Here is a 143620-nt window from a genome sequence, read left to right on the forward strand (position 1 = left end):
GAGCATGGAATGTGTGATACAGGAAAACAGTGTGGGTGGGGACGAAAAGTCATTGATAAAAAGAGCCATTTCTCCCCCTTCCCTTTCCTGCTTAGATTCTGGTAGAGTCAGAGCTTTCTGGTCTCTGCTGCTGCTGCATCGTTGCCTGTTAGTGTGATTGTCGCTGTTGCCAGGTAACTGCTGGTGCAAGAGCTTCTGGGTGGGCTGCATGCTCGCTGGGTGAGTGGGAGGAGGTGTGAAGAGGCAGAGGTCAAGGCCAAGAGGAATGGAAACAGCAGTGTCTACACACACAAATCAGGGCCATGGAGATTCCCCCTAGGTTATGGGATGGGGAGGCCTGAAAACATGAAGATAACAAGGCAATCCTCAAACACAAAGCCAATATTCAATACTTTCAAAAAGGAATGAACAGTTTGGTTTATTCTTTATTTCCTCTTTAAAAAAAAACCCCAGTTCTTCGTAAATGCCAGAAACTCTGTGTATGTCTGTGACTGCGGGTGTGCCTTTAAAAACCCCATTGAAAGAACATCAGTTCCTCCACGTCAGTACTCAAGGTTGGGGCCCCAGTGACACTGTCAGCGTTGCAGAGAAAATACATTGTCTTATAAGGCTGTGCAAAGCCCCTCAGAAAGCCATCCTTTGGGTTCTTTCTCTCTCACACGTTAAGCACCAATTCTCTTCCTAAATGAGGAGTAGGTACGGACACTAGAGAAAGAGCAAACGGTGAAGCCGAGTAGCAGCTGACTGTACCCAGCATATTTCATTGTTCATCTGAAAGCCGAGACTCTCCCAGCACACTTGTGGGGGAATATTCCACTTTTAAGTGGAAAGAAGCCATAAATGACAGCTAGAAGATACCTGGAAGAGGATACAATAAGATTCTTTATTTCAGGGGTGAGGAGAGACCAGAGGTTAAGTGCTTATCAAGTTCAGAGATACAACTACAGATCTAACCTTCTATGAAAGAGAGATTGTCTCCTTAGTTCTCTAGCTTCCACATCTTTCAATGTCCTTACCATCAGCCTTCATCCTCTTGCCCTGCAAGATGTTTCTCAAACTGCCTGCCCAGCTCTCCACACGATTCAGCCGCTTCACCTGGCCCTAACCCCTAAATGGACCTGCAGTCAATCTCTGGACTGCTTCCCAGATGCACACTTGGTTTCAAGTTCCTTTATTGATTTACTCTTGTTCAGTGATTGTATCCCCTCTCTCTGTCAATAGATGTTTCACTGATTATAGCCAAAATAATTTTGTTTTGCCTTTTTTATTCCCTCGTGTTCTGACTCCATACTTCATATTAATTACAGGATTGGCCATAAAGGGTACCCAGAGTATACCTGGCATGGCCCGTAAAGATGAGAGAGTCCATTGTTAGATCATTTTCATTTGTTTAGAATAACACCAAATAATTGACTTCTCTAAGGTCAACTATAATTTCATTTAAAAATTTAAAATGATAAGCCTAAAATATATTTAATGCTATTTTAAAATATATATTTTCTTGAGGCACATGAAAATTATATAGGCTATTATTTATTGGTCATTTGATGCCAGATACTGAATTAGATGCTTCACATATGTCATAAAGTAGTATCAGTAATACACCTGGAAAAGTGTCATTATTTTCGTCTAACACAAATGGAAACAAAGGCTCAGAGAAGTTAACTGTTCAGGGTTGCTTTTTCTAAATCAATAGCTTGTGCGCTTATTATAATATCAAGTGGCCTCCATCCATTAATGCAATAGTTTTGGCTCTAATTGTTATCTTAGATATGAATACAACATAATGAATATATAACGAATTAGCATTTTATGAGTCTTGAGCAAAGCAACTGTTAGTTATCTGTTACTGTGTAACAAATTATCACAACATTTAGTTGCTTTAAAAAACATTTTTTAAAATAGTTTCTGTGAACCAATAATCTGGGCATGGCTTAACGGGATTCTCTGGCTCAAGGTTTCTCACAAGGCTGCAATCAGGGCTTCAGTTGGGCTGCAGTCATCTCAACCCTGCTTCCAAGTTCAACTGCTTCCAAGTTCACTCACGTGGTTGTTTGTAGGCCTCAGTTTCTCACATGCTGGTGAACTGAGGTCCTCAGATCCTCCCTAGTTGTTGGCTAGGAGCTGCCTGCAGGGGGTTGGATGGTCACCCCCAAAGATAAGAGGGCCTATTCTCTGGATCTGTGAATGTTATCTTATATGGTTTATTAGTCTGTTCTCATGCTGCTAATAAAGACATACCTGAGACCAGGTAATTTATAAAGAAAAGAGAGGTTTGATGGACTCACAGTTCCACATGTCCGGGGAGGCCTCACAATCATGGTGGAAGGTAAAGGAGGAACAAACACATGTCTTATGTGGCAGCAGGCAAGAGAGTGTGTGGAGGGGAGCTGCCCTTTATAAAACCATCAGATCTCGTGAGACTTATTTGCTGTCATGAGAACAGCATGGGAAAAATCTGCCCCTACGATTCAACTGCCTCCCACTTGGTCCCTCCCATGACCTGTGGGGTTGTGGGAGCTACAATTCAAGATGAGATTTGGGTGGGGACACAGCCAAACCACATCATATGGCAAAGTTAAAAAAATTTATTTCATTATGGTCAAATACATGTAAAATTTACCATATAGTATTTTTTTTCCTATGAGATTAAATTAAGACTTTGGAGATGAGATTATTCTGGATTATCTGGGTGGTCCCTTTAATGCCATCAGAAGTGTTCTTATAAGAGAGAGGCAGAGAGAGATTAGACATCGAAGAGGAATGCAATGCCACCACAGAGGCAGAGCCTGGAGTGATGCAGCCACAAGCCCAAGGATGCTGGTAGCCACCCGAAGCTGGAAGAGGCAAGAATAGATTCTTCCTAGAGCTCCCAAGGGAAGCAAAGCCCTGCCAATGCCTTGATTTTGGGCCCAGTGAAATTGATTTCTGACTTGTGGCCTCCAGGACTGAGAAAACAAATTTCTCTTGTTTTAAGCTACCAACTTTGTGGTAATTTGTGATAGCAGCTGCAGGAAATAATATACTGCCCTTAGTCCCTTGCCACATGGGCTTCTCTATGTGGGCATGTCACAGCATGGCAGCTGGCTCATCCAAGTGAGCAAGCAAGAAGTGCAGAGTGGGAGAGAGTGAGCAAGGTGGAGATCAGTTTTAGAGCCTATTCTCTGATGCAGCATCCCTTCTGAATTCTGTACGTTTGAAGCAAGTTGGTAGGTCCAGCGCACACTGCAGGGGAGGGGATTACTCAAGGGCATGCCCTTCCCTCTCCTGTATGTTGGACTCCTACTGCTATCCCAGGGCTAATATCCATGACATAGGTTTCCATATCTCATACTGGCTTGTGGTTTTGTGTCCCAGGGTTTCTTGAAGTGGGCTTTGCTAACCCAATAAATCCTAATCACCCAAAAAGCTTGATAAAAATGCAGATATCCAGGCCTATCCTAATTCTACTAAATCTAGTGTGGGACCCAGAAACCTATATTTTAAATAAGCTTCCCATGTGATTCCTATGCACAATAAAGATAAAAAAAAAAAATCTGACCTAAGCACTATTCCCTACTCAAGAAAAGTTCATAACTAACTAGTATTTGTGAATGCTACGCATCTGCTCTCTGATAGTCATGTTTTAGTAGTTGCTTTTTGGGGACAGTTCCTTAATCCAGTGTATCCTAATTAGTGGTAATTGTACCACTGGTGGGAGGCAAAATGGTTTAAGGTGGTACAAGCATGACCATTTAATATTTTAATAGTGGTGTTATCTTCAGGGTAACTTTCTATTTATGGCAAGTCACATTGGTTTTCCTGCCTGGTGATAATATAGAGTTTCTTTAATAAATATGTTGTTGTAAAAAAGAAAAAGGAGTTGATTTGAAAAAATATATTAAGTAAGCAATGGTATAGGTGGTACACAGACATGGCAAAAACAATGACAGACATAATCAAACAGTTGAAGTTTGAGAAGCACTGTCCTAACCCAAAGGAAGGCACTCCATGGCCTTAAGGTGTCATGGTAGAAAGTGGAGGAGATATTTGGGGGCAGAAATGCCCTGCCCAGATTAGTGAGGTTATTGCCTGCGTCTCTGTGTGGGGAAGACCCTGCTGATCAGGATCAATCATGAAGCTGGTCAGACTGAGCAAATGAGCCATGCCTTCAGATACATCTCTTGTGAATATAGAAAAGAAAAGGCCAGAGCAAAATATAATCACAAACTGGTGCAATCAGGTTGTGTAGAGGCACAGACTTATTCAATAACAGGACTGGTTCTTGGCAAAAATGAAATAAAGGTGAAGCCTTGTGTTGCCCCTGCTTCCACCGGGGCCCTCTCTTTGTTACTGCCAGAGCACGCTGCTTATCTTCCCTTCTCCCTCCAACTCTTTCCTGCTTCCTTCTGTCCCACCCTGACCCCATCAGATTTAGCTCTCAGGGCTTTCATTTTTTTCAGAGCTGTAAATGACCTATGTTGTTCAAAGCATTGGTCTTCAAATTCTGTTGGACAGAGCATTCTACCACAAAAGTTAACTAATGGATATCTTTAACCCCTTTTTTCTTTATTTTTAGTTTTCAGTTTTCCTAATGTTAAATTTTCTTTAAAAAATATGGCAGTGACTTTTCTTTAGTTATAGTTGATTATAATATTCTATAACCACGTTAATAAGATATATTAAAATGTTTTGATGTTCTTGAAAATTTGATTCAACATACAATACATTAAATAAGTGCTTTTTAAAAAAATTCACTATTCATTTGAGCTCTTAGGACTGCACTGCCCCGTATAGTAGCCATTCGCCTCAAGGCACTACTGAGCACTTAAAATGGGGTTAGCCTGAAGAGAGACGTGTTGTCGGTGTAAAATACACATTGAATTTCAAAAATGTACTATGAAAAAGAGAGAACATAAAATATATTATTAATACTTTCAAGTACTGGTTGTATGTTGGAATAATAATATCTTGGTTATATTGTGTTAAAATATACGATAAAAATTAATTTCACTGTTTCTTTTTACCCGTTTTAATGTGGATACTAGAAAATTAAAATTATGTATGTGTCCCACAGCATATTTCTATGATCAGCATTGCCTTAGAAAATACTGAGTTCAACTTGCAGTAATTGCTGACACTAAGTGATTACAGGCTCTGAACCTCCCGACATCCTCCCAGTGCTAAAGCACAAAATTATAACTCCTTGGTTCCTAACTTGGGTATTTAGGTCAATTCCCTCACCTCCTTTGTTAATATTAGTAGATTCTATTACAGGAAGATTGTCTTGGTCAAGCCTTATTTTTACAAAACCATGCCTTATAATGAGACAACATAAAAAATGCATGAAAAAGTATTGGGATCAACTACAAAGTCAAAGAAGGACACAGAAGTATCAAGATATTGAAAAAATGTTTACAACAGTCTTGATTCTTTCAGTTATTTTTTTCTGTAGCTTATTGATGCGAATCTTCTAATCTTTTTAACTTGGCAAGTATGACCATCTTTTCTGGTGATATGTTTTCTTGTGAAGCTACTTTCTGCTGCTATTATGCACTATGTGTTCAAAATCATAACTATCATCATTATGATTGAGTTCTTTAGTTTCCAGTCAATTAAAACCCACATGAACATAGAGAATCAGATCACATTGTGACTGGCCTGCTTTTTGTTTATCCAAATCTGAAATCAAAATAAATAACCTGGGGCCAGGCGCAGTGGCTCATGCCTGTAATCCCAGCACTTTGGGAGGCTGAGGCGGGTGGATTGCCTGAGGTCAGGAGTTTGAGACCAGCCTGGTCAACATGGTGAAACCCTGTCTCTACTAAAAATACAAAAATTAGCCGGACATGGTGGCAGGTGCCTGTAATCCCAGCTACTGGGGAGGCTGAGGCAAGAGAATTGCTTGACTCTGGGAGGTGGAGGTTGCAGTGAGCCGAGATCGTGCCACTGCATTGCAGCGTGAGCGACTAAACGAGACTCCGTCTCAAAAAATTATAATCATAATAAAAATAAATAAATAAATAAATAACTTGGCATCTAGGGCTGTGTGTTTTCTTTTGACTATGCCATTAAACAGAATAGTATTAGCTTCGGGAACCTCTGTTGTCTGTCAGTGTTGTGCCTGCTTCTATTCCTAATTTTATTGGACAGTGTAGATGAACAATGGATGGAGGTGGATCTGCCTGTGTCTCCTTTCATTACTCTCCTCCTTTCCTTGGACCTTGGCTGGTCCTTGACATCATTCTCAGCTCTATCTGCTTTGCTTCCTTAATCCTCAGCCTGTCCCCAAGCCCTGGTTGAGATATGAGTGAGAGTCACTCCAAGGCATTGTTCCAGCCCTATCCTGGCCCAAGCTTGTGACTGGTCCCAAACTCCAGCCCTAGCTTAGCTCCTACCTGCAGGCTTTATTCATCCTACACTGTCAAAATTTCTTAAGTCACTTGACACCTGATGCTCCTTGTCAGCTATGTTCCAGCTGTCAACAAAACCAGTAAACATATAGCAAATGGACACTTAAAATGTAGCATCATAATCTCTACAATCCTTCAAGAATTCTCCCAGATAATTAACTTCCTGGGATATTGAGCATGGCATATCATTTCTTATTTAACACATTTGAATATTAAAAACACAAGACAAATAATCTTGCTGCAAAATTGGGTTAAGATTTAATTAACAGAAAAAACTATAACACATGTACCAGACACTATGAGTTACTGCCTATGAACACAGCATTTGAATATCTGAGTATCCTCTGTTGTGAAATTCATTTGCTTCACTCACAGCCTTTGCCATTTAAATGCTTTTTCAGAGCAGATTGCAAAACCATGAGGTGCACTTGCTTCTGTATTCAGGTTTCCTATATGTTCCTTACATTAGGAACAATATACGGTCTTTTAAGTTCCTACAGTGGCCATTTAACTTGGTTGCATTAAGCTGTGATGGCTTTACTTTGTGATTTCTGGAAAGCCATAATACCATTTGGCTGTTTAGCCTGGACTCTACCTGAGGCATGTGCCACAAGAAATCATCTTCAAAGTTGCCAGGGTGAAGGACTCTTGATTCTTTTTCACTGTGGCTGTCATCTTGCTTTTATCTTCAAAGAATCCTCCAGGAGCTTCTACTCAATTAGCTTCTCTTTGTCCTTCTATAGCATGCCCTTATTTGTCAATCAGTACCAACATAATATATAACATTCAGTTTCTGATAATAAAATTATTTCTAGCTCAGATGCTTCATAATGATCACTATTACTCTTAAGTTTTCTGCCCCTCAAATAAGTCTGAGAACCCCTTTGTTGAAGCCGTATCCTCTCCTGAGACATTGTGGCCAAAGGATTTAAATTCTGTTGATCGAATGTTAACATTGGCCAGCAGGAGAAAGAATTTGGAATGAATGGTATGAGTCTTTTTCAAGCTCTTAAAATTCTGCCATCTACTTGTTTCCTTATTTGCTCCTTGCTCATTTATTCATTCAACAAATATTTATTTAGTACTTACTGTTGGACAAGTTCTGTTTGAGGAACTGGAAGTGTAGCAGCCTGGAAAAGGATTCAGAGCATTAAGGGCAACCTAGTACTGCTACCGTGGGGTGTGTGTTTGTGTGAGAGAGAGAGAATGAGAGAGAGAGAGAAAGAGAGAGAGAGCTTACTCTGCTGACATTATAGCAAAATTCCCCAAATTTTTTTGAAGACGAAATTAATAGTTTTCACAGAACGCTAGTTAACATCCTGGAAGAGTAGTCTGGGAAAGCACCCAGTCAGTCACTAATGCTGGTTCTTCCTAAAGTCGTCATTATCTATCCCTTTTTACTCCCACTGCTAATAACCTAGTCCTAGTCCCAACACTTCCTGGCGCATACCCAGGTCATTGCAGTAATTTTCCCACTGGTCTTCCAGTCTCAGTCTCTCTCACTGTGATCTGTCTTTCATACTGTACTAATACTGGCAGTCTTTTGTTGAGCAATCTGCTTCAGTTGGAACCAAGGCTTGGAGAGATTAGCTGCCACTAACAAGGTCACCTAAGTAATAAGTGGCAGTGATGAGAATTCTATTATACTGGTGTTTTTCAAACTGTGATCTGTAGAACCCTGAAGTCCAAGCACATTCTCAAGTACTCTGAGGATTTCTAAATTTTGTGTTTTCATTTAAGTCATAGTCCATTAACGGAGAGAATATTCTAAACCACCTACATGACCTCTCATTGTTGAGAACTGGGATGCAATTTCCGTGTGTGTGTTTGTGCTTATTGTAATGTTGAGACCAAGTAATGTGATATTAATTGGGATAGGCTTTTGAGAAAAAAAGTAGATTGAGGATTTTTTCAGCAGTGATTTCAAGAATCTTGATCTAGAAGAAGACTTTTTCATCTTTTCTAGTTCAAAGGAAATTTTTTATTATAATTGGTGGTTTTACTCTATTTCTTTGGGGTAGGATGAGCATAGATGGGTGATAAAAGTCTTGGGAACAGGTAAAGGAGAATCATTTTACTGTATCAGGTAAGCAAGAAATAGAATATAATCCATCTGCCAATTGCAGTCAACCAACAAGCAGTGCACTGGGAAAATTAAAAGTAAGAGTGTGAAGCCAAGTCACTTTTCATAGCTAAGTTTGTGAGGTGTAGGATTATTGGGCTAAATTTCTATCTAGATTCTCCAGTGACTGCAGATGCTTTTCTGAGCATTGGAAAGAGTTGCCAGGTGGGGATCCAATTAGTGCCTATGCTTGGGAATAAAACGGCTATTAAAGATCCTGAGAGTTTTCAGGGACAGGTTATGGGTGAGAACAGGAGGATAGAATGCAGGTCAGATAAACTCTTTTCTTTAGAAATCTGCCATTGGTGGATCTCTCTGCAGCAGGGAGAAGTGAAGATTTCTCTAACCCTTTAGTCTTTCAGTGCCATGCAGTGATTTTCAAATGTGGGCCAGGAGATGGGTTATATCAGAATTGTTAACAGTGCTGGTTAAAAATACAGTTTTCTGGAGCTGAATCAGAATCTCAGAATTGCTGGGAATGAGACTGGTCAGCTGTAGTGTTCCATAAAATTCTTAAGCATGTAAAAAATTGAGATCTACTGGTCTAGGGACTTTTTCTGCAAGGTAGGGTGCAAATTGCTAGAAGGACTCTAAATTTTTTTTTTTTTTTTTGAGATGTAGTCTTGCTCTTGTCATCCAGGCTGGAGTGCAGTGGCGGGATCTTGGCTCACTGCAACCTCCACCAACCGGGCTCAAGCAATTCTCCCGCTTCGGCTTCCCAAGTAGTTGGGATTACAGGCACCTGCCACCATGCCCAGCTATTTGTTTTTATTTTTAGTAGAGATGTGGTTTTGCCATGTTAGCCAGGCTGATCTTGAACTCCTGAGCTCAAGTGATCTGCCTGCCTTGGCCTCCTAAAGTGCTGGGATTATAGGCGTGAGCCACTGCCCCCAGCCAAATTTTTTTTTCTTAAACCCAGCCAAACTCTGCCAGAAAAAGTGATGCCTATTAGTGTGATAGGGTGTGCATGTTTTAAAATTTACTATTGCATTGCATGGGCTAAAGTGTGGTTTTACTCAACTGATCCTTCTTGGAAGTATAAATCTCCCTAGGAGAGATAATGTACTAAGTCCCTGCAAGTTAAGAGTGAATGAGTTTCTTATGGATAGCAGAAGGGAGTCAGGGCTCCTTGGTCGAGTCAGGGTTGAAGGCATTGGAAGAATGCTCAAATTAAGAAAAAGATATTAAAAGGAAGGTTAGGGAAGTGAATTTCAAACTTCTTGGACTTGCCATTTGCTCCTACCCTTTGCTTATTATCCCCATCATCTTTTCTAAACCAGACCCTTACATGCCTGAAGATAAGGAAACTTTTTTCTTCACCAGCCGTTTTTAGATGTGTTTGGAATTTTGCCTAAACATGGTCTGCCAAGCGTGGCCTATGTTATTTTTAGTATCTCCTTTGCATATGTGCCCTGAGGAAGTGGGATCCTCCGTTCGTTCTTTCTTCTGATGAATATTTGATTGGCAACCTTAAAATTTTTCTTTGTGTTTAAATTATAAACTCACTGCAAGCACAAGGCACCTTTCAGAGTCTTTTAAACTACATGTCAATATGTGTTCTTGTAGAGCTATAATTACCTATTATTTCATAGCTTTCTGAATTAAATATTCATTAAACAAAAGCTGAAAATGGTATTAAATCTATACAAGATTTTTAATGTGCAAAAATTACTTATCAGTATATTAATATACCTTCATCAGGGTTCACTTAGGTAGCAAGGAAGGACCCTATATTTTTTAATAATGCTTTGTTTTTTAAAGTCATTCACATTTACAGAACAATGCACATTTTCACAGAATTCTGACTTATGTGACTAAGGGAGTTACTAAATGTAAATGAGAAATAATTTCACTGTACTGTCTTTGAAGAAAGGATGATTTTTAAATAAAAATGCAAGTTTCCCACTTTTACCAATAATCAGAGTTAACATCACTAGTGAAAAGGATATCTATATTGCATAGATATGGGCAGAAGAGCTGCCCTCTGATTCTAGAAGCATGGAAGACGCCCGTCAGAATTCACCAGTGCAGACCATTCTCATTCATCCTGAGGTGTTCTGGGGTGAAGAGAGTTGAAGTTACTCACAAGCCAGCACGTTTACCATCCATTCAGACCTGCATATCCTAAGAAAAGAATATCTCTAATACAATCAACCATTTCATTAAAATCTTTTTATCCAGCTAATACATGAAACTTGAATTTTAAAAAGGATTATGGAGAAAGCCTTGTAAAAGAAGCAGGTTGTCTTGTCTTACTCCATTTCCACTTGCCAGAGGCAACTACCTTTTTATTTTATTGTACTGTTTAAGTTCTGGGGTACATGTACAGGACGTGCAGGTTTGTGACACAGGTAAATGTGTGTCATGGTGGTTTGCTGCACCTGTCAACTCATTACCTAGGTGTTAAGCCCAGCATGCATTAGCAGACAGAACCATCTTTAAGTGACAATGTTTTTAGGGTTTTGATAGTTACCTTTCTATTTCTAAATAGTACACTTGTCCTGCTAATTTTTGACTGGTAACTTTAGGATATTATCTGTTGATTCTCGCCTGTCAAATTTGAGTATTGCACTATTCTTGCCCACTTCTCCTTCTAAGTTTTAATGCAATTATTGTTAGTTCTTCTGTTGATTTCCTTTGTTGAAACTTTAAAGAATATTATTAAATTTTCTTTTTTTTTTGGTTCCATCAAATTTGGACCTTGCCTCTTAATACCCATCATTTAGGTGAGGATTTTAGCACACTTACTCTTCCTCTATTTTTTCTTCCTCCTTTTCACTCCATGAAGTTTCTGCTCTTGGATTCCATTGACATTATCCATATTGCTCAATGTTTATCATTATGCTAAACTTCTGTTTACTTGTGCTAGCTAGAGTGGGTCTCTGTTCTTTAGAACCTAAAGGTTCATATTGAAATAATTTGAATCGTATTTATACAATTAAATATCTTGTCTTCTTAGGTACCCTGATGCTATCATGAGCATTTTTCGGTATCTTTATTTTTAGACCACATCCTTCATGGTTGCATATTGTTCTACTTTCTTAGGAATGCACTGAAGCTTGGCTTTGCTTTTATGTTTAGCCAGAATATGCTATTAAGCTTTGGTTCAGGTTTAGTCTTTGGAAGCTCAGATAGATTAATGCCTGCTTCAGTGTCATTTCTGACATTTTGAATGTTGGTGTGAGCAGTGATTTTATAATTATTTAGTTTACCACCACCAAATATCAGTGTAAAAATTTCTGTTAAATGAACGTATTGTGCTATTTGGATTTGTGGTAGATATTGGAGTATCAGAATTTTAGGCTATTCGAATATAGGTAAGTTTTATTCTAGATGTAACTTGGAATTAAAAAATCCTTTTGTGTGTTTTATTCAGTTAAATGTCTTAGTTAAATGAAGTGTAAATGTGCATTTGTTATTGTAAGAGTAAAATCCTGCAATAATTAACATGATTGTGAAACTATTCATTTTATATATAAAATTACCATGAACTTTTGAATAATAAATAGGGAAAGAATGCAGATTAATATGCACAATGAGAGAATACATTGAGTAGATTACTTTAGAAAAAACCCTATACTTTAGAGCCTAAAATATTTATAACATTAAATTAATTATAACAAAAAGAAAAAAACAGAATAGATGACATAATTATAATCTTTATAGAATTATTTGGTGTTCTAAAATGCACAACATTAAGCAAAGTAACCTTTAGGAACTGCTTTTAGTTATCTAATTCCATTTAGGTTATGAGTTGTTCAAGAAAAGGTTCTATTTTTCCAAATTCTTCACATTTTATGCAAATGATTAAAGAGCAGAATGTCAATTTTACTCCCTTGAAATGTCACGAAGAGAAAAACTCCAAATGATAAAAAACAAAAGTCATCACAAATTGTCTTCATTCCAGACATATTATTAGCCAATACTTAAAATACACTTATTATGAGCCAGGCACTGTTCTACGTGTTCTTTCTATGTTAACCCGTTTACTTCTCCCAACAGTCCCATGAGGCCTGGCCACTATCAGCTCATTCTACAGATAAAGAGCTAAGGTACAGAAAGGTTAGGTTATTTGTCCAAGGTCACATAGCTAGTAAGTGGTAGTGCAGGATTTGAAGCCAGGTGGTCTGACTTGAGTCCATGATCTTAACCATGGTGTGATTTCTTATTTGAGATATGTCTAGAAAATGCTTAGGTGGAGTTCCTGACTTGTGGGAAGGAACCATTAAAAGTTTTTATCATCGGTTGCTGGAATGGGATGGGGAATGTTGGAATGAGAGAGGGAGGAGCCGGTAAGTTATTCATCTCTCACTGTCCCAACCTCTGGAGGGTATACATGACCCCAGGAGGTGAAGAAGCCTGCTGCAGCCAGGAGGGTCCGTGATTAAAAAAAAGTCTATATCAAACACCTCATGCCTGTAATGGTTACAGGGCCCTTTGAGGCAAGGGACCTGCTGCAATGCACAGGCTGCTGTGGCTGGCTTCCATCATGGGTTTTCCTTCTCACTTCCTAAGACTATCCATGAAGATGGCTGCAACATTCTAGTTTTATTAAGTAACGCATTACCTTCTAGCTTTGCTTGGGAGAACTGTGGTGGCACAGAAATGACAGTGGAGTGGCATCTTGTTTTTTTTTTTTTTTTTTTGAGACAGAGTTTCACTTTTGTTACCCAGGCTGGAGTGCAGTGGCGTGTTCTCAGCTGACCACAACCTCCATCTCTCGGGTTCAAGTGATTCTCCAGCCTCAGACTTCTGAGTAGCTGCGATTATAAGCATACACCACCACGCCTGGCTAATTTTAGTAAAGACAGAGTTTTCTTTCAGTAAAGATAGAGTTTCTCCATGTTGGTCAGGCTGGTCTCGAGGCCTCCCAAAGTACTGGGATTACAGGCGTGAGCCACCGCCGCTGGCCGTGGCATGGCATCTTATCAGAGCATGGAGATTGAGACTAGGGGGTCACTGTGTAGACCTATCTTTACTCCTACAGGAAAGAGGGTTAACCAGGGCCACTTAGAGGATACTTGAAAACATTCTACAGAGAAAAGCTTAGTAAATACCAAAGGAGTTTTCTTTAAAACATGGAAGTTTTGGAAACCTGAGGATTTTTTTTTTTTGAGATTAGCATCACATAGGCACAAATGAAATTCTTTCCCAAAAGCAATCAGTGCTCTAGTTTACTGCAATTAACTAGGAACTGCAAACTTGCTGCTGAGAAGCCACTGAGTAGGAGTACTGGGCCCAGATGTTAAAGATCCAGAGGAAATTTAAGCAGTGCTAATAGTAGTTGTGGAAGCTGAGACAGCTGCTTTACTTGTGCCTAAGTGTTCATCATTTATTAACTATCTTCTCTATACTGCACCCTTTAAAATGTGTGCAAATGTTATTCATGAATTGTTTAACATTAACATTTTGTGATTTTAATGGGGTGATGCTTGGTTTATTTAGGCCCAATTAATATATCTTTCTTTTGCCTGTAACTAGGGGAAGCCTGGCTGGTTGAATCACATGCCGTGACTTCAGACACTGCTGTGTGGCTGAGCCCACCAGAATTCCAGACAGAATCTAGTAGGAAACACACCACTTCTTAAATACCAAAAATACCAGCCTTACAAATGCAGACTTATGAAATGGTGGCAGGTAGCACCAAGTTTCATTTGTAAGTCCTTCTCCCCACTCCTAGAGCTCAGGGACTACCCAGCACCTCTCACAGCTCCTCATAGGAAGTGACTCTTGGATTTCTGGCCCGTCACTCATCCTCATTCCTGTCCCCATGTCCTGCTCTCGTGTGTTCTTTCTCAGGATCCTGCAGGATGGCCGGCTGGCTTTGCTAATTTTGAAAGTGTGGGAAAGGTTCAGATGCTCTTGATGGTCTAAGAAGTGTACACAGAAATATGAAGACACACCCAGTTTGAGTCCACAGGAAGTTGACAGCAGTCCCGCAGGGAGCATTGTGAGCATCTGCTGTATTTAGGGGTCTGTTTTAACAAGTAACTTCATGGCACACTTCTATAATGTTAAAAAAAATTATCCGGGTTGGGGTGGGGGGCATTGTTTTGTACTAAACTTGTGTACTAGGCTCTAACAGATCAGAAAAACCAAAACGGAGTCCCTCATGCTACATGGCATGTGGTAATCAAACTGAAACTTTAAGGGAGCCAATAGATCCCAAAACAGACCATTTTTTTCCTCCTCAAAACAGGAGATTCCAGCATAATAAGGAAGTCCCCTCGGCTCTAACCTTTACAAAAAGGTAACCTGAAGTAACCTGATGTTAACCCATCAGACTTCTCTCTATTGTTCATTTTCCTTATTCCCACCTTATAAAACTCACTGTTAGGCTATTTTCCAGTGGGATTTGAGACCAGATACATCCACTTACAACAGTGGCAGAATGATATCAATGCCTAAATCTTTGGTCAACCTCTCCAAATTGTTAAATTAAGTTTAGCCTAGGCCGGACGCGGTGGCTCATGCCCATAATCCCAGCACTTTGGGAGGCCGAGGCGGGTTGATCACCTGAGGTCAGGAGTTTGAGACCAGCCTGACCAACATGGTGAAACCCTGTCTCTTCTAAAAATACAAAAATTAGCCGGGCGTGGTGTCAGGTGCCTGTAATTCCAGCTACTCGGGAGGTTGAGGCAGGAGAATCTCTTGAACCCAGGAGGCGGAGGTTGCAGTGAGCCGAGATGGCACCACCGCACTCCAGCCTGGGTGACAGAGCAAGACTCCGTCTCAAAAAATATAAAATGAAATAAAATAAAATAAACAAAAAATAAAAATTTAGCCTAAAGCCTCCTCCTTACATATTTTTAAGTTTGGCCTAAAGGCTTTTCTGTGCATAGTGAACTGTAACCTAACTGGCTGTGTAAACAGGCTGTAACCTGCTCTTATAGCAAGTAGCTGAGTCAGCCAATCACAGCAGCCAAGTTTTGGCCAATCACAGATGGCCAACTATCCAACCCACGTTCAAATAAGGCAAAGGCCCGGTTGTTTCTATACCTTACTGTGTCTTCTGTATGTTGTTTTCCTTTTTCTGTCCATGAATTTTATCTGTATTAGTCAGGGTTCTCTAGGGGGACAGAACTAATACAAGATATATATATATATTAGGATATAGATATATTAGAGAGAGATATATATATCTCCAGTCTAGTCTTTTCATGTTTTTCTGCCTGCTTTATATTTATATTCTGGCCATGATGGCAGCTGATTCTATGGTGCCCACCCAGATTGAGGGTGAGTCTGCTTTTCCCAGCCCACTGACTCAAATGTTAATCTCCTTTGCCAACACCCTCACAGACACACCCAGGATCAGTACTTTGCATCCTTCAATCCAATCAAGTTGACACTCAGTGTTAACCATCACATTATCCAACCATGTGGCAGTCCTGGAGCTGCTCTGAACTTATTCCGGTTTTGGGGGCTGCCCAATTTTTGAATTGTTCCTTGCTCAATTAAACTCTGTTAACTTATTTAAAGTGTTTCTTTTAACAATACTTTTAAAATTAGAGTCATCACTGATTCTAAGTAAAATACAGTTTAATCTGGAATTAAAGCATACAAAGGAACAATTTAGATGCACTTAAAAAATTGCTGCCATGATGTATTGAGCTGCATTATTTTTGTGTAGACAGCCTCCAAGATGACCCTCAAGGACCTGGGCTTCCTGGTTTTAGACGCTTGCATAGTCTCCTCCTATGTTGTTCTTAAGTTGGTCTGTGAGACCAACAGCAACATACAGCACAAGTAACACATCATTTTTCAGATTAGATTTAATACGACGGCAGTTTCTGTCTTGAGCACTCTCTTCCATTTTTGCTAGTTTGTTCTCTCTTTCTTTCTGTGTCTTTCTCTTAAATCATGGCTGTGGGAGAAGCCAGCTTCTGTGTCATAGAGAAACTCAGCAGCCTGTGGAGCCAGGCCCACGTAGTGAGGAGCTGAGGCCTCACGCCAACAGCCAGAGAAGATCCCAGGCAGCCAGCAAATTCATGAGTGAGTTTGGAAGCTGATTCTCCAGCCCTAGTTAAGCCTTGAGGTGACTGCAGTCCTCACTGACAGCTGGACTGTGATTTGGGGAGACTCTGAGCCAGAACCATCCTGCTAAGCCATTCCTGGACTCCTTAGAAATTGTGATGTGAAATAACACTTTTTAATTTTAAGATGCCAAGTTTGGGGGTATATAATTGGTTGATTAGTATTCCCCCAAACCCAGACCATCAAAATATGACCTTATTTGGAAATAGTGTCTTTGAAGATGTAATTAGTTAAGACGAGGCCATACTGGAGTAGGCTGAGCTCTTAATCCAATCATCTTTATAAACAGAGAGGACACATAGAGATGCAGGCAAGAAGGCCACATGATGACAGAGGTGGAGATGGGAGGGATATGCAGCTGCAAGCCAAGTAACCCTGAGGACTGCTGGGAGCCACCATATACATAGAAAGAGCCAAGAGGTGCATAGAAAGAGCCACCAGGCACAGGGAAAGAGCCAAGGAGAGATTTTTCTCCTGAGTCCTCAGGAGGGAGCTTGGCAGGCTGACACCTTGGTTGCAGGCTTCTGGTCTCCAGAATTGAGGGATAATACATTTCTGTTGTCCTGAGTCCCCCCCCTTTTTTTTTTTTTTTTTTTTTTGGTAATTTGCTATGGCAGCCCCGAGAAACTCATACAGAGCAATCTGTGAGGCAGCACTGGATAACAAATACAATTAGGTGACCAAATTACTCTTTTACAATATTCATTGACTTCTCAATGACTACATATGTGGAAAAAAAAAAAACTTATTTCTTCAGGACAATTTTTCTTTTTCCTCTTTTTTTTTTGGCAGTTTTGCAAAATTTCCTCTGGAACTACCTTCTTCATCAGGACAAGAGGAAACAGATATGCTAAGATATAATATGTCCCAAGTTGTGTAAAGCACACAGCTTCATACACAGAACCTGCAGTGCTACAGCTCTATGTCCTGAAACACAGTAATTCTGATGCGTTTGATTTTACCAGTCTCCATCATAGAAGGGGAAAGAAGTACTGTGGTACTTTGTATGCACTGTGATAGGGAGTGTACATTTTGACTAGACATCAACGATACCAAATTATCTGCTAGGAATTGTACATATACGTGATTGGAAGAATTTTCCAAAGACTAGCTTCTGACTCTGTAGGCTTCAAACCTCATTTCTCCTCCACTACACACATGCTTCCAGTGCTGCTCATTTTCATGTCATGATATGAACTCTGACCTTTCATCTTTGTGTTGTAAAGCTGAATGAGTCAGCACAGTGGGCAACAGTAGTGTTCCTGGAAGCCATCCCTACACCAGGATGGCTAGAAATGACTTAATATACGTAAAAGTGACCAATAGATACATAGAAAAGCTCAAAGTCAATATCCCTGGCTCCACGTACCCTTAGCGGATCCCTGAGATGCCCTTTCCCTGGGAAAGCAGCACTCTCTTTTCTTCGGCATTATTGGCTCTAGGATGACGGAAGCACACTGCTGCCAGTGGCCATTTCTGTCACACTGTGAAGAAATTTTGCCGAGAACAAAGCATACCCAAGAAAAGCAGAATTAAGATAAATATTTTGAGAGAGTGAGATTAATTTCTAATGACATCCTTAGATTGTTGTGACTGACCAAATTTAGTTTTCCAGTGACATGAGCCAATACATTTCCCCTCTCCTGTTTTTGCTTAATTCACCTTGAATGGTCTGTCTGTTCTGCGTTTTTCACTGTGGCATCCCAATTCCTAGAACCTGGGACATGATAGGCACTAAATAAATATTTATCAAGTGAATGAATATATTGGGGGTCCTGTCATGTTAAAGTGAAGAAGACCTTTATCAGACTAAAAAAGACTAAATCAGGGAGATTAAAGTCATATATATATATATATAATATATACACACACATATATGTATAATTATACACACACACACGCACACATACACACACACATAGATGTATAATTATAATCAAGAATTGAAGTGCTGCAGACCAAGTGCTGGAGGAAGGATATTGATGAGCACACATGGGTAAACAGAGAGGCGGGCATGCTGAGCACATTATAAGCAAAGCCCTAGAGGAAGGAATGCACTGGGCGTGCTCAGAACATGCACCTGCAGTGAACGGTGGGAGTGCATTTCTGAAGGAGGTTAATGGGATGATGCTGAGAAGGCAGAGTTGGCACATCTCTGAGAGCTTTGAATGACAAACTGAAGAACTTGGAATTTATTTGGTAGCCAGTGGGGAATGAGTGGATTATTTTGAGCAGAGAAGTGAGATATTATCCCTTCCATAGATGGTTTCATTTTAACAGAAAATCCAAAGCGTCTACTTAAAAGGTTATACTCGTGCATAGTAGGCATCTGGGGTCATAAAGCAGGGTTGGTGAAGATTTTTATGAGAGAACTTTTAAATGACACCATGTAGTCCACTGCTATCTTATGACTAGTCATTTTCTTATGAAAATCTGCAGTTAAATTCAATCATTTCTCAAAAACCTATTTGCAACTTTTGCTACTCAAAAATAGAACTGTAAGCTCTGAGGGAGGTAGAGGAAAGAAAAACAAAACAAAACAAACAAACAAACAAACAAACAAACAAGAAAAGACTTTAAAATCTTCAGGCCAATTTTATCTTTTGGAAAAATTCAAAATAATGAATAAAATATTTAAGATAAGTTTTCAGCAATTACAAAGTGATCAGATGATTTAGAAGAGAATCATCTGTACATATTTCTGAAGAAGCAGAAATTATGTGAATAACTCAGAAACAAAGGCCAATTAGGCAAACTGGTTGGAGGTTAGTGTAAGTAAAACTGATTAGATTAGAAGAAATAGGGTATGGACAAATCAGAGAGATTGGAGGAAATAAATGATAATTTCATAAGGAATCCGAGTTACAGTGTGTACCATATTTTGCCTTTAACTAACAAAAGTGACTATAAATGATATAAACATACCACATTTATTTTGGTTGCTCTGCAACAGTGTTTTTCTTTTCCTTTCTCCCCAGTCTATGTAAGTGAAAAATAGTCAGGTGTGGTGGCTCATGCCTATAATCATAGCACATTGGGAGGCCAAGGCAGGAGGATCATTGAGCCCAGGAGTTCGAGAACAGCCTGCGCAATATAGTGAGACCTCATCTCTATAGGAAGATAGGGGGAAGTGGGGTGCAGTGGTATGTGCCGGTAGTCTCAGCTACTCAGGAGGCTGAGGTGTGAGGATCGCGTGAACCTGGTAAGTCAAGATTGCACCACAGGGTGACACAGAGAAATCCTGTCTTGAAAAAAAAAAAAAAAGAAAGAAAGAAAAAGAAAAATAGAGTTTTCCTTTTGATTTTGAAAATTTTCAAACAAAATTCATGTTTCTACTCTTTACGCATCCTATTTTTCCTACATTTATATGAATTTTCTTCTTTTCTTGTGGTATCATTTGTAAAGGATACTTATACATTTTTGGAAAGAGTCTAACGTTTTTTCTCCTCTCACTTAAGACTGCTTTTCTGATTTTGTTTTCTGTGATAGAGGAATAATGAGTGTGAACATTAACACTCCCTTCCCAGAAGGAAGGCTACTCTGTGCTGCGCAGCTCCTGGCCTTTGTGCATAGAGAAGACACGAGACTAGGCCTAATAGTGAGATACCTGGGACAGAAGGGAAATGAGCTGTTGGGACAAGAAAGAAACCGGGGAAATATGGGAAGATTTCAGTCACTTGTGGAGGTAGTTGAGGGGTAAGCATGCCTTTCAAAAGCAATTTTTATAAACTGTTTATTTGGGAAAAACGTGTCACATCAACCTCTGAATCCCTTCGACATTTCCATTAAAATGTCCCATTTCCATCTGATGCTATTACAGTGAGATTTGTGAATGTACATATGTTTGCCTAACTTGTCAATGTGTTGAGATTGGATTCGAGGTGAGAGGAGAAGCTCTTAAGATGACCCAGTTTTTTGGGGTTTTTTTTTTCTGTAAAGCATGCCATATCACAACAATTAAAACTATAAAAAGAAAAGGGTTAAGACAACAGCCAGAAGGCAGTGTTCTGTTCTCTGGTCCCTCTTCCATTTTTCTCATACTGTTCTAGGGCTCTAGATTCCATGTTGCTTAACATGTGCTTATTAACCCGTCCTCTCAGCTGTCATGTGGAGTCTGCCAATTTTCTCTTTTCGAGTCAGCTTAGATGATGTCACTGAGGTCACTGCAGTGTCATGGCCCCCGTCATGCCGGAGATGTCCACTCGAGGCTCCACTGCTGGCATCTGCCTGGCTGCTTCAGGAGGTGCGATGCCAGGTGGGGGTCTTGCCGCCACTGCCTTGTGGAGGTGTTTCTAATGCCTCTGAAAAACCATGGTGCCATCCACATTTGACAACATCTTTGGGATTTCCCCTTCCAAATGTAGATGTAGGTTGTCTACTGCTCCAACTACTGATCGATTCTGTTTCTTTTTGGGTTCTGCTTTAGTTCTGTCTCTCCAGGACTCTGATGTAAGTCTGTGGTTGTAGGACCTGCTGGAAGGCAGAGCCTAGCTTGCCTCAAAATATTCCTTCACATTGGCTTGTCTGGGACCTTTCCTAGATATTCCAGCTCTCTCTTACCTTTGGACATGCTCTGTCCCAGGACAGAGGTGCTTTGGCCCCCCCATGTGAGGTCATCACACCCTTGGTCATGCTTCAACTTGTCTACATCTCAGCACAGACTTAGGTCCTCAAGGTAAGAGTCCAGCTACATGGACAACAGTTTTCATAGTCCTTTCATGTGTATTATCTCCTTTGATGCAATATTAATGAGTATACCATTAGGATAATTGGGTCACTGTCTTATACTCAGTAAAAATTTCAGCTTGGAAAAAGAGATGAGCTTGTCTCTGTTATTTAATTATCCATTTATTTATTTCTTCATTCATTCAACATATTTAATTAGTAACTACTGTATGCCAAAGATGGTTCTAGGGATTGAGGTCATACCAGTGACCAAGACAGACAAACTTCCTCTCTTCTTGGAGTTTACTTCTTATGGGAGAGGCAGACCATTAGCAAGTAAACTGACATTGTAATTTTAGAAGGTGTTAGGTTCCCTGAAGAAAACACAACAGGGGAGGGAACCAAGGTTGACAGAGGGCACAGGATGGGGGCACTCTTTCCAATAGGGACAACCGCTAGGGCAGGCCTTGCTGAGACTCTGAAACACCAGAATTTTAGTTATTTTAATTGCAGGTAAGTCCTTTCCAGAGTTTCACTGACGAAATGAGCTGAAATGATGACATAATGAAATCATCTGTGTGCTGAGGTTAGCTGTGTCACCGTAGCTCAACAATTTCAGGTGAAAATCATTGGCATGTAAAAGGAAGGAGATACTCTGTTAGTTTCAGGAAGAAAAATGAGTCTGACTCTTTTCCATTGGAAAGTGATTGATGGTTCCAGGAGCCTCTTCTTTCCCTCTTGTTCCTCCAGCCTCAGCCTCAGTTTTCTCCTTCTGTTGAGGTTGCAGATGAGGATGGTTTTCACTTTCCTATAACAGGAGATAGTGTGGTTTTCATTTAAGTGCATACACTTACAATGCAGCAGGTTATTTGCATAAAAATGTACCAGGCATTTCTCAGAGCTTGTTTAGACTTCCTAAGTATTCTGTAAAGCTCTAGTTTTATAGATGAGTGTCCAAGATCACAGAGCTGGTAATAGTAATGAGAGCCGCTCATATTGACTGGCTACCATGTGCCAGGGATAGGGTAAAGTATTTTACCACATACTTCCCCCACATTTTCCTGTGAGACAAGAATTAGTATGTTCATTATACCTTGGGGGAAGTTGAGATTGGACAGATGAAAGAACTTAGCCAAGTCATACAGCAGGAAGCCTGATTTTCTGCCTGATCCCAAAGTGCACTCACTTGCCATTAAATGGTGATCATTGTCAAGGTGAATCTAGGTGGTGGCATTTGTATTTGACCTTGGATGATGATCCGAGGCACAGAAAAGCGGCAGAGCCAGAATTCAAACTCAGGTCCCCAGATTGCATCAGAGGTAAGAGTCTGGACTGTGAGAGTTACACAGATCATGGTTTCAACCCAGGCTACAGAACTTACCAGCAGTATGACTACGGGCAATTTCTGTAGCTTTCTGATTCTCGATTTTCTGATCTGTAAATGGGCATAATAGATACCTACCTCAAAGAATCTAATTATCCATTAAATAAATGGATATTTAAATAACAGAGACAAGCTCATCTCTTTTTTCAAGCTGAAATTTTTACTGAGTATAAGACAGTGACCCAATCATCCTAATGGTATACTCATTAATATTGCATCAAAGGAGAGAATACACATGAAAGGACTATGAAAACTGTTGTCCATGTAGCTAGAATCTTACGTTGAGGACTCAAAGAATCACTTGAGTGATTTAAAAATGTATACACTTGGCCTTCCATGTCTGGGGGTTCCCATATTTGCAGATTCAACCAAGTGTGGATGAAAAATATTCAGAAACAAACAATAAAAAATAGCAATACAACAATGAAAATAATATAAATAAAAATACAGGCCAGGTGTGGTGGCTCACACCTGTAATTCTAGCACTTTGGGAGGCCGAGGTGGGCAGACTGGCTGAGCTTAGGAGTTCAAGACCAGCCTGGGCAACACAGTGAAACACCGTCTCTACTAAAATACAAAATATTAGCCGGGCGTGACGGCATGCACCTGTAGTCCCAGCTAATTGGGAGGCTGAGGCAGGAGAATCACTTAAACCCGGGAAGTGGAAGTTGCAGTGAGCTGTGACCGAGCCACTGCACTCCAGCCTGGGCAGCAAAGCGAGACTCTGTCTCTGAAAACAAAACAAAACAAAACAAAACAGTATAACTACTATTTTCAATTCATTTACATTATATTAGGTATTATAAGCAATCTAGAGATGATTTAAAGTACAGGGGAGGATGTGTGTAGGTTATATGCAAATACAATGCCATTTTATACAAGGGACTTGAGTATCCATGGATTTTGGTACACTAGGAACCTATCCCCCTTGGATATGAAAGAACCTATCCTCCTTGGATATCAAGGATGACTGTATTGTGTTTTTAGAGCAATTTTTGGTGCATACAAAGCTCTCAATACATTCCAGGTATTATTATTCTGTTTCACTGTGACAGACCCTAATATACTAGCCACACTGCTGTTCTTTGCTGAGTAAAACCACAATTCTGTATAGCTCTTGGGCAACCAAGACACCTGGCAGGCTTGGCCCCCTCCCCATTGCTGGCAGGTGGGTCATGATTGGTCTAAGTCAGATGTTCCAAAAATGTGTTCTCAAGACGAGCAGCATCAATACTATCTGGGAACTTATTCTAAATGCAAAATTTCAGGCCCCACTTGAATAAAAGACTCTAGGGATAGAGCCCCACAATCTGGGTGATGCTGGGTCACTTCTAGGTGACTCTGACATGGGCTAAAGTTAGGAAACTGCTAATCTAAACCGGTACTGATCATCTCATTCCCCTTTCCAATAACTGGGTGAAGCTTAGACACAGGGCCCAATCGTGGCCTAGAGGACCTGAGAAGAAGCCAGATGGGGAGTGTGGAGCATTCTCAGGTTTTTTGTGCCAATTTAAAGGGGTATGTGAGAGTAACTGCCTTCCTTGCAGGATGCTATTTGTTGTGTATGTGACACCTGGACTACTTCCGTCACTTTGAAACTGAGAGAAAGATGTTTTCTAAGAAAGACATGGTATAAAGTTAGAAAATACCCAGGTCTTTGTTGATGCTGCTGAGCTGCTGAATAAGCCAACCTCCAGACTTCCTCTTACATGTTATAATAAATATTGTTGATGGGTAAGCCACTTTTAGTAGGTTTTCTTCTTTGTAGCTGAAAGCAAACTCACTGATGTTCCCATACAACAGTTGTCTCTTATGTAAATCAGTGCTCTTTGGAATGTATTATAGAAAGATTATGGCGCATTGAAAATGTGGACTTTAATCACACTAATTATTTATTTTTGTTTTCTCTCTGTATTGATGGTGGAGGGGTAACGCATCCATTTCTTTCTTCCTTTGGACTCTGAATGAGCCAAGAAAATGCCAAACATTTGGATGAAGAGAGGCTCAGTTTTTCATATGGGTCCAAATGATCTGGATGTTTGGCTTCTGAAAATGAAACATCTGGAGCACAAAGCAATGTTTTTACTTTTCAGTTATATTTTGGTGTTATATGGAAACTGTTATTAAAACCAGGAAGAAAAGATTTATGTAAGAAATGGGATCACTTGAGAGCATCACTGGCAAACTGCCCTGCCCATATAGCAATTCATTCACTCAATTTTTCTCATTCCAAAGAATTGAATATCTACCATGTGCAGGACATTGTGTGATGGGGATGTAATTATGATTTCACATATAAATATGACTTTATAGACTTAAAGACAGTCTTTGTCTTCCAGGACCATATGGTTTAATGGTGAGCAATTGTTATAATAAAATAAGTTGACATGGTAGAGAGTGGTAAGGTGTTCGTGGGAGCTTGAAGAACAGTGTTTTCATTCATTTAGTTGTTCAACATATATTCATCATGTGTTTAAAGAACCAGATGCTATTTCAGGCTTTGGGTCTACAGTGATAAGCACGGTCAGCAATCGTATCTGCTCTCATGGATCTTACAGCCTAATGGGAAAGAAAGACATGAATGCATAAATACACAAATGAATATATTTATAATGATAAATTCAGATAGTTTTATGAAAGAAAGAACAGTGTGCTATCCAAGAGAGTAACTGGGGTGATGTCATTTACTATGGGGGTCAGGAAAAAACTGTCTGAGGATATGACATTTAAGCTGAAACCTGTAGGGTGAGTGGGAGTGAGTGAGATTAAGTTTGGGGGCATGTGTAGGAGGAAAGGTTAGAAAAGTCTTCTTATAGGAAGTGGCATTTGAGATGAGTCTCAAAAGTCAAATTGGCATGGTAGAAAATGTCTATATATGTGCACATGAAGAGGATTGTGAGGAATATATCAAAATGCAAACAATTTTATCTTTGGTATCATGATAATGTGTACTTCTACTTTTCTTGTTTCTGTTTTATGTACTGTATTTCCTGTGTACTTCTTTTGCAATAAAAAATTACTTTAAAAAGTAACTATAAAAGAAAAGAGAGATAAATTGGTGTTTTTCAAACAGGCAACGATGGGGTCAGGAATGGGGTGTACATGTATCTGTGGGAGACGTAGTATTTCCAGGCAAAGTAAATGGTTTTGGCAACAGCTTGAGCATTTAAATAACTACTAGTTACTAATAGCATCTCACAACTACAGCATGGCAGTGGAGACAGGGGAGAGAGGTGCAACAGGAAAGTGGTCCAGAGGTCAATTAAGGCCCTTGTGTCATCAGGAAGGACCTCAGGTTCATCCTGTGGTCAGTGGGAGTAAGGTGATTGGATTTGTATTTTAGAAGCATCCCCTGGTGCCAGTGCAGTCTATGGGACAACTGCGGTCATTAAAGAGAGGCCAGACGTGGTGGCCCACGCCTGTAATCCCAGCACTTTGGGAGGCTGAGGCAGGCAGATCACTTGAGGTCAGGAGATCTAGAACAGCCTGGCTAACATGGCGAAACCCCATCTCCACTAAAAATATAAAAATTAGCTAGGTGTGGTGGCATGCACCTGTAACTCAGCTACTTGGGAGGCTGAGGCAGGAGAATCGCTTGAACCTGGGAGCCAGAGGTTGCAGTAAGCCCAGATGACACCACTGCACTCCAGCCTGGGTGACAGAGTGAGACTCTGTCTCAAAGAAAAAATAAAATAAAATAAACAGAGCAATGTTGTTAACAGCAGGCAAATATTTCTTTTTTAAAACTATAAGTATCTTCAAGTGAGCGACCCAAGACTTTTTCTTATTTGGTCACCGTGGCTCAATTTGGGACAATGGCAACTTGGCCATTTCTTTTCTGTGTAGACCACTTTGGCTGACTTGACCGATTAAATTATTAAATTCAAATGATTAATTTGACCAGTCTGATGCCAAACAACTGAGTGGGTGAAATTCTTTTGTTTCAGCCATGTGTTTCAGTGTGCTACAGCCCCAGTCTCCCCTTTACACGGTTGTCACCATGAGTCCTTTGTGGATCTTAAGAGGAAGGCAGCACTATCCTTTTCCCACCTGAGAGATCAGAAAGAGGTCATGTCTGCAGAATGACTGATTTCCTCAGACAAAAATACCACTGAAATATAAACTGTCAATATTGTTTGCTCTGATACCAGCTTTTTGTGCAGGTTTTAATTTTGTCTGTTTATTTCAACCAAATCTGAGGTCTCCATGACTACAATAGAAGAACAGAAGGAATAGAAGATTTCTGTGTTAGAACATCCTAAATGGTATTGTTTGTAATAAAATATGGGTATTTTGAAGGATGCCCATATTTTTAAAAGGTGTAAATGCTGTTCATATGGTGTTCCAAGCCAGAGACATTTTTATGTTCTGGCCACGGGTGACATGTGAGTACATTGGAAGGATACATCAGTAAGGACTCTAGAAACAGACTAAAAAGATATCTGGATTTTATGGTCAAATTCAGATGGAACGAGGTGTGTTTATTAGCCTCTAGGGCAGGGTCTGGGCTCCGTATGACCTGAGTAATCAGGTCAAATGTGGCCATGGATTGACATCCAAGTAGTTGTAAGAGTTTACATTCTGAATGCCTGAGAAGCTTTACTTCAGGAAAAACTCACATTTTCATGGGTTCTTCATGGATGTGTGGCTAACATGATTGACAGGATTGGCACATGATGGTAAGTCCAGCATCCTTTCCCAAGAGGAAGTGAGTGTGTTTGAGGCTTTAGGGTTAGAGCTGAATTCCAGCTCTTCTCCCTACTATCTGTGTGACTTAGTGTTCTTCATTTGTTAAATGGGAGTAACAAAGTTCACTTTGCAGGGTTATTGTAGGGGAATAAATGAGATATTTATAAGGTTCCTGGCATTTAATAAGCTCTAAAAAATTGTTGCCCCTACTGTTGTTATCATTCATACTCTGAAACAGGACAGAGCTATGAAAGCAACTGCTCAAGAATTTTGATATCTAAATTCTGCAAGTTAGAAGCTCTAGGATGGTGGAAAGCAAAGGAGGAAAACAGAGATTAATACGGTGGGAAGATCAGGTTAGGGTTTCCTAGTGTTCAAAGTGGTGACATCTCAGGCCCTGTGTAGCATCTGGAGATTTTTTGAACTTAGCCAGTATGTGGGGCCAACATATTCCTGGCTGTCAATGCAGATGCCAAGGCCTTGAGCTCCCGGTAGGAAAAGGTTAGGGTGATGCCAGGGTGCAACCATATCACTTAGCTGAATGGTTCCACAGTTCAAATCAGGGGTAATGCTGGCTGACCCCAGCCCACTGAGTATCTGTCTCAATATTTGTTGCTGGTATGTGTTCCCAGTTACTTATCAGTCCTCCTTTCCTTCCTCCTGGGTCTTGTCCTAGTCAGGTGCTCTGCTTCCAGTCAGGTACCCAGTTTGTGTCCTATTTTGCTTCCCAGCTTAAGGAGAGCAAATGTTGCAGGTAAAGTATTTACTGACAAGGTGGGACCTGTGTCAATTTGAAAAGGACTCTTGGAAATCAGAAGAATGACATTTTCATGGCAGAATGATAGACAATGGATCAGTATTTGGGGTCAGGAGGCTCTGTCTGGCACTTGTGATTGGGATACATCATGGTGCAGTGGCCACACTGTCTACTCTGAAGGCCACCCTTGCAAGAAATAGTGTTTTCAAGTGTTCCCTGAAAAAGGCAAATGATTAGGGGGGTGGTTCAATACAGAGGTACTGGCTCATCACCTGTTCACTTCCGGCCTGATGCATTTTTGGCTGACAGTGACTTCATTTGCAAAGCAAGGTCCTTGTGTGATCCACTCCTTGGGCCTCATTCACCTGCCCATCTCAGGAATCCCATGCAAAGGGGTGTCCTCTGCCAGCATCTTTGTGCTTCTTGCCTTGGGACTTACACCTGTGGTTGCCTTAAAAATGCCTTGGGTTTCTGAATGCTTGTTGCCCTGTGCTGTTGTGTAGGTGCTGAGGAAAGGTTGCAGGGGACAGGGACAAAAAGTACTCCATGATCATGAAAAATGCTGCAGTGACAGGTTTCTTTTTGGAGAGTTTTTTGAATTCCATAATAATACGAAAATAATATTACTACTACCTACATTTTCTGGTCCTTTTCTGTTTCTCAGGTACTGTGTTAAGCACTTTTCATGGTGTTTGAATGCCTGTTGTTTTTGCTTGTCCTGCATCCCTCCTCCTCTTGTGGTAACAGCAGATTTAAACCAGAAAATCAACTCTTGATTTTCCTTTTGGAGTCCACCTTTTCCCCATTACATGTAATCTTTGGGGGCCTCTTGTTTTGTTTGCCTTCTCTTCTCCCCATTCATTGGGGAGGGATCTTTGCTGTAGGTTTATGGGGATGGCTGAACACACAGGACACCTGACCCTGGACAGATGAGGTTGCCAGCATTTTATTAGTTGCTTATACTCATAGTCTTGGGGAGGAGGACACCACAGGCCACACAGAGCCACAGGGGGTTGTGCTCAGTAATAGAGTGAACAAGCAAAGGCTGTGGGAGACAGACTTTGTAGTATCAAGAGGGTAAAGGTGTCCCCTGCTACCTTATAAAGATGTGATTGGGTCATTTAAATAATTCCACAGGCCAACAGGGAACTGAAACTCAGGGAAAAGCAGGAATTGCACTTTGTTCTTTTGATAAGGAGAGATGTTTGGCTAGGGGACCTTATTTGTAGGAGCAGAGGAAGAGGGAAATTGGCAGTTAGGTCATTTGAGGCTTCCCTCATTTTCCCCAGATGTCAAGGCCCACATAGTATTGGGCCATAACTTTAGGTCTCATACCATACCCGTGAGTCAACGTCCTGTGTCCTTCACTGATAAAGAGGATGGGTATGTGGCCTATGCTAGACCAATCAGACTCTGTCTCTTGGAAATATGAAACCTTAGTGAAACAAGGATGGAAAAATGATTGGAGTTGACTAATTCTGACAGGGCTGTCCCAAATAAATTATTCACTCCTATAATCCAGAATCTAGAGTTGAATTCTGTTGCTTGCAGCCAAGAACAATAACTGTTTCATATTTATTTGATATAATGACCCTAAGGGATAGGTAATTTTTATTATCCCCATTTTACAGATGAAGAAACTGATGCAAAGAGATGCTAAGATTGTTCACATTCATAAAACAAGTAAGTGACAGTAGGGGGAGTTGAAAAAAGAAGATTAGGTTGGCAGTAGTTTGCAACTCTGCACCTTTTTCTTAAAGACAGGGAATAGAAATAGTGTGTCAGAACATCAAATGCCACCCAGGCAAGGGAGTGCCGATGAGATATAGTATCACACAGTGGCAATACCTGGTACACTCCTTGGTATGTGCTTATCCAGTCTTTGGCCTTATGGGGTCACTTACATTTCACAAGAGCTAAGTAAACTCAGTCCCTGAGTTCTAAAGATGGTTTGATATGAGGTGTCACATTGATGTGGAGACCATAACCAGAGAAAGATCATTATCTTCAACTGGATGAGGTTGAGCCAAGAGTATTCTGGTTTGAGTGGGTATGAAAAGGATGTGTGTGTGTGTATGTGTGTGTGTGAGAGAGAGAGAATACATGTGTGCGTATACTTCATAGTTCAGATTCTTGAATCTTTTCTGTCAGTAAGCATGTATGCCTGGACTTTGGTGAGCAAAGACAGGAGGACTGAAAAGCGTAAAACTTTTCACTAAGAGTAGAAACTACGAGACCCAGTGTTTTCCCACTAAGAACCCACAACATTGGGAAAGTGAGAAAAAGGTGGACAATACTCTAATGGGGATAAAACAAAAACAAAAACCCACACATACTTAAAAGCACATCTATGGAAGTAGAAAGAAAGTCAGGAAAAGGAAGGAAGAACCACTAAAACCAAAGAGAGAAACGGAGAGAAGAAGGTGTGCAGGAAATGGGAAAAGGCGCTTTGGTAAGGCTGCTGTTCCTAGATGGAAGGACGTTCACCATCTCGGCAGGCTGCACAGGTCATCCTTTCCCTGCCCCTAGCTTCCGCCTGTCCAGAGCTGCTCGGGGAGCCATGCATCAGTGACCAGATGTTAGGAGCACCAGTGTCTCCTTGGACGTTCAGAGGTCTCGCCACCTCACAGCCATATTCAAAGAGAAAGTGGCTTCCTGCTGACACAACATTTCCTGAGCATGGGGCATGAGCCTTGAGCTCTGATCCCCCCATGAGGCCCAAACTTACTCCACAAACTTTGAAGTCTGTGGTTCTTGGCTGCGACTGAGGGCCTCAGTGCAGAAAGACACAAGTGGTCTCTGTCTGGGAGCCAGCCTGGTGGCAGGAGAGATGGAGCCGTGCTAAAGTACACAGAGCTAAAATTATCCTGCCCTTATTTTTTCTGCTTAAAGACACTTTCTGTGAAAGTGATGGGTATTATGCTGCCAGTCCATTGATGGCTTCAAACCCCTCGTCTGAGCCATGAGATCATCTCTGGGGTGTGGGGAGCCCAGGTGCGCCTCTGTAGAGACGCCGCTTCCTAGCACAGGGACCTGCAGCCGCTGTGAGCCAGGTCTGCCTCACCTTCATCCATCTCCTTCAAGGACACTGCAGGGGCCAGGCCAGGGCTTCCTTTCCACCACTTCCTGGGAGGCAGTGTAGGGGAAAATTCTTTCCAGGTCACACTGTGAAGGAATGAGGCTTGAGTGGAAGACACACAGAGGGAAGCAGACCTTTTCTGGTGGACCCGTTGAGTGACTAGTACTTCTTCCCAAGGGGTGCTGCTGCTTAGCCTATTGATTAAGAGTTTGGGGTCAGACTGCCTTGGCTGAATTCCATCTGCACTACTGACCAGCCCTGTGACTGTGGCCTATTACTTAACCTTTCTAAGCTTTAGTTATATCATCTATACAATGACAGACTTATCTCGTGCAGTTTTGTGATGATTGAAAGAAATAATCCCCATAAAAAGCTCAGCACCTCACGCCTGTAATCCCAGCACTTTGGGAGGCTGAGGCGGACAGATTGAGACCATCCTGGCTAACACTCTGTCTCTACTAAAAGTAGAGACGAAACTCCGTCTCTACTAAAAGTACAAAAAATTAGCCAGGCGTGGTGGTGGGTGCCTGTAGTCCCAGCTACTCGGGAGGCTGAGGCAGGAGAATGGTGTGAACCTGGGAGGCTGAGCTTCCGGTGAGCCGAGATCGTGCCACTACACTCCAGACTGGGCGACAGAGTGAGACTCTGTCTCAAAACAAACAAACACTTAGCACCTAGCTGGCATGCAGAAAATACCTAATGTTATTTATTGGTTATGATGATGACTACATAGTTGTCTCAGGTGCCTCTGTCCTTGGACTTCTCTTGGCCAAACCATAGAGATTATCTGGCCCCAAGTTAGGGGGTTGTTGGAATGTTTCTTCTAGTGGTGGTGATAGTAGAGGTGGGGGCAGGAAAAGGAGCAGAACGGTTTGACAAATATTAAAATAAAATCTTGATACCTTTGTCACACCTTCCCCTGCATCACACTTGAATTTTGACTTCTAGGTTCAGAGTCAAACTCAAATGGCCGATGTTCTTAGAAAGCTGACTCAAACCACTGTTGGCTACAGTGTTCTCAGTGGGCAGAAGGCCATGTTCCTCGGCTGGACCAGCTCTGAGCACAGCAACGTACAAAAGGTTGTCTTTGCCTCTCCAGCCTCCTTCCTTCAGGCTACTATTACAGTAGTAGTGTCTCCTCAGGCACAATCTTGTTTTTGTTCCTATCGATACCTAGTTTTTTGTTGTTCGTTTTTTTGTTTGTTTGTTTGTTTGTTTTTGTTTGTGAGACGGAATCCCGCTCTTGTTGCCCGGGCTGGAGTGCAGTGGTGCGATCTCGGCTCACTGCAACCTCCGCCTCCCAGTTCAAGTTATTCTCCTGCCTCAGCCTCCCAAGTAGCTGGGATTATAGGCGCCTGCCACCACTCCCAGCTAACTTTTTGTATTTTTAGTAGAGACAGGATTTCACCATGTTGGGCAGGCTGGTCTTGAACTCCTGACTTTAGGTGATCTGCCTGCCTCGGCCTCCCAAGATACTTAGTTTTAGAAAAAATCTGAGAATTCATGCTGAGATATAAATGACTGACAGCCTAAAGTGTTACCACTTCAGGGGAAGTTAGAGTTTGATATGAAATAATGTACTCCCACATTGATTTTAAGAGTCAGCCCAGGGATGGCTGGACACAGTGGCTCACGCCTATAATCCCAGCACCTTGTGGGGCTGAGGCGGGTGGATATTTGAGGTCAGGAATTTGAGACCAGCGTGGCCAAAATGGTGAAACCCTGTCTCTAATAAAAATACAAAAATTAGCCAGGCGTGGGGGCACGTGCCTGTAGTCCCAGCTACTTGGGAGGCTAAGGCACGAGAATCACTTGAACCCAGGAGGCAGAGGTTGCAGTGAGGCGAGATTGCGCCACTGCACTCCAGCCTGGGCAGCAAGAGTGAGACTCTGTCTCAAAAAAGAGAAAAACAAAACGAGTTAGTCCATGGATGCGGAAGGCATTCTGGGAGCATTAGGTCTTCCTACTTAGGTGGTTAATTACCTGCTCTATCCTGGTCTTCAAATCTCTTTTTAGCTCAGTTCTAGCAGGTGGCATGATCAGCAGCACCAGTTGAACAGGGGAGCCAAATTGTTGTCCTGACATATAAGACGTATCTCCAGGCTGGGTGTGGTGGTGCACAAGCACTGTGGGAGGCTGAAGTGAGCAGACAGATCACTTGAGCCCAGGAGTTTGAGACCAGCCTGGACAACATGGTAAAAACCCATCTCTACAAAAAAATACAAAACTTTGCTGGGCACAATAGTGCATACCTATAGTCTCAGCCACTTGGGAGGCTGAGGTGAGAGGATTACTTGAGCCCGGGAGGCAGAGGTTGCACAGCGCTGAGATGGTGACAGTGCACTTCAGCCTGAGTGACAGAGTGAGACTCTGTCTCAAAAAAAAAAAAAAAAGTTGCATCTCCAAAACATTTCTCAGGGATACTGGGGGACAGAATCTGGCACTGAGGAGAGGGCCTGTTGCTCCAATGTCCTCCGCCCCACACCCACTTTCTCCTAAAATTCTTCATTTATAGAAGAAGCTGTTGAACAGAGCTGCTGCGGATTCCCTTGCTGAGTCTGGGGCACGAACGCCATTTCTGGAAATGTAAAATCCATGATAAGAATTGGAAGGAACTGGCAACTCTCTATACACAGTCTTGTTTAAAATGAAACTTCACCCTACACATTCCTTGTCTTTTTATTTATGTTGCCACTTGCTTGTAGATGATGCAGATATTTACTATTATCTTAGTATTGATTCAGTGAGTATTATGGGATCATTCCTAAGGCCTTCTTCATGCTCACCCACATCAATGCTGCATGTTCTAGATAAAGTAGCTATAAAAAAAAAACTTGGGGTTATTTTTATGCTTCAACTTGACTGGTCTAAGGGATGCCCAGATAGCTGGTAAAGCATTACTTCTAGGTGTGACTGTGGGTGGTGTTCTGGATGAGATTAGCATGAATCTGTAGATGGAATAAAGATTTCTCTCACCCATGTTGGTGGACAGCATCCACTGCATTGAGGGCCTGAAGAGAGTAAAAAGGCAGAGGAAGGGTAAATTTGCTTTCTGTGCTTGAGCTGAGGCATCTGTCTTCTCCTGCTGTCAGGCGTGGATGCTCTTGGTTCTCAGTCCTTCATACTTGAACTGGGGTTTATACCACTGGTCGTGGGCCTTTTCCCACCTCCTGCTTCCAGACAGCAGACTGTGGGACTTCTCAGCCTTCATAATCACGTGAGCCAATCTCTCATAATACATTAATTTGTATATATCTGTATGTATGGTGTTGCTTTGGTTTCTCTGGAGAATCCTAATAAAACTGTGATACAGAGTAAGGATATACATAATTATATGTTGTTTCACATAACAATACTTACCCTTACTATATATCAAATACATTGTTTGACCTCTGAAAATGATTTCATAGGTCACAACCTGCAGTAGGAGGCCAGGACCCATGTTTACACCTGATTTGCCTGTGCACAGATGGGCATGTGTGGTGTGAGTGCCTCTGATGATGGTGCTGATAGTGACAATGTTGGCCCTGGGTAAGCCTGGCTGGAGGTGTCTTGTGTGAATCCTCCACTCATCCCTAGCATAAGGCCACCTCCCTGCAATATATCAAGGACAGCTTGGGTCCAACGTGGTCTTGCCAGGAGTAGGGGCAGTGAGGTTGAGTCTGCGGTTCACACCCAGCAAGTGACACACACATAATCTGCATCACGGATTCCTCTTTCCACAGTGGAAATGGCCGCAGAGTGGAAAGGAACCAGTTTTAGAGGGACAGGCTGGGGGGAGGGTTAGTACTGTGGAGTCACACCTTTGTCCCATTCTGCCTATGGGTCCAAGATGGCCCCACTTACCTGCTTTTTCCAACCTGGCACACTTTTCTTCTGTGGAGGACTGAATTTGGGAGGGCTCCTGGCCTTTTAGGGGTAGTGTAATGCAGATTCCAAGAATAGAGAGAAACCAAAAGAAGGGATCATGACAGGGCTTGCCTGAGAATGGTTTAACTGAGGACAGTGAGAGACACTGAGTATTTACTTCTTCAGTGATGAACTCCTCAACACCTGCAGATGTGCAGTTTCAAGGAGAACCCTCTCCAACCCATTGTCCTGAGAGCTCTAGTACCCAGGGAGGTGATTCTGTGGCTATTTCATGCAAGCTGAGAAACTTGTATTTTGTACAAGTGGAGAAATATAGAAAATTGCAGTTGAGATTATTGGAGGAATCACTATTTGTCTGAATTCCATTCAATCAAAAGCCACCTGGGCCCTGTAGATATTTGGAGTAAAAACAGTCCTATTTAGGCTTATACTTAAAGCTATAGTGAAATCTCTATTGCATAAACGTAAAGTCTTTATATATTGCCTCTCTAAGAAGTCAGACTTCTTCAGGTCAGAAACTATTTCATTTCAACTTTATATTTCCTGCAAAACCAAGTGCCGTGCCATACCATTTGTTAATGTTCAATAAATATTTGTTAAATGAATAATAAAATGTGTGGTTTAACTCCTACAAATTTTTATCTTTAATCAGTTTTTCTCAACACTCAGCCTACTCTGCATCACCCCTCCCTGACTTCCCAGTCAATGTGTGCTGAGGAAATGCAAACAAAATGTAATTAGGAAGGCGAATCTACTTTGAAATGCACTTGTGTAAACAAATGTAGGCCAAAGGCAAATTTAAATGATTTTCAAAATTGTCTGTGGTTATTATCCATGACCCTGTGCTGGCCCAATTTTTACAGATAATCAGGTTATAGCTGATATTGGTTCTGTATTTTCACTTTAGAATAGAGATAGAAGGTGGAAGGATGCTGTGAGCATGGATTAGGACAAAATAAAGTCACAAAACCCCTGAAATTGTGGTGAATTGAAGACACAAAAACAAAAGGATTTTTCTTAGCCGAGGTCTATGAAAATACACCTTTCGGCCACCCCTCCACAAGCTCCAATTCTATTTGCTATCTCATCAGGTTAGTTCAGGGTTTGGGGTTGGTAGGTAGGATTTGTGAGTCAGAGCAGTTTGTTAGTCAGATTAGTGTAATCTCCTCTTGAGATAACACAGTTTTCCCAGCCTCCAGGGAAGGCTCTGGTTTGCAGCTTTTGCTGCCACATAATCATCTCTCTGAGAAATTTGGGTTGCAGGAAAAAATGCCCCTTTGCCTTCAGAAGGCAGGGAATTTGTAGAGGGTAAGGAATCTTTGCAAAACTTAGGTAGAAGCACTGGTTTGGGATTATTTACTCAGATAGGACTGTCTAGACCTCTATCTTGTCCAGCATTGCAAAGTGCATGGTACATAATAGGTACTCAAAAAGGATAACTTCCTGAGTAAATAAATGAGAGGGCGAATATTTGAATGAACTTACTGGAAACAATCCAAGTGTTCCTTTTCTGCCGCTTTATCATTGCTTATATATTGTAATGACCCACTGCACTCTCCTTTAGAGAGGTGACTTACTGTCCATATATTTGCAGTTAGGTGAGCTGTGAATGTACATATGGTAGGTGAACACCTATTTGGTCTAAATAAAGAATAAAACTTTTTATCTCTTTCAAAATATTGAGTCATCTCTCAGTGATCTGTGCATGTGGCCTGGCCTGAAATTCCCATTATTATTATCACTTAGGGTTAGATAACAATATTGAAGAACTGAATTTCTTTAGGAAGTCATGGATACATGTAATATCTAATTAGGAAATCGCTGATGATATAAATATTTTATTTAGGATTGGATCTTTAGCCTTATTAGTTTATTGTTTAACCAACTGATCCCTTTGTCAACAAGTGTATGACACAACAAATTTTTGTTTTAAAGTTATAATTTCAAGTTTTATTTTAGATTCAGGGGTACACGTGCAGATTTGTTACCTGGGTATATTGCATGATGCTGGGTTTTGGGGTATGACTGATTCCATCACCCAGGTACTGAGCATAGTATCCAATAGTTTTTCAACCGTTGCCCCCCTCACTTCCTCCCTACTCTAGTCATCTTTCTGATTCTTGCCATCTTTATTTCCGTGAGTACCCAATGTTTATGTGATATTTGGTTTCCTGTTCCTGGGTTAATTCGCTTAGGATTGTGGCCTCCAGCTGCATCCATGTTGCTGCAAAGGACATGATTTTGTTCTTTTTATGGCTATGTAGTATTCCATGGTGTATATGTACCACATTTTCTTTATCCAACCCAACATTGATGGGCACCTGGGTTGATTCCATGTCTTTGCTACTGTGAATAGCACAACGTCTTTTTAGTAGAATGATTTATTTTCCTTTAGGTATATACCCAGTAATGGGATTGCTGGGTCAGATAGCAGCTCTCTTTTAAGTTCTTTGAGAAATCTCCAAACTACTTTCCACAGTGGCTGAACTAGTTTACATTCCCACTAATAGTGTATAAGTGTTACTTTTTCCTCTGCAGCCTCACCAGCATCTGTTGTTTTTTAACTTTTTAATAGTAGCTGTTCTGACTGGTGTAAGCTGATATTTCATTTGGTTTTTATTTACATTTATCTGACGGTTAGTGATGGGGAGCATTTTTTTCATATAAAACAAATAGTTTAAAAGTAGAGAACTCCAGCAGTGAAGAAGGGAAGATCCAAGTGTAGATAGCAGCTCAATAATTTCAGCTCAAAGATTAACTGGGCCACTAAGGAGGATTCCTTTGCCTCTGCCTACTTAGCTTGGGGTCCTGCTTCCTGAATAGCATTCAGTTTTCCAGGCTGCTAGATACAGGGCTGCATCTAAAGAGTAACCTGGAGACCAACCCTATAATCTTAACTTCTCCCAGTAGTGCCTACCTCTGATGTAAGTGCTGTAAGAACCTCCTCTATGGTACTCCTTAAGAGACAAAAAGTTGCATTTAAGTGACAAAAAGTTACTTTTGTCTCAAAGGAAAGCTAGACATGGATATGATTCAAGGGAGCTGATAACTCTGCCCTGCCTTTTCCTCCGAGTCATCTCTCAGTGACCTGTGCCTTTGACCTGAAATTCCTATTGTTATTATCACTTAGGGGTCAGATAAAAATATTGAAGAATAGAATTTCTTTAGGAAGTCATGGATACATGTAATATCTACTTAGGAAGTCACAGAAGTCATCTGATGCTTGCTGCTCGATGAGGTTTCCTAAAATGCTGATTTATGATGTCACAATTCTGCTCAAAGAAATGCAATGGTTGCCTCTTGTCCATCAACTCAAAACCCCACCATTCTGCCCCATGCCATTAATTTCACTTATTTGCCTCATTTGGGATGGAGCTACAAGTTGGTGAAGAAGAAGGCCTAAATGTCACACTTGACACATTTAACACCTTCTCAAGAAAACATGACAACATGTTGGGTAAATTTATATGATGAATTTGTTACAATGATTCATAATATATGCATTCATTACAACAGGGAAGCTTAGAATATTGGACTGGGATTTGGAAAACTTGCCCTTGAATCCCAGTTCTGCTATGTTACACATGATAAATCCTTAAATATCTATGTTTTGCTGGTGTCTCAATTTCCTCCAATGTAAGTAATCCACTGGACTATCATGATGATCAAATTAGATGATTGTGAGAGTCCTTTTGAATACAAAGCTTCCAATTCAAAGCACTTTGAAATATAAAATTTCATCATTTAACAAAAATTAGACATTACATTAATTTTTAAATGCTGTTCGGTTTTGTGTACTTAGTAGAATGAGAACTCTAACAAAAAGCATTCGGTCTTTCTAAGACACTCATGACTTCCAGCAATTCTGCTGTCTCCTGAAAGCTATGGGAATTTGAAGACGGAAGATGCACCCTGTGTCTTCTGCCGCCAGAGGCAGCCCGAGGCTGAACCTGGGGTGTCTCTTGGAATACCACCCTGGACTGGCACCTCCTTTCTCTTGAAAGAGAAACCAAGCAGAACAATCCTTATGGTTACATTTTCGGGGAGGAATGCTGAAGTGTCAGATTGGTGCACTTATTGAAATATACAGGGACAAAGTAACACACTGTAGACTAGCGTGTGTGTCGGGGGAATGTTTTGGGGGTCATGTTGGGGTGAATGGTTACACCTGCTTCCTTCCATTTTCTAGGGCAAATGGCTTTAGCTGCTGCCCGGCAACAGCATTTTCATAAAAGCCTTTGAGAGTAGCTTTGAAAATGTGTCAGCCAATAACCGAGCAGGAGCCGGCCTAACCGCCGAGGGATCCCCCCTCCCCCTCCCCGGAGCCGAGAATTGGGAAGGAGCAGATGGAGCCAGTCCTCCCCTCGGCGGGCTCTGGGGCGCATTGTTATGCACTCCGGACTCAGAACCTGAGACCCAGGCGGGCTCTTCACGGGCTTCGCTCTGGATCCAGAGCTCAGGAAGGAGTCATGTGAGCCCCTCTGCAGTCTCCTGTAGGGTGTGAGGTGCCGGATCTTATCCAGGGCAGGCACTGTGTGAGGGTGCGCCCTCCTGTTCAATTTGCCGTGAGCCCTCTCATATGTCATTAGTCAAGCAGCTGAACCGAGCTGGCACCGCTGGAGCACGGCATTCATTATAGTCCCCGAGGGATCCCTTTCTGCAGATCCCAGAACTTTTAGCTCCAGGAATAGAGATATCCGTCCTGCCAGGAAGGCCCCAGGCCTGCAGCACACTGCAGGCCTCTCCGGGGATTTTCCCTGCATCCCTCCCCGGTAATCCCATTGCAATCCCCAGGGCTCTGTGAATCCCCTCGGATTCTTAAGGTCCCTGCAGCAATGAAGCAGGCTTTGGGGAGCCACAGCACAGGGAGAAGAGCCTCCAACAGGGATCTGTGTGGAAGTTTCTAAGGACACAGTCATGTGGTACGTGTCTAGCCTGTTTTGTAAAATGTTTTTCACTTTCCCTGTGGCATGTGCCCGTCCCTGGGGGCTAAGAGTTAGGAAAGGCCTTGGACCTGCTTTCCTTGACCCCCTGCCACTGAGGCCTGGGCCCTGGGAACTAATCTTTGCTCCTGGGAAGATGGGAAGAGTGGCCTGTCTGCTGAAACCACCCCCTCCTCTCTACACTCCATCCCCTTCCACATACACCATGAAGCTACTTCTTTCATTTCTAAATACCGAGCGAGCCAGGCGAGAAACACCCATTCAGCCATGGCCCCCTTTCAATGTATTTAATCCCAAATGGAATAAATCAAATGAACGAAGGCCTGCCTCTGTGGTGATGTGAAAACCCCTCTGGCCCAGGGATGGAGGTATGCAGGGTGATGAAAGTGCAGCAGCTGGAGAGGCGGCTTTTAATAAGAAAAGATGAATCAAAATGCGCAAGTCATAACTCCCTCTACGCAGTCACCTATCTTCTGCCTTAACCTTTTCAGAATCATAAAAACAGTCTAATTTCTTCCAAATAAATAGCTTTATGCTTCTCTGGGCTCTATTTTTCAGACATACAATAAGTCTCTGGGCGCTTACACAGACGTGCTGAATATATGTAACTCCACATTCATTACAGAGACATGTGTGCACAGAGTTACACACACATTGTTCTAATTCCCCTTGGTCTAATTTATGCAGTGAATTCTGTGCTTACGAAGTAAGAATTATTTCAAGGTTAAACAAAATGATGATAAGCACCTGACTCTAGCTGAGGCGACTCTGCCCTTTTCTTAGCACTGGTGGAGTTTTGAACACCAAAAAAGGAATATGCTCAATAGCAAATTCACTCTCATCATCATAATATTGCTGATTTTTTTCACCCACAAAAAAGCAAGCATCTTGGGGAAAGGACTATGTGGCTTTAATCTTAGGCGGAAAATAAGCATCAGAGAGGGACTAAAGGTTGCTTCTAGGACTTTAAGGAATTACATTTGGCTTTCCAGAGAAAGGAGATTCTTCTTCTCCAAGGGAATATCAAGTAGAAGGCAATAATAACAAATTATTTCATGTTTCTATGTGGCAGATATTATTGTAAGTGTATAAATATCAACTAATTTTTGACCCCTGTTTTATAGATGCAGAAACTGAGGCATAGCAGGGTTATTACTTGCCTAAAGTCACACCACTTTAAAATAGCTGGGATTTAAACCAATGCAGTCTGACTCTAGAGCCTGCCTGCTTAACTGCTATGATGGACACAATAAAAGAAACCAACCCAATGAAACAAATCAAGCAATGACCAGATTATACCAGCTCCTTACAGAAAGACCACCAACTGGTTTGTGAATTTTACGTGGCTTTGGCTTCTTTCTTCTCCTTGATTTCATCTTTCTCTCCATTCTACTGGCCAGCAGCCACTGTGCCAGAGGGTAGCAGGGGAAGGGAGAAACAGGGGAACTCACATCTGTTCCCTTTCAATAATCATCATTCTAGAAAAAGTCAAGGGAGGACAACAATCACCTGTTTGTGTTGTCCTACCTGGTATTGCTAGTATTCCCTCTAAATCCCTGAATTGGAGACATTAACACACAGAAGCTTTTGGAAGCCCTACCAGTTCTCATGGCCTTACTTTTCTCCTGCTTCCGTTTAAGTCATTCTAGTAAGCAGTCAATTGGCATTTGCAATGAAGTGTGGTGGCCCACCACAGTTACAAGATTCTATCAATTGAAAGATGAATTATGTTTTTAATTCAGCGGTGTATTTTTTCAGGAGGATTGGCTGGGGTGAGGAATAATCACCAACTTTATCACATTATAGATACACACTGATTATAAGACATCTCAGCTTTAGAAATGTGAAAATGTGAAAAAAAATGTTTTTGATTGAGAAAATACAGTATTTTATTTCTGTCTTTCAATAAGGATTCAGCCTTGTTAAGGTAGCATCTTGTAAGGGTTCTTCTTATGTGGTCTGCCCTCTCTGGGTATCAGCATTTTGATTACAGTTGTCAGCCGGAGTTCAGCCTGGTTCAGATATCTATTTTTAACAATAGCTAAAGGGGTTCTTTTTTTCAAGACAAGAGAAAGATTACTTAAGAATAAGGGAACTGATTCATGGACGGGGTCTGAGTTTCCTTCTTGTTAGCAAGGGGCTGGCTTCAGAGGGTGCCCCCTAAGGGGTGAAAATTGAGTAGAGATTCTTACCTGAGGTAGCAGGGTTGGAAAAGTCAGAGACACGAGCCAGGTCTGATACCAACAGGAAGAGTCAAGAGTTTCAAACTCTAGAAATAAATTCAAGTACCAAGATTGTGTTAGATTCAGCATGAAAATGGCCCCAATTCTCTACCTTTCCCCATATTCCATGCCGTTATAACATGACTGCAGCTTTTCTCATCAAGATGTGGAGTTTCTCTGCTTCTTGAGTCTGCGCTGGCTTTATGGCTTGGGTTGGCCAGTAAAATGTGGCAGAGTGAGGTTGCAGTAGATCCAAACCTGGGCTTGAAAATGTCTTTGCACTTTTGCTGTTTCTCTTGGGACTCCTACTTCTGCCGTAAAAATGGAAAAGCTTGCTTAGCCAGACAGATGATGAGAAACATGTGGCCCAGCCACCCCTAGCACCCTAGCCAGCAGACAGCCAAACGTCAGGCATGTGAGTGAGAGCATTCTAGACCAACCAGTCTCAGCTGATCCACCAGCTCCCTTCAGGTTCATAAGCCAGCCCAGCAAAGATCAATCAAGCCTGCCCCAGATAAGCTGAATCAGCTAAATGACTCAGAGATTCATGATCAATAACAAATGGTGATTATTTGAAGCCAAACAGCTTTTGAGTGGTTACACAGCTATAGCTACAAGACACAAAGACAGGATTGAAATCAGGGCACCAGTTCCAAGGTTTAAAGTTAGACAGAGGCCGGATATGGTGGCTCATGCCTGTAATCTCAGCACTTTGAGAGGCTATGGCAGGATAGGTCACTTGAGGTCAGGAGTTCGAGACCAGCCTGGCCAACATGGTGAAATCCCGTCTCTACTAAAAATACGAAAATTACCCAGGTATGGTGGTGCACGCCTGTAATCCCAGCTACTCAGGAGGCTGGGACATGAGAATCACTTGAACCCAGGAGGCAGAGGCTGCAGTGGGCCAAGATCACGACACTACATTCCAGCCTGAGTGACAGAGTCAGACGTACAGTAAGTCTCTCAGCACTTATTGAGCCAGACTCCATATCAGAAATAAAATAAAATAAAAAATAAAAAATAAAGCTAGACACAGACTAGGTTTGGAGCAATAGCAGTTCAGAAACAAAAGACAGGCTTGGAGGGCGATTGTTGAGAATGGCTTTGGGATGTCTAAAAGTTGAGTAGTTGGTGAATTCCTAAATTGGATGGGTTCTTACAGAGGGACAGAGGCAGGGTAGGGAGAATGAGAACTAGAGAAGAAACCAAGATTGTTTCTTTTATGGGAGTAGCCCTAGTAAATGTATCCTTAGCACAATGTCTGGCCTATAAAAGGTATAAAATTGAATGTTAATTAAATTAATAAATCCTCTTCCCAGCAGAAGGTTTAGTTATTCATTCATCCTTTAAACAAAATTTATATTGAGCACTACATATGGGTGCAGGAGCTTGTAAATGGGCAGGTGTAGGTGCACGATTCTGTGGAAGTTTTGAAATTCCACATCTACCAGATACAGAATGTATGTAACCCAATATTTATCTTAAGCGTATGCATATGTACATTAAGCTGTAGTGCGTTGACCTCCAATCTCTCCTCTCTAAAGACTGAGTAAATGATGCAGTTGGTATGCACTAGGAAATGGCTGTTCTGTTTTATCTTGCTTCTGCATTGTCTATCGACCACTTCTGTATCCCTTGCTGTTCATATTGGGTATTAGCCTGGGTTAGAGAAAATGCTTTCTTAAATGGCTAAGAGCAATTGTAGAGCCGGGTGCATCAGCATGTGCCTGTAGTCCCAGCTAGTCAGAGGCTGAGGTGAGAGATTTGCTTGAGCCTAGGGGTTTGAATCCAGCCTAGGCAACATAGTAAGGCCCTATCTCTTAAATTTTTTTTAAGTGATTGCAATAGTTTTACAGTGGCTCAAAATTCAGATTTGGCCTGCAGAGTCCCCTTCAATAGGATTCCTGAGCTCCAGTAGCTCTGCGTGTGCTAAAATGGAGGAAGGTTTGTTTTTCTTCAAAGTGTTCTGCAAAATATGAGTTGTGGCTATTTATTACATGTCCATTTCTTGTGGTGCTGAAAACTTGTCTTACTCGGATCTGCTACAGTGGTAGGAGGGGCCAAAGCCTGTTCCAGTGTAGGTTTCCAGAGTCAATATGAAAAAAGACTAACCGCTTTAGCAGCAGTTATGAATGCTAAGATATTTCTTAGCTGTTCTTGCCAAATGCCTTTTCTGATTGTGGTGTTTTGGTATTCTCAGTTATTGTTTCATGTATGGAATGATGTAGGCCAATGATTCCCAAATACAGTCTATCTATAGGTTGTAGTCAAAGAAAAAGTTATCACTGAACACAGAAAAATGAGACAAAAAAAAGCCAATGTAATGTAGTGTGTATGTTTCTTCATATCAATTTCTGTGTACCTATATGTGGGTGCAAGTTCACCAGTTGTGCTTTTGTGGGAAGCCTTATCCTTCATTCTGCAATTATGTGTTTCATACTTTTCTGACATTAAGATTTTCTTGATTTTATGAAGTGATGGCAATAGTAGATAACTTTTGTGGTTTTTTTTTGTTTGTTTTTTTTTTTGAGGAGGACTCTTACTCTAAAACCCAGGCTGGAGTGCAGTGGCTTGATCTTGGTTCAGTGCAACCTCTGTCTCCTGGGTTCAAGTGATTCTCATGCCTCCTCCCAAGTAGCTGGGATAACAGGTGTGCACCACCACACCCGGCTAATTTTTTGCATTTTTAGTAGAGATGGGGTTTCACCATGTTGGCCAGGCTGGTCCTGAACTCCTGACCTCAAGTGATCCGCCCACCTCGGCCTCCCGAAGTGCTGGGATTACAGATGTGAGCCACTGTGCCCAGCCACAGATAACCACTTTTTAATGTTCTTACTTTGAAAAATAAACAGTTGATGATCCTGTGGATGCTGCATGGGAATTTTTAAAAAGTTGACTAGGCTAAGCTTTACAAGTCTGGAAATCACAGAAAGGCCACAGTGGGCACCATGAAGGACAAAGAAGCACAGCTCCTTCTCTCCAGGACTAATCTCTTCCTTTGGGAAGATTAGACATTTGGGCAAAATAGCTGGCATACAGTTAGCTCGCAAAGCTGTATTAGGTAAGTGGGAGATGTCACGATAGGTATAATTTAATAAACATATTCCAAAAAATTAACCATCCTGAGGTAAAAAGGGTTGACCAAGATTTCAGAAGAAACAAATACAAGTAAACTTTCTTTTTTTTTTTTTCTTTCCACCTTTTATTTTAGGTTCAGAGGTACATGCGAAGGTTTATTATATAGGTACACTGTGTGTCATGGGGGTTTGGTGTACAGATAATTTTGTCACCCATGTAATAAGCACAGTACCCAGTAGGGTGCTGGATACTATCCTCACTCTCCTCCCACCCTCCACTCTCAAATACGGCCCTGTGTCTTTATGTCTATGTGTACTCAATATTTAGCACCTACTTATGATTGAGAACATGTGGCACTTGCTTTTTTTGTTCCTGCATTAATTTGCTTAGGATAATGACCTCCAGCACCATCCATGTTGCTGCAGAGGCCATGATCTCATTTTTTAATAGCTGTGTAACATTCCATGGTGTATATGTACCACATTTTCTTTATCCAGTCCACCCACTGATGGATATCTAGGTTAATTCCATGTCTTTGCTATTGTGAATAGCGCTGCAATAAACACACATGTGCATGTATCTTTATGGTAGAATGATTTATATTCATTTGAGTATATACCAAACAATGAAAATGCTGGGTCAAATGGTAATTCTGTCTTAAGTTCTTTGAGAAATCTCCAGATGGCTTTCCACAGTGGCTGAACTAATTTACATTCCCACCAATTGTGTGTAAGTCTTCCCTTTTCTCCACAATGTTGCTAACATCTATTATTTTATTATTTTTTTTTTGATTTCTTAGTAATAGCCATTCTGACTGGAGTGAGATGGTATCTCATTGTGGTTTTGACTTGTATTTCTCTAATGATTAGTGATGTTGAGCATTTTCTCATATGCTTGTCAGCCATGTATATGTCTTCTTTTGAAAAGTGTCTGTTTATGTCCTTTGCCCATTTTTTAATAGGATTGTTTTTCCTTGCAAATTTGTTTATGTTCCTTATAGGTTCTGGATATTAAACCTTTGTTGGATGCATAGTTTGCAAATATTTTCTCCCATTCTTTAGGTTGTCTGTTTATCCTGTTGATAGTTGCTTTTGCTGTGTAGAAGCTCTTTAATTAGGCTCCACTTATCTATTTTTGTTTTTGTTGTAATTGCTTTTGGAGTCTTCCCCATAAAGTATTTGCCTTGGCCAATGCCAAGAATGATATTTCCTAGATTTTCTTCAAGGGTGTTTATAGTTTTAGGTTTTATATGTAAGTCTTTAATCCATGTTGGTTGATTTGTGTACATGGTGTAAGGAAGGGGTCTGGTTTCAATCTTCTGTATATAGCTAGTCAATTATTCCAGCAGAATTTACTGAATAGGGAATCCTTTTCCCATTGCTTGTTTTTGTGGGCTTTGTCAAAGATCAGAAGGTTGTGGGTGTGCAGCTTTATTTCTGGGTTCTCTAACCTGTTCTATTGGTCTATGTGCCTATTTTTGTACCAGGACCATGCTGTTTTATTTACTGTGGCCTTGTGTAGTTTGAAGTTGGGTAGTGTGATACCTCCAGCTTTTTTTATTTATTTTTTCCAGTCAAATTGCTTTGACTATTTGGCTTTCTTTTGGTTCCAAATAAATTTTAGAATTTTTTTTAGTTCTGTGAAAAATATAATTGGTAGTTTGACAGGTATAGCACTGAATCTGTAAATAGCTTTCAGCAGTATGGCTATTTGAACAATATTGATTCTTCCTATCTGTGAGCATGGAATGTTTTTCCATTTGTTTGTGTCATCTGTGATTTCTTTCAGCAGTGTTTTGTAATTCCTATTGTAGAGATCTTTCACCTCCCTGGTTAGTTATATTCCTAGATATTTTATTCTTTTTGGGGCTGTTGTAAATGTGATTGCATTGTTGATTTGGTTCTCAGCTTGGACATTATTGGTGTATGGAAATGCTACTAATTGCTGGGTGTGATGACTCATGCCTGTAATCCCAGCACTTTGGGAGGCTGAGGTGGGCACGAGGTCAGGGATTCTAGACCAGCCTGACAAACATGATGAAAGCCCACCTCTTCTAAAAATACAAAAATTAGCTGGCGTGGTGGCATGTGCCTGTAATCCCAGCTACTCAGGAGGCTGAGGCAGGAGAATCGCTTGAACCCAGGAGACGGAGGTTGCAGTGAGCTGAGATTGTGCCACTGCACTCCAGCCTGGGTGACAGAGTAAGATTCCATCTCAAACAAACAAACAAACAAACAAAAAAGAAAAAGAAAAAAATGAAATGCTAACTACTAATTTTCATATATTGGTTTTGTATCCTGAAACTTTGCTGAAGTTGTTTATTGATTTAGGAGCCTTTGGGCAGAGACTGGAATTTTCTAGCTATAGTATTCTATTGTCTGTGAAGAGAGATATCCTCTATTCCTATTTGGATGCCTTTTATTTCTTTCTCTTGCCCTGATTGCTCTGGCTAGGACTTCCAGTACTATGTTGGATAGGAGTGGTGAGAGTGGGCATCATTGTCTTGTTCCAGCTTTCAAGGGGAATGCTTCCAGCTTTTGCCCATCCAGTATGATATTGGCTGTGGGTCTGATATAGATAGCTCTTATTATTTTGAGGTATGTGCTTATGATGCCTGGTTTGTTGAGGTTTTTTTTTTTTTTTAACATGAAGGGATGTTGAGTTTTATTGAAAGCCTTTTCTGCATCTGTTGAGATGATCATGTGGTTTTTGTTTTTAGTCCTCGTTATGTGATGGATCATATTTATTGACTCACATATGTTACACCAAACTTGCATCCCAAGAATAAAGCCTACTTAATCATGGTGGATTAGCTTTTTTGACATGCTGCTGGATTCAGATTCTCACAAGTAAACTTTCTAATAGAGTGCAGATTTCATTTAGTTGCCTTTGCCAGTTTTGCTCTTTGATGCTAGAAATGAAGTTGGGAGGGGTAAATTAAAAACAGTTGGTGTTCAAGGATGAGAGCTAAAATTTGGGCTAGTCTATGATGTATCAGTGAGCTTTTGCTGTGTAACAAAACATCCTAAAACTTAGTCTTTTAAAACAACAACCGTTTATTAGGTCATAATCCTGTGAGTCAGTTGGGCAATTCTTCTAGTTTGGAGCTGGTTTAGCTAATCTTGGCTGGGCTCACTCTTATATCAACAGTCAGCTGGTGGATTGGCTGGTGGCTAGATTAATCTAATATGACCTCACTCATATGTCTGGCAGCAGACTGGCTGTGGGTTGGTACAAAAGAGGGGACTGGATCAAATGTTTTCATTCATACAGTAAGTTAGTGCAGGGTTCCTCATGAGGAAGCTATAGTATTCCTTGAGTGGCAAGAGAAAGCAAGTCCCCATTCGTAAGTGCTTTTCAAGTCTACTTGCTTCCTGTTTGCTATTGTCCTGTAGGCCAAAGCAAGTTACGTAGCTAAACCTAGAATCAAGGTGGGAGAGAGTACCATGGAATGGATAGAGAGGTCATGGATAGAGAGAGCTGTGAACAAATGAAGGGCCATCACTTCAACAATCTGCCACAGCTGTTGATAATACCCTAGTAATGGTTTTATCAAATCATGAGGTGTTTTTTTGTCCAAACTGCTTAACAATTTATTTCAGATGAGACCAGAAGTATAAATGAAGTACAGAATTATAGAATTGTAGAGTTGGAAACGAATTTACAGATGACCTAGTGTAGCCCTGTCATTTAAAAGAAAAGAAAATGGGGACCTAAAGAATTTAAATGACTCGCCCAAAGGGACAGAGCTAAGTACTGATAAATATTTTAAACATCCATGTCTATGTGCTAATGATTTAATAACCTAGGGTGAGAGGTGCAACTCCATCATTGATATTTGAGTACCTGGGATAAGGTGAGTATAGCAGAGTGAAACAAGACAGATTCAGTCCCTGCCTTCATGGAGCTTATGGTTTAGCCAGGTGACACAGACAAGAAAACAGGTAATTAAAAAGTAGTGTGCTACTGTTGTACCAGAGAAGTACAGGATATTATGAGATGTCAGGGGGGCATGAATTATGAAGGAGCAGAGGGGCTATCCATTAGTTGTTAAGGCTTTTCACACATAAACTTACTAATTCTCTTTACAACCCTATGAGACAGGTAGGATGAGTATCCCTCTTTTCTAGGAAAAGACCCTGTGGCATAGAGAGGTTAAGTGACTTACTCAAGGTCACAGAACTGGTAAGTGGCTGAGCTGGAATTTGTCCTCAGAGTACCTCTCTGACCCTAGAGCCCACTTTCTGCCAATGGAAATGGAATAAGAAAAATGAACAGAGTTCAAGGATTATTCAGACAGGATGATCAGGCCAAGAACAGGATCTCCAGATAGATATTTTAAATTCTATTCCCTAGAAGTGACCTTGAGCTATCACAAGGTTTAAACTCTGTGAGTGATGAGTGTGTGTATGTGCATATGCTCACAAGCTGGCCTGTGCCCATCTGCGCCCAAGTCTAGGGAGAGTTGAACTTTCATGGCTCTCTATATAAATTGTTCCATATGGTGGAGTCCAGCAGCTTTCTTTGTTCCTTTGACCATTAACTATATCTATATCCATATCCATATCCATCCATCCATCCTATTTTCTGTCTACCTGGAATCTTCTGACTCCTTCCTATCCAAGGACTGGGTGATTTTGATTGTGTTTCTGCTGTCTGTTTACTTTCTTTCCTTCTGTTAGTGGGCTCTGCATTCTCATCACTAGAGGCTCTCTTCTCTTGCCAGGGGAGGTGGCCCGTCTCTACTTTTCTCCTCCTGTACCTTAGGCATTTGTTGTGTTCCCTGTGACAGATCATACTGTATGGAAGAGCAAAGAAAGACTTCCTCAAGAGTAGCTAATCAATCAAAGAGATAAAGCTATTTTTGCTGGAAGTAAGATATGCCGGGGAAGGAAAGGGATCCTGATAAATTATTTAAGATTGAGCTCAGATATTCACTTGTAGGGTGTGTGTGTGTATCTGTGTGTGTGTGTGCACGCTCACGCACGGACGCACAGGAGAGAGAGTGATGGAGGGGGAGAGAGAGAGAGATGCTGTTAGGGAGAGATTTAGATCTCACATTTCACTAAAGGTAAAGGCCATCTAATTTCTGATTTTGGTTTTTCAACAGTCTTCTATATCTCTCTATTGTTTTTTTGCTGTTGGCTCCTGTTGAAATGCAAGATGTGTCTTTTCTACAACCAAGAACTGCCCCTCTGTGTTAGTTTTCGGTTACTACCACAACAAATCACCACGGACACAGTGACTTAAACAGCACAGATTTATCATCTTACAGTTCTGTCAGTTGAAATTCACATAGGGGGCTCATTGGGCTAAAATCAGTGTTACTGGGTCTGCATTCCCTTCTGGAGGCTGGAGGGGAGGTTCTGTTTCCCTGCATTCAATCCTTTGTGATTAAAGAACTGATGTCCTGTGTCCTTGATGAACTCCAGCTGGGGTTGTCTCTAGCTTTTAGTGGCAACTGTATTCCTGGGCTGCTGGCCTTCTTCCTCCATTTCAAAGCTAGCAAACATGGGTTGAATCCCTCTCCTACTTTGAATCTCTCCTTCTTTGGCTTTATCTCTGACTCCCTCTTCTGTCTTCCTCTTCCATGTTTAAGGACTCATATGATTTGATTGAGTCTGCCTAGATAACCCAGGATAATATTTTCATCTCAAAGTCTTTAACCTTAACCATATCTACAAAGTCCCTTTGCCAAGTAAGACAACATAGTCACAGTTTCCAAGGATTAGGGTGTGGACATTTTCTGGGGCCATTACATGTAACACTTTGCCTTTTTTTTTTTTTTTTTTTGAGGCAGAGTCTCGCTCTGTTGCCCAGGCTGGAGTGCAGTGGCCAGTGGCGCGATCTCGGCTCACTGCAAGCTCCACCTCCTGGGTTCACGCCATTCTCCTACCTCAGCCTCCCGAGTAGCTGGGACTACAAGCGCCCGCCACCACGCCCGGCTAATTTTTTTACATTTTTAGTAGAGACAGGGTCTCACCGTGTTAGCCAGGATGGTCTCGATCTCCTGACCTTGTGATCCACCCACCTCGGCCTCCCAAAGTGCTGGGATTACAGGCTTGAGCCACCGCGCCTGGCAACACTTTGCCTCTTTTTCTTCTTTTCCCTCTCTTTCTTCCTCCTCATCTTTCTTCTCCCTTTCATTTGTTCCTTCTTTCTTAAAAACGAAGATGAGAGAGAGAAAGAGAGAAAGTGTGTGTGTGTACTATCTACTAAGTAACAGGTACTGCACAGGGCACTGGCTAAAAAACATGAATTAGTTATAGCCTCTGCTCTCAGAGAGCTTACAATTTATTGGGAGAATTCATTTCAATAAAAGATAAAAATCAAGACAAGGTGTTAGGTGGTATAAATTTCTTATACATTTAATCTCTTTAATCTCTTCCTCTGAATATTCAGATCTTCTTATCCTAAGAATAAACACTAACTAAATACTGGCAAGTGAATGAATAAAGAGATTTGCACAGTGGCATAAGTTTCTCTATCAGACAATGGGACATATGCAGTTTAAAGGCTATGCAGTTTATCACAAGTCAGTGTAAATGTACCATAAATCCATGTAGTCTGAGATGCCTTCCAATCCCTCTTCACTAAGGAAATGGTGGAGTTCCTTGACCAGGGATGGGTAAAGAAATGTTTCTGCCTTCTTAAACCTGGGTTTCCTTCTTCTTTATTTCTGTATTTTCTGTATTGGTTCAGTTGGTTCTGTATTTTCTGCAGGCAACAACTTCTCCTTTTTTCCTTCTCAGCCAAACTTCTTAATTCAATTTATTCTAACAAATATAGAGTCCTTATATATGCTCGATAGTTACTTGGTGCTGGAGGTACAAAGATGAAAGAGAGTCCCTGTTCTTGAAAGCAAAATCCATTTCTGTTGCTTTGACAGCCTAGTGATCCACTCATATTTTGGTATTTGACCTTTTCCCCTTTTATCCTTCTCAGCCAAACCTTCCCAACCTGTTCGCTTAGTGTACACTGCCGTGTGCTGAGATATTTCTTCCCTCAGCCCTTGGGCAGTCTGGCAGAGCCCTGGGTTCCATTTACTCTGGTGTTCCATATAAAAATTATTTTCTGTGTGTGCCATAATTTGAAAATCTGAGAAGCAATACTCTAAGCCAATAGTTGTCAAGTGTAGTACCCAGACCAGCAACATTAGCATCTTTGGAAAGTTGTTAGAAATCCAAATTCCTGGAGCCCTCATGCCTGTAGTCCCACCTTCTTCAGAGGTTGAGGCCCAAGGATCCCTTGAGGGGCCAGGAGTTTAAGTCCAGCCTGGGCAACTTAGTGAGACCCCATCTTTTGGGGGAAAATATAGAAAAAAAATTGCAAATTCCTAGACCCCACCCTAGATCTGTTGAACTGGAAACTCTGGGAGTGGGAGCTAGAAATCTGTATTTTTATAAGTGTGCTAGAGGATTCTCATGCTCCTTAAAGTCTGAGGCCCACTGCAGTAAGCCACATTCCCAGTGGTCACCTATGACTAAAATTCATTTTGCCATTTTCATCTCAGTTCTCACCCACATTAACTTCTCTGCAGTATTTGACTCTTCTCAAAAGCTCATCTTTCCCGGCTCCTGTGACACTTCGTTCCTCTGGTCCTCCTACTCTCTTTCTCTCCGATGATTTTTCTCAGTATCTTTGGTCGGCTCCTCTTTCTCTGCTCCTCATGTAAATGTGGTCACTTCTCAAAGTCCTGCCCTCAGCCTCTCTTCTCTTGCTGTCCTTGGGTATTCCATTTACTCCCCTCATCTGTTTTCTTCAGGCGGAGAGCTCCCAACTCCTACCTCTCTGCTAAGATCCAATGCTGTATTTCCATCTCCTCTTCATCTTCTGCCCTGGCCTATCTGCAGAGCTCAGCCAAGCACACAGTAAGTTTTCATTTACAGGTCAAAGTCTGCTCTTCCTCCTCGGTCCCTTAGCCTTAAAAACTAGTTCTCAAATGGGATTGTAGAGTCATTCTCAGCTCCTTCCCATCCCCAAGCCCTCCATTCTGAGCTCACCCTATCCTTCACAGAGGATCACGTCATGCTAATTCAGTCTCCCCAAATCTCTTGTCCTTTCCTCTCAAGCCCATTGTCTTTTTTTTGGCTCTCATCTTCTTTCACCTAGGAATTTATAATAAGTTTTGATGGGCTTCACTTGCCTCCAATCCCTCTCCACTTAGAATCTTCTCGAAACACAGATCTGATGATACAAAAAATGCATTTGATCAACACTCCTTTGTTTAAAAGGGTCCCAATGGACCCTTTACATTGCATTCACCACTATGGCATCCTATCACACTCTACTTTTTTCTCCTGCCTCCCTAGAAAGAACGCTCACTGTTTCCCAAACATACCAGGTACCTCTAGACTCCATGCCATTGCCCAGGCTGTTCCTCAGCCTGGCATTCTCTAGCTCAGTCAACCCTGCTTGTCGAAATCCACATGTAACTTTAGGGTGCAGGTTGTGTCCAGAGGATGCCTCCTCTGAGGGGATTTCCCCGACTTCCCAGTTGGACTTAATCCCTCTTCCTCTGTGCTCCCCCAGCATTTCCGCAGAGCTCTATGGGTACTTAACTCACTTCTCCATGCATTGGTGTCAGCTATTTAAATCTCTCTCCTCCACTGGGTCACCTAAGACATGACAAGGAGGTCTTAGTCGTCACCGCATCCCCCACAACACATACTAGGTTCCCAAGAGTTGTCTGCTGAATCGGCCTGATTTTGTTGAAATGGTGCAACAGTGAAATGGTTACCTGTCCCCTGAGGGGTCATCTCGTGGGTCAGCGCTTGTTAGGACCTCTGCAGTTAGGCTTGACTGAGAACGCCCAGAGTGCACCAGGGAAGGACGGTTCCCTGGAGACCTGCAGCAGTCTTGTTCTGTGCTCCCTCTGCCTCCTGTTCCCTCCCTCCAGAGAAGGCCCTTGCTTGAGATCACTCTTCCCCTCATTAGCTGTGCTTGTGGAGAGTTCCCCAGCTGCAGCTTCCTTTGGTCTTCTCTGTCTTCCATGGTTTGTTGATTTACTTCCCTGTCATCCCCTTTCTCTGGCTGTGGCTGTAAATAGAGCTGGTGACTGTAAGCCCCGGGCCTGTGCAGTGAACCTGCCTCATATGCATGGCAGGTCCAGGAGACTGTGGGATCCATGGGAAGGGTCACCTCTCCATTCCAAAGCTGCTCTGAGCTCTGGCCCAAGCTCTCCTGGAGGTTTTGTCCTGACTCTCCGAATAGACCTTTACAGATAGAAGCATCACATTCTCTCCATTTCTCCACAATGATCCCTCTTGTTCCTGTTCTTGTCACCATGACCCCCTGGCCACAGGATGGGCAGGTGGTTGAGGGGACAGTTGGGCTTGTTTGCAGCAGAAGGTGACAAATGACACAACATTTCATGCATTACACCCTTTCATGTCTATTTATTTTTGTTTGTTTGTTTTGCCTCTTTGAGAAAGTTGGAGCTGTGCGTGATATAGATTGCCTTAGCCGTTGCTGAAATCCTAAGTGGCCTTGTTGGTTATGAAAGGAGAGCAACAACCTTGAAGCCAGACCAGGAATATGGGGCTTTATCTTTCCCCCTTCACTATCTCTCACAAAGCAACCACTTTCACCCTGGAATGTTTTTGAGCAAAAGCAGGTTATCTTTTCTCCCACAAGCCAGTTACCCTGCTTCACTTCCTTGTGTCCCAGGTGATCTTCTCCCTCCTTCACCTCCCCCTCTGCCATCCCCTCTGAGCTCTGCCTCTCCCTGAATTCTGGAGAGCCACCAGCCCCTCGGAGGCAGCTGCCTGTGAGTGAGCTGGGAGCGGGAGAGCCACACAGGCAGTGCCATCCTGCTGGAGCCTGTGGTCCTCCCCCGACTCTGCGTGGCAGTGCGCATCATCTGTCAGAGTGCCCCTCTCCCCTCCCTCTACTTCCCCACCCCCTCCCCTGCCTCTCACTCGCTCTTTCCCTTTTCATGAGATGCAGAGCCTGGAGAGGAGCGGAGCCGGCGGGAGCAGCATGTTGCAGCCGCTATTCTAGGGGCGCTGGGTGAAGTGGGCCGCCCTCTGCCACCCTCTCCCAGGTGCCAGGAGGAGGTGGCTGACTGTCACTCAGGGCCTCACCGAACCATGCCCAGCTGGGGACCGCACCAGCCACACCTTCCCAGCTGCGCTGCCCACCGCCAGGCAGGTAAGAGAGAGCAGCTGCTTCCAGCAGGGACTGAGTGGGTCCCTGGGCAGGTCAGCCTGGGCTATAAGTCTTGCTGAGAGGTGCAGGACATTGCAGGACAGAAAAGGTTCTGGCCTTCTGTCATTGTCCCCATTTACTCTCTGACTCCTCAGAGCTATTAAGCCCGCCACCCCTGCCAGGAGCAAGGGTGTAGAAATATGTGTTCTTCCCAGTTAGCAGGTGCTAAGCCTCAAATGTCCTTTTTGTTCTCCATCCTCCTTCCTCAACCCCAACTCCTCAGGTCCCCTAAAACCTACTTTCTGTTCAAAGGTGATGCTGTTTCTTCTCTCAGCTCCCTTAGGGGGCTCTGAAAATATTGTAGGTTGATATCTGGATGATAACACTGTCTCTTTATTTTTAGTTTCATTCATGTCTTTTTCTGCTGTTGTTTTAAATGGGTTGCTTGCACAGCAGTCTGGCTGCACGCAGAATCTGTTTTGTTTCCAGTACATGTGCAGGTCTTTGGTGTTGCTGGTAACTAACGTTGGTGATACATTCCGATGCAGAAGAACTCACAATCACAATGAGTTGGAGGGAGATTAAAATTGGAGGTCACCAATTTCTAAGCAGTGAGTTGAGGGCACAGTTACCTCCTACAGGGACTGAAGAGTCCATGGCATCAGCTAAATGGGTCCTTCTCAGCACTGTCTAGTTAGTGATTTTTTTTTTTTTTTTTGATCACTGGGAGGAGGGTTGCTCTTCTCTTTCTGTGATAGAGTGGTGACTCAGTATCAACCTAATGTTGAACTACATACTGAGAACCTGGCTTGTAAGTGTTTGTAGGTCCTGACCTTGGGGTGCTTACAATCTAATGAAATAATGAAGGCAAGCTTACCCCATCCTGAAGTCCGGGTTAATTCTGGATTATATGTTCCTATAGATTTGAAGAACTTTAGAGTTTTCCTGGAAAATGCAGGAGGTGCTGGCAAGTGGGAGTGAGATAACTGTATTCATGAGATCATAGTAGTGCTTGTTTATAGTTAAAAGCTATGAACATGCAACATGGTATTATGCTGATGATGGCTATTATTATTTTGAGAATGAGAGTCCGGTGAGCGTTCCCTCCCGTAAACTAGTCTTTATTAACTGTTTGCTCTCCCCCCATTCTTAGAGCAGGTTTCCTGAAAGAAGTGTGTGTTAGATTGGAAAGTTGATGAGTGAGTGGGGAGTAGAGCGTGTAGTGTGGCTCACGTCTCACCATGGCCAGGCTAAGGTAAGCCTCCCTTGGGTATCACCTCCTTTTAGCTTCTTCTTTGTTTAAAAATATTTTCCACATAGTTTCTAACACACAAAGGGATCTGAAAACTTGCTCTTATTTTTTGTCCAGGTGAATGAAACATGCCAGTTAGGTGAAGGTCTTTGTCCCATGGGTCAGTGAACTCTGATCTGGAGAACACGGTTCCTTAGTCACAACAGCCATGCCACTACTGCTAGGGGCTCTTAGAGGACAGGGCAAGAGTGTGGATGAACAGCTGAGCCAAACCCTCATCTTTCTGTTAAGGAAACCCCTCCAAGTGTGGATCTCAGCCGTGGGTCAGCAGCAGCATGAGCTGAACAGGCAGAGTTGGGGTGGAAAAAATACTGGAGGTCCTGGGTTCAAGTCTTCCTAGGGCCATTAAGTGAATTACCCTAGGCCCTCCACTCAGGGCCACTGAGCAGCTTCATCTGTAAAATGAGAGCTATAACAAGTGCCTGGCTCACTTTCGAAGGAGCTTGTGAGGATCAGCTGAAAGGAATGATAGCTTCCAGTGGTCAAGATGTGCTGAACAACTTTGCTAGGTGCTTGCCCTACATGATGCTGTTTAATTATCCCAACTTGCTAGAACAAATTGAGGCTCAAGGGGGGCAAAAAAAAAAAAAAAAAAAACTCGATGAAGTTTAGCCAAAGAAGTGAAAGCACCTGTCCTTGTATCATCGTCCCCATTTACTCTCTAACAGATTCTTCAGAACCTTTAAGCCTGCCACTCTTGCCAGGAGCAAGGGTGCAGAAATTTGCCTGTTCTTCCTAGTTAGCAGGTGCTAAGCCTCAAATGTCCTTTTTGTTCTCCATCTTCCTTTCTCAATCCCAACTCCAACTTGTGACTTGTGATTATAAGTAACAAAACTCACATTTGTATAGCACAACCCCAACTTGTGACTGTGCTGTACAAATGTAAATTTTGTTACATATAATGACTTTATGGCTTAGAACAATTTTCCTGTCCATTCTATTCCAGGCTGTCTGTGCTTTCTGGTTTCTTCTTTGTCCAAACACTTCCATTTCTAGAGATGTCAGAAATGCTTCCTCGCTTCCCCTCTGTGCCTGGGGGTATTTTTCACTGTCCAAGAAACATCAGCAGCATCATCAGAACCTTTGCCAGTGTTCTCTGCATGGAATTTGTCAATGTTCTCTGTATGGAATTTCCCAAAGGCTTTTGAATTCATCTGTAAAAGGTTCTAGAAGGAAGAGGGTCTTGGAAAAGCTAAGTGACTTAAGGTAGATTCCTCCCAGGGCCTTGTCTCTCAAGGAAAAGTGTCAGGGGGAATTTGCTCAGCATCTCTGTGCATCACAGTGCACCCACCCACACAGCCCTCGTCCCTCCTTCCGCCCCCAGCACAGACATTAACGTGCACCAGCACATGCCCGCAAGCAAGGCATCTCACTGAGTGCTCTCAGTTCGCAGTTCTCTGAATTTCGGAGCAGATACCAGTGGGGGAACTGTTTCCAGAGTCCCAGGCTCCACTCCACTATTCCCTGCTGCTGTTGCTGTGGCTGAACCCCACTGCTGGGTCTGATGGCTGTGGATTCTCCTTGCTGTGTGATTCTAGGTGTCTGGCTAGAATGGAGCTGGGAGGGAGGACATGAAAGCCATTGCCTGAAGTCATTAAAAATGGAGGATTAGAAAGAGCTTATTTTATATTCAGAGGAGGGGGAGAGTGCTGAAGCTGCTCTCTGCCCACAGCTGTAGACTCTGATGGCAAATGGTAAAGCTTTTGTTACTATCTGAGAAGGGGAAGAGATTGATAACCAGCACCCTGGCACTGAGAGATAGGAGGGAAAGCCACATTTCAGCTGTGGCAGGGCTTCATGCTTGCCTCTCAGCTCCATGGCTTTGAAAACTACATCCCTCTACTTCTTCACCTTTGGCCCTGCTGTCCCGTCCATGCAGCTTCCACACATCTCCCCACTGGGTGTGGGGCTTCTGCCTTCTCTGACTCTGATGTTCTCCCTGTGACTTAATGTTTTTGTAAGCCTAAGTGATTTACATCCAATGTTTACTTATATATTTCACTGAATTCTTGCAGAAACACAGGAAGTGGGCATTGCCTTAGTAATTCTGATTTCAGAGATGAGAAGACAAGGTCCTAAGCCAAGAAGAACCTGCCATACACAGGCAGAGTTGGAGCTTGAACCCTTGTTGCTGACCCTGGACCCTGTGCCACACTGTGACTCCATGCTGTCTCTGTTGGCCAGCATCCTACACCAAACATAGTTTCCTTACCTACCTGCTGGGGGGCTTATGTCAGATCAACATACATTAACTGAGCCTTTTCCTGTTGCCAGGGACTGTGCTACATTTTGGAGGTATAGAGACGAAAAATACATTTTTTTACCTAAGCAATGTACATAGGGAATATAATGTACCCATGCCTGGGACCTTGCTTGGCACATAGGAGACACTTAAATGTTAGTCAGATGACTAAATGAGTGAATGAATGAATGAACCCATGCTCCCTGCCCTTGAGGAACTTAGGGTCTGGTTAGGGGAAGACAGTTGCAGGTAGCTAGCTATGCCAGGTGCTGACATAGAGAAGTGTGCCTGGAAGCCATGGGAGCACAGAGGACACTTCCTGAACTTGGGTGTTCAGGTGAGGCTTTTGGAGGAGTCGTCCTGAAGTGCAGCTTAAGGATGAGCAGGACTCACTCAGATCAAGGACATTCTGGGCAGAGGAAATGAAACAAAGGAGGCCCAAAGCCATGGAACCCTGTGATGTGTGCTCATGATTGCGGAAAGTGTAGAGTTGTTGGGGCCTGAAGGACAAGCCAGGGGAGTGGTAGGTGACTCTCAAGGTAGCCAGACCTTGGGGAGTTTGCGTGTCAGGATCCTTCTTAAGCTGGAACTTTACCCCTAGAGTAGGAGGGCTTAAAGATTTTGAGGAGAAGGAAATGCAGTCATGTTTGTGACTAACCAGGTGATTATGGCTACAGATTGGAGGTGAATTTAAGAGAATAGGCTGTGTCATGGAGACCAGAGACTGTGAGGACACGAACCAGGACCATGAGGACATGAGCCAGAGCAGTGGTAGCGGGGATGGAGGGAAGGAGGCAGATTTGAAAACTATGAAAGATTTAATCAGTATGATTTGGTAATTGGTTGTCGACAGGAGATGAGAGAAAGGGAGTTGCCTGTAATTACTTTCCTATTTCTGGCTTGAGTTACTCAGTAGATGGTGGTGCCAGAAACTGAGATCAGCAATTCCAGAGGAAGCCAAGGTTTGTATGTGTGTGTAGGGGGTGCGAGTGGGGTGGGAGGTGGGCGTGGTGAGGGTGGCAGATAAAATGGGCCAAGAAAAGATGGAAATATGATGTGTCCATTATTTAGATATACTTACAGTTGTTGGGCCTGTAGGATATCTGAAGGGTACGTTCAGCAACCCGAGGGCTATCTGAGTCTGCATGACTGGGAGCTGTTGGTGTCTACATGTTGGGAGAGGGGCTAGAGTTGGAGAAAAATATTTAGAAATGGTCAATATACCCAATGTAGTTAGGACTATGGGCAAGGATGAGATTGCCCAAGTAGCAGGCCAGGTGAGAGGAGCAGGAAGCTAAGATTAGAGAGGAAGGAAAATAACGGTGTTTATGGAGTGGACAGACGAGGAGCAGGAGAAGCCAGCAAAGGAGACCAAGGTGATGGTCAGCCAGGGGAGTGTAATGTTGGGAAGTCAAAGGAGAGAGGTGCAATAAATGAATGGTCACCATGGCAAAGGCAGCAAAGAGGTTCATAAAGACAAGTACTGGAACATTTCCACTGGACCTCACAGTATGGAAGCTGTGTTTTGGGGCAATGGTGGGAATGGAAGCCAAATGGCAAAAGGAGCTAGGAGGGATAGGAAGTGAGGAAGCAGAGGAGACTCTTTCAAGCAGTTTTGCTGATAAAAGGAGAAATGCCCAACATGTTTCCCAAAGGGAATTTTTTTTAATAGAAGAGATGAATATTGTTATTGTTAAGTGCAGAATAACATGTGAGAAAGAGAAAATAAAGATAGAGGATTCATAAAGCAGGGTCCACGGGAAAGGATAAGCGGAAGGCCACAGGAGGAAGGATTCTCCTTAAATAGACATATTTGAGAGCAGCTAGAAGTGGGTCAGAGTGTGTGTAACATGGATAGATTAGTAAGGGTTAGGAAGCAAAACGAGGTCCAGGTATTTCATACCTGAGGTCTTGATGATCTTGATGGGACAAGGAGATCAGGTTGTGAGGGTGTGAAGAGTTGTGTATGTTGCATGAGCTCTCTCTCTCCACTCTACCTTCTTGCCCTTCAGCTGCCCTCCCAGAAACCAGTTGGTCACTGTAAAGGTCATTTGTAAAACCTGAGTTCAGTGTTTAAGGTTGCTATCATAGTAGGAACAGAGAAGGGCTGGGGAGGTGAGCAAACAGGCCATCATTTGTCTCCTTGTCCAGTGTTAACGTATGGCCCTGGATTCTGCATGTGTAGATAGGCAGCTCAGCAGTGGGAATAAAGGATGTGGCTGGATTCCACCCGGGAACTCTGAGTTGGAGTCCTGGCTATGCCTGTAAGAAATGCGACATTGGACAAAGTCTTCAAAGTTTAGTTTCTGTAGTGATGTCTAGGAGCTATACCCACTCTAAACCTCTGAATTTTGGCACCTGCTCCTTAGGCATAAAATAATAGGTTTTTTCTTAAAATGGATTTATTCAAGGGGAGAAAAACTTACAGTGGAAAATGTACAGAAAATCAAGTTCCATTCAAATAGTCTCCTCCTTCTGTATTTCAGTATTCTTGCACTTTACTGGCTTATTTTACTGAAGCTACACATTCTAGGCACAATTTCAAATATACACAAGTCAAGAGAACAGAACAGTGAGTCCCTGTGTACCTACCACTCAGCCTCCCACCCAAGATGATGTTGAAGTGGTTCACTGATAGCATAGCATTTCAACTATAATATTTCAGAGTATACCTCTAAAAGATAAGGTCTCTTAAAAAAACCTCAATATCAAAATTGTACTAAAAATTAACAATAATATCTTAATACTATTAAATATCCAATCAGTGTTTAGATTTTCTCAATTGCACTGAATTATTTTTAAAATTTTACATTTGAATCAGGGTTCAACACAAAGTCCATGTATTACATTTGGCTGAGGTGTTTCTTAAGCTTTATTTTTAACCCCGATAGCCATTGTCTGCAAGGGAGCACTGTGTAATCCTCTAACATCTCCTGATTTTGTTTCATCTTCCTTGCTGTTGCTATACCATTTCATTTTAGGAGACATAAGGACGAATTGCAGGGTTAGATACCAAAGCCTCCAAAATTTAACTTTGAAATTTCTTTCTAGACACACTTAGAAGGGGGAGTATAAAGATAGTGAATAAAGAAAAGAGGCTGGCAAGAGGAAAACCCTGCAGTGAGCAGTGAGGAGACAATGAATGCTCAAGAGGAACAAAAGGAAATGAGAAAGGTAACAGAGACTTACGTAACCCCCAGCCACTGAGCAGCTCAAGAATCATTACAGATGTGCTATCTTATGCATTTTTGTCTCACCTTGGTGAGCAGGTGGTAAAAAATGAATCTTTAAATAATGACATTCTATTTATATAGCACCTTTCCCCAAACAGCTTATTAAATAGCTGAACAGACATCTAAGTAATTCTCTATGTAAAATGAGGAAGTACCAGGAAATTTAATTCCCATTTTACAGATGATAAAATATAGTTGAAAAGACTATGAATAATGATAAAAGTGGCTCACACAGAACAGCTATTTGCCATTTGTCGAGAATTGTGGTGAAGACTCCATTACATTATCTAATTCAATCCTTATAACAAGACTATGACATTGCTATTGTTATTATCTTCATTTTACCACGATGAAAATGATACTCAGAGAGGGCGAGTAGTTTGCCCACAATTCTGGATCTGCCCTTAATCTGGAAAATTATGGAGTTGGGGTTGAAGCTCAGGGCTGTCAAATCCACCACACTTTCTTTTCCAGTCAGTCTACTCTCTAGTAAATCAGGAATCTCTTTTTTTTTTCATCTCCTTGCTCACTGGCAAAATCCCATTTAAAGGGAAGCCAAAATCATCTTCAAATATAATAATAGGGTGTGATGTACTGGAATTTACAGTGCATTTCCCCTACAGACTTTCTCATTTCTTTGCATATAATCACCCTGAAAAATAGACTGGGCAGGTGTGTTAATTTGTGTTTTGCAGATGAGGAAATTGAAGTTGAAATGTCTTGGTGATGTTAGTTGGTGATCACAGAGCTAGTAGAAGTAGTTAGTGTCATGGAGCTAGTTAATTGCAGAGTTAGTACCAAAGGCCCTTTCTTCTGATTCCAAATCCTGTGCTTCTTGGTTTTCTTTGCAAACCTCATGGGCACACAGCTTTAACTGCTGACTTTTCTCCATGTACCCTCTGATGTTCCTTATGAGGAGCTGAGCAGCATTATTACAAATTAAATATGTGGATGCTTGAACTGATGAACAGGAAATGAGGCTGCTAATGCTCAGAGGAATGAGATCGACATGCATTTTTTAAAGTAGAATTTTGGGCCAAGTGGCCTCCTTCTGTCCTGCCCTTCCCTGTGTCCTTCCGGTCTCCATGGAAACCCTAAATCAATGCAGCATATGTTGATTCATGTTTCTACTGTTACTAGGAAGCTACGAGGTGGAAATTGCTTTTAAAAGATTTACGGAAGAGCTTTAGCATGCTGACCAGAATTCAAATCTAATATCCAAATGACTGTTTTATTAAAAGCTTTAAATGTGGTATTATCCTAGGTGGTATGTTGGTTAGATAAACACACAGGGGCATTTGGCAATAAACCTCCTCTTCCACTCTGGTGGCTTTTAAAAATATTATATTGCAGATTTAAGCTCCCTTTATCTTCAATTTAATTACATTCTCATGGCCTGTGCGACAATGCCAGGTGCTCCTTCTGCTCTTGATGAATTCCACCCTTCTCTGACCCGGCTATTGGGTTAGTTTGCAAATGCCTTACGTACCTGTGCAGCTGACCCTGAGTGTCATTAGCATTCTGTTGACTTCAGTCTTGACCAGAAAGCTGCAGAAGTCTAACATGTTTCTGCCATAAAGAATCCTTGCGATTTTTCAGATTTTTTTCATGAACTCGAAATCAAATTTAGCCGACATTTACTCAACACCTGCTCTTTGTGAGGCAATGAGAATTAATAGTAAGGGCAGTAAGTAAAAGAGTCTGTCTTTTTGGAGCACAATCTCAAGAATAAACTATGCCTGTGATGTGGGCTGTCAGAGAGCCTTACAGCAAGGTGGTGCTATTGGGATGGAGGGGGTTCCTTCTGATTGGGAGAATTCTAAAAAAGGTTTGGAAAGGAGAATTTTTAGCTTGAGGTAATAGGTTTAGGGAAGAAGCTGAGAGTTAACAGGCAGATCAAGGGTGGGGACATTCTGGGCAGAAGGGACAGCAGAGGAATCATGCGTGTGTGTGGGATAGAAAACTGGGATAGGCAAACGGGACAAACTCATCATCAGGCAGGACAAGGAGTCATTTGGATATTAGATTTGGGGCCCATCAAAGATGATTGCACAGATGATCCACTTTATGGCATCAATTCAGTGGTACTCCAGCAGTAGTGTGGTGTGCAAGGTTTGTGGGCGGACAGAGAAAGAAATGACGGCAGGGAGATCAGTTATTTAAGAGAGGGCAGGGGGTTGTGCAGGTGCTGGGGGTTGAATAACCTCTCATATGTCAACATCAATGGATGGGAGGGAATGAAGTTGAGAAATATTTCAAAAATGTGACAAGATTTAAAAACCAATTTAGGAAGGGGAATGGAGAAAAAGAAGCCAGAAATGCCTGTACTTGTTGGGGTTAGGGTTATGGTTAGGGTCCCTTGTGGGACTTGGGCAGAGTAATGTCACAAGCAAACACAGGGAGCCCAGCAGGAATGGAGGATGTGGGAAGGTAGTTGTTTAGAGACAGTACGGCATGCAGGGTCTATTTAGAGCCAGTATAGCGTGCAGGGTCTGAGATGTGAGGAGCTGTCCAGCAAACCTCTGGAAAAGCAGCCTAGAGCTGAAGAGGCAAGATTGAAGCACTGATTCTGGAGAGGAGTGGTGGGTGCCTGGAGAGGGCAGGGCTTCCCAAGGCAAGTGAGTATAAACTGGAAAGTGCAGAGGGGGGCAGGACAGCCCAGAGGCCGGAACGGGGCTTGCAATCACTATGTTCCTGTAAGAGACGTGAGTTGTGGTCAGTTGAGATGTCCTGTGCCAACTCCAGCTAGCAAGTCAGGAGCAGTAGCTGGAAAAGAACCCAGAGCTCTACATTCCTGGGGCAGAGCTCTAAGCCTGGGGACTACAGAGTCCAAGGTGCTGAATTCCTTTCTCAAGAGCACTTAGCCCTGCTTGCCTTTTCTGTTTATTTATTTCAGGAAAGAAGACAATGCTAGAATGCCTAACTTTAGGTTCAGCTTAATTCTCCTTGAAATTATGTACTGGTCTCTTTGGAAGATTATGCTGGTGTCCTCTTTTGAGTGGGGCCTGCACTAGGTCTGTGCTTCTCAAACTGTGGTCCTCTGTGATTACTCCTTGACGTTTAGCAGTGTTTTGGTTAGAAAAAAAAAAAAAGTTTGGACTAGTTTTAACGTTCTGTTTCCTTGTATTATTCATGTCCACATACTTTTTTTCCTTCTGCTCTTTATATTCCTGTTGCTTCTTTTACATTTTTCTTGTTTACTATAGCTCTTTTTAAACATTGGACTTATTGACTTCCTATGACTATATTATTTCTCCAAAGGCTAATTGAAGATTCTGATGCCTCGTTAATATTGATTAGCTTCCACTTGTGACTCAGGCCCATTTGCAGCCCTGCTCTCTTTCCTCGGGGCCTTTACCCCCTGGATAGTGGCCTGGGCAGTAAGAGATTTGGAGGAGACCTTTGTTCTACTGTCTTAGTGCTGGTAGGAAGTGTCCTATGATGGCACTACCTTTGTGTTAAAGTGAGGAGCAGAGCAGAGGCTGGAGGCACCAGGTTTGGTGCTAGATACCAGCTCTGCCACTTTTAAATGACGTGTCTCTGTTTCTCCATCTGTAAAAGAGGGGTGATAAAGGTGTTGGCTTTGTAAATTTGTTCTGAAAATTAAATAGATAACTCAAAGCAATGTTTGGCATAGTGTCTGGCACATACTAACTGCTCATTAAACATTAGCTATGTGGATTCACCTTATTCTATAAACATATCTTGAATTAGGGGAGTGCTTGTCAATGGGCTTTTATTCATCAGTTTATCTGTGTGCCAGTTTCTTACGGTGCAGTGTACCAAGAAAATGTCCAGAAATGAAGGGTTCTCTTTCTGCTGAAGTTCTAAACCCCAATTAGCAACAGGGCTCAAGAAAGGGGTAATAAGAAACGAGAAACTTTTCTTTTGCCTCTCATTTTATAACACAAAGTTCCCTTTCTTTAATAGAGGGGCACTGTGGACGATATCAGAAAGAGACAATGAGTCATTGTGGAGGCAGCATCAGAATTTTTATTTCATCTTATCATCAGGCAATGAGTAGTTGCGGCAGAATCATTTCACTGAGAGAATTCAGGTTATGCACCAATAGATCTGCCCAGAAAGACTGGGTCCTGGTATGATATAGTAGAAAGAGCTCTGCTGTTAGAGTCATAAGGCTCAATTTCTGGTCCTTGTGCCTCCTCTGGCATGTTGTGTCGCTTTGATAAAGGTACATCACCTTTTCTGGCCTCGGTTTTTTCATCTGTAACATGGGAATAATAATACCCTCTGTGACGATGGCGTAGGATTGTTGAGTGACAATACGTGAAAATGCTTTATACATTTAAAAAGGTTGAAAAATGGAATTCATTTCCATTATTATAAAGCCATCACTTTCTGTTGAGATTTCTGCTGCCCTCTGGGTTTCGGAAATGGTTTGCAGCTAAGGCTATGTGTCTTTGGAGCTAGTTCCTGAGAGGGAGTGTAGACTCAGCCTTAGGGACCTAGAGCATAATGAGAAGACAAGCTTTCTCCCAGGGCAGCGGTTTGCAAACTTTAGCATGCATCAGAGTCACCTGGAAGGCTGATTACTGTCCCCAGAGTTTCTGATTCTGTAGGTCTAGGGGTGGGGCCTGAACATTTGCATTTCTGATACTTCTCAGGTGATGCTGACGCTGCTGGTCCAGGGACCATGCTTGGAGACCCACTACACTAGGGCAAGCAGGAAGAGAGTCCTCCTTCTGGAACTGAAGAAGGCAGTGTGAAGACCCATGTGGGTAAGGAGGTTTGGAAGAAAAAAAAAAATGGAAAAGGCAGAAAAATAGGGATCATGTGCAGATTGGGCAGAACAAAGGAAAAAGTCTCACTCCATAACAAATGCAAGTAGGGGGAAGTTGCTAGGTGATGGATGAGGGAGAGGGGTGAGTTTCTACTGTAGGAAAAACCAGGTGAGAGGCAGGAGCATAGAGTTGGAAATATGCATGTTTGGGAAGGCAGAGGAGGTGGAAATTTCTCATTAAGAAGTGGGGAGTGGTGCGGTTGGTGCTGGTTAGGGTGGGAGTGGAGATGAGCTGGGGGAGAAATGCCTCTGTAGAGTAAGGGGCACAGCTGAGATGTGGCAGAGAGGGTGATTTCAGGGCTGTGTGGTTTGGCTTGGTAGTGCAGCACAATAGAAATTTGGAGAAAGGGGGTGGAATTTAGATGTGTGACCTGCCCTGTAGCTTTCTTGCTCTCTGCATTTATCACATCACATCACACCCAGCAAGACAGCCCCCCTCCTCCTGGCTCATTAGGAGATTTGATTTGGAGTGGCTCCTGCTGTCAGCAGCTGTCTGGGGCAAGATCTTTACGCTCCCCACTGCCAGTGCAGCAGCCAACCTTCAGCCAGCAGCAGGGCTCATTAGAAGAGGGCCCCCTGGACACTTGATTTTCAGCTCACTGGTGACTGGAAAGAGTTAATACCTATTCTTTGCTGCCCCCCGCACAGCCTCTGGGTGCAGAGGGAGGCAGCTGTGGGCTGTGGGGACTTCTCCCTGAGCTGCAGCCAGAGCAGCTTCAGGTTAGTGAGGCTGAGCTCGGCTCAGGGGCACCTTCTGCATCCTGCCAATGAAGATGGGCGTGCAGACTGTGCCCGGGAGCTGAGCCGCCGCCCGCTGGGTGTAGGCTGCTTCAGTATTTACTGGATGTGACAAGCAGAGAGAAGAGCTTTCAGCGGGGCCGCTTGCTGCCTGGCTCAAGTGGTGGGAGGTGTGTTGTGCATGCCTGTGTGTGTATATGTGTGTGTGCGCGCCTATGTGTTCATGCACACATGCCCTTCACTCGCCGAGGATTTGACTGCTAAATGAAAGATCTACTTTTTCTCCAGAGCGCCTTAACCCGCAGCCTCTCTGACCATCCAGTTGGCAAAGACCCTCAGGCCATGAGGACTGGCCAAAGACAGTGAGTATTGCCTTTGCTTTTCTCTTTCTTCTCCGGGATGTCTGTGTGCACCGATTGCATTATCCATATTTAATTAACTTGCCTCTTCATGCATATTGATTGCTTTCTTCCCACAGAGGCTGTAGTTTCTCTCCCCCTCTTTATAAATCTTTGCTCTTTGCTTTTAACCTTTGTTTTTTCTTTGAGTATCCTCTCTTCCCATTATATCTCATCCTGTCTGCCCCAGACGCACTTGTGACTTGATGCCCATCTATGAGGGCACATGCACTGTGCGGGCAACCACACCATTGAACTTCCTGGGCTTTGGGTAACTTCTAACTCTCAGAAGTCCAGGGCCAAATGGGATAAAAGCCCTGAGGTGCTGGGATGGGCAAGGCAGCTGGGTCAGAGTGTCCTGCTGATTCTTATTTATTGGCATCTGTGGCTGAGCGCATCAAATGGGTAGTGGAGGGTCTGAGCAGCAATTCGGGCAGTGCTGGATTTGAAGGAGAGAGACAGGCATCTGAACAGCATGGGCAAGCTAGTGTGGGCTGGCAGTGGGATGGGAAGAGAGACAAGGTGGGGACAGAAGGCTGGGTGATCCCCTGCCCCAAATGACCTTGCCTGCAACGTAGGTGGGTAGTCGTCTCTGGCTCCACTTGGCTCTAGGATAATAAAGGTCCCTGCATGGATTACCCCTTCCCCTGAGTCCATATCCCACAGCAAGAGGCCTAGATTCCCCAAACATGACTTCTAGGGACCATCACAGCTGCAAAAGCTTTGACTTCATGACTCCGGGGGTCTAGGTATAAGCCTGGTTAGGAGAAAGATTAAGGAAATGTCCCTGCAGCCAGGGAACACAATCCGTGATGATGGGCCCTCATACACAGTCTAACTAATTGTTTTTTCTAGTTTTAAGAAAGCAATCTTTTAATTTTATTAATTGTAGTATTATTAAAGAAGCTATTTTTTAAAGTGCTTGTGAAATAGTCACGGTAGTATAAAAATAATTTAAATGGTGTAGCTGACATAAGAGTCTTATCTATCTAAATTAGGTTTCTTTTAAAATGGGTTCTATGTTCGGTGTCAGAGTTCCCCAGGGGAGCGCTTTATGGATAGGCTGCTCTCCTCACGTGTTTCTTCCTATCAGAGGTCTTCTGCGGGAACAAAGGGTTTGAAGCACTGAGAATGGGACCCTCAGGAGAGGAAGACTGTGAGTCAATCAGCTTTCAACCTCAATGACCCCTGTCTCCCCACACTCATGTCCTTCCTGCTTCATGTCAAGAATAGGCCAGTCCCCAGACTGAGGAAGGTCATATAGGCTCCATATGGGCGAGAAAGGGTGACTTGCATATTCATTTCTTCAGCCTGCACCTGTGATCCCTGCAGAGGAGCAAGCCTGTGTAGTGACGGTGCCTGACAAGCCTCTTTTGGAGTTCCTCCAACCTCCCTCCCACTCCCACTTTCCCGAGTCTCCACGCACTCCCACCTGGGACAGGTGCCCTTGGAGGGAGGCGAGAATCAGAGCAGCATCCAATCAGATTATTTTGGAGCAAGTACTGACCCCCTCCTCCAACCCCACTGGCTGGTCACTTGGGCCCCACTTTAGTAAGAGAAAGAGAACAGTAATTTTTGGTTTGCGAGGCCCACGCCTCCCCTGAGGCACACGTCCCAATTTATTTTTGATGGCCAATGGTTGGGGAATCAGGAACTCCTAACCAATAATCAACAACATGAAGCCGCCAACAATTTGTTCTTGTCCCTCCTTGGTTTGTCCCCCCTGCTAAGGACAAGTGGACATTTGTGGGGCCTGGGGGGATGTGTGTGGGGAGGTGTTCCGCTGGCGGAAACCCGTCTGAGAGGAAATGTAGTGCAGTCAGATGAGAGAGGGTGGCCCCTCTTACAGCAGATTCTTTGATTTTAGGTGAGAGGACATGCAAGGGTAAATTCCTGAGCCCCGCAGTCTTATTTCCTGCCCTGACGTCCCTGCAAACCAGCCCAAGGGTTAACCATAAGCGGATGCCTGTATGGCGGCCTTACTGATGCCACGCAGGTAATGAATCAATGGCCTGTTTTCTTGCCCCTGACCCTTTCCTCTTTTCTCCACTTTGTCACCCCCTCTGCTATTTGAGCCTGGCCCAAGCCTTCTTAGCCCATGCGTGGTCTAATTGCATCTGTCCTCACAGGCCTGCTGTGTGAACTGCACGGTTCTTGTCTGTATGCCTCTTGCAAAGTTGTGGCCTTGCAAGCAGGACCTGCCTTAGCTGAAGCCCTCCCATTGACTGGTGAGACAGCTTGGCAGTGACTTATGGGGTGGGATGAGGGACTGTGCATGAGCTTGTATGGAACCATTTAGGGATCTCTGTGAGTTACTGGGATAGGGGCTGTGGAAAAGAGACAGACAAAGGAAAGCCTCGTTATTTTTAAAAAAGTATCCTTAACCTTTGACTCCTACTTCTAACCTCATTATTTCAGACCTAGCTAAGAAGATTATAATTGAGGTCTTAGCTGGAAAGATGAAAAATAAAACCATTTTGTCCCAAAGAATATTTTGTTGAAGATTTTTGCAAACTATTTGGGAGAATCACAGTTGTCTTGGTAACAAGTAGCATCCTTTACACTGGCCCCTGCTAAACCTTGTTAAATGGCTTGCGTGGATTTGCCATTTTTTGAAAGTCCTCTTGATTGCTCTTTGAGGGCAGTGACCTGAGTGTTTTATGATTGATGATCCTGAGGCACGAGGAATGAACCAACTCACTGAAAGTTGGGCTTTGGCCTATGGGGCAGCCTGAGCAGGACCTTTACTTGAATTCATGGAATGTGATGACTCGAGGGCCCTTAATCAGCTGCTCGCATGGCGTGCTGTCAGACACCCTGCAATTTGCAAGCACGAGTGGACACATAAGATGCTCGCTGTCGCAGGAGAGAGAATAGCAGTAGCCAATGTTTGGAAATGCCATGAAATGGATGGCTTTATAACGCAGCCTGGCTGAGATTCAAGGTGGAAGCAGGGGACGTGCAGGCCCAATTTTTTGCAGGAGAGAGGATATTTCTGGGAACTTGGATGTTCCAGCCCTAGGAGGCTCTTCAGAGACATGCTGTGGAATACAAATGCTGTCCACCCCTGCCAAATATAATACCATCCCAGCAGACATTTCTTGGATAAGATTTCTGTGAACGAAGACAATTACCGGGGATGAAAATCCATGTGAAGTAAAAGAGATTGAATTGGATGACCTCTAAGGTCTCTTCCCACCCCTAGGAAAAAGAGGAAAGAAAGCTAGGCCAGAAGGACTCCTTTCAATGTGCAGAATGGCATCTTCTAGGACTATTTCTGAGGCAAATTGTTGCGAACATGCAAGCGGCAGTTCCTTTTTCTAAGTCACTCTTAAGTCCTGATTTGATTATACTAAACCCATCCCACTTACCTTTGCCCTCAACACAAGGAGTTGTCATAGTTAAAGGTCAGGGGTCAGCAAACTTATTCTGTCAAGGGCTAGAGAGTAAATATTTTCGAGTTTGTGGGCCGTATGGTCTGTGTTGCAACAACCCAACTCTGCCCTTGTAGTTGAAAGCAGCTTTAGACAATTTGTAAACAAATGGTGTTGTTGTGTTCCAATAAAGTTTTATTTACATAGACAGGTACCTTTTCAGGGCTACAGTTTGTCAACCTCTAATTAAAGGTTAACAGAGGCTAGCTGGGCATGGTGGCTTGGGCTACTCAGGAGGCTGAGGCAGGAAGATCACTTGAGATCAGGAGCTTGAGACCAGCCTGGGTAATATAGCAAGACCTTGTCTCTAAAAAAAAATTAAACATATAAAAAAAAGTAAACTGGTAAACGGAGGCTAATGTTGGGAGTCAGAAAGAGACATTAGAGTAACTTCTCACTGGATCTGTTATAAGAGATAACTATTTAAGTGCCCGATGTCATTATATGGGTCCTTTGGGAAATAAAACATATGAGAAACATACACATACATGTTAAAAATTTAATTATGCTTATTGAGATAAGCCTAAATGTAAATAGGAATACATGAGCTTAGTTAGGCAAGCATAAGAACTGACAAAGGGGACATTGGTTCTTAATTGCTGATTGTAACAATTACTCTTCTCCTCCTGCAAGCATCAATCCTATGGGTTGACTATAGCTAGATTTGTGGGATGAGTGGGGAGAACTTGAGTTGGAACTGACCTGCCTTGAGGCCCCCTACTTTGTGCTTAAGACTCTGATATGCACCCTGCACCTTGCAAACATTCCTCTGCTCCTGGTGTGGGTACTCCTTCTGGGTCTTTGCAATCAGGAGCTGCTGCTGCTGCTGTTACTTTGCCCTCCTTGTGGAAAAGCAAAATGTGGATTGTTATTTTGTTATCACTGCATTTTCTTTCCCTACAGAGAATCCTAATTTAGAAATTCTTCCAAGCTAATGACCTTCATTGACTTACCATCAACTTGGCGAGTCAGCTTTAAAAAGCATTAAGCCTCTAGGGGGCCATGTAGGGTACCTATGACTGTTCAGGTAGTTATTGATTCTCTAGGTGTTCTCTTCCTGTTCATGAAGTCTTCAGAGACCACCTGGGGAAGGGTGGGGGCAGTGCTGGCTCCCGTAGCAGCAGCTCCAGGGGCCCCGTATAGAGCTGACAGCTGTGATCATGAGAGTTTCCCCGTCCTTCTGCCCCTGTGCTTGTTGCAGGAACAAAGGGATGAGGACTCGACTGGGATGCCTGTCTCACAAGTCAGACTCGTGTAGTGATTTCACAGCTATTCTTCCAGACAAACCCAACCGCGCTCTCAAGTGAGTAGTACGGCCACGTGCCATTCCCTGGGTAATACAGCGAGTAATATAGCTCACTTCTTTAGTGAGTTGCTGACCAGATGAGCCACAGGAAAAATCCTGTCTCTTGGCAGCTCCTTTTATATCACTGGATATGAGTGAAAGGAATGTTTATTTTCCTTTTCAAAATGTATAGCTTAGTGATCTCAGAATGGGAATCCTCTTTTTTTTTCCCCTAAGAAAGCCATATCATCCATCACTCTTAAAACTGTGGGTGGCAAAGGATACTTCTGGGTTCTACTTAGTTGTCAATCTGAGCTCTCAATTTGGAAATAAATGTTCAAACTTACTCTAAAAATATGCTTAGATTCAAGTAACCTGAATTCAGCACCTCTTCTATGCTGGTGCTGTATTAAATGTCATAGATGTTACCTTGTGTAACCCTCACACAACTATGTTACGGGCATCATTATCCCCATTTCAGGAGTGCAGACCTTTAGGTGACAGTAAGAATGGAGTCAGGAGCTGAGTCTAACTTTTCTGACTCTAAGACCAGTTTCTTTCCATTGTTACCTCGACACCTTTAAATCATGTACTTACTTAGCTTTGTTCTTTAGACTAAAAGCCAACAGACAAAACTCACTGGATTCCAGTCTTGAGGTTTTTTTTTCATCAGTTACTTAAGAATGTACAAATTTACAGCGACAGAATTGCAGGAATCCAGGTATAGCTTTCATTTCATTTGCTACCCGCTCCCCCATCCACTCCCCACATTTTTCCAATTTGTTTTTTTGAGAAAATCTTAGTGGTTGTTGAGGGCAAGGAGGTTATTTCAGAAACATTCAAGACAGATGTTTCTTTTTTTCTAGGAGATTATCCACAGAAGAAGCTACGAGGTGGGCAGATTCCTTTGATGTGCTTCTCTCTCATAAGTGTAAGTAGAATTCAGGTCATATCATGACATGGCAAATCATCCATTTAGTGAGAGATGTACCAAAGGCCTGTGATGATCCAGGTATGTAATAGGTGATCCAGACCTCTGTGGGCCATGCTGTCACAGAGCCTCCTGCCTAGAGGAGCATATAGAAAAGAAAATGAATGATTTAAATGCAGTGAGATGAGGGCCTTCTTTTCTGTTTTCTGGGTTCAAAATGTGATCCCAAGAAGCCTTTGTATTCTCAGCAGTTTTAGCAAGAGAGAGTTTAGCTTAGAGGTTTGGAATGATGGGCTCATTTGGGAATGAGAGAAGCTAGGTTCCAGCCAGATCTCGTTTGTAGCATTGAATGGCCTCCCCCCAAATTATGGGAGAGTCTTTGGCTATGCATCAGTCAAATGAATATTTTGTGCATTTTATTACTCACTTCAGTTGACAGTTTTTGAGTTTTATTGTTGCTTTTTGTTTAGAGGGTTTGCTATCCCAGCTGCATTTTACCCCTCAATTTCTTACTGAGTATACATTTTACTGAAATACAACTTCTGCTATACTTCCTCTTCCATTTTTCCCTTCCTCATCTGTAATGCCTTTTGTTTCCCACAAAGGCAGAAATAGTTGTGCATAATGTGGTGTGGAGAGGGCAATTTGATGTCAGCCAAACTTTTCATCTCTTGCTTTTTCTCGTTATGTGCAAGTTCAAATTCAATGGCCTTTGAAACTAGTGGCATTTAACACCTGGAGATGGCAGAGCAGGGGTGAGGAAGAGGGAGGGGTTTTGTGAAGAGAAAGAAGGCTTCAAACAGACATTTCCTGCTCCTCTTAAATATGTCGCAGTGACACTAGAAGCCCTAAGTGATCTGGGAACAGAAGGCTGCTTTTAGTTTGGAGTAGTGTTTCCACTTACTTGGAGAAAATGGTTTGGTACAATTAAGTGAAAGGCATTGAGTGGGGGTCAGACCTGCGTTCTTGATTTTGACTCAGCGTTGTTACCAAGTGGTAGGGTGGTCTTGACAGAAACTCTCAGTCTTCAGATGTCTTTAGAAGTGATTTTGCTTTCAATTTGGTGGGCAGTTCCCTCCAACCATGCTGCTGATCTGGATACACTGATTAATAAATACGTTTGAATAGATTTTAAAATGCAATGCAAAATCTAAGAATAAGTACATATTGTAGCAAGCAGTTTTGTGAGACAAACTTTAGTATTCTGTGGATTGCACTTAGGAAGGAAAATAAGACAGCATAGATACAGCATATGTAACATATGGCTACACCCCAAACAGCAAGCTTATGTGATGAATTTGCCAAGGTAATGGCAAATGTATAATAATATTGAGTATTTGCAGTAATGCTATTTTTTTTTTATGAGGCTATTCTGACTTTTTTTCTGGAGTCACATTAGGCTAAACAAGTGTCACTACCAATTTTCGCCTTCTTTTCTGGCTGGATTTCATTCAAGGTCATCTTGAAGTTTGGTTTCTATTTTAGCCTCACAACTGACTCACTTAGTTCAAGTCCCTGAGGCTGTTTCCTCATTCTAAAATGGGGATGGAGATGCTTGCTACCTGTCACTGAATATGAGAGATTTAGTAAGAGGACACCTTTAGTTGATTTTGGGTTCTCTACTTAAAGATTCTCTACTTAAGAATCTTTTGTAAGGATATGGTGGGTTTTTTTAAAATGATACTTTTATTTATCAAATGCAAAATAAATGTGCCTTGAGAATAAGATTACAAATTTTGTTGCCAGTTATTAATATTAAGCCATTATGGTCAGAGTTTATGGTGTTGAAATTAGTGATAGGAAGCTTAGGGTATATTTAGACTGCTGCAGTAGCAAGACCTAGAAATGTAAGAAGTTTAATTTTATTTGTTTGATTTGATGACTTTTAAATCTGAAGACACTTGGTTCTGCTTCTGTCAGGGATGCTTTTGGTTTTCAGGAATGCAATGACACTTTTCTGAGATGGGGACTCTGATAAGGAGTTACAAGCTGACAGGTACAGTTGCTCAGACCTACAATTCCAGCATTTTAGAGGCTGAAGTAGGAGGATCACTTGAAGCCAGAGGTTTAAGGCCAGCCTGGGCAACATGGCAACACCCCATCTCTAAAAAAGTAATAATCATAACAAATTATCTGGATGTGGTGGCAGGTGCCTATAGTCCCAGATACCTAGGAGGCTGAGGTGGCAGGATCACTTGAGCTTAGGAGTTCAGGGCCAGCTTGGGAAACATAGTGACCCTGTCTCTACTAAAATAAAAAATTAGTGGAGTGTGATGGTGAATGCCTGCAGTCCTAGCTACTCGGGAAGCTGAGGCAGGAGGATTGCTAAAGCCCAGGAGGTCAAGGCTGCAGTGATCTATGATCACACCACTGTACTCCAGCCTGGGTGACAGAGTGAGACCCTGTTTCTTAAAAAACAAAACAACAAGCTGACACCAGATTGCTTCTTTGTAAAACTACTGCAAAAATATGCTTTTTGAGCTTTGAAGTTTTGTGATCCTTCTCGGAGTCTGATGTTCTGTTTATATTTCTGTTTAGTATAGAAGTAAACAGCCAGGGGAGTGAATGTCTTTGAAAAGAAAGGGGTCTTTATTCAGGAGTCACTGGTAGAATTTCAAGCTTTTAGAATTTGAGCATGTACTCCCCTGTGAAGGCTATGGAGTAGTCAGCCCAGGTTATCTTGAAGGATGTTGACAACTTTCTGAAAGTCTAATTAATTTGGGTTGGTATTGTGACTCAATTAGGGCTGATTGAGCTTTTCCAAAGGGATTGCACGTGTGCGGGTCTCTTAGGAGAGACTGTTGATCAGAGGTTTGTGGAGCTTGCAATTAAGACAATAACATGTCCTAAGAAGTGAAGAGTGAAGAATCCCTGAATGACTGGGCTCCAAAAAAAAAAGTACATGAGTCTAGAACCCCCTCCCTGGTAATTCTATCCATGTAGGCAGCTGTCCCCCTTAAGGTTTCTATTTCAGAAAATACAGATGATTATTTTACCCCCCATTCTCAATCTATAGTACATCTTTGCCATCCCTGTTCTGTTGGGTGTTTCAGGCACTCATTTATGTTTAAAAAGATGTACCAAGTGCTCATTATGTGCAAAATCTATGGTAAGCAGCTGGAGGAGGGGAAGCACAAAAATGAACAAGGCACGGTCCATCTCTGGTGAAGAACGCAGCCTCTGAGCGAACAGGCATGCATACCAATAACACAGGAAACAATGCAGTGTGCTGACTGCACGCTGGGTGGCCTCAAGATTCCAAATAGAATCCTGACATCAGTGCTCCTCTTCAATTCCGTCTTGTCAATATTAGAAGACCTAACTGATCTGGGGGTAGAGGCTGCTTTTGGTTTACAGCATGGTTTCCACTTAATTGGGGAATATGCTTTTGGACAATTAAGCGAAGAGCATTGTCTGATAGTCAGATCTGTGTTCTCGATTTTGACCCAGCTGTTACTGGATATCTGGATGATCAGGTTGCAGTCTCTCAGTCTCTTAGAAATTCTGTTTCCTCATCTACATAATGAAGGATCTGGAGTAGGAGGAGGTGTCAGAAGCTGGATCCAGGATGCTCTCTGTAGCAAACAGAGAGGCTGGGCAATAACCAATCACCTTTGGCAGGTAGTTTGACTCAGCGCTGCCTGCAGGGTTATGTAAAATACTGCTTCAGAGCTGAAATGGCTCCAGCACCAGAAGAGGGGCTATGGTGCCTGTGTTAAAACGCTGCTCCTCTCCTTGACTGAGCACCTCATAGGCTGAAATCTCAAGCAAAAGAAAGCAACTTTGCTATTTTTTAAACCTTAGAATTTAAAAAATCTGGAGGGCAAATGTTTGGAGCCATTTTATTTCCAATTATATTTGTTTACAAACGCCATACAAAGTGGAAGAAGTACCCATGGAGGTCCGGGAAGTAACCACTAGCTAAGCGCTCTTAAAAACAAACACTAACAAATGAACAATGAAACTGAAATTGCTGATGGCTTCATTAAGTAGGGAAGGATTTCTAATGTGCATTAATTTGGCATCTTTTTCCTGTCCACCAGTAACAATTAGTCTTCATGTCTATGAGTTGTGTGTGTAGTTTGGCCCCGAGTGTGTGTGTGTGTGTGTGTGTGTGAGAGAGAGAGAGAGAGAGTGTGTGTGTATACACTCAGGAGACTTTCTGCTCTGCAGCTCATACCCAAGAGAGAAAAGATTCCTCGTTTGTGGAAGATCTTTTACGACAGATTGCTGGGAAACAGGCACAAAATGCTATGTATTCTTCTTATTCCTCATGAGGTTCATGCACATGTTTTTTATTTGTTTAGCTTTTAGTGGGACATTAAGTCCTGAACTCTGAGTTGGTGCTCCCTTCCTCACCTTCACTCTCTCTCTTTCTTTCCTTCCTCCCTTCCTCCCTGCCTTCCTTCCCTTCTTTCTCCCTTCCTTCTTGCCTCCCTCTGTCCTTTGATACTTTTTGGACATAAAAAGTTAGGCTTATTCCAGTTTTAAGGTGAAGGTGAAGGCAGGGTTCCCTCCCCTTCTCTCTCACTTCTTATGTGTGACCACACACCTGAGTGAATGAGCACCTCACCCCAGTCATTTACTTGGTATTTAGCCTTGTTTCACTGTTTGCACGGAGCACAGAGGCTCTCCCTGACCCATCCCGCCAGGCCCAGCGAATGCTGGGTTAATGGATAGTACAGTTAAAAGCTCTTCTGCATTTGCAGAGCTGTTATCCACCTCTGAGAACAGGAGACCCACAGAGAAAGTTTTAGTTTTTAAAAACTAGCCCCCTTTGAGATAATGGTTGAGATGTAAAAATATAATGACTGGAGCTGGTCACACAGCAACCAAGCAGAAGACCCCAAACAATCAAATAAACAAACATTAAAATGATCAATTCATGAAATTTCTTAAATTATTTGTCTAAATGGCCTGTAGCTCTAGAATGTACAGTTGAACAGTCAGGCTTCCGTTCACTGCACAGCCCTCCCCACATCCCTCTCCAAGCCAAAACGTTCTAGAACAGCGTTACTCCAAGTGGTATCCAAGGGAGGTGGCACCAATATCTGCTGGGAGCTTGTGAGAAATAAAAATTTGGGGATCCTCTCAGACCTACTGAATTGAGATCCCTGGGGCTGGGGCCTGGGGATCTTTTTCCCGTAAGCCCTCCAGGAAGGTTTATGCACATCTCAGCTTGAGAAGTCCTGTTCCCAAAGGCGCATAAGTAAAACCAGGAATCTGGAGCATCCTGGTGGGGCAGGTGGCCTGTGCTTTCCAAGAAACACACTAAAGACTGTATCTCGTATGGAAGCTTTCCAAAGTGCTCAGGCAGCGCGTCCCTAGCGGTGCATTGTGTATCCCAGTTTCCACATATGTAGGGAGGAGTGTTCCACAGTAAACAAACAAATATGGCAGGTGTACTTTCTGGATAGATTGAGGATAAGAGCTAGAAAAAGATGTGTGAAGTAGAGATGGGTGGAAAATAAACGTCTGCTTCCTTGCCATCATCTTCACATTGTTGTAGTTTGTACTTGGACCCAGAAATGTGGGCATTTGGCCTTCAGCGAAGGAATGCCTGGAATATATTAGGCAACTATTAAAAGTCTGTTGAGAAAAGTCTGAATGAAAGCAACTGGACAGGCTTCTAACCCATTCTGTCACTCACCAGCGATGTGACCATATTCAGATTACTTAACCTCTGTGAACCTCACTTTCCTCATCTGTAGAAGGGGAATGATGAGACTTACCTTGTACAGTTGTGAGAGTTCAGTGTGATCATGGTTCTGAAATGCTAAGCATGATGACTTCTCCATAGAGGCACTCAATAAAAAAATAGCTATTCTAATTATTTTTGCTCTAACATAATGTTAAATTCATTGAGAAAACATGCATTTCATGCCTCTTATGTGCCAGAGATGGTGTCAGCTTCTTGATCCCACAGGCAGCTTGAGTTTGTGGATTGGAGGTAGTATTAGAATTGCCAGTAGGGCTTCTTTGAATCCCGTAATACTCGTCCCCTTTGCCTCATGAGCTTTTGGCAGCCCCTCTTCAAACCTCCCCATGCATGTGTGGGAATTCCATTGAGGATGTAGTTTTTAAAAGCCCAGAAGGTAAATTTGATATATTCCCTTTTTTGTGTGTGAGTCCCTGCAGTATTTCTATATCAAACTAACTAGACCATTATTTCTGGATACTTGATTTTCAAAATCTTTTGGGCTACGGACTGGTGTTCATGGGGGTGTTTGGGGGGGCTGGGATATGGAGTCTCACTCTGTTGCCCAAGCTGGAGTGCAGTGGCATGATCTTGGCTCACTGCAACCTCCACCTCACGGGTTCAAGCGATTCTCCAGCCTCAGCCTCCTGAGTAGCTGAGATTACAGGCGCCCACCACCACATCTGGCTAATTTTTGCATTTTTAGTAGAGACGGGGTTTCACCATGTTGGTCAGGCTCAACTCCTGACCTCGCGATTTGCCCGCCTCTGCCTCTCAAAGTGCCAAGATTATAAGCGTGAGCCACTGTGCCCAGCTACATGAGGTTTTATAATACTTCTCCTGTATTAAAGGATTCCTTTGTGAATGCTAACCTTCACCCTGTTAGGGGCGCACTTCTTTTGTCTACCCCTTAATGGAAATTTCTTGCTGATTTCTTATAATAGTTGCAGATACAGGCTCCACCTTGATTTTCTGGTTACTTAATTCAGCTTCTCCTTGATAAAATAGGAAAGAACGTTGGAATAGGAGTTATAAACCTAGGCTCTCCTTACTCTTCTGCTATCACATCCTAGGTATAAGAAAGTCATGCAATCTCAGAGCTCACCATTTTTATGCCCGGTGTAGGGTTTGATCATAGGCTTTCTCATGTCCTTTCTGGTGCAAAGACTTTAAGAATCTTCAAGTCCTAATACAACTATAATAAATCACCTTGCTATGTATATACGAATGAAGTAGAGATCATTGAAGAATATTACATTAATCACACTACTGAAGTATAATTAGCATATCAAATGGTTGCCAATAAAATGTCACAACTGGAAATAGTTTGTTCTCTACATAATCTCTCTACATAAATCTTACATAATCTCTCTACATAAATCTACTTAGCTCCAGTTATTTTTAGAATTTTTTAGAGACAGGGTCTTGCTCTGTTGCCCAGGTTAGAGTGCAGTGCAGTAGCATGATCATAGCTCACTGCAGCCCTGAATTCCTGGGCTCAAGAGATCCTCCTGCCTTGGCCTCCTGAATATTTGGAATTACAGGTACAAACCACTGTGGCCACCTCCAGTTATTTGTTTAAAAGCATTTATTTCACAGATTTCACAAAAGAAAAGCTCTGATCCTGATGCTATTCTTATCACGGATTTCAAAGCAGTGATTTGTTTCTGGATCAAAGGAGTTTTGGCATCACTATTAGTATATGTATCCTGGAGTTTAGAAATGTAATTTCCATTCTTCTCCTCTATCTGGTCTTGGAACACATTCACCAGCTTATTTTCTCCAGTTGTTCGGGGATACAAGAGGACTCTGGTTTTTGGGACAGCATTTTTCATAAATAGAGAACTTAAAATAAATTGTTGTTGTGCTCTTGTATTTTTCCAAGCCTGGGAACTGAGCTAGGCTCAAGCCCACCCTGATGCCAGCTACATCAGGGCTCCTGGGCCTTGAACTGTCACCTAAGCTCCACTCCCTGCTGTACCAGCTGCACTGCTCATTCATAGTGACCCAGATTCCTTTCTTATGTAAGCATCCTCCATCAAATAACTAGAGGGAGAAAGTCAGCTGCAGGCAGCATGTACAGCCGCGGTGTGTTCTTGGAGGTTCTGTGGATGCTCAGGTAGATGCCAATATTCTGCTTACTGTTCCAAGAATTCTGGACACAGGTCTTTCCCTTTCTGTCATTAAATGTGTATCAATCTCAAAAATTTATAATTTTCTTAGCACTCTTGACTCCTTGAAGGGTCGTACAAAGAAAACCAAAGTGAAATAAAAATGAAATGACAAAACAGCAGGTCCTTCTGTCATTTCTCTTCCCATTTTCCCAAACTATTCGCCACCTCCTTGCCTTTCAGTTGCTCAGGATTGTTTTGTATTGGGTATATTATGTTCTGCATGATGACTCCTTAAGCCACTGAAGTACAGGAGTAATAGTCACTAACCTGGATTGAGCAATCACTGTCTATGTGTCAGGCCTGCATGTTGTTTACACATATAAACTTACCGCATCCCATAACCCTATGGAGCAGATGCTGTTAGGACCTGCATCTTACAAGTGAGAGAACTGAGGCACAGAGAGGTTAAGTCCCTTGCCCAAGCTCACACTTAGCTGGTATGGGTTAGAGCCAGGACAGAATCCCAGAATTCAGGGGTCAAAGAGTAGTCACTCTTTCCAACTACCTGAGGTCTGTTGGGGGAAACTGGGGGGGGCACTCCAGTTGCCTGGGCTTGGGGAGGGAGCAGGGTCTGGGGTACATGGGGCCCCGGCAGAGGAAACACAGCTAATGCAAAGCATGTCACCCTGAGAGATGCTGGGAGACACAAATGAGCCTTTCAGAAATAAACCAACATCCTGTGTTTGGAACCAACTGCAGTTCATGGACAAGTAGGAGGGTCCCGGTGGAGGGAAAGTGGAAAGATAGAGGAAGAGGACAAAAAGGAAAGAGAACAGGAGAACAGGGAGAGGGGCAGGGAAAGACGCTGAGGAGTCAGGGAAAGGAGCAGATGAAAAGCTTGCTGGTAGGAGGTGGGAGGTAGATGGAAGGGGAGAAACAGTGTGAAGCTGGCTCTATTCTATGCAATAGGCTAAGATTTTACACAGTTGTGCTTGGATTTGTTTGCTTGGTCACATAAGCAGGAAAGGTGGGCCAGGTGGGTGGGTGGGGAAACAAGAGGTCTGTCTACAGAAGCCCGCTGCTGCCATCTGCTCCAGGCAAGAGGAGGGGCTCCTGCAACAGTGCCCTCTACCACCTTCTCCCTTCCATTGTTCAGACTAAAGTATCTCTGTTCAGTGCAGGCTCTGGGAATATAAAAAGGGTTGGGGGAGATTGGGGCTGAGAGGGGTGGGCATACAAAGTGGGTGAGCAGAGGAGGAGGGGTGAGGGTAGGTGCAGTCTGCACAAGCCTTTGTGATCTGTGTCTATTGGGGCGTCTTTGCCACAGTCTGTTCTCTGTTGCATCTCAGGTCCAGACCCTCCCAGGAAGGGCCCATGAGGGCAAGGCCATTCTCCCTTCCTTTCCCATCTCTCAAGCACTTTCCTTGAAATTCCAGGCAACTTTCAAGTTTCTTTCGGTTTTCCTCTCACTCTTTCTGAGCCTGCCCTGAAAATGCAGGCCACCACATTTTGGGCTGAGGCTACCTGAGAGAACATAGCATCTTTGCAAGGCCACTCAGCTGTTCTTCATTACAGCATCCCCTGGACATGGTTGGAAAGGATACCTTTCTGCTCACACTTCAGCTCTTTTGACATGAAAAAGCCACTCCACTGGGCCATCAGTGATGTGGGAGAGAAGAGACTTTAGGCAGGTTCCAAGTTAATGGTGGCACATAATGGCCTCAGTTCTCGCCACAGAAAAGGTGACAGCAGGTGTCCTTTTGCTGGAGAATCTCCAGGTCTGTGAGCCAAATGGTACACTTGCTGGGCCGTGGTATGTGTGTGATGTGTTTGCCTGATTTGGGCTTACTGTTTATCTCTCCTTTGGAGGCCTGCCAGCCATCACCAGAGGAGAGAGGAGGGTGGCTATGAAGTCACGCACATGTGTGTGCAAATCCACTTCTCACCTTTTACTGGTCAAGTGACTACAGACTAACTCTCCATGTCTCACTTTCCTTATTTATAAAACACACTTTGCTAAGAGCTAACACTTATTGACTGCTTATAATGAACTACTAGGCACTTTTACATGGCTTGCCTCATTTAATCCTTATAACAGCCCAATTCAGTAGGTCCTGACATTGTTCATTATTCCCAGTTTAGATATGAGAACACATGGGCTTGGAGATGTTAAGGCACTTTTCCAAGGTCATGCAGAATTCAAACCCAGGCTGTGTGACTCCAGAGCCTCTGTCTGCTTAGGAGCAATGATGTAAGGATTGAGTTAATGTATATAAACTGGGCAGCACAGAATTCAGTGATGACATTGACATTGACATTGATGAGGAGAAAGATGGAGTCGTGGAACTGTGACAATCAATCCGCTAAGAGCTGTGTCTGATACAGGCTAATCTAAGTTGCTATGAGGACGTGGAACGGAGTGCTAACTCTGCCTGAGAAAGCTCATCATATTCAACCCCTTCAGTTTACAGATGAGGATGCTGGGGCCTAGTGAAGTTGAGTGTGTTGTCCAAAGTCACACAGTTAGTGATGGGGCTGATTTTGGTCAGAACTGGTGCTGCCAGCTGAGACCTGTGGTGCTTCTGCCTCAGCAGGCTGCCAGGTAATGAGAGCTGGCTATGAGTTCACCACACCTCTCCAACTCCAAATCTCCATCCCCGCTGAGTCAGCCTTAACTGCTTACGGTGAAACTTGGTTGAACTCTCCTGCCCATGTATACCCTGTTTCTATGTTGACATACGCTCAGATACGCCTCCGCCTTCCGCAGTGACTTTTCTCACTTTATCTCCACCCCACCTGGAAATGTCACCATCTATGGTGTCACTTGTGACCTCTTTGTCTTGCCCTACAGTGGGGGACTTCTCCCTCCACTTCAGTGGTCACTGGCACAGGCATCCCTCAGGCTACTGTCACACAGAGCTAGAGGCTAGACCTTCTACATGCATGAGAATGCTGGCTTTGCAGTTTAGTATCCTTGCCACTTACTGACTGTGTGACCTTGGGGAAGTTATTTAGCTTCTCTAAGCTTTGTTCTTTTCTCCTAAAAAGTGGTGAAAATATCAGGACCTAAGCTATAGATGTGCTATGAGAAGCCAGTACTGTAAGATTCATAAACCACTAGGTGTGGTGCCGGGCCCAAAGTAAGTGTGCCATCAATGCTTGCTGATGTTACTTTAAAATTCTTTCTTTGGCTTCAACTGTTTTTTTTTTTTTAACTTCCTTCTTATCATTCTCCCCTTCCTCTATGTCCCAATTGCCACTTGCTAAATCCTTGCTATTCTCCAGCTTCAAGGATCATCTGCCGGCCTGGAACTGATGGGTCCTCTCTTTGAATGATTGATGCACCACTAAATTAAAAGTTCTTGCTCCCTTTTTGATGCATTGTAACTCCTCCAGGAATCTAAGTCTAAGCCTTTACAATTGTTTGACTGTTTTTTTTTGTTTGTTTTTTGTTGTTGTTGTTGTTTTAATCACATTCTTACTTACTTTTCCAAGGTCGCTGTTCCAAACCCTTCCCACTCTCTTAGACTTCCCCACTATAGCCCACTCTACATTTATAATTACTCAATTGATTATTTTAAATTATTGCTTAATGTTGGTTACACTAGACTAGCCTCTAAATTCAATGAGGTGGTGACTTTATCTCATTTGTTTGTGGCATAGCCCCAAAACCCAGCACATGGGTGCAGCCCACATTCACATTGACCTTATCCCAAATTAATAACAAAGATTAAGGCTGTCCCACTTGACATATCTCAAATATGTCCCTTTTCTGGCTGTTTTGCTCTATCTTCCTCTACCTCTGTCTTTTTTTCTTTGCCTTTATCCTTAAGGAAAAGAAGTTCTTTCACTTTTTCTTGGTCCCTCTCCTCTAAAATTTATCTTCAGCAAATACTATTCTTTTGCTTCTTTTAATCTCCCATTTTCAGTGCCCTTTCCTTTCTGTCTGCATACACATCAGGAGAGACCTTGCTTTGGAGTCATACAGACCTGGCTGGGAATCTTGGCCCTTCTCTTGCTGGTTGTGTAATTGGGCCATGTATTCCACTTCTCTAAGCTTTAATTTCTTCCTGCGGAAAGTGGAGTGATATTATCTGTGGATCAGCGTTGTGAAAATAAATTGGGCTAATGTTTTGTAAAGTCCTGAGCAAAAAGCATGGTGTATAGTAAATAAGTAAAATTCCTTATCCCAAATCCTAAATAAATAAGTAAAAACAACACCTACCTCTCCTAGGCCCTACCATCTTCTCCAGCTAATGTCAGACAGACTTTCAGGTTCCTGCCTGAAATGAGAAACTTCCCTGCATTCACACATAGTCCTTCTTTTTGCTCCTCATCATATTTCTTCTGCCTTCCTGGGTGCAACATTTTGTCAATTAGATTCTTTTCTTGAACTTCAATTCCTGCTGCTCAACTGGTCTTTTCTGATCAGATCAACATTTACACATACCCAAGTCTATCTTTTGTTGTTTGTTTGCTTGAGACAGATTCTCGCTCTGTTGCCCAGGCTGGAGTGCAGTGGTGCGATCTTGGCTCACTGCGACCTCCACCTCCCGGGTTCAAGTGGTTCTCCTGTCTCAGCCTCCTGAGTAGCTGGGATTATAGGCACATGCCACTGCACCCGGCTAATTTTTGTATTTTTAGTAGAGATGAGGTTCCACCATGTTGGTCAGGCTGGCCTCAAACTCCTGACCTCGTGATCCCCTCTCCTCAGCCTCCCAAAGTGCTGGGATTACAGGTGTGAGCCACTGCGCCCTGCCCTACCCAAGTCTATCTTAAAAAAAAAAAAAAAAAAAAAAAAAAAAAAAAACAACTCTTTCCTGACCTCATGTTTCCTTCCAGCTACGCTGTCTTATTTCTCTACTTTTTTATCTACCAAATTTGTTGCAAGCGTCATCTGAATGACTGTTTCCACTTCCTTCAGTCTCATTCACCACCGTACATACCATGGGACAGCTAGTGCCCCATTACACCATGAAAACTCTTCCTGCCAATGCTTGCTGAATCTAGTGACTGTTTCTCAGACTGTATCTAGCTTGACCTCTGGGCAGCACTAGTCACAGTGACCACTTCCTTCTTGAAATGTTCTCTTCCTGGCCTTTTGTAGTCCTGCAAAATTCTTCTGTCTCTCTGGCTCTTTCACAGGCCTCTTGGTGTATGCTATCCTATAAGCAGGCCTAGTCATTTTCAGCTGTATTATTATTAAATGCTAGTCTTAGTGAACTACTTCCAATTACTCAAGTAAACTTTCTTAATTCTAGGCCTTCATTCCTGTGGTTCCCTCTTGCTGAAATTCTCTTCTCCTTCCTCTCCTTCCTTCCCTTGCTTAGCTTCCCTCTCCTCTACTTCCCATGTCAGCTTAGAAGCCTCTTCCTCCCACAGGTCTTCCCTTCGCTCCTCAGGGTTGGCAAAGGCACCCCTTCTGGGTCCTTCATGACCCCTCTTCTTTCTCTATCATATAACTTATCGCACTACATCATAATCATAATTATATTTTCTTGGCTCAAGCTTGCCCTTGATGGCAAATTCTGTGAAGCTACGATTATATCTGCTTTTAGCACATAGCATAGCCTGAGTCACATAACAAGTGAATGAATGAATGAAGATGACATTATTGCTATGTTGGATTGAAGGTGAATGTACCTTATATGAAGTTTTCAATGCTACATATTGTTACCTGTTAAAACCAGGCAAGTCCCTTTTCTTAGGATCGGTTTCCTCATCTGCAAGATGAGAAGTTAAGCAAGGCTCCTTCCTGAGAGCACTTTGCAGAAGTTATCTCTATTCATCCACACAAAGAACCAACAGAGTTGAAACCTGGATTTAAGGAGGTGATGCCTGTACCCCATCTAGCACAGGGCCAGACAGTTTCCTTAGCAAGGCTATCTTTACCAGTACCATGAAGGAAGGCAGAAAGGTAATATTCTTTCCTTGTCTATAACTACATTCACCTTGCTCATAAGCACCTGTTTCTGTTTGGTTAAAAATTAAAATCTGACACAAAAACCTTAAACTCTCCTATTCGAAGAATGTAGTCTCTTCTGGTTTAAAACCAACCACAGGCTCTTCTGAGTTGCTTTTCCAAGTCACTTTCCAGTTACTCTTTTAGATAAACACACAGTCTTTTAGGGCCCCCTCATTCCCCTCCTCATTCACTGAATACAGTGGAAGTGTGTTAAGATGGAGGCGGAGAGGGAACCTCTGGCTTACGGTCCCTCGGGTCCTCACTGTGTCCATTGATAGTGAAATTGTGGACTGGTCACTGCTCAGAGTCCCCCCTTGCTAAACCAGCCCTTCACTGAGTTCTCAAGGGCACTGGGTCTTCTGCAAGGAGAAAACCTCCTCCAAGAGCACTGAGGCTTCTGCAGCTCCAGCTATTTTTCCCTTCGACCTCTGCCAATAGCCTCTGCCTCAGGGGCCCCTCCTGCAAGCAGTGGGGATCTCCTGGCAGGGAGGCTGGTTCTCTAATCCAAGTTCCCTCCAGAGCCTGTGGAGACTTCTGGATCTTCTCCATGGAGGGGACAGAGTGAGGGAGGGGTGACAAAGAGAGTTTCCTTGAGAGATTTCATGGGCAAGGATTTTAAGATTTTGTTCTCTTACAGTACCAATGGTCCCCGACTTACTATGGTTCGACTTAGGATTTTTCAGCTTTATGATGGTGTGAAAGTGATATATATTCAGTGGAAACCATACTTCAAATTTTGCATTTGGATTTTTTCCCAGGCTAGCAATATGTGATGTGATACTCTCTTGCAATGCTGGGCCAAATAATCTAACACAATGTCTGTTTTATAATAAAGTGCTGAATAGCTCATGTAATTTACTAAATACTGTACCAAAAGTGTTCTGAGCACATTCAGGGTAGGCTCAGCTGAGCTGTGATGTTAGGTTTATTAAGTGCATTTTTGACTCTTGGTATTTTCAATCTATGATGGGTTTTTCAGGACCTACCCCCATCATAAGTTGAGAAGCATCTGTGCTTTGTTACATTAGTAGCTGTTTTAAAAGACATTGCTGAATTGAATGAATGATTCTCAGTCCATCTCTGCCTAAACATTGCTGTGTCATTGTTTCATTTTGATTTTCAGTTTATCTCAAGTTTCTAGTCCCTTCTTCCAGAGTTTGGAATCCAGTGTAGGAATGGGAGCAGGAGGTGCCCTGAGCAGACATCTCATATGAGTCTAAACTACGTTACTCTCCTCTTCTCTTTCGGTACAGGAACAATTTTATTTTCCACCTGCCTGACAGGAAGTAACTTTACATTATATTCTACTTTCTCTATACTTTATGGTTTAGAGTTAAGGTGATCATGTGTTCTGGGTTTTGCCTGTGGTGGTCATGGTTTATAACTATTGTCTGCATGTAATTAACAGTAATGCAACCTTCACTCTCAAAATGACCTGGCTTGGGTAGTAAATAACGTAGTCATCTTTTTTTTCTTTTTCTTTTTTTAAAGATAGGGTATCACTCTGTCACCTGGGCTGGAGTGCAGTGGTGTGATCACAGCTCACTAAAGTCTCAACCTCTGGGGTTCAGGTGATCCTCCCACCTCAACTTCCTGAATAGCTGGGCACACGCCACCACACCTGGCCAATTTTTGTATTTTTGGAGAGATAGGGTTTTACCATGTTGCCCAGGCTGGTCTTGAACTCCTGGGCTCAAGCAGTCTGTTTACCTCAGCCTCCCAAATGTTGAGACTACAGGTGTGAGCAACTGCGCCCAGCCATTCCTACTTTTCAAAATGAGTTTAAACTCAGGTTTCCAAACTTAAATCTCCTTGTGACTTAAAGCTTAGTGTTGGGAGCCACCCAAAAACCTTTCTCTTAAGTTCCTGGCTCTTGCAAGTAAAGGTCTTGGCTTTTATGATACTGTTCTAGTATAGACATTAAAATATCCATTTTGAAAGACAAAGATATACAGTGTCTTTTTTATTCAGAGAAATGAAAACATTTCAAGAAAGTAAAAGTAAGCATTTGAATGTATCAACAGCCTGACACCAGCAATCCATCGAATGACCCTGGCCAGTGCACGGTCCTGGTGGATAGTGGTGGACGTCAGATGCCCAGGTCATCCTGTCATCTAGAATTAAGAGTTGTTAACATTTTGTTCTTCTAGGGAATTTTAGAAAAGAAATAAAAGATTATTACCAGCGTCTTTTATAACCAGTAGAACACTTCTTTATTCTAGGTTGTATGTGCCCTTCCCCTGAGGACCGTTTGTAGAAAACTATAGCTGTTATTTGATTAGAGGGGAGTGTGTTGAGGTTGAAATAACTTATAAAAAATATTTTTGGCCGGGCGCGGTGGCTCAAGCCTGTAATCCCAGCACTTTGGGAGGCTGAGACGGGCGGATCACGAGGTCAGAAGATCGAGACCATCCTGGCTAACACGGTGAAACCCCGTCTCTACTAAAAATACAAAAACTAGCCGGGCGAGGTGGCGGGCGCCTGTAGTCCCAGCTACTCGGGACGCTGAGGCAGGAGAATGGCGGAAACCCGGGAGGCGGAGCTTGCAGTGAGCTGAGATCTGGCCACTGCACTCCAGTCCGGGCGACAGAGCGAGACTCCGCCTCAAAAAAAAAAAAACAAAAAAAACAAAAATTTTTTTAAGTAAAAACATTAACTGGATGCATAAGCTATCAATAAATGTGATTTTCCTTTCTAACTGGACATGGTAACCCTGCTCATCTTGTGTTGGTTGGAAGCACTGCTTGACAATATGTATGATATTGATTAACAAAAATGAAAAGGCATATTAATTTGTTAAATCACTTGGCAGGAAAATTATGATCAATCTTAACTAAAACATAATTTGATAGGCAATATCTTTTAAAATAAAGTATACATGGAAGAAAAACGTCAAAATATAGCACCTCAAATTTTTTTTTAAAAAAGGCTTGCAACCCCATCCAGGTAACAGAATGACACTGCTGACTACATTTCAGTAGGTAGTTTACTTTCAGATTTTTTTGGTGGTAGCAAAGGATGAGACATTCACGTTCCCTCTGGCTCATCTTGTAACAAGTTTTGTGTTTCCTCAGAATGGTTGACTTGGATTAGGTTAGAGAACAAATAATTTGACCTAATTATTAAATAGCAACATAGCTCACCAATAGACCTAGGGAACAGACACCTGTGCCCCAAACATATTACTACACCTTCCTAAATGTGGCTTTGTAATAGCATTATGACTCTTTATTTTATTATTATTATTGTTATTATTATTATTTTTAATGAGATGTACTTTTGCTCTTGTCGCCGAGGCTGGAGTGTAGTAGTGTGATCTCGGCTCACTGCAACCTCTGACTCCTGGGTTCAAGCGATTCTCCCACCTCAGCCTCCCAAGTAGCTGGAATTACAAGCATGCACCACCACACCCAACTAATTTTTTGTATTTAGTAGAGATGAGGTTGTATCATGTTGGCCAGGCTGGTCTCGAACTCCTGACCTCAGATGGTCCACCTGCTTTTCCCTTCCCAGGTGCTGGGATTACAGGCGTGAGACACCGCGCCCGGCCCCATGACTTGAATAAGAAGTATGGCTTGTCTCTGAGGACACTTGTGTGTCTAGGATAATGAAGTCTTTTTTTTTTTTTTTTTTTTGAGATGGAGTCTCACTCTGTCACCCAGGCTGAAGTGCAGTGGTGTGATCTCAGCTCACTGCAACCTCTGCCTCCCAGGTTTAAGTGATTCTCCTGCCTCTCTGCCAAGTAGCTGGAATTACAGAAATGTGCCACCATGCCCAGCTAATTTTTTTTGTATTTTTAGTAGAGATGGGGTTTCGCCATGTTGGCCAGGCTGGTCTCGAACTCCTGACCTCACGTGATCCACCTGCCTCGGCCTCCCAAAGTGCTGGGATTACAGACGTGAGCCACTGCACCCAGATGAGAATGGGGTCTTCAAGAGGGTGTGGAGGAGCTGTGAGCTTGGACAATTACGGGCACCCTTACACTATTACTTCCTTTCTTTCTTCTACAGTTCTTAAACTTAAGCTGCTTCCTATCTCTCTTCTTTTCTTCCTCCCACATCCACAGATGGGGTGGCTGCATTCCGTGCCTTCTTGAAGACGGAGTTCAGTGAGGAGAACCTGGAGTTCTGGTTGGCCTGTGAGGAGTTCAAGAAGACCAGGTCAACAGCAAAACTGGTCTCTAAGGCCCATAGGATCTTTGAGGAGTTTGTGGATGTGCAGGCTCCACGGGAGGTATGTTGGCAGCGGCAACCATCCTGTCTGTCCATGGCTTCTGGCCTGCATTTCTCTCCTCAGAGAGGATCTGAGCCAGGCTTGATGACGACTTTCTTATACAAAACTGAACCTCATTGCTCTGGTGGCCCTTGATGGAAAAAAAAAAAAAGGATCATTTTTAAGAAACAGAAACCCAGGGCTTCCATCAGAGGAGCTCCATTAGGAGTGTTTTAGTTGTCTGTCAGTTAAGCATGTGCTAGCAGGAACTGTGTTGCTACAGAGATTTTGCAAGAATAAATGCTACCCAGTCTATGTTCATTTTCCTGGTGGAAGGCAGCATAGCTTAATGAAATGTGGATCTGCTTTGAAATCTTGTTTCAATTTTAGCTCCACCACTTACTAGCTATGAGATCTTGGTCAAGTTACTAAACCTCTCTGGGTCTCAATTTCCCCAGTGTAAAAGGGTACCTACCTTTCAGAGTATGACAGATGAAGCACCTGTTCAGTATTTGCCACTGCTCATTAATGAGTAATTATAATTATTTATATTATTTAATTATAATGATTTATAGTAATAGGATGAATTTCTATTATATTGCTGTTCTGAGTTATAATACAGAATTTTACTTGGGAGGGGACGGTTTACATGAAGAAAAATGTTTGCTACCAGTTTAGGTGCATTGCATTTTTAGATTCCTTCAATTATGCTTTGACTTGGGATGCAAGAAGTCTTTACCAGTTGTCTAGGATGCTACAGGCCCTTTATAATGCTGGTTGGAACAGAGATGTACATTCTAACCAGGGCCTCCCTCCACAAGGCATTTGTTTCATTAGTAGACAAGAAAAGACAGGAGAAAAAACTTACTTCAGGGGACTTGCATTAACAACTAGCTTGGATCTATCCCTTTGCCTGCCAGGGTGAAGGTCCCTGGATTAGGGATTCAAGTAATTTGGGATTTTGCCTTGGCTCTGTTGCTAACTTTCCATACTACTTTAAACAAGCTTTTTAGTCTCTTCTTTTCAGTATTGTTGTCTATAAATTGGGACTGAGAATATCTGGTCTTCAGACCCCGCAGGATTCTTGCTGTGATCAAAAGGGATGACCTCCATGGAAGCAATTTGAAAAGCCAAAACCGCCTTAAACATGTAGATGCTATCATTAATAATTATTGCATAGTTAGGGCCAGCTGCCAGAAACCTTGGCCCTTGAGGGCCTGTGACCTTGCTCTCTGTTTGTATCTCTAGGTAAACATTGACTTCCAGACCCGAGAAGCCACGAGGAAGAACATACAGGAGCCGTCCCTGACTTGCTTTGACCAAGCCCAAGGAAAAGTACACAGCCTCATGGAGAAAGACTCTTACCCCAGGTTCCTGAGGTCCAAAATGTACTTAGATCTGCTGTCCCAAAGCCAGAGGAGGCTTAGTTAGACCTCAGAAGTGGACTCTTGGAAATCACCGGCTTTCCCCTCCCCTTGCTGCCAAGATCATATTCTAATGTGAAATGTCATAGGTGTTCAAAAGCAGTGGCATTGGGGGTGGGAGGCTGGGGGTGAGGAGGGAATGAAGGGCCTTTCCAAAGTATGACCCAGCTGCTGGAGCTTGGACTCTATTCCATTTACCCATGTTTGTGTTTTGGTTAGTGGTAGCGCCTTGCCGCTGTCACCCTTTTGTGGGTTAGCAACTTGCCCTTCATAATGCCTTGGGTCACCTCTGCTGAGAGGGCAGATTTGCTGTGCTAGGCTAATCTGTAAATAATGCAAATGCAATTCCCACCGCCTCCACACCCTCCTCAGTTAGGATTCCTGACTCCACTTGTTGTAAATCCCTGGAAGGAGTAGCTGAAAGACTTGGGCTCCACTCTGTGATTTGTAGTGGCCAGCTCTGCTCACTGGGACCTCACAGCTTAGGAAAGAGGTTTCTGTGGAATTCCAGGTTTCTAGTGCTGCCATTGACAGGTGACCTCTCGGAGAAGGAGTGAAATCCATGGAGTTGTTTGTTTCTTCCATTTCCATTGGACCAGCGTGAAAAACTGTGATTACTTTCCATCTTGGCCTAGGAAATTCACAAGACTACCCTACCCTTACATTTCCAGAAAGAGTCTTGGGACATGTCCTTCATGACTTCTGAAGTGGAACTGCCATTAAGAAAGATACAGCTTACAAATCTTCCTCAATTCTATGAAGAACTTTTCCAGAAGTCAGGAGACGAGGGAATGTAGCACCAGTAGATTTCTATTCAAAGGGGTACCATATAACCTGTCTGTTGCTCTGTGTCTTCTCTGCCCTCACCTCTCTGCAGCATCATACATCACTGATCTCTTAGGATGACAACTTGGCAAAGGGATGTGAATTCCTGTAGCATGGAGTGCTCCCACGGTGCCTAGTACTTTCCCTGTATCTCCACCTCCCCCTTTCCATGCCGGTCATGTAATTATGATGGGGGAGAACGGGAATTTAGGCTGAAACTCTTTCCAGCATACTTCCTGGGAACATGCTTTCTTAGAAAGATCTCTCTCTTGGATACCATGAAGCAGCTTCTTTCTTGATCTTTGACCTTTTGGAATTGAGCATGAAATAGGAGGTGTGGCTAAGAAGATCACTGTGAACATCTGGACGTGGAGAACCTTCCTAAAATGCTTTCATGATACCCTAGAGCTGCTCTTGGAAGTGTGTCAGGCAACTCTTCCTTGGAGGATGAGTGAACAGCCTGGAACCTACTCTAGCTACCCAGGAAAAAGCTGACTTTGGCACAAGAGTAGTGCCAAGGAGATGAACCTTTAGCAGACAGACCAGAAAGTGAAAGAGGGGCATGCAAGAGGCTGGTTTCCAGGTGGAGAGGATAAGAGAGTGGAGTTACTGTTGGAATAATTCACGATCAATGGATTTGGATTCACTGCAGATCTACAAAACTTTCAGCTTGACTAAGTGGAACAGCACATGATTAGGTATAAGCTCTGTGCAGGCGATTGCAAACTGGGCTGAACCATTCTCGTTTTAAGGGGTGAGGGGCCTTTTAAGGTTATGCTGGTGGTGTTCTAGTGCTTGTGTTCCTCTCCGTTAACTTTGAGAATCTCTTCCTTTTCTAGCTATAGCTAGACTAGGCCAAGAAGGCCCTTGAGTCCCACTAGTGCTAGGGCCCACTGCACTGCCACGGCACATTGTTATCTGTGAGTGAGGGTGGGCGTGACTGTGTGAACCTCAAGGGGAGAGAAGAACACATGTCTCCTAGCCCTCACACCGAAGAGACCCATGGAATTTCGTGTTCGAGAACTCCAAAGCCTCAAATGGGTGATCCTAGTCAGATCAGGTAGTATCCTCTCAACCGTGGTTAAAAAAACAAATCATTCTTTCTTAGATAAAGCTGCCAGAATTAATTTAATGATTAAATTCTCTAACAGGGTACTTTAAACATTGTTTACATATGAAATGTGCATCTGCTGCCAACTCTACTGTCGAATATGAGGTGCATATAAATTGGAATTGCACAGAGTTATAGAAATGTGAAACATTCTAAAAGGGGCCTTTTTCACCACTTCCACTATCCCAAGGAGAAAAGCCTGAACAAGAGTGTCATGCTATGGCCTCATAGAGGGGCCTAGAGTTCTTGCCAACTATTGAGGAAACGAAGGCTGCAGATGGTGGTGTCATGGCGCCCTGGTGACTTCCTCCCACAATGGGGAGGTGTGAAAGACCCAGCTTGGGGATCCTGAATTTTGCAGCTAAGCAAGGGTATGTGGGCGTGTGTCCATGTGTAGAGGAACATGATAGCTAAATTTATGGTACTCCTGTGGAGCGTCTCTGTGTGTTTGTGTGTGTGTGACAATTGTGAGCATTAGACTAGTACAAGGCAGACATGATCTTCCCGTGGGGTGGAGCTTTCCTCATACCCTGTATGCCCTGCTTCCCACAAGAGGCGCAGCGCTCTCCACTCTGATGCCTAGTTTTAGGCACTCTGGTTGTGCCAACCCAGATTTTGGTCTGTGATAAAACAAAGAGAAATGTTTACAACATCTAGAGCAATATCCAAGCATACCTCATCCCTGAGCTTCCATGTTTCCCAGTCCTGCCCTCTCTCCCATTGCCTCTTCCACAAGCTCATGTCCTTGGGTATCACTTCCATTTATTTCCTGTCTTCCTTTGCTCCTCAAGCCGGGCCTGTGCTGTGGACTTGCTCTCTGGACTCAAGGCTTGCTGGGTCGTGGGCCTGTGCAGGCTCCAGGCAAGCCAGGGCGGGAGTCCAGGCAGAGCTGTGACTTCCAGAATTGCTCTCCATCCCTGAGTGACCTTGCCCCACTGGAGGGCTAACTTGTTTGGGGGCTGGTGTGAGATTCATCATTGCCCTTGGCAAACTAAATAGAATACTGTCAGTATCAACCATTCATGGCCTTGGGCACCTCTGGGGTGAGGAAGAATCCTCTGAGGCAGTCCTTCTCATTAAACTTGAGCATGCACAGGAATCACCTGGAAAGCCTGTGACAAGTGCTAATTCCCAGGTGCACACCCAGAGATGCTGATCTGATAGACCTGAGATGGGGCCCAGAAATCAATATATTTAATAAGTTCCTACGTGGCTAGTGGCCTGTGGACTTGGAAAAAGGATGGTCTTAGACAGTGGCTCATGACCTTGGCTGCTCCTTAGAATCACCTAGGGAGTTTTTAAAACCCAGATGTCCAGGTCCCACCCCAGAACAGCCAAATCAGAAGTTTTTGGTAGAGACCCAGGCAGCAGTCATTTTTAAAGGTCCACAGGTGATTCCAATGTGCAGCTGAACTTAGGAAGCACTGGTCTCAGGAGTGAGGAGGAACACAGTGTAGGGGAGGGGAAAGGGAGGGGGGAACACAGCTGTGTGGACCAAGGGAGCTGGCACATTTCCAGATGCAAGCACGTAGATACTGAGGAACCTGGCCAGTCCTGGAACCTGACTCGGGATGCTGCCTCGATGCCCTCGGGGTCTGACTTGCTCTTTTGAGATAAAGGTAATTTGGCCCAAGCTGCGTGCATTGCTGGGCAGCGGCCTTGCCGGAGGTGGTAGCTGAAGGGATCCTTGATCGAAAGACGCTCTGCCATGCTTTCCGAGTCCTGTCTCCTCCAAGTTTGTCTCCTAGGCTGTTTCCCCTGTCTGTTTTCCTGCGCCCTTGTGTTTGGCCATTTTTGCATTAGGGTATGTCTCTGTACCCAAGGCCGCACGACAAGGTAGTTGGAACCCCCACTCACGTGGTGAGTGAAGAGCGTCATGGTAATAATAATAGTAGTAACACAACTTCCAAATTTCTCAGTGGAGAGTGTCACGTCCTGGGGATATCAAGATCTGTGAGGCCTTTCCAAGCCCTCACCATTCCCTCTTTGGTCCCAGGTTGGGTGGGCAGCTGGGAAGGTCCTAGTTGATTTTAATCTCCGGTGCTCTCCCCAGAACTGCTGCTCTGAATAAACCAAAGCTGTGAAAGAGCGTTCTGCGCAGGCTGTGGGCCCAGCCTCTGGGTGCAGGCCCTGGGCACTTGAGCTGGGCAGCTCAGCTGGCTCTGCTGTGAGGGGAAGCTATGAACTTAACTGTGCTGAGAGCTGGGGGAGGGTAGAATGGGGAAGACTGAAGAGGAAGGAGCGGGTGGGAGAGATCAGCCGCTAACATGGTGTCTGCTTCTCCATGGACCAGAGGAGAAGGGATGAGTAGAAAATGCAGAGGCAGGATGGTTTCCCAGCAACAAGAGTGTCCAGAGTTCTCCTGACCCTGTCTGTGCCCAGTTCCACGGAAGGCAGAGGCATCACGGTTTTCCATCCCAGGCCACCCTTCCAAGTGTCAGGCCTCTTTAAATCTGCATCCCTCTGGGTTAGAAGCAAGAGAGGTGGCAAAGTCTCCCTGGCACTGAGAGCCTGTTCTACCGTGCCACTCAGCATGAGATGGTGGAGGAAGAAGCCAAGAGCAGAGATGCCTTCCTGTTCCCGTGGCCTCTCAGGACTCCACAAGATGCTGTGGACCAAGACGGGAGATCTCAGGATGGGGCCACTGGCCTTCCTAGGTTGGGCTCTGGGTCCTTTTAATAAACTGTTCCTTTCCTGGTTCTTACTCCCTTTTGGTCCTTCCACTCCCTTCCCTCTGCCAGGTATGGAAAAGGTGGCTGGGCTGGGTGTGCGCTCCAACCCCGGTAGCATTAGCTGAGTCACGCGGCGAGCACACAACAGATTTGTAGCAGCTCATCTGCCATATAAACCGCTTGGCTGATGGAGTCCTCATTGAGTTGTTTCATTACCATGTAAAGTGGAATCATGTCTTTCACCTTTACTATAAACAAGGCTGTGAGAACATAATAAACAGAACCTGAACAAGCTGCCCTCTGGTCTCTGCCCACATTTCTGCCCAGCTGACTCTTTATGAGGAAACTCTCCACATCACACATGGACTTGCTGGAGGGAGGGCACGTGGCCCTATCTGGCAGCAGCTGGCACAGGGCTGGCCATCAGGAGAAGCAGGGGTGTGGGTGGAAATGGATGGGCCTGGCTTGGGGATGAGCGTTGGGTGGAGAGTGACTTTGGGTTATGAAAGTTGCTTTGAAACTGTAAAGTGCTGTCCCAATTCGAGGTGGTGTTTTTATTACTACCACCTACTGCTTGAAAATGCAGAGAGGAAAAAAAGGGTGAGGATGGTTTGTGTATTTGTTCAGCTGGAGCAATCTGGAAATGCAGTGGGTTGATCTTGCTTAGGGCTGTACCTCAATCAACGTGTACCCGAAAAGTGTGTATTAGTCATCAGATCTTTAAGTGCCTCTGGTGATCAGGTCCTGTGGAGGGGAGGAAGGAGAATAAGGCACTGTATCTGCTCACAAAAGCTCATTCTTCAAGTGGGGTGATAAGACAGAGATATGCAAAACCTTAACCATCCAAATAATTGAAAATGCTCTGGAAAAGGTCTGTCTTTAAAGGAAAGCTGATGCTTCTTCAAAGGTGAATCCTTTGGGTTAAAAGAAATGTCCTTTTGTAAAGCAAATGATCACTCTCAATTCCAATTGGGCAAGGAGTAGTGGCAGGTTGGGCTGCTGCAGACAGGAGTCCACCACTGGGGAGGGGGTGTGGCTGGTTTCTGTCTTTCTGGCTTTGCTCTTCTACTCCTTCTACCTCTATTCCCACCTGGGGCTCCTGACCCCTGCAGGAGAGAGTGGAAGGGGAAGGATAAGAGGCCAAGGATGAGGCGTGTGGGTGGGGGGGTCAGGCCTGATGTAGATGCCATCTGAGATAGGCTGTGGGCTCTCCAGCCTTGGAGGACTCTATGAAGGGGAAAGGGGAGTCCTTCCTGGTTCATTGGAGACCCTGTGTCTTGGGAATCTGCTCCCTGCAAGTCTCCTGATGAGGGCGAATGATTCCCTCTGGCGGGTGGACTGGTCCTTCCTGACAGTGCCCCAGCTTCTCTCTGCTGCTGTCCACTTGCTCACTTGGACAGGTCCTAGGTTGAACTCATGCTAGTCTCCTCTCCAGAGGCCCATAGTGGGCCCATTGGCACCACTTGGATCTTATTTTTCCCTAGAATTACAAGAAAGCAGCTGCTCTTCTTGCTCTGCAGCCTGAGCCACCAGCCAGCCCGACACTCACATTTTTTATTTTCCAGGCTGGAATAGACACCAGTCTCCTGGGTCCTCAAGCATCAAGGGGGCACATGTCAGGCTCCAAGGACCCACAGAACCCACACTCCCTTGGAATGAGGTGAGAGTAGGCCCCCTGCCCGTCCTTCCAGGGGGCTGGGGCTCACAGCACACAAACAGCTTTCCCTGAAAACCTTCACAAGTTCTCTCCAGCCCCTGATCTTTTGCTGAGGGACAGGTTCTCAGTGCCACTCACTGGTTCTCCACTCCCTCCCTGGAGTGTTGGCTTGGTCTGGAACCTACTTTGGTATCTGAGATCACTCTCCTAGACCTTGACAGAGGCTCTTACACATGTGAGACACTTAGCACTATGCCCGGCATCTCGCTAACGTGCAGCACATGTAGAGAAACACAAGCCAAGTCCCTTCTCATCCCAGGATCTACAAACAAAGCCATGGAGAGAGAGAGACAGAAGAGGTCACTGAGGTAACTCCCTCTGGAGGATGTGCTTCTTAGTTGGGGCCTGTCTTAGTCTGTTTGGGCTGCTATAACAAAGTGCCATAGACATGTGGTTTATAAACAACAGACATTGTTCCTCACAGTTCTGGAGCCCAGAAGTCTGAGATCAGAGTGCCAGCACGGTTGTGCTCTGGGGAGGGCTCTCTTCCAGGTTGCGGACTATCGATTTCTTGTTGTATCCCCACATGGTGGAAAGAATGCTACCTAGCTCTCTGGTTTCTTATAAAAGTCACTAATCCCATTCACAAGGGTTCCACCCTCATGGCCTAATCACCTCCCAGAGGCTCCACTTTTAAATACCATCCCATCAGGTTCATGGTTTCAGTATATAAGTTTTGGGGTCTGGGCACAAATATTCAGGCCATTTTAGAGTCTGTCCTAGTCCCCTATCCAGAAAGGAGAATAAAGCTGGAGGGAAAGGGTGGGGACATGCCTCCCCTGTTCTTGCCTCATTCCACAGCACAGAGGGACATCCCAGTCCACACCCCAGGTCACTGGCTGGATGCCCAGCCATGGAAACAGAAAAGCCATAAGCCTGAGAGCCTTTGACTAGGGTTACGGGAGCACACTGTTCCTGATAATTTGGGCTGTGATGCCAGATTGGGTTGAATCTCAGCTTTAACTCTTACACGTTGTGTGATCCTAGGGAATTTACTTCCCTGTGCCTCAGTTTTCCCATCTGTGAAACTAAAATAATAACAGAGTCAACTGGTTGGGGTCATTGTGAACATTAAGGAAGAACAAGGCACCTAGTAGGCACACAGTGTGTGCTAAGTGGCATCATTCTCTCATACTGGAATCACTAGGGAGTCAAGCCAGCACCTCATTCACAGCTCACTTACTTCTCAGATGAACGCAAAAGAAAACACTCAAAGCAAATGATATTACAGAATCAACATCACTTCCCTTCCCTACTAAATTCTAAAATCCCTGAAGATAGAGAGACGGTAATTCCAGACCCAGACTCCCTGGGTCTCTTTTGTTTACTGCCCTAGTTCCTAAATATTTATTGTAAGAACATTACATCTACAAATGTTTTTTGAGCACCTTTTTTTTTTTTGAGATGGAGTCTCGCTCTGTCCCCCAGGCTGGAGTGCAGTGGTGTCATCTCAGCTCACTGCAAGCTCCGCCTCCCAGGTTCACGCCATTCTCCTGCCTCAGCCTCCCAAGTGGCTGGGACTACAGGTGCCCGCCACCACGCCTGGCTAATTTTTTTGTGTTTTTAGTAGAGATGGGGTTTCACCGTGTTAGCCAGAATAGTCTCGATCTCCTGACCTGGTGATCCGCCCCCTTCGGCCTCCCAAAAAGCTGGGATTCCAGGCGTGAGCCCCCGCGCCCAGCCCCACCTCTTATAGATTAGTCACTTGGGTAGATTGGGGGTGGAGGCAAGAGATCTAAAACCTGGACCCTCATAGAAGTTACTTGATTCTTAGAAAGACTTAATGCTTTATAAGCTTTGGCACTCACCGAATGAGTGGTATAGAAAGTAAATGGCTGCGTAATGAGAAGCTGCTATGCTAATAGGAAACACTTAGGGGCCAGGTACTTTACCAGCAATTTAGATGGTTCATCTAGTTGGGTCCCTGCAATGGTTTATTATTACTATTATTATTTCAGAGACGGGTCTCATCTATCAGCTAGGCTGGAGTACAGTGGTGCTATCATAGCTCACTGCAGCCTCAAACTCCTGGACTCAACAATCCTTCCACCTCTGCCTCATTAGTAGCTGGGATTGCAGGTGTGCATCACTACACCCAGCTAATTTAAAAAATTGTTTTGTAGAGACAGTTTCTCCCTATCTTGCCCAGGCTGGTCTTGAACTGGGCTCAAGCACTCCTTCCACCTCAGCCACCTGAGTAGCTGGAATTACAGGGATGAGCCACCAAGCCCAGCCCCTGCAACAATTATATGAGGCAATGTAAGGGTTTACTCGGGCTACCAAAACAAAGTATCACACACAGAGTGGCTTAAACAAGAGTTTTATTGTCTCACAGTTCTGGAAGCTAGAAGTGGAAGATTAAGGTGCTGACGGGGTTGGTTTCTTCCGTGGTCTCTCCTTTTGGCTTGTAGATGACTGCCTTCTTGCTGTGTCCTCGCAATCTTTCCTCTGTACCCTAACCCTTGGTGTCCCTTCTGCTTCTTGTAAGAACACCAGTCATATTAAAGTCCCATCCTAATGGCCTCATTTAACTTAATCACCTCGTACAAGCCCTCTCCCCAAATACAGTCATATTTTGAGGTACTAGGGTTAGGCTTCATCATAGGAATTTGGGACTTTAGGAAGTTAAGCCCGTCACAGATAGACACTATTATTAATCCCCACATACAGTTGAGGAAACCGAAGCACAGAGAAGTACTTCAGTGATCTATCCAAGGCTGTACAGTGTGTACGTGGCAGAATTGGGATTTAAAACCCTCGATATAGAAGTCCAGAGCTGGTGCTCTGAACCTCTACTGTGCTGTGGACTAGATGTAAATATGGGGAAGGGGTGGGAGTGGGGCAGGTGCCTAGGTGCCAGGGGGCAAGGAAATGGGGGTGGCAGGGTGTTGTCAGGGGTGCTGGAGCTAAACTGCTCATAGGATGTCATGGATGAGTCCACACCAATGCTGGTCGGCTAGAGATGAAGGTAGGAGGAGAAATGGAAGGGTCAATTCTCTCTGTCTTTTGCTCGCTCAGAAATGTGAGCTCCCGGAGAAGCTGGAGGCCTGGTGGGAAATGTTGGTGGCTAACTTCCTTCCATTTCTTCCAAACATGCTGCAAAGCCTGCTGGAAATTGGACTAGCCAATTATCCGCCCAAGATATTCGTTTCCAGGCAGCGGGTACAGGTGCAGCCATGCGAGTTTGTCCCACATCCTCGGAGCATGTCATTCTTCCTGGGGAGGCAGAGTCCTGGCCATGCCCACAACTCCGAAGACAAGTGTTGCTCCATTCCCTGAATCTGCAAAAAGGAGAGCACACCAGTGGGGGTGCAGGCTGCAGGCATACCCTTCTCAAGGAGAGAGAAGTAGCCCCCATCTCCTCTCATACTAATACCAGCTCACAGGCACCACGAATGGCAGGGGGCTCTCCCCAGAGTCATGTGATGTAGGAATAGAGGTGAGATTTGGATGCAGACAGGCCTGAGTTCGAATCCTGATGCTATTGCTTAGTCGGTGTGTGTGAGATGCTGGGGATGGTACTTGGCCGCTCATCATCTCAGTTTTCTTACTAGAAAAAGGAGGATCACAAAATCCACATTTCCAGGCAGGTTGCTGCAAGGATGAGAGATGATGTGCAAAGCATCTGGAGCAGGACCTGGTATTGAGTAGGTGCTCAAAAATTAGAAGCTGTGAGTATTGGAGATATCCTGGCTTGCAGACATCTTGGCACTGGGTCTGTAAATCTTTATTTTATTTATTTATTTTTTATGAGACAGAGTCTCGCTCTGTCACCAGGCTGGAGTACGGTAGCACAATCTCGGCTCACTGCAACCTCTGCCTCCCAGGTTCAAGCGATTCTCCTGCCTCTGTCCCCCTGAGGAGCTGGGACTACAGATGCGCACCACCACACCCAGCTAATTTTTGTATTTTTAGTAGAGACAGGGTTTCACCATGTTGGCAGGATGGTCTCAATCTCTTGACCTTGTGATCTGCCTGCCTCTCCCTTCCAAAGTGCTGGGATTACAGGTGTGAGCTACCACACCCGGCTGGTCTCTAAATCTTGTCTGGGGGACAGAGCATGTTGTGGAGCAGTCAGCAGCAGACAGTCAATGGAGTTGGGTTGAATATAAGTGTACTTGCAGAAAAGGAGGCCCTCTGTCAGATAGAAACAAAACAAAATGCCTTTCATTCAGAATTGTGCTCTGCCCCAACTAGGGTATTAGCAGCCCTCCTTCGGTGCCCTATGAGCTAAATATAACAGGGATGATGCACTGCTCACACAGGCTTTTCCCTGCAACCCCCAAAATGCAAGCAGATTAACTGGATATTTGAGTTGGCAGAGTTAAAAAAAAAAAAAAACCGTAAAATCCCTGAGCCAAATCAACTGATCACTTACTTTCAACATGCTGTTATCTCATTTATCCTGGGAGGACCAGAATTGTACTTTTGCCTTGACTTTCGGGAAACACTGGAAACATAACTGATGTGGATGTTCTCATTCAAGGTGTAGAGTTTGTAAGCGGCTCTGGAATAGGTTAAAATGGAACTCACCTTGATGACAGAATAGCTGTGTGTTGTTGGGGGGTTTTTGTATTTATTTATTTATTTATTTTTGAGACAAAGTCTTGCTCTGTCACCCAGGCTAGAGTGCAGTGGCACGATCTCGGCTCACTGCAACCTCCGTCTCTTGGGTTCAAGCAATTCTTCTGCCTCAGCCTCCTGAGTAGCTGGGATTACAGGCATGCGCCACCACATCTCAAACTCCTGACCTTGTGATCCACCTGCCTCGGCCTTCCAAAGTGCTGGGATTACAGGAGTGAGCCAACGTGCCCAGCCAGTTTGCTGGATATTAAGGGAAATGGTTTTAATCATATGTTCTAAAAATGAAATTGTCAGGATTTTCCAGTAGGTGCTTTATTAGGTCAGTTTTTACCAATAAACAAGGTTGATTGAAACCTGCAACTCCTCAGAGCCTAGATTGGCAGCATCTCCCAGGAAACAGCGAGGAGAGGGTGAGGAGCTGGGAAGGGGTTGTGGGACCGTGTGTATCATAATCACATCCAAATCACAGCAGCCTAGGAGACAGTGGCATGCTGGGTCAGGGCAAGCTTCCTCTCCTGTCTCCCTGCAACATGGGGAGAAGGAGAGTTGGCTTCTGGGGAATGAATATAGAGCAAGTGCTCATAAGTAGTCTTGGCCCTCATTTTGGCCATGGCCTGGTTGAAATGAGGCAGGCCCAGTGAGGACTGATCCAAGACCAGAGGGAAAATAGGCTTGCATTCTGGACTCAGGGGCTGCAGCTACTGTGATAAAGTGACTTGCAGAAGAGGAGGGAAGCTATGGTACCCTCGCTCATCCTGCTGGCCAATGGCCCTTTGCAGGTGACTCTGTGGAGAGACTTGTTTCAGCCAAGAGGACACATCCTCATGCAAAGGGGCAGCATCTGGGCCTGCTCTGCAGTCATGGAGACAAACTTGCTCTGTCGAGGGAGCAGCTGCTGGCCACCTGCTCACCAGCCCAGGCTAGGCCCTTTTCTGAGCAGGAGTATAGGAGCCTGATCCCTAGAATACAGGGCTGAAGGTACAGTGTTGAGAGAGCATGGTGTGTTTTTGCTAGCCTGGGCCATTAGTTTCCCAAGGTGGCCCAGGTGCCCGCCTCACCTAAGGTCCCATACACAGGGAGCCCTCAGCATGCTGAGGTTCCATGCATAGGGACCCCTTAGTTGTCCTTGCTTGCTGACCTTTTTGTCTCAGTAACACCTAGACCTGCTCCCACTTCCTTGCACCAGAGGCAGCAACTCTTGCAGAGCTGGGCCAGCCAGCAGGAGGCTGGGCAGAGGTTAGTGAAGCCAGGCCACTTTGGAGGAATTCCGGGGTTTCAACCTACTCTCCTTTCTCCTCCACAAGGACACATGCAGCCTACCCTGCAGGACCGATCAGAGCCAACAGTTGCCACACTGCCTCTCTAATGTTTATTCTCTCCCTTTTTACCCACACTATAAACTCTCAGAGGACAAGACTCAAATCTGATACTTCCTGGCCGGGACACTTACAGGATGCATGATTAACACCTACATGCTCTGCGATGCATCAGGGTAACACGGGGCTGTCCTTCTGTGCGAAGATGATATGCTGACCCTCTATATGTAGGGCTTCAATATTAGGTCATTTTTCCAGCTATGATCCACACTCTCTCCTTATCTCCCTTAAAATCTTCAGTAAATTCCACCAGAAGAAGAAGGCCAGGCTGAGGGAAGATCTGTGGCCTTGGGAAAGAGTGAGACTCCTGTCCCTGAGCCTGAAGGGACTCCGAAGAGGGGTTTTATAGGCCCTGCCATGACGTAAATAGACACAGATCGGTGAACCCTGTAAGCCTGAGGGCAGCGGACAGCTGGTGTGCCAAGGGCATATTTGCCTGGTAATTTTAATTTTTATTTGAATGCCCATCTGCCCCATTGCTGACATCATAGTGCAGCTGCAGGTCTTGTTTTTCCTTCCTGTTTCATGCGCCTGCGGCATGGCCTTGCACTCAGGGATAATTAAATGGCTCTGTGGGTGGCCTCACCCTGGTTAGTGGATGTATGGGTTGGGGTTGGGGGCAGCCCAGGCTAGAGGGCCAGAGGTCTCCAACAAGGGGGCCTCAGGCTTTGTGTCAGTGTACTGTGGGGGAGGGTGGGGCCCGGCTGGGGCAGAGCCTGGGAATACCTTATTTGATGGGAGGGAGTAAGTGTCTTGGGAACAGGCTCATCCTGAAGCCGGGAAAGATTTGCCCCTTCTATAACAAAACCCTCAGTCCTGGAGATTAAAGGGTTCTTGTCCAGAACCAGGGCCAGAGGTTTCCTAACTTCTGGGGCTTCCCAGCATAGGCCAAGGCACATGAAAACAGGTATACAAGTGCCCAGAACCTTCAGTAAATAGAAAATCTTGTCTCAAGCTTGTATAGTTTGTAAATGGTCACTCTGATTCACCCTATATCCCCCATCTCCAATGTTTTCCTCAACTTCTGTTCTTTAGAGCAATCCTGGATTCAAATCCTGATTCTGGTTATTTACTAGCCGTATTATTTTGAACAGTCTCATTAACTTCTCTTAGCCTCAGTTTCCTCATCTGTAAAATGGACCCAGCAACTCCACTCCTAAATATGTAAATCTCAGAAACATTTTTTATGTGAACACCAGAAAACATGTACAAGAATGCTCTTAGCAGCACTGTTAGCAATAGCAAAAGACTGGAGACCATACAAAGGGCTCTCATGAGAAGAATGAGAAGGATAAAGTGTGGTACATGTGCACAGTGGAATATCATAAAGCTGTGAAAATGAATGACCTCTGGGGACACTATAGTAACCATATAGATGAACCTTAGCAAAATAATATTGGAAAAAGGCAAGTTATTTTATTACAATTTAAATATAATCAAAATAAGCAATATATTTTAAGGTTTCCATATATATGGAATAAATCTAAAAGAGAGCAAGGAAACGACTGGGGATGGGGTTGGCTTGGGTAAGGGAAGGGAGGGAAAGAAGCAGATGAATAGATGTAAGTTACCATCAGTGTAATTCCTGGGTTGGGTATAGGTTCAAGGCTATTCACCAAATCACTAAAATAAATGATTGAAAGAGAGAACAAATAAATATTGAAGACCCAAGCATGCACCAATAAGTATAGCATGAAATGAATCAAGGATTATAAAGATTAATTCCATTTTGTGCACTAAAGTCTATTAACAAATATGATTGCAGGGACTGTGAGATGGCATTAAATGAGATAATGTACATCATGACCTACTAATGCACTGGCTGTCATCCAGTAGGTGTTCAAAAATGAAGTTAATCTCTCTACTCTCCTAGCCAAGCAGGGACCTTATCATGCTTCTTATAATTCAGGATTCTTAGTGCTTTGATTCTTTAGGGCTGAATCCTAAATTGCCCACTAACTTCCTTCCATTTCTTCCCTCCCTTCCTCTACTCTCCTGCTCCACCCCAGAGCAAATAAATCTTCTCTGTCCTATGTTAAGAGTTGTGGGAACAGGATATATGAGAAGGCTCTTTGAGACTATTCAGTGCCCCCAAAACACTCTTGTTTTCCTGTGTGCCCTGCATGCCATCAGTGGATGAAAGAAGAAGACACAACTCTTGAGCCTAGGTGGCTTCCTTTGTGAGGCTCACTCACAGATGGAAAGGACACATGGCCATACTCTTGGTGTTCGGAGGGGAGAGAGACTCTGTGATCTGTAATATTCTAGGAGGATACTGGAGAAGGTGGCCTGAGGTTGCACCTGAAATGACATCTGTGGGCTTAATGGAAAGTACCTTGGACTTGAACTTGGAGCTGCAAAATCTTGTAAAATCTTGAGATTCTCATTCACTGGCTGTAGGTGGGCAAGTTGATTAGCCTCACTGAGCCCTGCTTTTCTCATCTGTGTAATGCAACTTGGAATGCTTAGAATGTAAACTAAACCCACACACTCACAACCAACACAATACTGGGCACAGAGTGGACATTCCAAAAACATTTGCTGAATCTGAACCCCATATCCTCTCCTGAGCCCTAGTTTCCCTCTGGGAGATTGGCTGGTACACTCACTCCAACTGGAGTGGAAATGGCTTTATCTAGATTTGGCAGGAAAGTGTTACTTTGAGTTTCAATGCTGGCAAATTGGTAGGACAGATAGGTGACATTTTTCATGGGGTTGGAAGCAGTTTTCTGATTCCCATCCATGCCTCCTGAGCCCCATAGCTATTGGAGCAGAACGCCAGGAAAAGATGTGACAAGTCACACACACAGGTGCCTCTTTTCTCAACCGTGTGCCACATGGAACCAAGGGAATGGGACAATTAGAGCAGTCCCAGGAGGGAAAAGAGATCACTGAACAGCAATTCTGGAGAGCCCTGATGGTGAGGGAAGCTGGGGGAGAGGACTGATTAGGGGCACTGGTGATTTTATAAGCCATAGGCCTTTTAAAGATTGTTAGGCTTGGCTGGAGAAAGTTACCTCTTTTTACCAAAAATGTGACTTAGCCCAGCCCAGTAGCATGATTCGGTCTGTGAGACAGACAGAAAGCCTGGAGTGAACGCTGCCATTTATTTTCAAAACAGAGATATACTGAACAGCCACTATGTGCTGGCCATGGTGCTAAGCTTTTTATATACTTAAAAAAAAAAAATCTTCACAGTATCTAACCATTGAATGTCTCCAAATATTCATTTTTCCAGGTAAGAAACAGACTTGCCACAGTTTCTTAGGTCAGATGGGGTTACCCAGAGATAAACAGTGAAAATGTGGGTGCAGAAACCAGGAGTGGGGGTGGAGGTGACTGATGGCGGTGGGCGTTGCCCGCTGCCACAGACAGGAAGTGAGGGCATCCTGTATCTTAGGTCACCCCTGCCTGTCTAACTCAGAGGCGGGGGTGGTGTCTGCGGATTTTGACCAGGGCACAGCTATGAGACTTCGGAGGGGAAGGTGGCTCTGAAGGTCCCCAGCTCAGTTAGAAATATCCCTGCCATTCATTACTGACCTTTCCACAGAGCCAATCCTGCCATACTACATGGTAAATGGAGGATGACTAACGTGTGCCCATCACAACAGCCACATTTGCATTTAGCTGAGACAAAAACCTCAGTTACAGCAAGCTGGGAAGAATACTTGGTGAGATTTTGAGCATCAGTCAGAATTTGGGAGAGAAGGGAGAGTTTAATCAAAAGGCCCTTTGGGTGCCCTGCTCACCATGCAAGAGGAGCTCAATTTTGTCCTAGTTGAAAATGCGGCCTGCCTTCTCCTCTCCCCTACCCTCCCGTATATTTGAAACTCTGGGATGTTTGCTTGTCTTTGTGTCTTTGTGAGTAGGGATGATATTTGGGAGCTCTTTCTTGAGATAAAGTATATGAAAGTGTTTTATAAATAGTAAAAGTTTACGTAAGAGCAAGGCGATGCTTTCATTACTGCTTCCTATGGAGCCGGCTGCAGGAGAAGGCCTCTGATCTCACTCCCAATAGGAGCCTTTCTCCATTCACTGGAGCCCGACCCAGATTGGACACTCAGGAATATATCTTATGTAAGATTTGGCTAAACTGAACAGAGCCCGTCTTCCCAGTCCACATTTGGGTTGATTTATTTCAATTAAAAGCTTCTATTAAGTGTTCACAATGTGCGCAGGCACTGTATATAGCTAAAGATACAAAGGAGAATAATATATGCATGATTTCTACCTTCAAGGAATTTACAGTTCAGTGGAGAGACTTTTAAAAAGGTGGAAATCTTTTTGTTAAAAAAAACTTTAGTTAAAACTCCAATACCTAAAATGAAAAGGGAGCTGCTTTGATTAAAGTGGAGGTAGAAGAAGGGAGAGGCAGAGAAGGTAGGGGAGGAGGAGGGAGGCCAGAGTGCTGTTGGCTGGACCTCACCATTGCCCCCATGGGCCCTTCATGGGTTTCTCAGAGGCCATGCCAGTTCAAGCAGCAACAATGTCCATAAGGCTTCTAGAGGAAAACAGGAGAATATTGTAATGGCTTGAGGAGAGGCAAAAATTTCTTGGGATGTAAAGAGCTCTAAGCATAAAAGGAAAAAAAACTGATAAATTTGCCGGGTACAGTGGCTCACGCTTGTAATCCCAGCACTTTGGGAGGCTGAGGCAGATGGATCACCTGAGGTCAGGAGTTCAAGACTAGCCTGGCCAACATGGTGAAACCCCATCTCTACTAAAAATACAAAAATTAGCCAGGGGTGGTGGTGGGCTCCTGTAATCCCAGTTACTTGGGAAGCAGAGGCAGGAGAATTGCTTGAACCCGGGAGGTGGAGGTTGCAGTGAGCCAAGATTGCGCCACTGCACTCCAGCCTGGGTGACAGAGTGAGACTCCATCAAAAACAAAAACAAACAAACAAAAACTGATAAATTATACTAAATCAAAAATGCAAATTTCCACTTATCATGTAATACTGTTGAAATAAATAGGGAAGCCAGACTGGGAGAAGATATTTGTAATACATATATCTGACAATAGACTTGTGTCAAGAATATGTAAAGAATTCCTACAACTCAATATAAAACAAACAAAATACAATTTTTAAATTAATCAAAAGACTTGAACAGACACTTTACAAAATAATATACATGGACGCCAATAAACCAAATCAAAACCTGGTGAACACCATCACTTGTTAGAAGAATGCAAATCAGATAATTTGCCAACAGTTTGCTTTGTAAACAGTGGTGCCAGAATTGGAAACAGCCTGTGCCCTTCTCTGTTCCATGGATCTCCAAGTACATTTTCCTATTTTAGTTATACAATGTTTTTCATATCCCTTCTCTGCCTCCAAATTATTTTTATCTACAGCACTAAAGCCATGAGGAGACAGCTAGATTTCCACAGATGTCAATGGTTATGTAATTCTTCACTTGCGGCCCTGGAGGCCTCTTTTCTAAGTTCACAAATGACATATTAATATTTCTCTTGGCTAGGGAGCAATCTCCCAGTGAGCTGCAGTTACTGCCCTCTGTAAACATGAAACGCACATTACTATTAGTGTATTACCATAATGGTTTTCTCCTGCCCATAAACAGATGCACATGTGAAATATAAATGACAACCAAAAACAGTGCTAAGAGCTCCTGCTCAGAGCTGTAAGAGGGTCTTCCAGGGACTAGGGACCATTAGGAAAAATAATGCCAAAACCCACAGTGAAGTTCCACTATGTATCCACTAGAATGTGTAAAATGAAAATCCAGATAACAGAAAGGGATTGGTAAGGCTGTAGCATGACTGCAATTCTTATACAGTGCTGGTATAAATGTAAAATGGTACAAAGCACTTTAGAAGGCAGCTTGATAGTTTCTTATAAAGCTAAATATATGCCTTCCGTATGGCCCAGCTACTACTCCACTCACAGATCTAAAAACGTATGTCCACAATAAGACATATCTGCAAATGTTCATCACAGCTTTATTCACAATAGGCAAAAACTTGAAACAACCCAAACAAGCAAGACAATGAATAAGAAATTGTGGTGTAGTCATACTGTGGAATTCTACTCAGCAATGGAAAAAGACGCACTACTGATAAATGCACCAACTCAGGTGAATCTCAAAAACATGTAGTGTGCAAGAAGCCAGATGCAGAAAGGTTCACAGCAAAATTGAGCAGAAGGGACAGAGATTCCCATAGATTTCTGGCCCCTATACATGCACAGCCTTCCTCATGATCAGTATCTGTATCAAAGTCTAGAGCAGCAAACTAATCTATGTTTTAAAAAAATCAGGAAAGTAGATGCCTGGTTGGGGACAGGGTGGCAGTGGGAAATTGGAAGAGGGTACAAGGGAGCTATCTGGGGTGATGGGAACGTTCCATGTATCAATATTGAGGTGGGTTATATGAATGAATGCATTTGTCAGAACTTCTTGAATTAAAACTGCTAAGATCCCAGCATTTTGCTTTCTGTAAATTATATCTCAATATGAAATGTTAGGCAATGACATTCTGCAAAATAAAACTATAGATAGTAAAAAGATCAGTGATTGCCAGAGGCTTTGGAGAGCGGAATAGGCAGAGTTCAGAGGATTTTTAGGGAAGAGAGATTACTCTGTGTGATACTGTGATGTGGATGCATGTCATTATACATTGTCCAAACTTGTAGAACGCAGGGCACCAAGAGTGAACTCTAACATAAACTATGGACTCTGGGTGATAAGGATGTGCCAATACAGCTTCTTCCATTAAAACAAATGTACCTCTCTGGTGGGGGATACTGATAATGAGGAAGGCTGTGCATGTTTAGGGGCCAGAAATCTATGGGAATCTCTGTCTCTTCTGCTCGATTTTGCTGTGAACCTAAAACTGCTCTAGAAAATAAAGTCAAATTTTAAAACATATTAGGCAAATAAATCACTAGTTTCTTATTGAAAGAAGGCAGAGTTGAGTCCTTTCTGTACCTTTCTTTCTTAAAAACAACAGGCAAACAATTAGAATAAGAAACAGCAAAATCAACTTTAGCTCAGTGAAACTAGATAATATCTGTAACCCACATGAAGACAGAGAGCAGAGGGAGGAATGACAAATGACTCACCAGAGAGGATGGAAGCCAAACCTGAGCCCAAAGGGCGAGCAGGGAAGGGAGGGGTGGGGGTTAACTGAAAAAGGGCAAGTTCTTTGCCTCAAGAGTCCCTGAAAGGCTCAGGTACTGGAGGAATCAGCAGGAAGGTGGGCAAGAGGGATGCTGATGGAAGCACGACTGTTTCAGAGCCTATTGAGAAGTGTTCACTTTACCCTTCCCTCCACTTCCCTAAGATACCATCTGTATGAACCCACAGATTCCTTCTTTTCCTTTTCTGTAAACCTGAACTTTTCTAAAGGCTTTAGGTCTGGGAAATCCAAAGCCAGGAAAATCTGCAGGCTACTTTTGCTTTTCTACTGTGTACAATCCTTGCCTGACAAAATCGGGTGCAGAATCAGCTATTTGCTTGAATGAAAGGAAATAGGAAATTTTAGGTAGAAAACACACACACACACACATTAATATTGCCAAATATCATCTAGCTACTTACACATAAATACTTTATGGCTTGTGCATTATCCATTTTTTAGTATTATACCTTATGCAGTATTTCCACCTTAAATAAATCTGGGGGGTAGAGCAGACACAATTATTTCCTACCATAGTGCAGATATGGGGAATTGAGGCACAGAAAGGTTATATGACTTGTCCAAGGTCAAACAACATGTTGCTCTCTAACCAGAACAACAGTCCTGGACTCTGGGCTCCAAGATCAGTATTTCAGCATTCAGTGATGAGTGCTTATTGCTCTTCAAAAATATGAGCAGACAGACAGAAAAAAAGAGGGAATATACTATATGATGCCATTTATATACAACTCTGAAAAATGCAAACTAATCCATAGTGACAGAAAGCAGATCAGTTGTTGCCTGGGGCTAGGAGGGTGGGGAGGAGGGGAGCAGGGGTTACACAGAGGCACGAGAGACTTTCGGGGTAGTGGATGTGCCCACTCTTTTGATTGTGATGATTTCACTAGGTGTTTGCCTATGTCAAAACTTGTCAAGTTGTCCATTTCAACCATATTTACTGTATGTTGATTATCCCTCACTAAAGCTATTTTTAAAAATATGGGCATAAATGACTCACTTGCTGGGCCTTCCTGCCATAATCATTTCCACCTTTTTAACATTTACAGAACATCCAAATACATACTAGACGTATAGAGGGAATATATGCAGAGGGGTACAATATCCCCCTGCCTTCATGGGGAAATGCTCAAAAGAGAGGGTTTCAAACAGGGAAGTAAAGAGAACAGACATTTACTGAACATCAAACATATTATCTTTTTCGATCTTCACTAAGCGCCACATAATGGATATTATCATCATATCCATTTTCCTGGTAAGGACATTCTCAAGCCAGTAATAGCTGGGGTTTGAGGGAGCCAATAACTAACACCTCTGCTTTTCACTCACTTCCTGAGTTCAGAACCCTTTGACACAGGAGTCAGACATCTGATGATGAAAACATCATCTTTATTACAGAAAAAGCTGGTTTTGAGGACTTGGTTAAGAGCTACATGCTGCCAAATGGGTCTGCTGATAGATTCTCCTGGATTGAACTTAATTCTCAAATTGCAGACTTCCTCTCAGGCTCCACTAAACTTACCGTAGAGTAGGAACTGTGGGTCTCCCGGGGACAGGCCACTCCTGAAGAGAAGTGGGTATGTCTGGTTCCTTTTTCTCACTCACCAAGCAATGAGTTGCTACTTGTATGGGTAGGGCTTACTAAATTTAGGGGGAAAGTTGGGGAGAGAGGCCACAATTATAACTTTAGGGCAACCCCTTCTCATGAAAACACAGGAATCAAAAAGAAGTGTTCCCTTGAACGGTTAAGTGAGATTCAGACCCAGATTCACATGCCAAAGCATTTATTACACCCATGGTTTTCATTCTAAAAATTTTGTGCAAACTAATTCATGTGCACCGAGTCCTAAATTAAATGGACTAAGGGATATTGGATTTGAAGGAACACAGTGGTGAACTTTTTGCTAATGGGTAACTTTTTATGTTCTTTCATTCATTTAAATAGTTTTCGTGCACCTGCCCTGCAATAGGCCCTGAGCCCATCACTAGGCAGGCCAGGCTCCCTGTTCTCCAGGAGTTGGAGGACTCGTCAGCCATCTCCAAGTTTCAGCCCTGGCCTCAGCTTTCTTTTTCAGCACATATTCTGTTGACTGATTCCTTTTGTGCCTGCTGTAACCAACAAATAGGATTTCTCCTTGAGGCCTCGATACATGCACCCCACTCTCTTTCTCATCCCTTGACTTTACTTGTACTGTTTCCTATACCTGGAATCCAATTCAATTAAGCAAACATTTCTGAGCATCTGCTGTGTTAGAACTGTGAGAGATAGAACTACAAACAGGAATAATATTTAGCTACAGGATTCTGTAAAGCTTGGCCTTTAAATGTCTAAATCCTATCCATCCTTCAAGGTCCATTTCCTCCATGAAGTCTTCTTAGGTTTCTCAATCAGCTGTAATCACTGGTATTTGCCTCAATTGTAGCTTTGAATGATGCTTTCACCTGCTGACTGAGGACTCCTCAGCCACATGTGCCCAAGGGAGCACAATGGGAACATCCCATAATTCCATGACTCACCTCTATAGCCAGGTCCCTGAAAATCAAGTATTTCGTTCCCTTCCCTAAAATGTTGCTGCCCAGCATACAATGTGCAGGAAAGGACACAATACATGGATGACAAAGACCGCCACTTACTTGGCCTCTCCCTACACCTTGCTTGGCTACCTCCCCCCCGAGTTCACCTTTGCCTCAGTGGCAAAGGAAGACCCTCCTGTTGCCATGGCTATTGGTCCTCTCTCTGTATCACTCTCCTGCCCTCCCACCACAGCCTCTGCACTTCAAGCTTGAATGAGCCTCAGCTGCAAATGCTCTCACCTCCCACTCCAACCCAGGACCTCAACTTTTCCGGTCCTTCCTTTCATCCCTTCCCATAGTCCTAACCCTTCCCTAGGAAGCCAGAGCTGCTCTGTCCTGGGCCCAGAGCCAGGTTATATTTTGATGGAACCCTAGGGACTCTTTGGGGTTTTTTCCAGGCTTAGACTTATCAAATGTCTTGCCAGACCAGGGAATATAGTCAGATCTATTTTTCTGCTGCCTATACAGGAGGGAGAACTGGGGGAGGCCCCTTCTATTATTAGAGAAATTTTGGTTTGCAACAGAATTCAACTCAAACCAGCATGAATAAAAGGGAGTTTTGGTGAGAATATTGGAACACCCCATGGAATCTGTGAGCAGAAACAGTGAGCAGAACCCTAAGGAACACAGAAGCCCCGTCTTTCCTCCTTTTTTCAGTTTCTCTCTGTGCACTACCTTTCTCTTTTCTTGCAGCCAGTTCTCCGTTTACCAGTTCACATGCCAAAAAATGGTCAATAGTTCCCACATTTACATCATCAGTCTTAACACGAAGACACCGAGAGGGAAACGAATCTATCCCTCAGCCTAGGATCCAAAATTCCCAGGTAAGAGACGGATTGGCCCAGGTTAATCTGAACGTGCTCACTCTGGTCAAGGAGGCAAGATCGCATTATCAGAGCACAGCATTTCTGCTGCAACCACGTGGATGCAAGAGGGGAAGAGAAACTTTCTAGAGAGGGGTACCGGGGCCAACATCCAAAAGGTGTCTCCCAGACCCTCTCATGGAGCAAATTTTAACAGCCACTTCTCTAGGAAACTGGCCCCCCTCATTCTACATCTAGCCACCTAGATGATATTGCTGATAATATGCTATTTACAGTTGTATCTTCTGTACCACTCCCCACCCCTCCTTAATCTCCTGGAGGACAGGGGCATGCTTAAGGTTGTTTGTGCCCTCCAGTGCTTATCCAGTGCCTGCACTCAGCAGGTTCATCTCGTGTCTGCTGAGAGAACATGTACCAAGAATTGTTCTGGGCCCTTGACACATTAACTCCTCTAATCCTTGAAATAACCCTATGAAGTAGGGACATGTGAGGAGGGCGAGGAGGGTATGTAACTTGTCCAAAATCACACTGCTAGTCGGTGGCAGAGCCAGGATTCAAACCCAGGTGGTCTGGCACTCTGCTCTTGGCTCCTGGCCAGTAGACTTCGCTGCCTCTCCATCAGCTGTTTGGTGAATTTCTACCTTGATCCTCAGGTTTTCTCAAGAGAGCCAAATCTGTAGATGAACATAGGCATTCAGGTGTTTCTGAATAAGAAGGGAAAATAGGAGTCAGGAGGTACTTGGCCCTTCCAAGATGGAATTGGCTACTCTCTCTTTCATACCCATATCTTACCTGTGCACAGGTAGCACCTGGAACTTTTTCCTCCACTGATTTGTTTATGTGTCTGTTTTACATACATAACCAGTAGTGTTTGTTTTTAAACTTTATTTAATATAGTTTTATCTTAAATAAAAGTATTGCTGGGCAAGTGGTTTTAAGTTGTATATGTAGAAAAAAATAGTAAAATTATCTCTTATTCACCCCTCCTCTGCCCCACCTCCCTTTCCCCAGTGAAAACCACTTTCAACGTTAAGGTATTCATCTGGTACTTCCCCTATATTTCTAACTCACAGAGCATGTGGCTGTCTCTTGAGTCATTAATTTCAGACATTAGTTATAGACTTCCTATTATGGTAATGAAGATATTAAAATCATGTACATTTTCCTCTTTTCTGTTAGCCCCCTAGTCCCCCAATTTCTGGTTAACAAAGCTTTTGTAACTGTGATTATACAAATATTGTTTGCTATTAAGCCGGGTAATATATCATAATTACCTATACATTCTTGCATATTTCTTTTCTTTTTTCCTGGGGTTAGTAATTGCCTCTAATTTGTTTAGTTTTCTATCAGCACCTGACTAAGCCCTCCCATGTGCTCCCACAGCTCTGTGAAACATGGCTCAATAACATTTCCACATTGTCAAGTCTATCAGATTTTTTTTTGCCTCTGAGACATCTTTCCTGGAGCTCTTTGATGTCTTATTCAAGGTTGGCTGCTCTCTAGACCCGTTGTTGTCCTACCCTTCCTTTGCCTACTTCCTGAGAACTCCTTCCACCTTCCTCTTATCTCTCGAGTTCTGTCTTTCACTCCATCCTCTTTCTTGTTTTATGGACTTACATATTTTCTAGTGTAGCTTTCTAAGGATACATGGCAGATCATTTTCTTGAGACTTTTCTGACTGAAAATCTTCATTCTCTGCTCACTCTTGAGTTGGGTGACATAGAATTCCAGGTTGAAAATAATTTTCACTGGGTATGGTGGCATTCACCTGTAATCCCAACTACTCAGGAGGCTGAGGCAGGAGAATCACTTGAACATGAGAGGCAAGGGTTGAAGTGAGCTGAGATCGCGCCACTGCACTCCAACCTGGGCGACAGAATGAGACTCTGTCTCAAAATTATTATTATTATTATTATTAAAAATATAATAATAATAATTATTATTATTTTCACTTAGAACCTTGGAAGTGTTCAATGTTACCATTGAGAAGACTGATGTCATTTCAATTCCTGTATATTGTTTGTGGTCTATTCCCCAATCCCTCTCGATCCCCCGGTCTCTAAGTTCTTAGGATCTCCTTTGTATCCTAGGGTTCTAAATGTATAATGATGTCTGTTTTTATATTCAATATAAGCTGAGTGCTTGGTAGCCTCGTCAGTGTGGAGACTGACACTTTGGAGATGGCTTGCTTAGAGCATTTCTTTGATTGTTTCCTCCCCACTGTTTTTTTCTGGTATTCCTATTAGTTAGAAATGAAACGTCTTGGCTTTATCCTTTAATTTTCTAATTCATTATTTCCTAATGTCCCTTTTTTTCTGACTTTCTGAAAGATTTCCTCAACATTGTTTTTGAACACTTCTGTTGATTTTTTTGGTATCATATTTTTAATTTCCAAGAGGTTATAATTTTTCTCTGTTTCTTAGAAAACAAAATTCTGTTCTTGTTTTATAGATGCAATATTTTCTCTTATTTCCCTGAAGATATGAATGATGGGTTTTGTTTTGTTTTAATTTGTTTCCCTTCTATTCTGTTTCCTGAATTGTTTCTGTTTCTCTTGGTTCCTTTTTATTATTTATTTTAGTCTCTTTCTTTGAAGTTCAGGGCTTTGCTCTAAGGTCTGGTGATCCTTGATTGTTCACTCATATTTAAAACCAAGGCAATAAGAGTGTGACCTCTGCGTGTGTAAGCAGGACTTTTACAGCAACTCACTGTTGTTTTCCATGGGGAAGACCAAATGTCAGCATCTGGTCTCTTCTCTGGAGTGGTTTGATCTCTCCATTGGAAAGAGATTCTGTTGGGGCTAGGACATGAAGGAATAAATAGCTTCTGGATTATTAAAGCAGAAGCAACCTGGGTCTGTTTTCCAGGGCATCCCTGGGGACTCAGCGAGAAGCTGGAGAGGAGTGGCTGAGAGGGCAAGGGGTCCATAGACAGCACTGCAAGAGGTTCATACAGACCAAGAGAAATAACGGAGTAGCAGAGAGCCATCAGACCCGAGCAACATGTAGAGAGGGATTGGCTATCTCAGCAGAAACCTGAGTGGACAGAAGACCAAACACCAGAGGATCACTCACACTCACTATTTGGTGCCTTAGCATTGTATAAAGCCTCATAATCTTGGTACCACTCATGGAGAGGTACCTTGGGAAGGTCTGATTTCTTGTTTGTTTGTTTTGTTGCCTAACAGTCTGCACAGGGAAAACTTTGAGAAATCAAGTTAAGCTATAGGAAATAGAAAAAACAGTTTGTGGACTGAGATTCATAACTGGTATGCACCATTTGCATTTAAACAAATGCCAAGTGTATTAAGTAATAGTGACATTAAATAAATTCCTAGGCTCCAAATGCAGGAGTTCCGAATAGGCTTCTTAGGCTCCCTGACTGGCCTCAGCCTCTACATTCTGGGTCTAGGTTGTATGTCTCATTGGAGGAGGCTGAAGAATGCTTCTCCCTGAATCACTGTAGCCATATATCATCTGGGAATCACCAACTCTACAATGGGAAAGCTAAATAAATGCAGCTGAAGCTGTTGACATTTCTGGAGAGAATTTCAATCTTTTCATTTAGGAATCACACATGTGATATACATAGGCATGCACACATGAACTGGGTTCTTAATTCTAGCAATCACGGGAAAGATGGGGGAATCAAGCTCACTTTCTTCCCAAACCCTGCCCAGGGGTCTCTAGGCAGGGCCCCACTGCCTCTGGAGATGTAATCACAGTCCCAAACAGGAATCCAGGGCGGGAGTCTGTCAGTTCCAGAAAGGCGGGGTGAAAAAGAGAGATGAATTCAGAGCAGTGAGGCACACAGGAAGATGCTGAAAGGGACTGGACTCTCTCCTGAGTGCTAGTGAGCAGCAGCCCTCGCTCCCCTCCTCCATCTCCCTGAAAGCCCCAGCGCTGAGACAGTGTGTCACCATATTTTCAGCAATTCTGCTAAGTTGTGTCTCAGAGAAGGGAAAGAAAAATCTCCAGAGGTTTGCATGTTTGATTCACACCTAACACAGCAGCTGTCTGCTGCCAGGGGAAACACTTCTGTGTAGATTTCCAGCAGCAGCCAGAGACAATTCTCAACCTTATTGTCAGTTTGCCTGTCGTGTTTTCTCAGGTCTTGGGGAAAAGTGTGAATGATGTAATGCCACCCCCCACCACTTGCTAGAAATGACTCAGGCACTGGCACTTTGGGAAAAAAATAGAAACCTGACCCAGGGGAGGGCACATAGCAAGAGGGGGCAGCAACCTCTCCACCACACCCAGAGGTGATATGTTTCTCTCTTCATAGGCGCACACAGATTGCAGTTCAATAATAGTTTCTGCTTATCTCACAGGGGCTTAAACAGTGCCTCATTAAAATCTCATGGCAGCCTCATGATGTATACGAAAGACTCTGCTCTATATTGCAATGACAGGAACCTAGTCCTGAAAGGTTGGCTGGGGTAGCCTACATCTAACCAGTAATAGAAAGGTCCAGAAATCCATATTTGTTTTTTACTGCCTCTGTCTGTCCTCTTTTTCCTCATTCTTTTTGATCAGATTACCCATTTTAAAGGACTGATATATTACTACATCACGAAGTATATGCATGCAACCTGATTAGTAAAAGCCAAGAAAAAAAATCAAATTCACAATACAAATGTCTTAGGGGATGATCTTTGTTATCAAGCAGTAATTTTTTCACTTTATAAGATGATTCCCTTGAAAATCCATTAATGATGAGCTTCCTTGGTATATTTAAATATTTATTTATAGATTGTTGCTTGCCAAGAAAAGTAAGGAAGTGGGGGCAATAAAACCTTAAGCTAAAGTGCCTGGTTGTCAATGAGAGCTGAAGAGCAGGTGGAGATTAACAATGGTTTTTGAAATGATGATGTAATCCTATCAGTATAGAATCAGTTCACAAACATTCAACTCACATATGCGTTTGCATAAAGTGAGCCCTACCTGTAGCAGTGTAAACCCATGGAACCTCAGAGGACCTTTATGGAAGCTCTGAGGGCTACAGGTCAGCGGGGTGGAGGAGTCTACCTTGACACAGGAGGAACCAAGTGGCCTCACAGAGCTCAGCTACCTGGGAGGCTGGGAGGGCTGCAGTGGTCAGGGTGTCAGGAGGGTTTGTAGGTGGTGGGCAGGGTCAGGGGCTGTAGAGCCCGTGGTCATGAATTCAGATGGGGTGTCCCCTCTCCCCACGTGTCATGACTGGGATTTTGGAGCAGGGATTACTTCTGTGTTAATTTTTTTTGCCTTTCTCCTTAGGAGGGAGTGTGTGGTCCCCAGAGCATTACAAACCTGAGTTCAAATTAGGGCTCCACCTCTTCCTACTCCAGAGAACCTGAACAAGATTCCTAACCTCTCTAAGCCTTTAGATTCTGCATTTGAAAATGGGGAGAGTATTAACTACCTTGCAAGGGGTAGCCTCAGAAATGAAGGCTTACTTCTGTGGTACATTTGCATATAAACAGGCACTCAAAATTAGTAGCTACTATTTTTTATTGGAAGATAGGCTGAAATGCTATCCGGAGGGGAGAGAAAAGGCTGCACCAGCCAAACTGGGTCGTGTGTGTTTGAGGGGCCTTCAATAGAGTGGATGAATTGTAAGACCCCCTCCCCACCAAGCCCTCCCCCTCCACTGTGCTCAGGTCTGCATGCTCAGCAGCACTGGGAATGGTGCCAGAGGCTGCGCGTTTGCCCAGTACAGCTTGGAATTTTGCATCAGAAGCAGCGGGGTGCCGATTAGGCACACTCAGGAGGTGGTGATGCAATGCAAAGAAATGGGGTGCTGGAGAATACGCTGTAGGGTCAGCGGTGGCTGCCGCATCCGGTTTAGGAGCGGCGGAGCCAGCGGGTTGTCTGGGGAGTTCCAGCGTTGGTTGTGGAGTAGGATGTGGTGTCTAGCTTTCAGCAGTAGCACCTGTTTTGTCCTCATCAAAGTGTTTAGCGGAGGGACTTTTGGCTGCCGAACTTCCCTTTGTTCTTGTCTGTATTCTGAGACATCCTGATAATTCCGTGGGTTACCCCAAACTCTTAACGTAGTTTTTTCTCTTTAAGTCAGAGAGTCCATTTCTGCCCTTATGAACAGAAACTTCATCCCAAACCATCTTACTGAAAGTAGTTCTTCCTTTTACTCACTTCCTTTATGGCATGAATCTGCACTGACAATTATTTTATCAATTTGAAACTTGTTCACGATCTTTCTTCACTTCCATAATGCAAGCTACTTGAGGGACCTCGTCTGCTGTTCTCACCATGCCTCTCCCTGCCAGGCTCCTAGGAGCTGCTTGGCGGCGGGTAGCGGTTAAGCCCACAGAGGCTGGAGCCAGACTGCCTGGCTTTGAATGGTGGCTCTGCCTTTGTGAGATCAACAGCCCCTACTTAGGGTCGTGGGAATTAAACTAGTTAATACACGTGAAGAGCGCCAGGCACGTAGTGTTTATGAATGAATGCACTTAGCAGAAATTCAGTTGAAAATAACGGTTGTTTTTCAGGATTTTAAGATCTTTGTCCCATCACCTCCACCCCCACAGAATGGGAGCGATCCTTTCCCTAGGGTCAGGCTGAAAGTTTGCCAGATTGGAATTTCGGGTCTGCTGGGTCACAGAGCCAAGGGCCCAGTCTTCAAGGTGATGCTCCATTTCGGAGCACTTTATGCAGCCCACGTTTTGTTCTGTAACAATCCCAAACTGGCCCTCCGAGCCTGGGAAGTCGAGTTTCTCCGAAACCACTGAGTCCGGGAGAGCCCCGCGGCCTCCCGCCCTTTCTCCGCAGCCTGAGAGGGCCCGTGGGGCCGCCGCTGCTTCCTGGAAGAGTTGCGCCTTCCGGAGTCGCAGGCTGCGGAGCTCACGGGAGCTTCGGAGCAGAGCATCTCGCGCGGACAGGGCTGGCGATGGGCAGCCGACCAAAACGCCGCGTTCCTGGTGACTGCCTGTTCCTGGTGACTGCTTTTCCCTGGTAGGCAGGCGTTCACTGCTCAGCGGCCGCAGCTCTTCCGGGGCCGAGGGCTGCGGCGCGTGAACCGACTTGTGTGTCCTGCGCAAGCTGCTGATGGCGCCACCCAGCCTGGGGCGGCGAGCCGCGAATATTTGCTGCTCTATTTTAAGATTCCCTGTCCTGTCTGTTTCCGAGCAGTTGTCACTTGGTCAGAGGAAAGGGAAAGCGGGGGTGGAGACAGTGAGGCCCAAGCCTCGGGCGCTTATTACTTCCAGCTGGGTGGAAATTCCCATCCCTCGGAGAAAACAAGCGTGGCCCCTCTCCTCCCACTCCTCCGCCCCCTCCCCCAAAACTGAGTGAGTCAATTCTTCGCTGGTCAGGGCAAAGTCTCGCTCATTTTAATAATAAAAATAAAGATAATGCCGCACTATTTGCATAACATCTCAGACTTTTCAGAGCACTTAAGCACTTTTTAAATACTTTCCTTTTTTTTTTTTTTTTTGGAGACGGAGTCTCGCTCTGGAGTGTAGTGGCGCGAGGCTGGAGTGCAGTGGCGATTCTCCTGCCTCAGCCTCCAGAGTAGCTGGGGTTACAGGCGCACGCCACCACGCCCAGCCATTTTTTGGATTTTAGTAGAGACGGAGTTTCACCATATTGCCCAGGCTGGTTTTGAACTCCGGAGCTCAGGCAGTCCGCCCGCCTCGGCTTCCGAAAGTGATAGGGTTACAGGCGTGAGCCACCGTGCCAGGCCTCAAAACACTTTTCTCCACTTATTGGTCAAGAGACATTATTACTCCCTGTTTGCAAGTGAGAAAACAGAGGCACAGAAAGGTTAGTAATTGGACATGGTCACACAGCCAGTTAATCAGATGACCAGTCACAGAGGCTGGATCTCCTGAGTTTTAAACTGAGCTGTCATTCAGTCCATAGCCATTTATTGTCTTTTCTCCCAGCCACGGTGCCTTTCCTGTGCTCACAAGCTTCTGTGTTATGGAGAATGAAGCATTGAAGGGGTAGTGTATGGTAACTCTGGTGTCTTCCCACTCCGGTGGCTTATTAATTCTCAAGTACAGCCTCATAGGAGAGGACATTCAGGCATGCAAACAGTTATTGAGTGCCTACTGTGTGCAGCTACTGTACTTTTTTAACACAGTTTATGGGAGAAAGTTTCTTAGCACGTAATTACAATGAAATGTAATAAAGTTGTTGATAAATGCACAATATTAGGGAAACAGAGAAAGAGGTAATCCTCATTGTCACGGGGCAGCCTTTAAAGCTTTTCCCCCACCTTTTTATTGTACAGATTTTCAGGCATGAAAGATTGTTACAATGACTACCACTTCGATTCAACCAGTATAGATAGGTAGATAGATAGATATAGATACTGCTTCAGAAGCAAAAGTTTTTCTCTGATCTTCTCTTGCCCTCCTGTCTCAGTCTCATTCTCCCACAAGGCAAGCCATAGGAACTAGGAACTAGAATTCCCCTTCTCCAAGGCAGCCATAGAAACCAGAACCCCTTTTCCCAAAGTCAGCCCTGAAATCTAAAATTATTACTCTAATATTCTCTTCATCTTTCTGTGTAAAAACTGACCATAAAGAAAAGATCTGATCTACGTTGTTCCAGAGAGGGTCCTGCCCCACACCCAGAAGGAAAGTGTGAAAGGAAAATATCTTGGGCCCCTTCAAGCTGGGAACCACTCAGGGCCTCCCATTCTATTCAGTCATCCCTCTGCTCACAGAGATAACAAAGATAGATGCATATTCTGATTGTCTCCTTTGGAAACACTTATCAGAAACTCAAACGGGAGAAATGAGAGAAGAGAGACAGACCCTCTCATATTGTTTTATATTGTTTTATACTCAAAAAAGGAAAGGAAAGCAAAACAAAAGGCAGGTAGCCCGGTACCTAGGAACCAGACCCGAAACCAAGGAACCAGATCTGAAACCAGGCCTGGGCCTGCCTGATCTAAGCCTGGTAGTTAAAGATCCAGCCCTGACCTAACCGGTTATGTTATCTATAGATTCCAGACATTGTATGGAAGGACATTGTGAAACCTCCCATTCTGTTCTGTTTCACCTCTGACCACTGGTGCTCGCAGCCCCTGTCACGTACCCCCTGCAGTAAACACAATGACAGTCACTAACAATTGGTGTGCACACTTCCTCTGTGCTCTACATTTATGGCTCTTATAGTTCTCATTTCATCCTCACAGTAACCTCTGAAGAAGGTCCTCTGACCATTGTTTTACAGATGGGGAAACTGAACATAGAGAGGTTAATGGAGGAAGGGACAGAAGGATGGTGCCATGATTTGGTACTGGGTCATCTGACTGCAGTGTCCATGCAGTTAGCTACGCGTTCTGCAGACTTCCTCCATCCCCAGCTCCCATGTAGCAGGACGAGCCGCTACACGGTATTCCAGGGCAGCATGTACTAGGGAGAACCCAGCTGTGTCAGATAGTAGGACGATTTCAGCCAGCTTGGGAGGTTGATGTCTGGTCTTCCTCTAGGCCCTGTCTTAGAAAAAGGAAGCTACCATTTTTAGGGCCCTCCATGATCCAACACTGGGCTCCGGGCCTTACAGACACCACCTGTACAGATGGGGAAACACACATTGGTGGGTAAGGAATCTCCCCACATTGACACACCTAGTAAATGGGAGTGCCAGGCTGGAAACCCAGTTCTGTTCACAAGGTCCATCCCCCTGGCTTGCTTAATCGATCACGACCCTCTCACGTGGACCCCCTTAGAGTTGTGAGCCCTTGAAAGGGACAGAAGTTAAGCACCTGATGAGCTCGGATTTTATTTTTTATTTTTATTTTATTTTTATTTATTTATTTTTTTTGAGACGGAGTCTCGCTCTGTCGCCCAGGCTGGAGTGCAGTGGCCGGATCTCAGCTCACTGCAAGCTCCGCCTCCCGGGTTTCCACCATTCTCCTGCCTCAGCCTCCCGAGTAGCTGGGACTACAGGCGCCCGCCACCTCGCCCCGCTAGTTTTTTGTATTTTTAGTAGAGACGGGGTTTCACCATGTTAGCCAGGATGGTCTCGAACTCCTGACCTTGTGATCCACCCGTCTCGGCCTCCCAAACTGCTGGGATTACAGGCTTGAGCCACCGCGCCCGGCCAGAGCTCAGATTTTAAGACGCTAGCCTGCCAATGCTCCCAGCTGATTAAAGTCACTCCCTTCACTATCTCGGTGTCTGAGGGGTTTTGTCTGCAGCTTGTCCTGCTACATGGGAGCTGGGGATGGAGGAAGTCTGCAGAATGCGTAGCTAACTGCATGGACACTGCAGTCAGATGACCCAGTACCAAATCATGGCGCCATCCTTCTGTCCCTTCCTCCATTAACCTCTCTATGTTCAGTTTCCCCATCTGTAAAACAATGGTCAGAGGACCTTCTTCAGAGGTTACTGTGAGGATGAAATGAGATGAGGACTATAAGAGCCATAAATGTAGAGCACAGAGGAAGTGTGCACACCAATTGTTAGTGACTATCATTGTGTTTACTGCAGCCAGGGTGTTTGGGATGCCTGGGGACTTGGATCCAGAAAGTTCCCTTGTGGTCACACTTGGAGCAGCACTACAGCTAGATGGCTGGCAGAGGAGGCGTGGCTTACCCAGTCTCAGTCACACAGCTCACCGCGTGTGCCGCCCTGCTCAAATGTGTGGGGCCTGTTAGGGAGAGCTCATTTCTTTCTCTGCAAAAACATCATGCACCCCCTGCTGTGTTTTTCGCTCTGTCCACCTGGGCCCGTTTCTAGGACAGCTGCTGTGTCAGGGGCTGAGGGCCTGGGAGCTTGTGAAAGGACCACCTGTTCCCATTGCTTTCTCCCACCCACCTCCCCCGCCCCCACTCTGCCAGCCCAGCCTCCCAGCTGCTCACACATCACACCACGTTTCTCCCTCTGCTTAGGTGTTGTGAGCACATTGTGAGAGGCACGATCCCTTCCAACTTGTTGCTGCATTACAGCGAGTGTTGGTGCTTTTGTGGAGCCTCCCCTGCTTTCCTATAAAATGGCTTTTCTTCTGTGCCCCTGCACCAGACTGCCCCACCCCACCCCCTACTCTCCCTGTTGACATGGGGACTCGTGGAAGGTGACTTAAAGGAGGAGGAGGGACCCCACAGAAAGTAGGTCCTTAACTCCCAGGAGATGACAAAGCCCTTCCCATGCCTCTGACCTGACATCTCTGCACGTGTGTGTGTGTGTGTGGTATTCACATGTTGGGGCTTGCTGTTCCTGGGGTCCTTATGTCTCATCTGTGGCCTGGCTAAGCACTTAGAAATCTCTGACTAGAACAAGGAGGAGAAAAGGCCTGAAGTAGCAGCCAAGATCCAGAGGGAGAAATGCTCAGAGGCTAGGGAACATGGGGACGAGGCATTGAATAGCCCTGGGGATGGACCTTGTGAATAGAACTGGGTTTCCAGCCTGGCACTCCCGTGGGGAGATTCCTTACCCACCAATGTGGGGAGATTCCTTACCCACCAATGTCTGTTTCCCCATCTGTACAGGTGGCATCTGTAAGGCCCAGAGCCCAGTGTTGGATCATGGAGGGCCCTAGAATGGTAGTTTCCTTTTTTCTAAGACAGGGCCTAGAGGAAGACCAGACATCAACCTCCCAAGCTGGCTGAAATTGTCCTACTATCTGACACAGCTGGGTTCTCCCTAGTACATGCTGCCCTGGAATACCTAGGAGAGGAAGAGGAAGGAGGCAAGGTAAGCTGGGGGCTTTTCACACTAAAGGCCGCCAGAGGGGTAGGAAGAGTCAGCACAGGTGCCATGTGTGTTTGGTGTCTTGCTTCCGACTCACGCTGGGCTCTGGAGCCACTGATGTCTGCTTGACCCTTCCCTGAAATTCCCCAAATTTTGCTCCAGTTTGCTCTGCACTGGAAGACTGCAAGCCACAGGGGCAGGGGAGCATAAGAGGGCTGCAGAGTAATAAGTTTGACTGCATAATTCAGCCCTCCTGGGACCCATTTCCAGAAAGTTGACTGGCTGAAGTTTAGCTGAGAATGCCTGCAATCTGGAGGATCTGAGGGAGGCAGAGCTGATAGTTAATCTCTGAGGATATTCACCATGTTTGGAGTGGGATTCATTCACTCTTTATTTAATGAGCACCTCTATTGTGTCAGACACTGCACTAGGCACCAAGATTTGGAGCTCCAGACCTCCCTGAGGCCATTTTAGACCTGTCCAAGTAAGGACCCACATCTCAAAGACAGCTTTGGAATGGAGGAGAGAACACTGAATGCCTTTGGAAACAGAGGTAGTCTGATTGTTGAGTTTTCCAAGAAATGAGGGTGGGTGGTCACTCATAGAGGTTCTCCTCTGTGAAGGTCTTTCAGTTCCCTGCCCCTAAACACACACACACACAATATTTGAGAGTAAAACAATGTTCCCTCCCTACCTATTCTATATCCCTGTTCTTCCCTTGACACAACAGTTAGACCAAGGAGCAGAATGTTTTCCTCTTGCCCATGATGTTACACATCAGCACTGGCTGTTGCCTCGGTTAGAGAATATGGTGTGGGGAGTGATGGTCAGAATCCCTCCTCTACTCCCAGATTAGGGGTGGCACCTGTTAGATTTCTTCTGGTGCTTATTTCCCTCTAGAGATAGAGGCACCATCTGGGGTATAGTACCTGTCTGACTTTCCAGTTCTAAAATAAAAAAGTGCTCCATCTTCAGTTTGCAAAGGACTAGGGGACAGGAAATATAAACATCGCCTTTCAGTCATTTGCAAACCTCAGGCCTCACATTTCCTACCCCCCCCCCCCAATTTTGCATTTTGACTGGCTTCTCAGGGCCTCGGAAAATTATTGAATGAGTGAAATGCAGATTCTAATAAGCCTTGTTTCTAAGTCTTAGTGAATGGAAATGAGATGCTCTCAGAAAAATGACTTTTGTGACAAAGGTGAAGAAGGCTAGGAGGAGGTATGGTGGGAAAGAGGAAGACATTTAGAAACTCAGGCTTCTGAGGTAACTCTCTTACTTCAGAAACGGAAGTGTTAAGGTGAGATGGGCCCATTTATTACTGCCGACTTATTTGGTACTTTAGGGAATGCAGCAAGGTATGGCAGGGATGGGCAGGGGTTTGCAGGCGAGAGTGGAGACAGCATGGGCTGGTGAGCACAGGGAGAGGTGGAGGAAGCTTGGTGCTGGCAGGCAGGGAGAGGTCAGGAGCCTGGAGGGAGGTAGACTGTTGGGTTATGGGGTGGGGTGAAGTGGACCTTACAGTCAGGCAGATAAGCTCACGGGTGTCAGACCACAAAACACTAAGATATGGGCCTGGAAAGGGCCAAGCCAGCATGTGAGAACCAAGAAAGCATAAACCTCAGAGGGCCAGGCACCATCCCCCAGCTCTCAGGTTCCCAGGAGGATGGGGAGGAACAAAGGTCTTGGGTTCTGACACATCCCAAAGACTTTGGGAGCTGCCCCTGGGCTCCCTCCCAGGTGGGAACCAGGCTTTTCTATGAGCAAAGGAAGATGGGACAGCATGGGCTGGAAAGCGTGGCAGGGGAACACAGAGCTGAATTCTGAGTTTTCCTGAGAAAGAGATATAAAAACCCACATGCTAACTGAGGGATTTGAGCAGAGAAAGGGACTCTCCACAGCCATACTCGGGAACTGCATACACAAGGGACTGGGAAATGAAGCAGCAGAAAAATCCAGAGCCTGTGATGACATCACAGTTAAGGGCAAAGACAGGAAGTGGAAAAATGTGAATGGGGAGAGAGGAATGGAGTGAGCAAGAAAGAGGATACAAAGAAACAAAACTGCAGAAGACAGAAGGATGACCTGGAACATTGTGCCATGATTCCCCAAGGATGTACTTCATTCTTCTCATAGCAAGCCAATTCTGAGTTCTAGAAAACACCACACGGCATGCCGACATAGTGTTTGCTTAGGAACCCAGGTCCTGGAGTTGGACTATCTGAAATCAAAACCCAGCTCGACCACTTACTAGCTTTGTGGCCATAGGCAAGTTATTTAACCAATCTCTGTTTACTCAATGTAAACAGAGTTTACTCAAATGTAAAATGGGGAAAATCTATTACTCATCTTATGAGTGTAATTGTGAGCATTGAAAGAGATACTTCAAGTCAAAGCACACAGAACAGAGCCTGGCACATAGTAAGTGTTCGATAAATGTTAGCTTTTATTATTTGTGTTGAAACAGAAGCCATTTACCCAGCCAACATTTATGGAACATATGCAGAACTGAGCATGGTATGATAGGGGCTGAAGATAAAAAAGATGACCAAGGCAATAATCCCTGCCCTCCAGGAGCACACAGAGGAAACAGACTGTACATCGATTCTATGAGCACAGGGCAACAGGGATGGCTCAAAGGAGGCCTGGTCAACTCTGCTTGCAGATGGGGGGATGTAGGGGGAATTAGGGATGGTACGAGAGAATAGAAGGCAGTTGAGCTAGGTCTCAAAAATAGGTAGAAAAGTCAAGAAGAGTCAACACCAATGTATGGTTCTGGGACTTAGACTAGTGGTCACCTCTGTTTGGGGGAGAAATTTGCTGGAGCAGGCATGAGGAGTGATGGAAGCCGTAGCTTGATTATATATTGGTTACATGGGTGTATACATTTGTCAAAACTCATTCAATTGTACTCTTAAGATTTGTGCATTTTATTATGTGTAAATTATATCTCAATATATAAGTAAAATCAGTTTATTGAAAAATATATTTTTTTAAATGAGTAGTACAGGAAGGGGAAGGACCTTCAGGCCAAGAGAAATTTTATGCTCAAGGGTTTGTGGGTATAAGGCAGCGTGATGCCCAGGGCGACATGCCAATTGCTGAGTTTGGCTGGAATTTAGGGTGTATAAAGGATGTGAGATCAAGTGGTTAGAGCCTTAGATGCCTTACAGAGGAGTCCAGACATCATCCTCCAAGTCTAGGTTTGGGGGAAGTGGGAAGGGAGGGAAAAGAAGAACCCAGAGAGGACTAATATAGCAGCAAAGCAAGCTGCACCCAATGCCCTAAACAGTAATCATTAATCATAGTAAAAGTCATTTCCTACAACCAGGCTGAACTTGATCAACTTCTCCTATCCAGAAGGAAAGGGTGCCCAAAGTTTTTGTCATGAACCAGCAGGGAAATGTCCCCAGTGATTGCCTATTTCACTTCTGCTGGAGGTGATCACTGCCGCCTCATTCAGCTGCCTCAGGATATGCTCTTAAATCTAAAAGTGGCATCCAATTGTGTCCCACAACCCTAAGTGCTTCTGTAGCGTTTAATAAATTCCTTAGTCTTTCTGCACCTTTGCTGTACCTGCAAATGATAATAGCTTTTCCTGTTTCTTTCACTTTCATGCCTCCTTCTACCTCTCCTGCTTCTCACTGGCTACCATGGCTCCATCACTTCTTTTTCAATACTGTCAGTCCTCTCTGATCAGCCTCTTCCCTTGACATCTGTTTCTGTGACAAACAGTAATCTCCTTTCATTTTCCCTGCTCCCCACCATGCAGTTCTGTTTCCTTAGCTAGATCATAAGGTCCTTGAATTCAGGGAAGAGTCTTAAAAGCTATTGTTTTCCCACCAACTTGGGAATATAGTAAATTCATAAGAAATATGTATATGATTGATTTCTACATAAGAAATATGTAGATTGATGATGGAATTTGGAGGACCTAGACCACTGTGGGGATCATCCGAGCTGAATCAGAAAAATGGAGGAAGTGTTCTCATTTCCCCTTACCGTTTTCAGTAGACAAAGATACCCACCTAGGCTTCTGCCTCCATGGAAAGGGTAGTGCTGGGGGCTGGGAGCTGAAGGAGATGAAAGGCAATATGGCTGGGATGCTGTGGGACATTTAATCTTGACCACAGCTTTGCCCAGACTGCTGACCCCAGATGACCCAGGGTGCAGAGCCATGCCCCCATGCTGCCATCCATTAAAGAGATCACAGCTGCTCTGGGAGTGCTGGGCAAAAATGAGGTCAGGTTTTGTCAAAGCCAGTGCAATTCATAAGCGAGCTCAACTTGCTGGATTTACAGCAACTGTCGAGTCATCCTGCATTACCGAAACTGTAGATATGAACCGACCTGCTGGGAAGAGAATTTGGGATAAATTGTGAACTTCAAAAAGTTTCTACCTGGAAACTGAAGAGGTAACCATGGCAACAAAGAGGCAGGTTGAACTGGGAGAGGGCCGTTCATCTAGAGTAGGGAGCTCTGTGCTCTCAGATTTGCTGGTCTGTGCACTGTGCATCAATTCCTTTGTTTCTTTTGCAATGGAGTGATCTCGGCTCACTGCAACCTCTACCTCCCGGGCTCAAGTGATTCTCTTGCCTCAGCCTCCCAAGTAGCTGGGATTACAGGCACCCACACCATGCATGGGTATGTTTTTGTATTTTTAGTAGAGACTGGATTTCGCCATGTTGGCCAGGCTGGTCTCGAACTCCTGAACTCAGGTGATCTGCCTGCCTCAGCCTTCCAGAGTGCTGGGATTACAGGCGTGAGCCACGGCTCCTGGCACATTTATTTTGCTTTCTTTTTCAGAGCAGGAGAAAGTACTAGCTCAGGAATTGGGAGACAGGGTCCAATTTCCAGCCATTTCCAGTTCCAGTACACTTAACTAAGAGTGCCTCAGGCATTCTTAGTTTTGTTGTGTATAGGCAAAATGGAAATTAAAAACTTCTTCTGGCTACTTGCAGGGATGCAGAAAGGATGGATAGGTTTGCGATTTCCAAGTAGTTATTTTATTGTTGTCACATGACTGTGTACAGGCTGATTCAAACGCAGCACTGCTGAGGGTGAAACTGGGTTTGATCCACCCATCAGTTCGTATTTGTCAAATGGAGAAAAGCTGTCTCACAGACAATACCCACATCCCAGCTGTGTGGTAAAAGCATGCCTTGGGGCCTCAGCTGCACCAGGTCAAACAACCTTCACCTGGCTGACCAACTCCTCCAGCAGAATGTCCTGCTGATGGGGCTGGGATGGATGAAGGCACCAGAGAAACACAGATGTTCAAAAAGGCATCCTTCCATTGTCTGTACCCCGTAGCTCTGCTCCCAACCCTTGCTCATCACCAATTCCTGCCCCAAACCATTCCCGCCCTGTACATGTGAGATAGGAAGAACGAGAGCCTAGGCTGGCAAGACGGGGTGAAGGTGGGATGTTGGCATCTGAGATAGTGCTGCAACGGGAGTGTTGTGCCAAACCTCTATTGACTCTAGTGGGGATGGCACCAGGTTCAAGAGGCCAAAGAAGAGACCCAGAGCCAGCAAACAAGACATTAGGTTTTACTGGGGGCTGACATGCAGAGGAGAGAGTCCAGTATCAGCAGATTGGACAGGAGAACTTCATAGCCCAGAAGCAGCAGGCTGGGCAGGAGAACCGCAACTGTTTGCAAAAGGCATGCAGTTTGTATAGCATTTCCATTTAGCACCCTTCCTTAACAGCTTCCACCTGGCAAGCTTCATGCAACCCAAACTCAGGACCTCCATTCCCTGTATGGCTGGTGTTCCATGGGCCGGGTTGGGGGCTCAGGTGTTCCTCGTAGACAAGGAATGAATCTCCAGGTTGGCTACTCTGGATTCCCGAGCTTGGAGCACACATTCATATATGTTGCCATACAGTGCCATTCTCAGGGTATGCTTCAGTTATTGCTACCAGGTGTGTTTGCCACATGGGAAGGAGCTGCTGCTGTGCCTGCCTCTGTTCTCCACTAATCAACCAAGAGGTTTGGGAAGGGTAACAACTCTGTCAGGTGGTATGTACCTGTAGTCCCAGCTATTTGGGAGGCTGAGGCAGGAGGATCCCTTGAGCCCAGGAACCAGGGGTTCAAGACCAGCCTGAACAACATACAAGATCACCTCTCTGAAAAAACAGAAACAAAAAACCTCTGCAGAGTGCTTAAGTTTTGACTAACTGGGTCAGCTTCTACAGGCCCTGGTTCAACAGCAACTCTGCATTGACAAATGACCCTGCAGTGTGTTCTGATTTTGGCCTCTGTTACTCCAGAGACCTCAACCACGACCTCACAGTCTCCCCTTCCCTCTTTGTGTTTTTTTCCCTTTCCTTCCCTTACTGCCTTTTCTCAACCTTCTCACCAAGCCCTCTTAGGTGGGGAACCTCTTCTTCCCTTGTTTCTCTTTTCTGACCATTGACTTCCAGGAACATAGAGCAGGCCTTGCTGGGGAATAGCATCTCTTAGATGCTTCTTATGAAATAAAAACCTATACTGTATTCCAAGAGGCACAAAAAACTCACTATTTTCCCTTATTGCTAGCAATCCCAGTGTCCCTATTAAGTAAAACTGAAAGCTATTATAACATTTTACTGAGTACTGACTACATGTTGAGCACTGTCATATAAGCACCTTATATGTTGTCGCGGATGCTGTGCTGTGCCACCCAGATCCTGTCTTGGGGACTGTGGCCATCATTTCCCAGGGTATTAGTCTCTCTCCAGGAATAGATAGACAAAGGGCACTGCATTAAGATTAGGCTGTCTTCTTGGGCAGCTGTATGCAATGAATGGTCTTTATGGGGTTACCAGGGCCTTGTCCTCTTGCTTCAGTGGACAGTTCCAAAGGGCCAGCTGAGCTTCAGGGCATTCCCTGGAACCAGCTGGGGTCTCTGTTGAAACGGCATGGCCTTCAACTCCTCCCTCTGCCCAGACCTGCTTCCTTTACTCCCTCTTAATTCTGATAACTCTCCCCAGTAAACCTCCTGCATGCAAGTGTCTACCTGAGTCTAGTTCCTAGGAACTCAAACTAAGAATTAATTTCTTTAGTTCTCACAACCACCTTATGAAATAAGTTGTTCTCTTCATAGAGACAAGGAAATGGGGACATAGAAAGGTTAAGCAGTCTGCCTAGTCTCCCATCAGTAACTGGCAGAGCCAGTTAACAGTCAATGGGGCCTTCCTGCAGCTGGGTCTTCAGCAGGTCACCTGGCAGAGCCATGACTTGAAACCTGAATATCTAACTCTAGACCCTGTACTCTTAACCTCACATGCAGCCCCTTAATAGCAATCCCAATGCCTTTATGGGAAGGTGAGGAGAGAGGCAGGGTATTTATTACCTTTATCTCAGAGATAGAGACACTAAGGTAGCAACTGCCTAAACCCAGGATCGTCCACAGGTATAGCTGTGACCGGATTACTAACCTTTGCGGGTGTGTGGGGGGCGGGGGAAAGGGGGGAGCAGGGAGGGTGCAATGGAAAAAGAATGGTAAATTCACATTTGAATTTTGGAGCCAACACCTACTAGGTGCACATCTTTGAGCAAGTTATTTAATATGAGTCTTAGTTATGTGACTGGCACATAGTAGGTGTTCAATCAAATACTCATCCCTATCCCATTTGTCTGTCATCTCCAACTGTGATCTTGAGCAAGTTTATTTAGCTTTCTGATTCTCGGTTTCTTCAACTATAAAATGGAGATGATGATGAAGAAGAGCTTACTTGGCCCCGTGTCCATCAGGGTAGGAGCCTCGTAAAGGGTACTTATCGGTATAATTAGAAGCTGTTTTGCCAGGTTTGCACCCTGTGCGCCTGTCCTTCAGGACCCAGCAGGCTCAGAGTTGCCTGCGATCAAAGCCCTGTGTGCCTCTCAGACCCACCACCCCCGTGGAAACTCTCCCAACACGACACCGCTGCGTGAGTTTCCTGCTGTTACTAGAGGTCGGCAGGTATTTTTCCCTAGGAAACTGGGTGTGCACGTCTCATCCCCGTGCCAATTCTCTTACCGCTTCTCCTTCCACACGCGGCGTCCTCCGGGGGGAGGGTGCAGCTCCGCGTGCTCCAGCTGCGGCGAAAGTTGCGCCCGGCCCAGTCTGGCTGCGGGCCCCGCCTCCGCCTTCTCAGCCCCAGCCCCGCCCTCCGATTGGTCAGCAGTGCCCAGCCCCGTTCCTCCGAGGGGATTAAAGCAGCGGCCGCGGAGTCTGGGTGCTTGCAGGCTGCTAAAGCCAACCCCAGTTGATTAGCACCTGCTACCGCGCTTTGCTTCCTAGCGCTCGCGGAGCCTCCTGGAGCCTGCCACCATCCTGCCCACTACGTGCTGCCCGGCGCCCGCAGCCATGTGCCGTACCCTGGCCGCCTTCCCCACCACCTGCCTGGAGAGGTAAGGGGAGCTTGTCCAACTGCTTGGGGGAAGTCCCACCAACTCTTAGGGAGTGGAGCGGCAGGCCTGGGGACCTGGGTGGGCGCGGGGATGGGACGCTGGAAGCTTAAGTAGAGAGGTAGAGGCGAACTTGATGCCACGTGCTTAGATTCCAGGAGCAGGGAGAAAGCAACGGGAAGGGAAGCAAGGGGCCTCTGCTTGCTGCCATCCCCATCCTCTGACAAACTGCAGTCGTGTTCAGGTGACCTGCTGAAGACCCGGCTGCAGGAAGGCCACGTTGACATTTCCAGGCAGAACTGAGCCTGCCCATTTCTTAAGCACTTGTTTTTCATTCCTCAGACCAGAGCTGGGGGCATTGCCTCCTCTGCCCCTGGAAGGCAGGGAGATTTTTTTTTTTTTTTTTTTTTGTGGAGTGTGGTGGGGCAGGGTGTGTCCATATTCCAGAGAGCAACTCAACAGCTTCCAGTCGTTACTGGCTGGGAAGGAAGAAGTAAAGATGAAGGCAGGAATCAGTTTCCCACAGTTCAGAAATACTCCTGAAAAGAATGCTGAGTTCTTTTCTGAATCAACAGGCACGAAGAAAGATCAGTGTGACTTTAGGGAAAAGCCCATATATGCAGCGTGTGTATTACCCAGAAAGTGTAAGGTCTACCATGGCATAGCTCAAACATTGCTTTTGTTGCTTTGGGGTTGATGATGCTGATAAGCACAATTTGGGCCCTGGGAACAGCCAAGAGTTTCCAGGAACTCTTGAGGCTAAACTTTGGGTGGCACCACCCAGAGCTCTTCTGGGACACATAAACCTCTCCACACTGGCTGAGCAAATGAGAATCCTTTCATGTTCCTGATTTGTTTTTCAGAGCCAAAGAGTTCAAGACACGTCTGGGGATCTTTCTTCACAAATCAGAGTTGGGCTGCGATACTGGGAGTACTGGCAAGTTCGAGTGGGGCAGTAAACACAGCAAAGAGAAGTAAGTGTTGCTGACCAGCTCAGGGCTCCGAGAGGGAAGGGAGCGGGAACGGAGTCATGAGGAGGGAAATACAAGGAGAAGCCAGGACACGCTAAGTGGATCTTGGCAACGCCTCACTAGAGATTTTAGTGAGACTTGTTGCTGGTCTGTTATGACTACTTGGCTCATGGGTGAGTGGGTAGGTGGCTCCAGGGCTCCAAGTCCATCCACCGATGAGGGCACACAGGGCATGAATGCCTAGTTAAGCAGACTCTCCCACCTGGGGTTTCATTGCACATGCATCCAGGGCTAGGACAGAGTCCAAGACCACTTGAGGTTTTTATTAATGACTCTAGCATGTACCTTGCCTAGAAACCCTTTCATATTGGCTATCAACTGTACCAAACTCTGGAGTTATGTGTAGATGTAATCTCTATTTATGAGGCCCTTATGTCCTTGGGAAGGTGTACAAAACAAATCTTTGAGAGTCAGGGGAATTGAAATAATTTTTGGACAGAGAAGAGACAGGCTTAGAGATACTGACTGAAGACTAAAGAGTCCCTGGCTTTGATTTCTGGTTGCTGAATTGTCCTCTAGAAAACATTATTGCTTACCCTAAGTCCAACTAAGAGTTTGAGGTGTCAGCTTCAACAATCACCAAGCAAGCCTGTCTGTGAATTTTATGCAATTTTCCATTAGAGTTCTGGCTAGAATTTGTACTATGCTTTGGTTTGTTGATTTTTTTTTCTTACTCTTTTTTTTACTTTTTGTCTTTTAGTAGAAACTTCTCAGAAGATGTGCTGGGGTGGAGAGAGTCGTTCGACCTGCTGCTGAGCAGTAAAAGTGAGTAGGAGACTTTTGTGTCTGTCTCTGGGTGGCACGTGTATACTCATGTGCTTTGGAACCAGCTCCAGGACTGCTGAGAGCCTGGGCAGAATAATAGTAGTAGTAATAATAATAATAATGATCCCCTAGTGTGCCAGCCTCTATTCAACACATAAAGGCAGGTCCTTGTTCAAGAAAATTATGTTCTAAAAATAGAGCCATTAAGTGCAATTGCTTTCCTTTCTTCTTGTATTCCCTGCTGTCCCTTCGGCTGACCTGTTTCCTCCTCTTCCCCACAACCCCAGATGGAGTGGCTGCTTTCCACGCTTTCCTGAAGACGGAGTTCAGTGAGGAGAACCTGGAGTTCTGGCTGGCCTGTGAGGAGTTCAAGAAGATCCGATCAGCTACCAAGCTGGCCTCCAGGGCACACCGGATCTTTGAGGAGTTCATCTGCAGTGAGGCCCCTAAAGAGGTTAGAGCCCCCATATGCCCAGTGAATCTTCAAGACCCTGCCTGCTCCTTCCCCTCTGAGAGTGAGGGCTAGTGGGAAGGAAAGGCTAGGTGTAGAAGTAGAAGGGCCTTACTTGGCACAGGGGTGAGTGGGCTTCTGTGACCAGAGACTAGAAAAGCCAGGCTCAGTGCCACTCCTGGGTGCTTAACCCTATGACTCACGATGGGGCAGGATGGATTGGCAGGTTTTTCGGCTTCTATCCATACCCATCTTTATAAACCCATCCGTTTTTAGAGGCTCAAAACACTTACCAACTGGGGAGACAAGGTCCGCACAGGGACCTTATATAACCTGGCTCAGTCCCCGGGCTGACCTGCCTGAGGCCTGCAGGTCTTTAGTCTGTGATTTTTTTGTCTACCTTCCCTCCTGGCCACGATGCATGGCAGCTGCATTTGCTAAAGAATACAGCGCCACCTGGTGGAAAGATAAGAGTAATGCCTTACTTTTGTACCTTATTTTTGTTTTCTGACCGCTGATTGAGTCCCCATAATTCTGTAAAGCCCCAATTATATTCAAGACACTGTTACAGTCACTGTGTATGTCACAGTGAACCAAACAAAGTCCCTTACCTAATGAAACTTATAATTTGAATGGGGAAAGATGCCAATAACCAACTAGACAAATACATACCAGGTGATGAGCTATGCGCTCATAAAACTGCAGCAGGAAATGAGAGATAGGGAGTACCAGAGGTAGGGCCTGGGAGGAGGTAAGGTTTTCCATTCTGTAAAGGGAAGTTAGGAGCGGCTCTTTGATATGGTGACATATGAACAGAGATACGAAAGAATTCAGGGAGGGAAGAACATTCCAACACAGGAAGCAGCAAATGCAATGGACAGAACCTGCCTGTCACAGTCACAGATGAGCAAGTGGACCTGCGGAGAGCGGGGCAAGAGCAGGAGATGAGGTCAGACATGAGGCAGATGGCCAGGTGTGGGCTCGGGGGCCCAGCAACCCCTTTGGCTCTTCCACTGAAAGACATGAGGAGACAACAGAGGTGCTACCAAACTGAGTTGGGTTTTGAAAGGCTCACTGTAGCTGCCGGGTAGAGAACAGACCATGGTGGTGGCGGGTAAGGTAGCAGAGAGACCAGGTAGGAGGCCTTGGTGCAAATCCCAGGAGAGCCGATAGTAACTGGAAGCAGGGTTGCTGTAGAAGAAAGGGTGAAAGGGGATTGCGTTTGTATACATTATTGATAGATCCTCATGTTAATTCTGAGAGATTGGAGGACAGACACTGGATCAGATGTGGGTACAAGGCCAGAGCTGAAAAGCTAGTTAGCGATCAATTCAGGAGCGCCCCCTTCCTGATGTAGCATCTGGTGCTCTTTCCAATGCCCAGCCTGCCCTTGGCCCTCCCTCAGCCATGCCCACCCTTTTCTCCAACTCACCCTGTGCGTGTCCTCCTTCCCGCAGGTCAACATTGACCATGAGACCCGCGAGCTGACTAGGATGAACCTGCAGACGGCCACAGCCACATGCTTTGACGCAGCTCAAGGGAAGACACGTACCCTGATGGAGAAGGACTCCTACCCACGCTTCCTGAAGTCGCCCGCTTACCGGGACCTGGCTGCCCAAGCCCAAGCCTCAGCCGCCTCTGCCACTCCGTCCAGCTGCAGCCTGGCTGAGCCCTCACACGCCTGAGTCTCCACAGCAGTGAGGAAGCCAGCTGGGAAGAGAGGTTGAGTCACCCATCCCCAAGGTGGCTGCCCCTGTGTGGGAGGCAGGTTCTGCAAAGCAAGTGCAAGAGGACAAAAAAAAAAAAAAAAAAGGCGCTCCAGCAGCCTGTTTGGGAAGCAGCAGTCTCTCCTGCAGCTACTGTGGGACTCATGCTGGAGAGGGGCCACCCACTTCCAGGACCTGTGAATAAGGGCTAATGATGAGGGTTGGTGGGGCTCTATGTGGGGAAAAAGGGTGGTACGGGGTTAGCACTCGCTCTCGTTCTCACCGGAGAAGGAAGCGTTCTAGCGTGATTTAGGAAACATGGATAAAGGGAACTGTGGAAATGAGAAGAGGAAAGACACGCAGATCAGCTGTTTTGCCTGTTGCTCGGTTGATTCTGATCGCATCCTGTTTTCCTAGTTCCCAGACTGTTCTGGGCACAGAAGGGACCCTGGGTGTAGAGTCTTCCCCTTTGGCCCTCCTCACTGGACTCTGGGCTGGCCCAGAGTCCCTTAGCTTGTACCTCCTAACACTCCTGTGTGTCTGTCCAGCCTTGCAGTCATGTCAAGGCCAGCAAGCTGATGTGACTCTTGCCCCATGCGAGATATTTATACCTCAAACACTGGCCTGTGAGCCCTTTCCAAGTCAGTGGAGAGCCCTGAAAGGAGGCTCGCTTGAACCACCCTCAGTGTTCTGGGTGGCCCCCGGCAGGTGGCCCCTGACCCTGTGTTGCAACGGGGTCCACCTGTGAGCAGGCCCCCCAGGGGCCTTTTCCTGGATGTGCACTCTCTGAGTTCTGTGCTGTCTCTTGGAGGCAGGGCCCAGGAGAAGAAAGTGTGGAGGCCTCGGGGAGTGGCTTTTCCAGCTCTCATGTCCCGCAGTGTGGAACAAGGCAGAAAAGGATCCTAGGAAACAAATCTCTTGGCAGTCCCTGAGAGTCCTGCTGAAATCCAGCCAGTGTTTTTTTTTGTGGTATGAGAACAGGCAGAAAGAGATGCCCCAAGATAGAAAGGGAGCCTCGTGTTTCTTTCCTGCGGACATGAGATGAACCACTGGAGTGGGCAGAGGTGGCCCAGGACCATGGCGCCCTTAGAGTGCAGAAGCTGGGGGAAGAGGCTGCTCGGAAGGGCAGGACTGGGGATAATCAGAACCTGCTTGTCACCTCAGGACCTCACCGAACAAACGTTTCCTAATGGGAACTCCTGCAGCAGAGCCCAGGCTGGAGGTGAATTACCCAGGGCAGCCCCCTTGTGGCCCAGGATCATCAACATTGTTCTTTCTGCACCATGAGCGCCTCCAGATTATTTAAGTGTATTGTATCATTGGTTTTGTGTGATTGTCATAACATTGTTTTTGTTATTGTTGGTGCTCTTGTTATTTATTATTGTAATCTCAGTTTGCCTCTACTGGAGAATCTCAGCAGGGGTTTCAGGCTGACTGTCTCCCTCTCTCCACCAGACTCTACCTCTGAATGTGCTGGGAACCTCTTGGAGCCTGTCGGGAACTCCTCACTGTTTAAATATTTATTTATTGTGGTAAATGGAGCTGGTTTCCTAGATACGAATGATGTTTGCAATCCCCATTTTCCTGTTTCAGCATGTTACATTCTTATAAAATAAAGACAAAAGTCAAATATGACATCCTGTCTCCAAATGCTGTGTGGGTCAGGGGAAAAGGGGAAGTGTTGTGGAGAGCTCTGGGGAGGAGCTGGCTTTTGGGAATTCCACAGGACAGGCGAGTGAGCTTCCACGGCACAGGCAGAAGTACAGGGAGAGCTCAATGTTCACCTGGTACCTGACAGAGTCAAGAGAAGGGGATGGGCTCTAGCGAGGACCACTGTGGTCAGTGACTTTTGAAGCTCATGACAGTCCCACTTGTGCTGGGTGTTGTGTGGATTGGACTGGGCTCAATCCACTGTCATTTCAGAGCCCAAATCTTTTGCCCACCTGGCTGGGACTCAGCATGAGCCATTCCCAGTTCCGCCTGTAACGGTGCAGGGGTCAGTACCGCTTGGTCAAGTAGCAGGACATCATCAGTCAGATGGTGACTTTTGTAGGATTTTTATTTTTAAAAGTAATTTGTAATTACATTCAATTACAAATCTTTTGTAATTTATATTCAAGAAATTATTATTCTTTTTATAATTTCATAGAAGTATCTGAGATGAGGTATATGAAGCCACTCTGTACATGAGGCTGCTCCATTCCATGGGCCGAGGGAATAAGTGTTGAGCTGTGCTTGAAAGAATTTGGGGATAGGGAGACAGGCTCGGTGGCTCATGCCTGTGAGCACTGAGAGAGGGAGGCTGACGAGGGTGGCTCACTTAAGCCCAGGAGCTCAAGACTAGCCTGGGCAACATGGCAAAACCCAGTCTCTACAAAAAGTCAAACATTAGCAGGGTGTGGTGGCACATGCCTGTAGTCCCAGCTACTTGGTAGACTGAGGTGGGAGGATGGCTTGTGTGGGGAAGGTCAAAGCTGCCATGAGCTGAGACCACTCTACTGCATTCCAGCCTGGGGGACACAGTGAGACCCTGGGGATAGGTTTGCAAGGATCAAAATCTGTTCTTCCTCTGCCAGTTGTCTGCCTGTTCTCCTTTTACATCCTACTGAATCCCTCTCCTTTTTTTCTGATTACCACTACTTAAAAAAACGGTTTCTCCTCTGTTGAATGATCTGTTTATACACAGATGTGGACCTTACATGGACCTTTATTTCTTCCCTATTGATAGTCTGAGTAAAGTGATCAGACTTCAGGAACATGGGGTAGAAAGCCCTATAGAATCACATCTTAAGCACAGAGCTATGGAGTGATTCTGTGGGTGACACCAGGGAGGATCCTGAAATTAAGGGCCTGGGAAGGAAGACGGGGACCAACACTGTGGCAGGCCCTGACCTCCGTTAGTTCTTACAATAGCTCTGTGGAGTGGGTCTGAACACTTTATCATCCAGAGAAGGAAACAAGCTCTGAGAGGGAGGGACATGCTTGGGGCAGCCGGCCAGTGAGTAGCAGAGTGGGGATCTGAACTCAGTTATGCCGTGGGGGAGTCCAGTCTGTGAAAGATGGGTGGAGGAATATGACTGATAAGGGAAGAAAGAACGGAGGACCTAGGAAGACAGGGAGGTACTAACACTCGACCTTTCTTACTACTTTCCTTCCATCTTTATGCCTTTAACATGCATGTATTGAGTGCATCGAAATCCCTCAGACCCAATGGGTCCAGCTTCTCCACAGGCTCACCGAGGCTTCCTTAGAGGACTCTCTCATCCTCTCCAATCTGGGATACCACAATTTCCCACCGGGTCTCCTTACCCCAGCCTCTCCCTGCGCTGGTTCATTTTCCACACTGTGCCAGTCTTCAGCTGTAAAGCACAGATCTGAGCACTTTGTGGCTATGTTAAAACCCTTCAGCGGTTCACTTTTGACTCTAAGATAAAGTCCAGCTTTAATCCTGACACACAAGGGGGTCTCTGACCTGACCCAAGTCCCTCTCTAGACGTATCTTCTGCCTGGACGGCCTTCACACTCAGGCTTTTTCCTTCTCTCTTTTTTTTTTCTTTGTGTGTGTGTGGCTACACATGCTGTTCTGTCTGCTTAGAACACCTCTTTCTCCTCTTTTTTAGAAAAAATTGGGGGTTGAGGCGTG

General features: G+C 44.2%; 3 protein-coding genes across 5 annotated transcripts; 2 read left to right on the forward strand and 1 right to left on the reverse strand.

Moving 5' to 3' along the window:
• The first annotated feature begins 49409 nt into the window (after positions 1–49409).
• Positions 49410–93805, forward strand: RGS8 (regulator of G-protein signaling 8). 2 transcript variants are annotated; one of them, XM_011942112.1, is made up of 7 exons: positions 49410–49420; positions 66797–66910; positions 67999–68072; positions 72744–72845; positions 73694–73758; positions 91602–91768; positions 92996–93257. In XM_011942112.1, exons 2-7 carry the CDS (start codon positions 66905–66907, stop codon positions 93176–93178), a joined length of 597 nt encoding a protein of 198 aa, XP_011797502.1. In that variant the 5' UTR covers positions 49410–49420; positions 66797–66904; the 3' UTR covers positions 93179–93257. The 2 variants fall into 2 exon arrangements, with proteins under 2 accessions (XP_011797502.1, XP_011797503.1); XM_011942113.1 differs by lacking the exons at positions 49410–49420; positions 66797–66910 and adding exons at positions 67800–67880; positions 69976–70104 and having other exon boundaries at positions 92996–93805.
• A 27676-nt stretch (positions 93806–121481) lies between these two features.
• On the reverse strand, positions 121482–131306 carry LOC105511922. Its single transcript, XM_011942134.1, has 2 exons — positions 131281–131306; positions 121482–123140 (listed from the first exon to the last, which is right to left on the reverse strand). Exons 1-2 carry the CDS (start codon positions 131304–131306, stop codon positions 122516–122518), a joined length of 651 nt encoding a protein of 216 aa, XP_011797524.1. The 3' UTR covers positions 121482–122515.
• Positions 131307–135830: 4524 nt separating this feature from the next.
• Positions 135831–141612, forward strand: RGS16 (regulator of G-protein signaling 16). 2 transcript variants are annotated; one of them, XM_011942115.1, is made up of 5 exons: positions 135831–136027; positions 136888–136998; positions 137756–137820; positions 138108–138274; positions 139729–141612. In XM_011942115.1, exons 1-5 carry the CDS (start codon positions 135984–135986, stop codon positions 139954–139956), a joined length of 615 nt encoding a protein of 204 aa, XP_011797505.1. In that variant the 5' UTR covers positions 135831–135983; the 3' UTR covers positions 139957–141612. The 2 variants fall into 2 exon arrangements, with proteins under 2 accessions (XP_011797505.1, XP_011797506.1); XM_011942116.1 differs by having other exon boundaries at positions 135855–136027; positions 137759–137820.
• The last annotated feature ends 2008 nt before the right edge of the window (positions 141613–143620 follow it).

This window comes from Colobus angolensis, unplaced genomic scaffold (genome assembly GCF_000951035.1).
Source record: "Colobus angolensis palliatus isolate OR3802 unplaced genomic scaffold, Cang.pa_1.0 Scaffold206, whole genome shotgun sequence".
NCBI lineage: Eukaryota > Metazoa > Chordata > Mammalia > Primates > Cercopithecidae > Colobus > Colobus angolensis.

What these genes read in the sequence shown, in the direction of transcription:
- LOC105511922 (XM_011942134.1), bottom strand. Translation starts at nt 131,306, where the DNA reads ATGGTAGCCAGTGAGAAGCAGGAGAG. An exon ending in GCCAGTGAGAAGCAGGAGAG is followed by an intron (nt 123,141 to 131,280) that starts GTAGAAGGAGGC and finishes CCTCTGACCAAG; the next exon opens with TGACAACTGCTCGGAAACAG.
- RGS8 (XM_011942112.1), top strand. An exon ending in ATGAGGACTGGCCAAAGACA is followed by an intron (nt 68,073 to 72,743) that starts GTGAGTATTGCC and finishes TGCTTGTTGCAG; the next exon opens with GAACAAAGGGATGAGGACTC. An exon ending in TGTGCTTCTCTCTCATAAGT is followed by an intron (nt 73,759 to 91,601) that starts GTAAGTAGAATT and finishes CCACATCCACAG; the next exon opens with ATGGGGTGGCTGCATTCCGT.
- RGS16 (XM_011942115.1), top strand. Translation starts at nt 135,984, where the DNA reads ATGTGCCGTACCCTGGCCGCCTTCCCCACCACCTGCCTGGAGAG. An exon ending in CCCACCACCTGCCTGGAGAG is followed by an intron (nt 136,028 to 136,887) that starts GTAAGGGGAGCT and finishes TTTGTTTTTCAG; the next exon opens with AGCCAAAGAGTTCAAGACAC. An exon ending in GCAGTGAGGCCCCTAAAGAG is followed by an intron (nt 138,275 to 139,728) that starts GTTAGAGCCCCC and finishes TCCTTCCCGCAG; the next exon opens with GTCAACATTGACCATGAGAC.